Consider the following 144,179-nt stretch of genomic DNA (forward strand, 5'->3'; position numbering starts at 1 on the left):
GTTCGCAAATTTGAAGTTAGTCCCCTCCTTATCGGATAACGAAAGCAAGAGGGATTGGTTTTAGGTTAGGCTATAGTTATCGATCGAGCGCAGCGAGCGAGGGACGCATAAAGGTGTGTCACAAATCATCGGTTTGGCACATAGGGACATTGAAATATTCGCACCTGCCCGAGGAGTAGGAAGTCTTTATCGAATTGCCTGCAGACAAAAGTTTACAGTTTATCAATAGTTTTACATAAATAGTAATATTTCCACATAGTACAGTTGCAACGTGAGGTCCGAAATCGCTGACAAATTAAGGTAATAACAGGAAATATATGCATGGCACCATAAGGTATATGTATAGCTTGGAAATTGTAATCGTTGCTCGCTCGCTCCGCTCGCTCGTAAGAATCTAGTCCAACCTCACAACCGATCCGACACGTTCGCAAATTTGAAGTTAGTCCCCTCCTTATCGGATAACGAAAGCAAGAGGGATTGGTTTTAGGTTAGGCTATAGTTATCGATCGAGCGCAGCGAGCGAGGGACGCACAAAGGTGTGTCACAAATCATCGGTTTGGCACATAGGGACATTGAAATATTCGCACCTGCCCGAGGAGTAGGAAGTCTTTATCGAGTTGCCTACTGACAAAAGTTTACAGTTTATCAATAGTTTTACATAAATAGTAATATTTCCACATAGGACGGTGCAACGTAAGGTCCGAAATCGCTGACAAATTGAGGTAATAACAGGAAATATATGCAAGGCAATATAGGGTATATGTATAGCTTGGAAATTGTAATCGTTGCTCGCTCGCTCCGCTCGCTCGTAAGAATCTAGTGCAACCTCACAACCGATCCGACAAGTTCGCAAATTTGTAATCAGTCGCCTCCTTATCGGATAACGAAAGCAAGAGGGATTGGTTTTAGGTTAGGCTATAGTTATCGGGCGAGCACAGGGAGCGAGGGACGCGTAAGGGTGTGTCACAAATCATCGGTTTGGCACATAGGGACATTGAAATATTCGCAACTGCCCGAGGAGTAGGAAGTCTTTATCGAATTGCCTGCAGACAAAAGTTTACAGTTTATCAATAGTTTTACATAAATAGTAATATTTCCACATAGTACAGTTGCAACGTGAGGTCCGAAATCGCTGACAAATTAAGGTAATAACAGGAAATATATGCACGGCACCATAAGGTATATGTATAGCTTGGAAATTGTAATCGTTGCTCGCTCGCTCCGCTCGCTCGTAAGAATCTAGTCCAACCTCACAACCGATCCGACACGTTCGCAAATTTGAAATTAGTCCCCTTCTTATCGAATGGCGAACGTAAGAGATATTGGTTTTAGGTTAGGCTATAGTTTTCAAGCGGGCGCTGCGAGCGAGGGTCGCGTAAAGGTGTGTCACAAACCAACGGTTTGGCACTTAGGGACATTGAAATATTCGCACCAGCCCGAGGAGTCGGAAGTCTTTATCGAGTTGCCTGCTGACAAAAGTTTACAGTTTATCAATAGTTTTACATAAATAGTAATATTTCCACATAGTACAGTTGCAACGTGAGGTCCGAAATCGCTGACAAATTAAGGTAATAACAGGAAATATATGCACGGCACCATAAGGTATATGTATAGCTTGGAAATTGTAATCGTTGCTCGCTCGCTCCGCTCGCTCGTAAGAATCGAGTGCAACCTCACAACCGATCCGACAAGTTCGCAAATTTGAAATCAATCGCCTCCTTATCGGATAACGAAAGCAAGAGGGATTGGTTTTAGGTTAGGCTATAGTTATCGGGCGAGCACAGGGAGCGAGGGACGCGTAAGGGTGTGTCACAAACCAACGGTTTGTCACATAGGGTCATTGAAATATTCGCACCAGCCCCAGGAGCCGGAAGTCTTTATCGAATTGCGTACTGACAAAAGTTTACAGTATATCAATATTTGTACATAAATAGTAATTTTTTCACACAGTACAATGCAACGTGAGGTCCGAAATCGCTGACAAATTGAGGTAATGATAGGAAATATATGCAGGACAATATAAGATATATGTATAGCTTGGAAATTGTAATCGTTGATCGCTCGCTCCCCTCGCTCGTAAGAATCTAGTGCAACCTCACAACCGATCCGACACGTTCGCAAATTTGAAATTAGTCGCCTCCTTATCGGATAACGAACACCAGAGGGATTGGTTTTAGGTTAGGCTATAGTTATCGATCAAGCGCAGTGAGCGAGGGACGCATAAAGGTGTGTCACAAACCAACGGTTTGTCACATAGTGTCATTGAAATATTCGCACCAGCCCCAGGAGCCGGAAGTCTTTATCGAATTGCGTACTGACAAAAGTTTACAGTATATCAATATTTGTACATAAATAGTAATATTTTCACACAGTACAATGCAACGTGAGGTCCGAAATCGCTGACAAATTGAGGTAATAATAGGAAATATATGCAGGACAATATAAGATATATGTGTAGCTTGGAAATTGTAATCGTTGATCGCTCGCTCCCCTCGCTCGTAAGAATCTAGTGCAACCTCACAACCGATCCGACACGTTCGCAAATTTGAAATTAGTCGCCTCCTTATCGGATAACGAACGCAAGAGGGATTGGTTTTAGGTTAGGCTATAGTTATCGAGCGAGCGCAGCGAGCGAGGGACGCATAAAGGTGTGTCACAAATCATCGGTTTGGCACATAGGGACATTGAAATATTCGCACCTGCCCGAGGAGTAGGAAGTCTTTATCGAGTTGCCTACTGACAAAAGTTTACAGTTTATCAATAGTTTTACATAAATAGTAATATTTCCACATAGTACGGTGCAACGTAAGGTCCGAAATCGCTGACAAATTGAGGTAATAACAGGAAATATATGCAAGGCAATATAAGGTATATGTATAGCTTGGAAATTGTAATCGTTGCTCGCTCGCTCCGCTCGCTCGTAAGAATCTAGTCCAACCTCACAACCGATCCGACACGTTCGAAAATTTGAAGTTAGTCCCCTCCTTATCGGATAACGAAAGCAAGAGGGATTGGTTTTAGGTTAGGCTATAGTTATCGGGCGAGCACAGGGAGCGAGGGACGCGTAAGGGTGTGTCACAAACCAACGGTTTGTCACATAGGGTCATTGAAATATTCGCACCAGCCCCAGGAGCCGGAAGTCTTTATGGAATTGCCTACAGACAAAAGTTTACAGCATATCAATATTTGTACATAAATAGTAATATTTTCACACAGTACAGTGCAACGTGAGGTCCGAAATCGCTGACAAATTGAGGTAATAACAGGAAATATATGCAAGGCAATATAAGGTATATGTATAGCTTGGAAATTGTAATCGTTGCTCGCTCGCTCCGCTCGCTCGTAAGAATCTAGTCCAACCTCCCAACCGATCCGACACGTTCGCAAATTTGAAATTAGTCGCCTCCTTATCGGATAACGAAAGCAAGAGGGATTGGTTTTAGGTTAGGCTATAGTTATCGGGCGAGCACAGGGAGCGAGGGACGCGTAAGGGTGTGTCACAAACCAACGGTTTGTCACATAGGGTCATTGAAATATTCGCACCAGCCCCAGGAGCCGGAAGTCTTTATGGAATTGCCTACAGACAAAAGTTTACAGTATATCAATATTTGTACATAAATAGTAATATTTTCACACAGTACAGTGCAACGTGAGGTCCGAAATCGCTGACAAATTGAGGTAATAACAGGAAATATATGCAAGGCAATATAAGGTATATGTATAGCTTGGAAATTGTAATCGTTGCTCGCTCGCTCCGCTCGCTCGTAAGAATCTAGTCCAACCTCCCAACCGATCCGACACGTTCGCAAATTTGAAATTAGTCCCCTTCTTATCGAATGGCGAACGTAAGAGATATTGGTTTTAGGTTAGGCTATAGTTTTCAAGCGGGCGCTGCGAGCGAGGGTCGCGTAAAGGTGTGTCACAAACCAACGGTTTGGCACTTAGGGACATTGAAATATTCGCACCAGCCCGAGGAGTCGGAAGTCTTTATCGAGTTGCCTGCTGACAAAAGTTTACAGTTTATCAATAGTTTTACATAAATAGTAATATTTCCACATAGTACAGTTGCAACGTGAGGTCCGAAATCGCTGACAAATTAAGGTAGTAACAGGAAATATATGCACGGCACCATAAGGTATATGTATAGCTTGGAAATTGTAATCGTTGCTCGCTCGCTCCGCTCGCTCGTAAGAATCTAGTCCAACCTCACAACCGATCCGACACGTTCGCAAATTTGAAGTTAGTCCCCTCCTTATCGGATAACGAAAGCAAGAGGGATTGGTTTTAGGTTAGGCTATAGTTATCGAGCGAGCGCAGCGAGCGAGGGACGCATAAAGGTGTGTCACAAATCATCGGTTTGGCACATAGGGACATTGAAATATTCGCACCTGCCCGAGGAGTAGGAAGTCTTTATCGAGTTGCCTACTGACAAAAGTTTACAGTTTATCAATAGTTGTACATAAATAGTAATATTTCCACATAGGACGGTGCAACGTAAGGTCCGAAATCGCTGACAAATTGAGGTAATAACAGGAAATATATGCAAGGCAATATAGGGTATATGTATAGCTTGGAAATTGTAATCGTTGCTCGCTCGCTCCGCTCGCTCGTAAGAATCGAGTGCAACCTCACAACCGATCCGACAAGTTCGCAAATTTGAAATCAATCGCCTCCTTATCGGATAACGAACACCAGAGGGATTGGTTTATGTTAGGCTATAGTTATCGATCAAGCGCAGTGAGCGAGGGACGCATAAAGGTGTGTCACAAACCAACGGTTTGTCACATAGTGTCATTGAAATATTCGCACCAGCCCCAGGAGCCGGAAGTCTTTATCGAATTGCGTACTGACAAAAGTTTACAGTATATCAATATTTGTACATAAATAGTAATATTTTCACACAGTACAATGCAACGTGAGGTCCGAAATCGCTGACAAATTGAGGTAATAATAGGAAATATATGCAGGACAATATAAGATATATGTGTAGCTTGGAAATTGTAATCGTTGATCGCTCGCTCCCCTCGCTCGTAAGAATCTAGTGCAACCTCACAACCGATCCGACACGTTCGCAAATTTGAAATTAGTCGCCTCCTTATCGGATAACGAACACAAGAGGGATTGGTTTTAGGTTAGGCTATAGTTATCGAGCGAGCGCAGCGAGCGAGGGACGCATAAAGGTGTGTCACAAATCATCGGTTTGGCACATAGGGACATTGAAATATTCGCACCTGCCCGAGGAGTAGGAAGTCTTTATCGAGTTGCCTACTGACAAAAGTTTACAGTTTATCAATAGTTTTACATAAATAGTAATATTTCCACATAGTACGGTGCAACGTAAGGTCCGAAATCGCTGAAAAATTGAGGTAATAACAGGAAATATATGCAAGGCAATATAAGGTATATGTATAGCTTGGAAATTGTAATCGTTGCTCGCTCGCTCCGCTCGCTCGTAAGAATCTAGTCCAACCTCACAACCGATCCGACACGTTCGAAAATTTGAAGTTAGTCCCCTCCTTATCGGATAACGAAAGCAAGAGGGATTGGTTTTAGGTTAGGCTATAGTTATCGGGCGAGCACAGGGAGCGAGGGACGCGTAAGGGTGTGTCACAAACCAACGGTTTGTCACATAGGGTCATTGAAATATTCGCACCAGCCCCAGGAGCCGGAAGTCTTTATGGAATTGCCTACAGACAAAAGTTTACAGTATATCAATATTTGTACATAAATAGTAATATTTTCACACAGTACAGTGCAACGTGAGGTCCGAAATCGCTGACAAATTGAGGTAATAACAGGAAATATATGCAAGGCAATATAAGGTATATGTATAGCTTGGAAATTGTAATCGTTGCTCGCTCGCTCCGCTCGCTCGTAAGAATCTAGTCCAACCTCCCAACCGATCCGACACGTTCGCAAATTTGAAATTAGTCCCCTTCTTATCGAATGGCGAACGTAAGAGATATTGGTTTTAGGTTAGGCTATAGTTTTCAAGCGGGCGCTGCGAGCGAGGGTCACGTAAAGGTGTGTCACAAACCAACGGTTTGGCACTTAGGGACATTGAAATATTCGCACCAGCCCGAGGAGTCGGAAGTCTTTATCGAGTTGCCTGCTGACAAAAGTTTACAGTTTATCAATAGTTTTACATAAATAGTAATATTTCCACATAGTACAGTTGCAACGTGAGGTCCGAAATCGCTGACAAATTAAGGTAATAACAGGAAATATATGCACGGCACCATAAGGTATATGTATAGCTTCGAAATTGTAATCGTTGCTCGCTCGCTCCGCTCGCTCGTAAGAATCTAGTCCAACCTCACAACCGATCCGACACGTTCGCAAATTTGAAATTAGACTCCTCCTTATCGAATGGCGAACGTAAGAGTTATTGGTTTTAGGTTAGGCTATAGTTTTCAAGCGAGCGCAGCGAGCGAGGGTCGCGTAAAGGTATGTCACAAACCAACGGTTTGGCACATAGGGACATTGAAATATTCGCACCTGCCCGAGGAGTCGGAAGTCTTTATCGCGTTGCCTACTGACAAAAGTGTGCAGTTTATCAATAGTTTTACATAAATAGTAATATTTCCACATAGTACGGTGCAACGTAAGGTCCGAAATCGCTGACAAATTGAGGTAATAACAGGAAATATATGCAAGGCAATATAGGGTATATGTATAGCTTGGAAATTGTAATCGTTGATCGCTCGCTCCCCTCGCTCGTAAGAATCTAGTGCAACCTCACAACCGATCCGACACGTTCGCAAATTTGAAATAAGTCGCCTCCTTATCGGATAACGAACACAAGAGGGATTGGTTTTAGGTTAGGCTATAGTTATCGAGCGAGCGCAGCGAGCGAGGGACGCATAAAGGTGTGTCACAAATCATCGGTTTGGCACATAGGGACATTGAAATATTCGCACCTGCCCGAGGAGTAGGAAGTCTTTATCGAGTTGCCTACTGACAAAAGTTTACAGTTTATCAATAGTTTTACATAAATAGTAATATTTCCACATAGTACGGTGCAACGTGAGGTCCGAAATCGCTGACAAAATTAGGTAGTAATATGAAGTATATGCAAGGCAATATAAGGTATACGTATAGCTTGGAAATTGTAATCGTTGCTCGCTCGCTCCGCTCGCTCGTAAAAATCTAGTCCAACCTCACAACCGATCCGACACGTTCGAAAATTTGAAGTTAGTCCCCTCCTTATCGGATAACGAAAGCAAGAGGGATTGGTTTTAGGTTAGGCTATAGTTATCGGGCGAGCACAGGGAGCGAGGGACGCGTAAGGGTGTGTCACAAACCAACGGTTTGTCACATAGGGTCATTGAAATATTCGCACCAGCCCCAGGAGCCGGAAGTCTTTATGGAATTGCCTACAGACAAAAGTTTACAGTATATCAATATTTGTACATAAATAGTAATATTTTCACACAGTACAGTGCAACGTGAGGTCCGAAATCGCTGGCAAATTGAGGTAATAACAGGAAATATATGCAAGGCAATATAAGGTATATGTATAGCTTGGAAATTGTAATCGTTGCTCGCTCGCTCCGCTCGCTCGTAAGAATCTAGTCCAACCTCCCAACCGATCCGACACGTTCGCAAATTTGAAATTAGTCTCCTCCTTATCGAATGGCGAACGTAAGAGTTATTGGTTTTAGGTTAGGCTATAGTTTTCAAGCGGGCGCAGCGAGCGAGGGTCGCGTAAAGGTGTGTCACAAACCAACGGTTTGGCACATAGGGACATTGAAATATTCGCACCTGCCCGAGGAGTCGGAAGTCTTTATCGCGTTGCCTACTGACAAAAGTTTACAGTTTATCAATAGTTTTACATAAATAGTAATATTTCCACATAGTACGGTGCAACGTAAGGTCCGAAATCGCTGACAAATTGAGGTAATAACAGGAAATATATGCAAGGCAATATAGGGTATATGTATAGCTTGGAAATTGTAATCGTTGCACGCTCGCTCCGCTCGCTCGTAAGAATCTAGTGCAACCTCACAACCGATCCGACACGTTCGCAAATTTGAAATTAGTCGCCTCCTTATCGGATAACGAAAGCAAGAGGGATTGGTTTTGGGTTAGGCTATAGTTATCGGGTGAGCACAGGGAGCGAGGGACGCGTAAGGGTGTGTCACAAACCAACGGTTTGTCACATAGTGTCATTGAAATATTCGCACCAGCCCCAAGTGCCGGAAGTCTTTATCGAATTGCGTACTGACAAAAGTTTACAGTATATCAATATTTGTACATAAATAGTAATATTTCCACATAGTACAGTTGCAACGTGAGGTCCGAAATCGCTGACAAATTAAGGTAATAACAGGAAATATATGCACGGCACCATAAGGTATATGTATAGCTTGGAAATTGTAATCGTTGCTCACTCGCTCCGCTCGCTCGTAAGAATCCTAGTCCAACCTCACAACCGATCCGACACGTTCGCAAATTTGAAGTTAGTCCCCTCCTTATCGGATAACGAAAGCAAGAGGGATTGGTTTTAGGTTAGGCTATAGTTATCGATCGAGCGCAGCGAGCGAGGGACGCATAAAGGTGTGTCACAAATCATCGGTTTGGCACATAGGGACATTGAAATATTCGCACCTGCCCGATGAGTAGGAAGTATTTATCGAATTGCCTGCAGACAAAAGTTTACAGTTTATCAATAGTTTTACATAAATAGTAATATTTCCACATAGGACGGTGCAACGTAAGGTCCGAAATCGCTGACAAATTGAGGTAATAATAGGAAATATATGCAAGGCAATATAGGGTATATGTATAGCTTGGAAATTGTAATCGTTGCTCGCTCGCTCCGCTCGCTCGTAAGAATCTAGTGCAACCTCACAACCGATCCGACAAGTTCGCAAATTTGAAATCAGTCGCCTCCTTATCGGATAACGAAAGCAAGAGGGATTGGTTTTAGGTTAGGCTATAGTTATCGATCGAGCGCAGCGAGCGAGGGACGCATAAAGGTGTGTCACAAATCATCGGTTTGGCACATAGGGACATTGAAATATTCGCACCTGCCCGAGGAGTAGGAAGTCTTTATCGAGTTGCCTACTGACAAAAGTTTACAGTTTATCAATAGTTGTACATAAATAGTAATATTTCCACATAGGACGGTGCAACGTAAGGTCCGAAATCGCTGACAAATTGAGGTAATAACAGGAAATATATGCAAGGCAATATAGGGTATATGTATAGCTTGGAAATTGTAATCGTTGCTCGCTCGCTCCGCTCGCTCGTAAGAATCGAGTGCAACCTCACAACCGATCCGACAAGTTCGCAAATTTGAAATCAGTCGCCTCCTTATCGGATAACGAAAGCAAGAGGGATTGGTTTTAGGTTAGGCTATAGTTATCGGGCGAGCACAGGGAGCGAGGGACGCGTAAGGGTGTGTCACAAACCAACGGTTTGTCACATAGGGTCATTGAAATATTCGCACCAGCCCCAGGAGCCGGAAGTCTTTATCGAATTGCGTACTGACAAAAGTTTACAGTATATCAATATTTGTACATAAATAGTAATTTTTTCACACAGTACAATGCAACGTGAGGTCCGAAATCGCTGACAAATTGAGGTAATGATAGGAAATATATGCAGGACAATATAAGATATATGTATAGCTTGGAAATTGTAATCGTTGATCGCTCGCTCCCCTCGCTCGTAAGAATCTAGTGCAACCTCACAACCGATCCGACACGTTCGCAAATTTGAAATTAGTCGCCTCCTTATCGGATAACGAACACAAGAGGGATTTGTTTTAGGTTAGGCTATAGTTATCGATCGAGCGCAGCGAGCGAGGGACGCATAAAGGTGTGTCACAAACCAACGGTTTGTCACATAGTGTCATTGAAATATTCGCACCAGCCCCAGGAGCCGGAAGTCTTTATCGAATTGCGTACTGACAAAAGTTTACAGTATATCAATATTTGTACATAAATAGTAATATTTTCACACAGTACAATGCAACGTGAGGTCCGAAATCGCTGACAAATTGAGGTAATAATAGGAAATATATGCAGGACAATATAAGATATATGTATAGCTTGGAAATTGTAATCGTTGATCGCTCGCTCCCCTCGCTCGTAAGAATCCTAGTCCAACCTCACAACCGATCCGACACGTTCGCAAATTTGAAGTTAGTCCCCTCCTTATCGGATAACGAAAGCAAGAGGGATTGGTTTTAGGTTAGGCTATAGTTATCGATCGAGCGCAGCGAGCGAGGGACGCATAAAGGTGTGTCACAAATCATCGGTTTGGCACATAGGGACATTGAAATATTCGCACCTGCCCGAGGAGTAGGAAGTCTTTATCGAGTTGCCTACTGACAAAAGTTTACAGTTTATCAATAGTTTTACATAAATAGTAATATTTCCACATAGTACGGTGCAACGTAAGGTCCGAAATCGCTGACAAATTGAGGTAATAACAGGAAATATATGCAAGGCAATATAAGGTATATGTATAGCTTGGAAATTGTAATCGTTGCTCGCTCGCTCCGCTCGCTCGTAAGAATCTAGTCCAACCTCACAACCGATCCGACACGTTCGAAAATTTGAAGTTAGTCCCCTCCTTATCGGATAACGAAAGCAAGAGGGATTGGTTTTAGGTTAGGCTATAGTTATCGGGCGAGCACAGGGAGCGAGGGACGCGTAAGGGTGTGTCACAAACCAACGGTTTGTCACATAGGGTCATTGAAATATTCGCACCAGCCCCAGGAGCCGGAAGTCTTTATGGAATTGCCTACAGACAAAAGTTTACAGTATATCAATATTTGTACATAAATAGTAATATTTTCACACAGTACAGTGCAACGTGAGGTCCGAAATCGCTGACAAATTGAGGTAATAACAGGAAATATATGCAAGGCAATATAAGGTATATGTATAGCTTGGAAATTGTAATCGTTGCTCGCTCGCTCCGCTCGCTCGTAAGAATCTAGTCCAACCTCCCAACCGATCCGACACGTTCGCAAATTTGAAATTAGTCGCCTCCTTATCGGATAACGAAAGCAAGAGGGATTGGTTTTAGGTTAGGCTATAGTTATCGGGCGAGCACAGGGAGCGAGGGACGCGTAAGGGTGTGTCACAAACCAACGGTTTGTCACATAGGGTCATTGAAATATTCGCACCAGCCCCAGGAGCCGGAAGTCTTTATGGAATTGCCTACAGACAAAAGTTTACAGTATATCAATATTTGTACATAAATAGTAATATTTTCACACAGTACAGTGCAACGTGAGGTCCGAAATCGCTGACAAATTGAGGTAATAACAGGAAATATATGCAAGGCAATATAAGGTATATGTATAGCTTGGAAATTGTAATCGTTGCTCGCTCGCTCCGCTCGCTCGTAAGAATCTAGTCCAACCTCCCAACCGATCCGACACGTTCGCAAATTTGAAATTAGTCCCCTTCTTATCGAATGGCGAACGTAAGAGATATTGGTTTTAGGTTAGGCTATAGTTTTCAAGCGGGCGCTGCGAGCGAGGGTCGCGTAAAGGTGTGTCACAAACCAACGGTTTGGCACTTAGGGACATTGAAATATTCGCACCAGCCCGAGGAGTCGGAAGTCTTTATCGAGTTGCCTGCTGACAAAAGTTTACAGTTTATCAATAGTTTTACATAAATAGTAATATTTCCACATAGTACAGTTGCAACGTGAGGTCCGAAATCGCTGACAAATTAAGGTAGTAACAGGAAATATATGCACGGCACCATAAGGTATATGTATAGCTTGGAAATTGTAATCGTTGCTCGCTCGCTCCGCTCGCTCGTAAGAATCTAGTCCAACCTCACAACCGATCCGACACGTTCGCAAATTTGAAGTTAGTCCCCTCCTTATCGGATAACGAAAGCAAGAGGGATTGGTTTTAGGTTAGGCTATAGTTATCGATCGAGCGCAGCGAGCGAGGGACGCATAAAGGTGTGTCACAAATCATCGGTTTGGCACATAGGGACATTGAAATATTCGCACCTGCCCGAGGAGTAGGAAGTCTTTATCGAGTTGCCTACTGACAAAAGTTTACAGTTTATCAATAGTTGTACATAAATAGTAATATTTCCACATAGGACGGTGCAACGTAAGGTCCGAAATCGCTGACAAATTGAGGTAATAACAGGAAATATATGCAAGGCAATATAGGGTATATGTATAGCTTGGAAATTGTAATCGTTGCTCGCTCGCTCCGCTCGCTCGTAAGAATCGAGTGCAACCTCACAACCGATCCGACAAGTTCGCAAATTTGAAATCAATCGCCTCCTTATCGGATAACGAACACCAGAGGGATTGGTTTATGTTAGGCTATAGTTATCGATCAAGCGCAGTGAGCGAGGGACGCATAAAGGTGTGTCACAAACCAACGGTTTGTCACATAGTGTCATTGAAATATTCGCACCAGCCCCAGGAGCCGGAAGTCTTTATCGAATTGCGTACTGACAAAAGTTTACAGTATATCAATATTTGTACATAAATAGTAATATTTTCACACAGTACAATGCAACGTGAGGTCCGAAATCGCTGACAAATTGAGGTAATAATAGGAAATATATGCAGGACAATATAAGATATATGTGTAGCTTGGAAATTGTAATCGTTGATCGCTCGCTCCCCTCGCTCGTAAGAATCTAGTGCAACCTCACAACCGATCCGACACGTTCGCAAATTTGAAATTAGTCGCCTCCTTATCGGATAACGAACGCAAGAGGGATTGGTTTTAGGTTAGGCTATAGTTATCGAGCGAGCGCAGCGAGCGAGGGACGCATAAAGGTGTGTCACAAATCATCGGTTTGGCACATAGGGACATTGAAATATTCGCACCTGCCCGAGGAGTAGGAAGTCTTTATCGAGTTGCCTACTGACAAAAGTTTACAGTTTATCAATAGTTTTACATAAATAGTAATATTTCCACATAGTACGGTGCAACGTAAGGTCCGAAATCGCTGAAAAATTGAGGTAATAACAGGAAATATATGCAAGGCAATATAAGGTATATGTATAGCTTGGAAATTGTAATCGTTGCTCGCTCGCTCCGCTCGCTCGTAAGAATCTAGTCCAACCTCACAACCGATCCGACACGTTCGAAAATTTGAAGTTAGTCCCCTCCTTATCGGATAACGAAAGCAAGAGGGATTGGTTTTAGGTTAGGCTATAGTTATCGGGCGAGCACAGGGAGCGAGGGACGCGTAAGGGTGTGTCACAAACCAACGGTTTGTCACATAGGGTCATTGAAATATTCGCACCAGCCCCAGGAGCCGGAAGTCTTTATGGAATTGCCTACAGACAAAAGTTTACAGTATATCAATATTTGTACATAAATAGTAATATTTTCACACAGTACAGTGCAACGTGAGGTCCGAAATCGCTGACAAATTGAGGTAATAACAGGAAATATATGCAAGGCAATATAAGGTATATGTATAGCTTGGAAATTGTAATCGTTGCTCGCTCGCTCCGCTCGCTCGTAAGAATCTAGTCCAACCTCCCAACCGATCCGACACGTTCGCAAATTTGAAATTAGTCCCCTTCTTATCGAATGGCGAACGTAAGAGATATTGGTTTTAGGTTAGGCTATAGTTTTCAAGCGGGCGCTGCGAGCGAGGGTCACGTAAAGGTGTGTCACAAACCAACGGTTTGGCACTTAGGGACATTGAAATATTCGCACCAGCCCGAGGAGTCGGAAGTCTTTATCGAGTTGCCTGCTGACAAAAGTTTACAGTTTATCAATAGTTTTACATAAATAGTAATATTTCCACATAGTACAGTTGCAACGTGAGGTCCGAAATCGCTGACAAATTAAGGTAATAACAGGAAATATATGCACGGCACCATAAGGTATATGTATAGCTTCGAAATTGTAATCGTTGCTCGCTCGCTCCGCTCGCTCGTAAGAATCTAGTCCAACCTCACAACCGATCCGACACGTTCGCAAATTTGAAATTAGACTCCTCCTTATCGAATGGCGAACGTAAGAGTTATTGGTTTTAGGTTAGGCTATAGTTTTCAAGCGAGCGCAGCGAGCGAGGGTCGCGTAAAGGTATGTCACAAACCAACGGTTTGGCACATAGGGACATTGAAATATTCGCACCTGCCCGAGGAGTCGGAAGTCTTTATCGCGTTGCCTACTGACAAAAGTGTGCAGTTTATCAATAGTTTTACATAAATAGTAATATTTCCACATAGTACGGTGCAACGTAAGGTCCGAAATCGCTGACAAATTGAGGTAATAACAGGAAATATATGCAAGGCAATATAGGGTATATGTATAGCTTGGAAATTGTAATCGTTGATCGCTCGCTCCCCTCGCTCGTAAGAATCTAGTGCAACCTCACAACCGATCCGACACGTTCGCAAATTTGAAATAAGTCGCCTCCTTATCGGATAACGAACACAAGAGGGATTGGTTTTAGGTTAGGCTATAGTTATCGAGCGAGCGCAGCGAGCGAGGGACGCATAAAGGTGTGTCACAAATCATCGGTTTGGCACATAGGGACATTGAAATATTCGCACCTGCCCGAGGAGTAGGAAGTCTTTATCGAGTTGCCTACTGACAAAAGTTTACAGTTTATCAATAGTTTTACATAAATAGTAATATTTCCACATAGTACGGTGCAACGTAAGGTCCGAAATCGCTGACAAATTGAGGTAATAACAGGAAATATATGCAAGGCAATATAAGGTATACGTATAGCTTGGAAATTGTAATCGTTGCTCGCTCGCTCCGCTCGCTCGTAAGAATCTAGTCCAACCTCACAACCGATCCGACACGTTCGAAAATTTGAAGTTAGTCCCCTCCTTATCGGATAACGAAAGCAAGAGGGATTGGTTTTAGGTTAGGCTATAGTTATCGGGCGAGCACAGGGAGCGAGGGACGCGTAAGGGTGTGTCACAAACCAACGGTTTGTCACATAGGGTCATTGAAATATTCGCACCAGCCCCAGGAGCCGGAAGTCTTTATGGAATTGCCTACAGACAAAAGTTTACAGTATATCAATATTTGTACATAAATAGTAATATTTTCACACAGTACAGTGCAACGTGAGGTCCGAAATCGCTGGCAAATTGAGGTAATAACAGGAAATATATGCAAGGCAATATAAGGTATATGTATAGCTTGGAAATTGTAATCGTTGCTCGCTCGCTCCGCTCGCTCGTAAGAATCTAGTCCAACCTCCCAACCGATCCGACACGTTCGCAAATTTGAAATTAGTCTCCTCCTTATCGAATGGCGAACGTAAGAGTTATTGGTTTTAGGTTAGGCTATAGTTTTCAAGCGGGCGCAGCGAGCGAGGGTCGCGTAAAGGTGTGTCACAAACCAACGGTTTGGCACATAGGGACATTGAAATATTCGCACCTGCCCGAGGAGTCGGAAGTCTTTATCGCGTTGCCTACTGACAAAAGTTTACAGTTTATCAATAGTTTTACATAAATAGTAATATTTCCACATAGTACGGTGCAACGTAAGGTCCGAAATCGCTGACAAATTGAGGTAATAACAGGAAATATATGCAAGGCAATATAGGGTATATGTATAGCTTGGAAATTGTAATCGTTGCACGCTCGCTCCGCTCGCTCGTAAGAATCTAGTGCAACCTCACAACCGATCCGACACGTTCGCAAATTTGAAATTAGTCGCCTCCTTATCGGATAACGAAAGCAAGAGGGATTGGTTTTGGGTTAGGCTATAGTTATCGGGTGAGCACAGGGAGCGAGGGACGCGTAAGGGTGTGTCACAAACCAACGGTTTGTCACATAGTGTCATTGAAATATTCGCACCTGCCCGAGGAGTAGGAAGTCTTTATCGAGTTGCCTACTGACAAAAGTTTACAGTTTATCAATAGTTTTACATAAATAGTAATATTTCCACATAGTACGGTGCAACGTAAGGTCCGAAATCGCTGACAAATTGAGGTAATAACAGGAAATATATGCAAGGCAATATAAGGTATATGTATAGCTTGGAAATTGTAATCGTTGCTCGCTCGCTCCGCTCGCTCGTAAGAATCTAGTCCAACCTCACAACCGATCCGACACGTTCGAAAATTTGAAGTTAGTCCCCTCCTTATCGGATAACGAAAGCAAGAGGGATTGGTTTTAGGTTAGGCTATAGTTATCGGGCGAGCACAGGGAGCGAGGGACGCGTAAGGGTGTGTCACAAACCAACGGTTTGTCACATAGGGTCATTGAAATATTCGCACCAGCCCCAGGAGCCGGAAGTCTTTATGGAATTGCCTACAGACAAAAGTTTACAGTATATCAATATTTGTACATAAATAGTAATATTTTCACACAGTACAGTGCAACGTGAGGTCCGAAATCGCTGACAAATTGAGGTAATAACAGGAAATATATGCAAGGCACCATAAGGTATATGTATAGCTTGGAAATTGTAATCGTTGCTCGCTCGCTCCGCTCGCTCGTAAGAATCTAGTCCAACCTCCCAACCGATCCGACACGTTCGCAAATTTGAAATTAGTCGCCTCCTTATCGGATAACGAAAGCAAGAGGGATTGGTTTTAGGTTAGGCTATAGTTATCGGGCGAGCACAGGGAGCGAGGAACGCGTAAGGGTGTGTCACAAACCAACGGTTTGTCACATAGGGACATTGAAATATTCGCACCTGCCCGAGGAGTCGGAAGTCTTTATCGAGTTGCCTACTGACAAAAGTGTGCAGTTTATCAATAGTTTTACATAAATAGTAATATTTCCACATAGTACGGTGCAACGTAAGGTCCGAAATCGCTGACAAATTGAGGTAATAATAGGAAATATATGCAAGGCAATATAGGGTATATGTATAGCTTGGAAATTGTAATCGTTGCTCGCTCGCTCCGCTCGCTCGTAAGAATCTAGTGCAACCTCACAACCGATCCGACAAGTTCGCAAATTTGAAATCAGTCGCCTCCTTATCGGATAACGAAAGCAAGAGGGATTGGTTTTAGGTTAGGCTATAGTTATCGGGCGAGCACAGGGAGCGAGGGACGCGTAAGGGTGTGTCACAAATCATCGGTTTGGCACATAGGGACATTGAAATATTCGCACCAGCCCCAGGAGCCGGAAGTCTTTATCGAATTGCGTACTGACAAAAGTTTACAGTATATCAATATTTGTACATAAATAGTAATATTTTCACACAGTACAATGCAACGTGAGGTCCGAAATCGCTGACAAATTGAGGTAATAATAGGAAATATATGCAGGACAATATAAGATATATGTATAGCTTGGAAATTGTAATCGTTGATCGCTCGCTCCCCTCGCTCGTAAGAATCTAGTGCAACCTCACAACCGATCCGACACGTTCGCAAATTTGAAATTAGTCGCCTCCTTATCGGATAACGAACACAAGAGGGATTGGTTTTAGGTTAGGCTATAGTTATCGATCGAGCGCAGCGAGCGAGGGACGCATAAAGGTGTGTCACAAATCATCGGTTTGGCACATAGGGACATTGAAATATTCGCACCTGCCCGAGGAGTAGGAAGTCTTTATCGAGTTGCCTACTGACAAAAGTTTACAGTTTATCAATAGTTTTACATAAATAGTAATATTTCCACATAGTACGGTGCAACGTAAGGTCCGAAATCGCTGACAAATTGAGGTAATAACAGGAAATATATGCAAGGCAATATAAGGTATATGTGTAGCTTGGAAATTGTAATCATTGCTCGCTCGCTCCGCTCGCTCGTAAGAATCTAGTCCAACCTCACAACCGATCCGACACGTTCGAAAATTTGAAGTTAGTCCCCTCCTTATCGGATAACGAAAGCAAGAGGGATTGGTTTTAGGTTAGGCTATAGTTATCGGGCGAGCACAGGGAGCGAGGGACGCGTAAGGGTGTGTCACAAACCAACGGTTTGTCACATAGGGTCATTGAAATATTCGCACCAGCCCCAGGAGCCGGAAGTCTTTATGGAATTGCCTACAGACAAAAGTTTACAGTATATCAATATTTGTACATAAATAGTAATATTTTCACACAGTACAGTGCAACGTGAGGTCCGAAATCGCTGACAAATTGAGGTAATAACAGGAAATATATGCAAGGCAGCATAAGGTATATGTATAGCTTGGAAATTGTAATCGTTGCTCGCTCGCTCCGCTCGCTCGTAAGAATCTAGTCCAACCTCCCAACCGATCCGACACGTTCGCAAATTTGAAATTAGTCGCCTCCTTATCGGATAACGAAAGCAAGAGGGATTGGTTTTAGGTTAGGCTATAGTTATCGGGCGAGCACAGGGAGCGAGGAACGCGTAAGGGTGTGTCACAAACCAACGGTTTGTCACATAGGGACATTGAAATATTCGCACCTGCCCGAGGAGTCGGAAGTCTTTATCGCGTTGCCTACTGAAAAAAGTGTGCAGTTTATCAATAGTTTTACATAAATAGTAATATTTCCACATAGTACGGTGCAACGTAAGGTCCGAAATCGCTGACAAATTGAGGTAATAACAGGAAATATAAGCAAGGCAATATAGGGTATATGTATAGCTTGGAAATTGTAATCGTTGATCGCTCGCTCCCCTCGCTCGTAAGAATCTAGTGCAACCTCACAACCGATCCGACACGTTCGCAAATTTGAAATAAGTCGCCTCCTTATCGGATAACGAAAGCAAGAGGGATTGGTTTTAGGTTAGGCTATAGTTATCGATCGAGCGCAGCGAGCGAGGGACGCATAAAGGTGTGTCACAAATCATCGGTTTGGCACATAGGGACATTGAAATATCCGCACCTGCCCGAGGAGTAGGAAGTCTTTATCGAGTTGCCTACTGACAAAAGTTTACAGTTTATCAATAGTTGTACATAAATAGTAATATTTCCACATAGGACGGTGCAACGTAAGGTCCGAAATCGCTGACAAATTGAGGTAATAACAGGAAAAATATGCAAGGCAATATAGGGTATATGTATAGCTTGGAAATTGTAATCGTTGCTCGCTCGCTCCGCTCGCTCGTAAGAATCGAGTGCAACCTCACAACCGATCCGACAAGTTCGCAAATTTGAAATCAGTCGCCTCCTTATCGGATAACGAAAGCAAGAGGGATTGGTTTTAGGTTAGGCTATAGTTATCGGGCGAGCACAGGGAGCGAGGGACGCGTAAGGGTGTGTCACAAACCAACGGTTTGTCACATAGGGTCATTGAAATATTCGCACCAGCCCCAGGAGCCGGAAGTCTTTATCGAATTGCGTACTGACAAAAGTTTACAGTATATCAATATTTGTACATAAATAGTAATTTTTTCACACAGTACAATGCAACGTGAGGTCCGAAATCGCTGACAAATTGAGGTAATGATAGGAAATATATGCAGGACAATATAAGATATATGTATAGCTTGGAAATTGTAATCGTTGATCGCTCGCTCCCCTCGCTCGTAAGAATCTAGTGCAACCTCACAACCGATCCGACACGTTCGCAAATTTGAAATTAGTCGCCTCCTTATCGGATAACGAACACAAGAGGGATTGGTTTTAGGTTAGGCTATAGTTATCGATCGAGCGCAGCGAGCGATGGACGCATAAAGGTGTGTCACAAACCAACGGTTTGTCACATAGTGTCATTGAAATATTCGCACCAGCCCCAGGAGCCGGAAGTCTTTATCGAATTGCGTACTGACAAAAGTTTACAGTATATCAATATTTGTACATAAATAGTAATATTTTCACACAGTACAATGCAACGTGAGGTCCGAAATCGCTGACAAATTGAGGTAATAATAGGAAATATATGCAGGACAATATAAGATATATGTATAGCTTGGAAATTGTAATCGTTGATCGCTCGCTCCCCTCGCTCGTAAGAATCCTAGTCCAACCTCACAACCGATCCGACACGTTCGCAAATTTGAAGTTAGTCCCCTCCTTATCGGATAACGAAAGCAAGAGGGATTGGTTTTAGGTTAGGCTATAGTTATCGATCGAGCGCAGCGAGCGAGGGACGCATAAAGGTGTGTCACAAATCATCGGTTTGGCACATAGGGACATTGAAATATTCGCACCTGCCCGATGAGTAGGAAGTCTTTATCGAATTGCCTGCAGACAAAAGTTTACAGTTTATCAATAGTTTTACATAAATAGTAATATTTCCACATAGTACAGTTGCAACGTGAGGTCCGAAATCGCTGACAAATTAAGGTAATAACAGGAAATATATGCACGGCACCATAAGGTATATGTATAGCTTGGAAAATGTAATCGTTGCTCGCTCGCTCCGCTCGCTCGTAAGAATCTAGTCCAACCTCACAACCGATCCGACACGTTCGCAAATTTGAAGTTAGTCCCCTCCTTATCGGATAACGAAAGCAAGAGGGATTGGTTTTAGGTTAGGCTATAGTTATCGATCGAGCGCAGCGAGCGAGGGACGCATAAAGGTGTGTCACAAATCATCGGTTTGGCACATAGGGACATTGAAATATTCGCACCTGCCCGAGGAGTAGGAAGTCTTTATCGAGTTGCCTACTGACAAAAGTTTACAGTTTATCAATAGTTGTACATAAATAGTAATATTTCCACATAGGACGGTGCAACGTAAGGTCCGAAATCGCTGACAAATTGAGGTAATAATAGGAAATATATGCAAGGCAATATAGGGTATATGTATAGCTTGGAAATTGTAATCGTTGCTCGCTCGCTCCGCTCGCTCGTAAGAATCTAGTGCAACCTCACAACCGATCCGACAAGTTCGCAAATTTGAAATCAGTCGCCTCCTTATCGGATAACGAAAGCAAGAGGGATTGGTTTTAGGTTAGGCTATAGTTATCCGGCGAGCACAGGGAGCGAGGGACGCGTAAGGGTGTGTCACAAATCATCGGTTTGGCACATAGGGACATTGAAATATTCGCACCTGCCCGAGGAGTAGGAAGTCTTTATCGAATTGCCTGCAGACAAAAGTTTACAGTTTATCAGTAGTTTTACATAAATAGTAATATTTCCACATAGTACAGTTGCAACGTGAGGTCCGAAATCGCTGACAAATTAAGGTAATAACAGGAAATATATGCACGGCACCATAAGGTATATGTATAGCTTGGAAATTGTAATCGTTGCTCGCTCGCTCCGCTCGCTCGTAAGAATCTAGTCCAACCTCACAACCGATCCGACACGTTCGCAAATTTGAAGTTAGTCCCCTCCTTATCGGATAACGAAAGCAAGAGGGATTGGTTTTAGGTTAGGCTATAGTTATCGATCGAGCGCAGCGAGCGAGGGACGCATAAAGGTGTGTCACAAATCATCGGTATGGCACATAGGGACATTGAAATATTCGCACCTGCCCGAGGAGTAGGAAGTCTTTATCGAGTTGCCTACTGACAAAAGTTTACAGTTTATCAATAGTTGTACATAAATAGTAATATTTCCACATAGGACGGTGCAACGTAAGGTGCGAAATCGCTGACAAATTGAGGTAATAACAGGAAATATATGCAAGGCAATATAGGGTATATGTATAGCTTGGAAATTGTAATCGTTGCTCGCTCGCTCCGCTCGCTCGTAAGAATCGAGTGCAACCTCACAACCGATCCGACAAGTTCGCAAATTTGAAATCAGTCGCCTCCTTATCGGATAACGAAAGCAAGAGGGATTGGTTTTAGGTTAGGCTATAGTTATCGGGCGAGCACAGGGAGCGAGGGACGCGTAAGGGTGTGTCACAAACCAACGGTTTGTCACATAGGGTCATTGAAATATTCGCACCAGCCCCAGGAGCCGGAAGTCTTTATCGAATTGCGTACTGACAAAAGTTTACAGTATATCAATATTTGTACATAAATAGTAATTTTTTCACACAGTACAATGCAACGTGAGGTCCGAAATCGCTGACAAATTGAGGTAATGATAGGAAATATATGCAGGACAATATAAGATATATGTATAGCTTGGAAATTGTAATCGTTGATCGCTCGCTCCCCTCGCTCGTAAGAATCTAGTGCAACCTCACAACCGATCCGACACGTTCGCAAATTTGAAATTAGTCGCCTCCTTATCGGATAACGAACACAAGAGGGATTGGTTTTAGGTTAGGCTATAGTTATCGATCGAGCGCAGCGAGCGATGGACGCATAAAGGTGTGTCACAAACCAACGGTTTGTCACATAGTGTCATTGAAATATTCGCACCAGCCCCAGGAGCCGGAAGTCTTTATCGAATTGCGTACTGACAAAAGTTTACAGTATATCAATATTTGTACATAAATAGTAATATTTTCACACAGTACAATGCAATGTGAGGTCCGAAATCGCTGACAAATTGAGGTAATAATAGGAAATATATGCAGGACAATATAAGATATATGTATAGCTTGGAAATTGTAATCGTTGATCGCTCGCTCCCCTCGCTCGTAAGAATCTAGTGCAACCTCACAACCGATCCGACACGTTCGCAAATTTGAAATTAGTCGCCTCCTTATCGGATAACGAACACAAGAGGGATTGGTTTTAGGTTAGGCTATAGTTATCGATCGAGCGCAGCGAGCGAGGGACGCATAAAGGTGTGTCACAAATCATCGGTTTGGCACATAGGGACATTGAAATATTCGCACCTGCCCGAGGAGTAGGAAGTCTTTATCGAGTTGCCTACTGACAAAAGTTTACAGTTTATCAATAGTTTTACATAAATAGTAATATTTCCACATAGTACGGTGCAACGTAAGGTCCGAAATCGCTGACAAATTGAGGTAATAACAGGAAATATATGCAAGGCAATATAAGGTATATGTATAGCTTGGAAATTGTAATCGTTGCTCGCTCGCTCCGCTCGCTCGTAAGAATCTAGTCCAACCTCACAACCGATCCGACACGTTCGAAAATTTGAAGTTAGTCCCCTCCTTATCGGATAACGAAAGCAAGAGGGATTGGTTTTAGGTTAGGCTATAGTTATCGGGCGAGCACAGGGAGCGAGGGACGCGTAAGGGTGTGTCACAAACCAACGGTTTGTCACATAGGGTCATTGAAATATTCGCACCAGCCCCAGGAGCCGGAAGTCTTTATGGAATTGCCTACAGACAAAAGTTTACAGTATATCAATATTTGTACATAAATAGTAATATTTTCACACAGTACAGTGCAACGTGAGGTCCGAAATCGCAGACAAATTGAGGTAATAACAGGAAATATATGCAAGGCAGCATAAGGTATATGTATAGCTTGGAAATTGTAATCGTTGCTCGCTCGCTCCGCTCGCTCGTAAGAATCTAGTCCAACCTCCCAACCGATCCGACACGTTCGCAAATTTGAAATTAGTCGCCTCCTTATCGGATAACGAAAGCAAGAGGGATTGGTTTTAGGTTAGGCTATAGTTATCGGGCGAGCACAGGGAGCGAGGAACGCGTAAGGGTGTGTCACAAACCAACGGTTTGTCACATAGGGTCATTGAAATATTCGGACCAGCCCCAGGTGCCGGAAGTCTTTATCGAATTGCCTACAGACAAAAGTTTACAGTATATCAATATTTGTACATAAATAGTAATATTTTCACACAGTACAGTGCAACGTGAGGTCCGAAATCGCTGACAAATTGAGGTAATAACAGGAAATATATGCAAGGCAATATAAGGTATATGTATAGCTTGGAAATTGTAATCGTTGCTCATTCGCTCCGCTCGCTCGTAAGAATCTAGTCCAACCTCACAACCGATCCGACACGTTCGCAAATTTGAAATTAGACTCTTCCTTATCGAATGGCGAACGTAAGAGTTATTGGTTTTAGGTTAGGCTATAGTTTTCAAGCGAGCGCAGCGAGCGAGGGTCGCGTAAAGGTGTGTCACAAACCAACGGTTTGGCACATAGGGACATTGAAATATTCGCACCTGCCCGAGGAGTCGGAAGTCTTTATCGCGTTGCCTACTGAAAAAAGTGTGCAGTTTATCAATAGTTTTACATAAATAGTAATATTTCCACATAGTACGGTGCAACGTAAGGTCCGAAATCGCTGACAAATTGAGGTAATAACAGGAAATATAAGCAAGGCAATATAGGGTATATGTATAGCTTGGAAATTGTAATCGTTGATCGCTCGCTCCCCTCGCTCGTAAGAATCTAGTGCAACCTCACAACCGATCCGACACGTTCGCAAATTTGAAATAAGTCGCCTCCTTATCGGATAACGAACACAAGAGGGATTGGTTTTAGGTTAGGCTATAGTTATCGATCGAGCGCAGCGAGCGAGGGACGCATAAAGGTGTGTCACAAATCATCGGTTTGGCACATAGGGACATTGAAATATTCGCACCTGCCCGAGGAGTAGGAAGTCTTTATCGAGTTGCCTACTGACAAAAGTTTACAGTTTATCAATAGCTTTACATAAATAGTAATATTTCCACATAGTACGGTGCAACGTAAGGTCCGAAATCGCTGACAAATTGAGGTAATAACAGGAAATATATGCAAGGCAATATAAGGTATATGTATAGCTTGGAAATTGTAATCGTTGCTCGCTCGCTCCGCTCGCTCGTAAGAATCTAGTCCAACCTCACAACCGATCCGACACGTTCGAAAATTTGAAGTTAGTCCCCTCCTTATCGGATAACGAAAGCAAGAGGGATTGGTTTCAGGTTAGGCTATAGTTATCGGGCGAGCACAGGGAGCGAGGAACGCGTAAGGGTGTGTCACAAACCAACGGTTTGTCACATAGGGTCATTGAAATATTCGGACCAGCCCCAGGTGCCGGAAGTCTTTATCGAATTGCCTACAGACAAAAGTTTACAGTATATCAATATTTGTACATAAATAGTAATATTTTCACACAGTACAGTGCAACGTGAGGTCCGAAATCGCTGACAAATTGAGGTAATAACAGGAAATATATGCAAGGCAATATAGGGTATATGTATAGCTTGGAAATTGTAATCGTTGATCGCTCGCTCCCCTCGCTCGTAAGAATCTAGTGCAACCTCACAACCGATCCGACACGTTCGCAAATTTGAAATAAGTCGCCTCCTTATCGGATAACGAACACAAGAGGGATTGGTTTTAGGTTAGGCTATAGTTATCGGGCGAGCACAGGGAGCGAGGGACGCGTAAGGGTGTGTCACAAACCAACGGTTTGTCACATAGGGTCATTGAAATATTCGCACCAGCCCCAGGAGCCGGAAGTCTTTATGGAATTGCCTACAGACAAAAGTTTACAGTATATCAATATTTGTACATAAATAGTAATATTTTCACACAGTACAGTGCAACGTGAGGTCCGAAATCGCTGGCAAATTGAGGTAATAACAGGAAATATATGCAAGGCAATATAAGGTATATGTATAGCTTGGAAATTGTAATCGTTGCTCGCTCGCTCCGCTCGCTCGTAAGAATCTAGTCCAACCTCCCAACCGATCCGACACGTTCGCAAATTTGAAATTAGTCTCCTCCTTATCGAATGGCGAACGTAAGAGTTATTCGTTTTAGGTTAGGCTATAGTTTTCAAGCGAGCGCAGCGAGCGAGGGTCGCGTAAAGGTGTGTCACAAACCAACGGTTTGGCACATAGGGACATTGAAATATTCGCACCTGCCCGAGGAGTCGGAAGTCTTTATCGCGTTGCCTACTGACAAAAGTTTACAGTTTATCAATAGTTTTACATAAATAGTAATATTTCCACATAGTACGGTGCAACGTAAGGTCCGAAATCGCTGACAAATTGAGGTAATAACAGGAAATATATGCAAGGCAATATAGGGTATATGTATAGCTTGGAAATTGTAATCGTTGCTCGCTCGCTCCGCTCGCTCGTAAGAATCTAGTGCAACCTCACAACCGATCCGACACGTTCGCAAATTTGAAATTAGTCGCCTCCTTATCGGATAACGAAAGCAAGAGGGATTGGTTTTAGGTTAGGCTATAGTTATCGGGCGAGCACAGGGAGCGAGGGACGCGTAAGGGTGTGTTACAAACCAACGGTTTGTCACATAGGGTCATTGAAATATTCGCACCAGCCCCAGGAGCCGGAAGTCTTTATCGAATTGCGTACTGACAAAAGTTTACAGTATATCAATATTTGTACATAAATAGTAATATTTCCACATAGTACAGTTGCAACGTGAGGTCCGAAATCGCTGACAAATTAAGGTAATAACAGGAAATATATGCACGGCACCATAAGGTATATGTATAGCTTGGAAATTGTAATCGTTGCTCGCTCGCGCCGCTCGCTCGTAAGAATCTAGTCCAACCTCACAACCGATCCGACACGTTCGCAAATTTGAAGTTAGTCCCCTCCTTATCGGATAACGAAAGCAAGAGGGATTGGTTTTAGGTTAGGCTATAGTTATCGATCGAGCGCAGCGAGCGAGGGACGCATAAAGGTGTGTCACAAATCATCGGTTTGGCACATAGGGACATTGAAATATTCGCACCTGCCCGAGGAGTAGGAAGTCTTTATCGCGTTGCCTACTGACAAAAGTTTACAGTTTATCAATAGTTTTACATAAATAGTAATATTTCCACATAGTACGGTGCAACGTAAGGTCCGAAATCGCTGACAAATTGAGGTAATAACAGGAAATATATGCAAGGCAATATAAGGTATATGTATAGCTTGGAAATTGTAATCGTTGCTCGCTCGCTCCGCTCGCTCGTAAGAATCTAGTGCAACCTCACAACCGATCCGACACGTTCGCAAATTTGAAATTAGTCGCCTCCTTATCGGATAACGAAAGCAAGAGGGATTGGTTTTAGGTTAGGCTATAGTTATCGGGCGAGCACAGGGAGCGAGGGACGCGTAAGGGTGTGTCACAAACCAACGGTTTATCACATAGGGTCATTGAAATATTCGCACCAGCCCCAGGAGCCGGAAGTCTTTATCGAATTGCGTACTGACAAAAGTTTACAGTATATCAATATTTGTACATAAATAGTAATATTTTCACACAGTACAATGCAACGTGAGGTCCGAAATCGCTGACAAATTGAGGTAATAATAGGAAATATATGCAGGACAATATAAGATATATGTATAGCTTGGAAATTGTAATCGTTGATCGCTCGCTCCCCTCGCTCGTAAGAATCTAGTGCAACCTCACAACCGATCCGACACGTTCGCAAATTTGAAATTAGTCGCCTCCTTATCGGATAACGAACACAAGAGGGATTGGTTTTAGGTTAGGCTATAGTTATCGATCGAGCGCAGCGAGCGAGGGACGCATAAAGGTGTGTCACAAATCATCGGTTTGGCACATAGGGACATTGAAATATTCGCACCTGCCCGAGGAGTAGGAAGTCTTTATCGAGTTGCCTACTGACAAAAGTTTACAGTTTATCAATAGTTTTACATAAATAGTAATATTTCCACATAGTACAGTTGCAACGTGAGGTCGGAAATCGCTGACAAATTGAGGTAATAACAGGAAATATATGCACGGCACCATAAGGTATATGTATAGCTTGGAAATTGTAATCGTTGCTAGCTCGCTCCGCTCGCTCGTAAGAATCTAGTCCAACCTCACAACCGATCCGACACGTTCGCAAATTTGAAATTAGTCGACTCCTTATCGGATAACGAACGCAGGAGGGATTGATTTAAGGTTAGGCTATAGTTATCGGGCGAGCACAGGGAGCGAGGGACGCGTAAGGGTGTGTCACAAACCAACGGTTTGTCACATAGGGTCATTGAAATATCCGCACCAGCCCCAGGAGCCGGAAGTCTTTATCGAATTGCCTACAGACAAAAGTTTAGAGTATATCAATATTTGTACATAAATAGTAATATTTTCACATAGTACAGTGCAACGTGAGGTCCGAAATCGCTGACAAATTGAGGTAATAACAGGAAATATATGCAAGGCAATATAAGGTATATGTATAGCTTGGAAATTGTAATCGTCGCTCGCTCGCTCCGCTCGCTCGTAAGAATCTAGTCCAACCTCCCAACCGTTCCGACACGTTCGCAAATTTGAAATTAGTCCCCTCCTTATCGAATGGCGAACGTAAGAGACATTGGTTTTAGGTTAGGCTATAGTTTTCAAGCGAGCGCAGCGAGCGAGGGTCGCGTAAAGGTGTGTCACAAACCAACGGTTTGGCACTTAGGGACATTGAAATATTCGCACCAGCCCGAGGAGTCGGAAGTCTTTATCGCGTTACCTACTGACAAAAGTTTACAGTTTATCAATAGTTTTACATAAATAGTAATATTTCCACATAGTACGGTGCAACGTAAGGTCCGAAATCGCTGACAAATTGAGGTAATAACAGGAAATATATGCAAGGCAATATAAGGTATATGTATAGCTTGGAAATTGTAATCGTTGCTCGTTCGCTCCGCTCGCTCGTAAGAATCTAGTGCAACCTCACAACCGATGCGACACGTTCGCAAATTTGAAATTAGTCGCCTCCTTATCGGATAACGAAAGCAAGAGGGATTGGTTTTAGGTTAGGCTATAGTTATCGGGCGAGCACAGGGAGCGAGGGACGCGGAAGGGTGTGTCACAAACCAACGGTTTGTCACATAGGGTCATTGAAATATTCGCACCAGCCCCAGGAGCCGGAAGTCTTTATCGAATTGCGTACTGACAAAAGTTTACAGTATATCAATATTTGTACATAAATAGTAATTTTTTCACACAGTACAATGCAACGTGAGGTCCGAAATCGCTGACAAATTGAGGTAATAATAGGAAATATATGCAGGACAATATAAGATATATGTATAGCTTGGAAATTGTAATCGTTGATCGCTCGCTCCCCTCGCTCGTAAGTATCTAGTGCAACCTCACAACCGATCCGACACGTTCGCAAATTTGAAATTAGTCGCCTCCTTATCGGATAACGAACACAAGAGGGATTGGTTTTAGGTTAGGCTATAGTTATCGATCGAGCGCAGTGAGCGAGGGACGCATAAAGGTGTGTCACAAATCATCGGTTTGGCACATAGGGACATTGAAATATTCGCACCTGCCCGAGGAGTAGGAAGTCTTTATCGCGTTGCCTACTGACAAAAGTTTACAGTTTATAAATAGTTTTACATAAATAGTAATATTTCCACATAGTACGGTGCAACGTAAGGTCCGAAATCGCTGACAAATTGAGGTAATAACTGGAAATATATGCAAGGCAATATAAGGTATATGTATAGCTTGGAAATTGTAATCGTTGCTCGCTCGCTCCGCTCGCTCGTAAGAATCTAGTGCAACCTCACATCCGATCCGACACGTTCGCAAATTTGAAATTAGTCGCCTCCTTATCGGATAACGAAAGCAAGAGGGATTGGTTTTAAGTTAGGCTATAGTTATCGGGCGAGCACATGGAGCGAGGGACGCGTAAGGGTGTGTCACAAACCAACGGTTTGTCACATAGGGTCATTGAAATATTCGCACCAGCCCCAGGAGCCGGAAGTCTTTATCGAATTGCGTACTGACAAAAGTTTACAGTATATCAATATTTGTACATAAATAGTAATTCTTTCACACAGTACAATGCAACGTGAGGTCCGAAATCGCAGACAAATTGAGGTAATAATAGGAAATATATGCAGGACAATATAAGATATATGTATAGCTTGGAACTTGTAATCGTTGATCGCTCGCTCCCCTCGCTCGTAAGAATCTAGTGCAACCTCACAACCGATCCGACACGTTCGCAAATTTGAAATTAGTCGCCTCCTTATCGGATAACGAACGCAAGAGGGATTGGTTTAGGTTAGGCTATAGTTATCGGGCGAGCACAGGGAGCGAGGGACGCGTAAGGGTGTGTCACAAACCAACGGTTTGTCACATAGGGTCATTGAAATATTCGCACCAGCCCCAGGAGCCGGAAGTCTTTATCGAATTGCCTACAGACAAAAGTTTACAGTATATCAATATTTGTACATAAATAGTAATATTTTCACACAGTACAGTGCAACGTGAGGTCCGAAATCGCTGACAAATTGAGGCAATAACAGGAAATATATGCAAGGCAATATAAGGTATATGTATAGCTTGGAAATTGTAATCGTTGCTCGCTCGCTCCGCTCGCTCGTAAGAATCTAGTCCAACCTCCCAACCGATCCGACACGTTCGCAAATTTGAAATTAGTCTCCTCCTTATCGAATGGCGAACGTAAGAGTTATTGGTTTTAGGTTAGGCTATAGTTTTCAAGCGAGCGCAGCGAGCGAGGATCGTGTAAAGGTGTGTCACAAACCAACGGTTTGGCACTTAGGGACATTGAAATATTCGCACCAGCCCGAGGAGTCGGAAGTCTTTATCGCGTTGCCTACTGACAAAAGTTTACAGTATATCAATATTTGTACATAAATAGTAATTTTTTCACACAGTACAGTGCAACGTGAGGTCCGAAATCGCTGACAAATTGAGGCAATAACAGGAAATATATGCAAGGCAATATAGGGTATATGTATAGCTTGGAAATTGTAATCATTGCTCGCTCGCTCCGCTCGCTCGTACGAATCTAGTGCAACCTCACAACCGATCCGACACGTTCGCAAATTTGAAATTAGTCGCCTCCTTATCGGATAACGAAAGCAAGAGGGATTGGTTTTAGGTTAGGCTATAGTTATCGGGCGAGCACAGGGAGCGAGGGACGCGTAAGGGTGTGTCACAAACCAACGGTTTGTCACATAGGGTCATTGAAATATTCGCACCTGCCCGAGGAGTAGGAATTCTTTATCGAGTTGCCTACTGACAAAAGTTTACAGTTTATCAATAGTTTTACATAAATAGTAATATTTCCACATAGTACAGTTGCAACGTGAGGTCCGAAATCGCTGACAAATTAAGGTAATAACAGGAAATATATGCACGGCACCATAAGGTATATGTATAGCTTGGAAATTGTAATCGTTGCTCGCTCGCTCCGCTCGCTCGTAAGAATCTAGTCCAACCTCACAACCGATCCGACACGTTCGCAAATTTGAAGTTAGTCCCCTCCTTATCGGATAACGAAAGCAAGAGGGATTGGTTGTAGGTTAGGCTATAGTTATCGATCGAGCGCAGCGAGCGAGGGACGCATAAAGGTGTGTCACAAATCATCGGTTTGTCACTTAGGGACATTGAAATATTCGCACCAGCCCGAGGAGTCGGAAGCCTTTTTCGCGTTGCCTACTGACAAAAGTTTACAGTTTATCAATAGTTTTACATAAATAGTAATATTTCCACATAGTACGGTGCAACGTAAGGTCCGAAATCGCTGACAAATTGAGGTAATAACAGGAAATATATGCAAGGCAATATAAGATATATGTATAGCTTGGAAATTGTAATCGTTGATCGCTCGCTCCCCTCGCTCGTAAGAATCCAGTGCAACCTCACAACCGATCCGACACGTTCGCAAATTTGAAATTAGTCGCCTCCTTATCGGATAACGAACGCAAGAGGGATTGGTTTTAGGTTAGGCTATAGTTATCGATCGAGCGCAGCGAGCGAGGGACGCATAAAGGTGTGTCACAAATCATCGGTTTGGCACATAGGGTCATTGAAATATTCGCACCAGCCCCAGGAGCCGGAAGTCTTTATCGAATTGCCTACAGACAAAAGTTTACAGTATATCAATATTTGTACATAAATAGTAATATTTTCACACAGTACAGTGCAACGTGAGATCCGAAATCGCTGACAAATTGAGGTAATAACAGGAAATATATGCAAGGCAATATAAGGTATATGTATAGCTTGGAAGTTGTAATCGTTGCTCGCTCGCTCCGCTCGCTCGTAAGAATCTAGTCCAACCTCCCAACCGATCCGACACGTTCGCAAATTTGAAATTAGTCCCCTCCTTATCGAATGGCGAACGTAAGAGATATTGGTTTTAGGTTAGGCTATAGTTATCGATCGAGCGCAGTGAGCGAGGGACGCATAAAGGTGTGTCACAAATCATCGGTTTGGCACATAGGGACATTGAAATATTCGCACCTGCCCGAGGAGTTGGAAGTCTTTATCGCGTTGCCTACTGACAAAAGTTTACAGTTTATCAATAGTTTTACATAAATAGTAATATTTCCACATAGTACGGTGCAACGTAAGGTCCGAAATCGCTGACAAATTGAGGTAATAACAGGAAATATATGCAAGGCAATATAAGGTATATGTATAGCTTGGAAATTGTAATCGTTGCTCGCTCGCTCCGCTCGCTCGTAAGTATCTATTGCAACCTCACATCCGATCCGACACGTTCGCAAATTTGAAATTAGTCGCCTCCTTATCGGATAACGAAAGCAAGAGGGATTGGTTTTAAGTTAGGCTATAGTTATCGGGCGAGCACAGGGAGCGAGGGACGCGTAAGGGTGTGTCACAAACCAACGGTTTGTTACATAGGGTCATTGAAATATTCGCACCAGCCCCAGGAGCCGGAAGTCTTTATCGAATTGCGTACTGACAAAAGTTTACAGTATATCAATATTTGTACACAAATAGTAATTTTTTCACACAGTACAATGCAACGTGAGGTCCGAAATCGCTGACAAATTGAGGTAATAATAGGAAATATATGCAGGACAATATAAGATATATGTATAGCTTGGAAATTGTAATCGTTGATCGCTCGCTCCCCTCGCTCGTAAGAATCTAGTGCAACCTCACAACCGATCCGACACGTTCGCAAATTTGAAATTAGTCGCCTCCTTATCGGATAACGAACGCAAGAGGGATTGGTTTTAGGTTAGGCTATAGTTATCGGGCGAGCACAGGGAGCGAGGGACGCGTAAGGGTGTGTCACAAACCAACGGTTTGTCACATAGGGTCATTGAAATATTCGCGCCAGCCCCAAGAGCCGGAAGTCTTTATCGAATTGCCTACAGACAAAAGTTTACAGTATATCAATATTTGTACATAAATAGTAATATTTTCACACAGTACAGTGCAACGTGAGGTCCGAAATCGCTGACAAATTGAGGCAATAACAGGAAATATATGCAAGGCAATATAAGGTATATGTATAGCTTGGAAATTGTAATCGTTGCTCGCTCGCTCCGCTCGCTCGTAAGAATCTAGTCCAACCTCCCAACCGATCCGACACGTTCGCAAATTTGAAATTAGTCTCCTCCTTATCGAATGGCGAACGTAAGAGTTATTGGTTTTAGGTTAGGCTATAGTTTTCAAGCGAGCGCAGCGAGCGAGGGTCGCGTAAAGGTGTGTCAGAAACCAACGGTTTGGCACTTAGGGACATTGAAATATTCGCACCAGCCCGAGGAGTCGGAAGTCTTTATCGCGTTGCCTACTGACAAAAGTTTACAGTTTATCAATAGTTTTACATAAATAGTAATATTTCCACATAGTACGGTGCAACGTAAGGTCCGAAATCGCTGACAAATTGAGGTAATAACAGGAAATATATGCAAGGCAATATAGGGTATATGTATAGCTTGGAAATTGTAATCATTGCTCGCTCGCTCCGCTCGCTCGTACGAATCTAGTGCAACCTCACAACCGATCCGACACGTTCGCAAATTTGAAATTAGTCGCCTCCTTATCGGATATCGAAAGCAAGAGGGATTGGTTTTAGGTTAGGCTATAGTTATCGGGGAGCACAGGGAGCGAGGGACGCGTAAGGGTGTGTCACAAACCAACGGTTTGTCACATAGGGTCATTGAAATATTCGTACCAGCCCCAGAAGCCGGAAGTCTTTATCGAATTGCGTACTGACAAAAGTTTACAGTATATCAATATTTGTACATAAATAGTAATTTTTTCACACAGTACAATGCAACGTGAGGTCCGAAATCGCTGACAAATTGAGGTAATAATAGGAAATATATGCAGGATAATATAAGATATATGTATAGCTTGGACATTGTAATCGTTGATCGCTCGCTCCCCTCGCTCGTAAGAATCTAGTAAGAACCTCACAACCGATCCGACACGTTCGCAAATTTGAAATTAGTCGCCTCCTTATCGGATAACGAACACAAGAGGGATTGGTTTTAGGTTAGGCTATAGTTATCGATCGAGCGCAGCGAGCGAGGGACGCATAAAGGTGTGTCACAAATCATCGGTTTGGCACTTAGGGACATTGAAATATTCGCACCTGCCCGAGGAGTAGGAATTCTTTATCGAGTTGCCTACTGACAGAAGTTTACAGTTTATCAATAGTTTTACATAAATAGTAATATTTCCACATAGTACAGTTGCAACGTGAGGTCCGAAATCGCTGACAAATTAAGGTAATAACAGGAAATATATGCACGGCACCATAAGGTATATGTATAGCTTGGAAATTGTAATCGTTGCTCGCTCGCTCCGCTCGCTCGTAAGAATCTAGTCCAACCTCACAACCGATCCGACACGTTCGCAAATTTGAAGTTAGTCCCCTCCTTATCGGATAACGAAAGCAAGAGGGATTGGTTTTAGGTTAGGCTATAGTTATCGATCGAGCGCAGCGAGCGAGGGACGCATAAAGGTGTGTCACAAATCATCGGTTTGGCACATAGGGACATTGAAATATTCGCACCTGCCCGAGGAGTAGGAAGTCTTTATCGAATTGCCTACAGACAAAAGTTTACAGTTTATCAATAGTTTTACATAAATAGTAATATTTCCACATAGTACAGTTGCAACGTGAGGTCCGAAATCGCTGACAAGTTAAGGTAATAACAGGAAATATATGCACGGCACCATAAGGTATATGTATAGCTTGGAAATTGTAATCGTTGCTCGCTCGCTCCGCTCGCTCGTAAGAATCTAGTCCAACCTCACAACCGATCCGACACGTTCGCAAATTTGAAGTTAGTCCCCTCCTTATCGGATAACGAAAGCAAGAGGGATTGGTTTTAGGTTAGGCTATAGTTATCGATCGAGCGCAGCGAGCGAGGGACGCATAAAGGTGTGTCACAAATCATCGGTTTGGCACATAGGGACATTGAAATATTCGCACCTGCCCGAGGAGTAGGGAGTCTTTATCGCGTTGCCAACTGACAAAAGTTTACAGTTTATCAATAGTTTTACATAAATAGTAATATTTCCACATAGTACGGTGCAACGTAAGGTCCGAAATCGCTGACAAATTGAGGTAATAACAGGAAATATATGCAAGGCAATATAAGGTATATGTATAGCTTGGAAATTGTAATCGTTGCTCGCTCGCTCCGCTCGCTCGTAAGAATCTAGTGCAACCTCACAACCGATCCGACACGTTCGCAAATTTGAAATTAGTCGCCTCCTTATCGGATAACGAAAGCAAGAGGGATTGGTTTTAGGTTAGGCTATAGTTATCGGGCGAGCACAGGGAGCGAGGGACGCGTAAGGGTGTGTCACAAACCAACGGTTTGTCACATAGGGTCATTGAAATATTCGCACCAGCCCCAGGAGCCGGAAGTCTTTATCGAATTGCGTACTGACAAAAGTTTACAGTATATCAATATTTGTACATAAATAGTAATATTTTCACACAGTACAATGCAACGTGAGGTCCGAAATCGCTGACAAATTGAGGTAATAATAGGAAATATATACAGGACAATATAAGATATATGTATAGCTTGGAAATTGTAATCGTTGATCGCTCGCTCCCATCGCTCGTAAGAATCTAGTGCAACCTCACAACCGATCCGACACGTTCGCAAATTTGAAATTAGTCGCCTCCTTATCGGATAACGAACACAAGAGGGATTGGTTTTAGGTTAGGCTATAGTTATCGATCGAGCGCAGCGAGCGGGGGACGCATAAAGGTGTGTCACAAATCATCGGTTTGCCACATAGGGACATTGAAATATTCCCACCTGCCCGAGGAGTAGGAAGTCTTTATCGAGTTGCCTACTGACAAAAGTTTACAGTTTATCAATAGTTTTACATAAATAGTAATATTTCCACATAGTACAGTTGCAACGTGAGGTCGGAAATCGCTGACAAATTAAGGTAATAACAGGAAATATATGCACGGCACCATAAGGTATATGTATAGCTTGGAAATTGTAATCGTTGCTAGCTCGCTCCGCTCGCTCGTAAGAATCTAGTCCAACCTCACAACCGATCCGACACGTTCGCAAATTTGAAATTAGTCGCCTCCTTATCGGATAACGAAAGCAAGAGGGATTGGTTTTAGGTTAGGCTATAGTTATCGGGCGAGCACAGGGAGCGAGGGACGCGTAAGGGTGTGTCACAAACCAACGGTTTGTCACATAGGGTCATTGAAATATTCGCACCAGCCCCAGGAGCCGGAAGTCTTTATCGAATTGCGTACTGACAAAAGTTTACAGTATATCAATATTTGTACATAAATAGTAATATTTTCACACAGTACAATGCAACGTGAGGTCCGAAATCGCTGACAAATTGAGGTAATAACAGGAAATATATGCAAGGCAATATAAGGTATATGTATAGCTTGGAAATTGTAATCGTTGCTCGCTCGCTCCGCTCGCTCGTAAGAATCTAGTGCAACCTCACAACCGATCCGACACGTTCGCAAATTTGAAATTAGTCGCCTCCTTATCGGATAACGAAAGCAAGAGGGATTGGTTTTAGGTTAGGCTATAGTTATCGGGCGAGCACAGGGAGCGAGGGACGCGTAAGGGTGTGTCACAAACCAACGGTTTGTCACATAGGGTCATTGAAATATTCGCACCAGCCCCAGGAGCCGGAAGTCTTTATCGAATTGCGTACTGACAAAAGTTTACAGTATATCAATATTTGTGCATAAATAGTAATTTTTTCACACAGTACAATGCAACGTGAGGTCCGAAATCGCTGACAAATTGAGGTAATAACAGGAAATATATGCAAGGCAATATAAGGTATATGTATAGCTTGGAAATTGTAATCGTTGCTCGCTCGATCCGCTCGCTCGTAAGAATCTAGTGCAACCTCACAACCGATCCGACACGTTCGCGAATTTGAAATTAGTCGCCTCCTTATCGGATAACGAAAGCAAGAGGGATTGGTTTTAGGTTAGGCTATAGTTATCGGGCGAGCACAGGGAGCGAGGGACGCGTAAGGGTGTGTCACAAACCAACGGTTTGTCACATAGGGTCATTGAAATATTCGCACCAGCCCCAGGAGCCGGAAGTCTTTATCGAATTGCGTACTGACAAAAGTTTACAGTATATCAATATTTGTACATAAATAGTAATTTTTTCACACAGTACAATGCAACGTGAGGTCCGAAATCGCTGACAAATTGAGGTAATAATAGGAAATATATGCAGGACAATATAAGATATATGTATAGCTTGGAAATTGTATTCGTTGATCGCTCGCTCCCCTCTCTCGTAAGAATCTAGTGCAACCTCACAACCGATCCGACACGTTGGCAAATTTGAAATTAGTCGCCTCCTTATCGGATAACGAACGCAAGAGGGATTGGTTTTAGGTTAGGCTATAGTTATCGGGCGAGCACAGGGAGCGAGGGACGCGTAAGGGTGTGTCACAAACCAACGGTTTGTCACATAGTGTCATTGAAATATTCGCACCAGCCCGAGGAGTCGGAAGTCTTTATCGCGTTACCTACTGACAAAAGTTTACAGTTTATCAATAGTTTTACATAAATAGTAATATTTCCACATAGTACGGTGCAACGTAAGGTCCAAAATCGCTGACAAATTGAGGCAATAACAGGAAATATATGCAAGGCAATATAAGATATATGTATAGCTTGGAAATTGTAATCGTTGCTCGCTCGCTCCGCTCTCTCGTAAGAATCTAGTCCAACCTCACAACCGATCCGACACGTTCGCAAATATGAAATTAGTCGCCTCCTTATCGGATAACGAAAGCAAGAGGGATTGGTTTTAGGTTAGGCTATAGTTATCGGGCGAGCACAGGGAGCGAGGGACGCGTAAGGGTGTGTCACAAACCAACGGTTTGTCACATAGGGTCATTGAAATATTCGCACCAGCCCCAGGAGCCGGAAGTCTTTATCGAATTGCGTACTGACAAAAGTTTACAGTATATCAATATTTGTACATAAATAGTAATATTTTCACACAGTACAATGCAACGTGAGGTCCGAAATCGCTGACAAATTGAGGTAATAACAGGAAATATATGCAAGGCAATATAAGGTATATGTATAGCTTGGAAATTGTAATCGTTGCTCGCTCGCTCCGCTCGCTCGTAAGAATCTAGTGCAACCTCACAACCGATCCGACACGTTCGCAAATTTGTAATTAGTCGCCTCCTTATCGGATAACGAAAGCAAGAGGGATTGGTTTTAGGTTAGGCTATAGTTATCGGGCGAGCACAGGGAGCGAGGGACGCGTAAGGGTGTGTCACAAACCAACGGTTTGTCACATAGTGTCATTGAAATATTCGCACCAGCCCCAGGAGCCGGAAGTCTTTATCGAATTGCCTACAGGCAAAAGTTTACAGTATATCAATATTTGTACATAAATAGTAATATTTTCACACAGTACAGTGCAACGTGAGGTCCGAAATCGCTGACAAATTGAGGTAATAACAGGAAATATATGCAAGGCAATATAAGGTATATGTATAGCTTGGAAATTGTAATCGTTGCTCGCTCGCTCCGCTCGCTCGTAAGAATCTAGTGCAACCTCACAACCGATCCGACACGTTCGCAAATTTGAAATTAGTCGCCTCCTTATCGGATAACAAAAGCAAGAGGGTTTGGTTTTAGGTTAGGCTATAGTTATCGGGCGAGCACAGGGAGCGAGGGACGCGTAAGGGTGTGTCACAAACCAACGGTTTGTCACATAGGGTCATTGAAATATTCGCACCAGCCCCAGGAGCCGGAAGTCTTTATCGAATTGCGTACTGACAAAAGTTTACAGTATATCAATATTTGTACATAAATAGTAATTTTTTCACACAGTACAATGCAACGTGAGGTCCGAAATCGCTGACAAATTGAGGTAATAATAGGAAATATATGCAGGACAATATAAGATATATGTATAGCTTGGAAATTGTAATCGTTGATTGCTCGCTCCCCTCGCTCGTAAGAATCTAGTGCAACGTCACAGCCGATCCGACACGTTCGCAAATTTGAAATTAGTCGCCTCCTTATCGGATAACGAACGCAAGAGGGATTGGTTTTAGGTTAGGCTATAGTTATCAGGCGAGCACAGGGAGCGAGGGACGCGTAAGGGTGTGTCACAAACCAACGGTTTGTCACATAGGGTAATTGAAATAATCGCACCAGCCCCATGAGCCGGAAGTCTTTATCGAATTGCCTACAGACAAAAGTTTACAGTATATCAATATTTGTACATAAATAGTAATATTTTCACACAGTACAGTGCAACGTGAGGTCCGAAATCGCTGACAAATTGAGGTAATAACAGGAAATATATGCAAGGCAATATAAGGTATATGTATAGCTTGGAAATTGTAATCGTTGCTCGCTCGCTCCGCTCGCTCGTAAGAATCTAGTCCAACCTCCCAACCGTTCCGACACGTTCGCAAATTTGAAATTAGTCTCCTCCTTATCGAATGGCGAACGTAAGAGTTATTGGTTTTAGGTTAGGCTATAGTTTTCAAGCGAGCGCAGCGAGCGAGGGTCGCGTAAAGGTGTGTCACAAACCAACGGTTTGGCACTTAGGGACATTGAAATATTCGCACCAGCCCGAGGAGTCGGAAGTCTTTATCGCGTTGCCTACTGACAAAAGTTTACAGTTTATCAATAGTTTTACATAAATAGTAATATTTCCACATAGTACGGTGCAACGTGAGGTCCGAAATCGCTGACAAATTGAGGTAATAATAGGAAATATATGCAGGACAATATAAGATATGTGTATAGCTTGGAAATTGTAATCGTTGCTCGCTCGCTCCCCTCGCTCGTAAGAATCTAGTGCAACCTCACAACCGATCCGACACGTTCGCAAATTTGAAATTAGTCGCCTCCTTATCGGATAACGAACACTAGAGGGATTGGTTTTAGGTTAGGCTATAGTTATCGATCGAGCGCAGTGAGCGAGGGACGCATAAAGGTGTGTCACAAATCATCGGTTTGGCACATAGGGACATTGAAATATTCGCACCTGCCCGAGGAGTAGGAAGTCTTTATCGCGTTGCCTACTGACAAAAGTTTACAGTTTATCAATAGTTTTACATAAATAGTAATATTTCCACATAGTACGGTGCAACGTAAGGTCCGAAATCGCTGACAAATTGAGGTAATAACAGGAAATATATGCAAGGCAATATAAGGTATATGTATAGCTTGGAAATTGTAATCGTTGCTCGCTCGCTCCGCTCGCTCGTAAGAATCTAGTACAACCTCACATCCGATCCGACACGTTCGCAAATTTGAAATTAGTCGCCTCCTTATCGGATAACGAAAGCAAGAGGGATTGGTTTTAAGTTAGGCTATAGTTATCGGGCGAGCACAGGGAGCGAGGGACGCGTAAGGGTGTGTCACAAACCAACGGTTTGTCACATAGTGTCATTGAAATATTCGCACCAGCCCCAGGAGCCGGAAGTCTTTATCGAATTGCGTACTGACAAAAGTTTACAGTATATCAATATTTGTACATAAATAGTAATTTTTTCACACAGTACAATGCAACGTGAGGTCCGAAATCGCTGACAAATTGAGGTAATAATAGGAAATATATGCAGGACAATATAAGATATATGTATATCTTGGAAATTGTAATCGTTGATCGCTCGCTCCCCTCGCTCGTAAGAATCTAGTGCAACCTCACAACCGATCCGACACGTTCGCAAATTTGAAATTAGTCGCCTCCTTATCGGATAACGAACGCAAGAGGGATTGGTTTTAGGTTAGGCTATAGTTATCGGGCGAGCACAGGGAGCGAGGGACGCGTAAGGGTGTGTCACAAACCAACGGTTTGTCACATAGTGTCATTGAAATATTCGCACCAGCCCCAGGAGCCGGAAGTCTTTATCGAATTGCCTACAGACAAAAGTTTACAGTATATCATTATTTGTACATAAATAGTAATATTTTCACTCAGTACAGTGCAACGTGAGGTCCGAAATCGCTGACAAATTGAGGCAATAACAGGAAATATATGCAAGGCAATATAAGATATATGTATAGCTTGGAAATTGTAATCGTTGCTCGCTCGCTCCGCTCGCTCGTAAGAATCTAGTCCAACCTCACAACCGATCCGACACGTTCGCAAATTTGAAGTTAGTCCCCTGCTTATCGGATAACGAAAGCAAGAGGGATTGGTTTTAGGTTAGGCTATAGTTATCAAGCGAGCGCAGCGAGCGAGGGTCGCGTAAAGGTGTGTCACAAACCAACGGTTTGGCACTTAGGGACATTGAAATATTCGCACCAGCCCGAGGAGTCGGAAGTCTTTATCGCGTTGCCTACTGACACAAGTTTACAGTTTATCAATAGTTTTACATAAATAGTAATATTTCCACATAGTACGGTGCAACGTAAGGTCCAAAATCGCTGACAAATTGAGGTAATAACAGGAAATATATGCAAGGCAATATAGGGTATATGTATAGCTTGGAAATTGTAATCGTTGCTCGCTCGCTCCGCTCGCTCGTAAGAATCTAGTGCAACCGCACAACCGATCCGACACGTTCGCAAATTTGAAATTAGTCGCCTCCTTATCGGATAACGAAAGCAAGAGGGATTGGTTTTAGGTTAGGCTATAGTTATCGGGCGAGCACAGGGAGCGAGGGACGCGTAAGGGTGTGTCACAAACCAACGGTTTGTCACATAGGGTCATTGAAATATTCGCACCAGCCCCAGGAGCCGGAAGTCTTTATCGAATTGCGTACTGACAAAAGTTTACAGTATATCAATATTTGTACATAAATAGTAATTTTTTCACACAGTACAATGCAACGTGAGGTCCGAAATCGCTGACAAATTGAGGTAATAATAGGAAATATATGCAGGACAATATAAGATATATGTATAGCTTGGAAATTGTAATCGTTGATCGCTCGCTCCCCTCGCTCGTAAGAATCTAGTGCAACCTCACAACCGATCCGACACGTTCGCAAATTTGAAATTAGTCGCCTCCTTATCGGATAACGAACACAAGAGGGATTGGTTTTAGGTTAGGCTATAGTTATCGATCGAGCGCAGCGAGCGAGGGACGCATAAAGGTGTGTCACAAATCATCGGTTTGGCACATAGGGACATTGAAATATTCGCACCTGCCCGAGGAGTAGGAATTCTTTATCGAGTTGCCTACTGACAAAAGTTTACAGTTTATCAATAGTTTTACATAAATAGTAAAATTTCCACATAGTACAGTTGCATCGTGAGGTCCGAAATCGCTGACAAATTGAGGTAATAACAGGAAATATATGCACGGCACCATAAGGTATATGTATAGCTTGGAAGTTGTAATCGTTGCTCGCTCGTTCCGCTCGCTCGTAAAAATCTAGTCCAACCACGCAGTCGATCCGACACGTTCGCAAATTTGAAATATGTCTCCTCCTTATCGGATAACGAACGCAAGAGGGATTGGTTTTACGCTAGGCTATAGTTTTCGAGCGAGCGCAGCGAGCGAGGGACGCGTAATGGTGTGTCACGAACCAACGGTTTGTCACATAGGGACATTGAAATATTCGCACCAGGCCGAGGAGTCGGAAGTCTTTATCGCGTTGCCTACTGACAAAAGTTTACAGTTTATCAATAGTTTTACATAAATAGTAATATTTCCACATAGTACGGAGCAACGTAAGGTCCAAAATCGCTGACAAATTGAGGTAATAACAGGAAATATATGCCAGGCAATATGAGGTAAATGTATAGCTTGGAAATTGTAATCGTTGCTCGTTCGCTCCGCTCGCTCGTAAGAATCTAGTCCAACCTCACAACCGATCCGACACGTTCGCAAATTTGAAGTTAGTCCCCTCCTTATCGGATAACGAAAGCAAGAGGGATTGGTTTTAGGTTAGGCTATAGTTATCGGGCGAGCACAGGGAGCGAGGGACGCGTAAGGGTGTGTCACAAACCAACGGTTTGTCACATAGGGTCATTGAGATATTCGCACCAGCCCCAGGAGCCGGAAGTCTTTATCGAATTGCGTATTGACAAAAGTTTACAGTATATCAATATTTGTACATAAATAGTAATATTTTCACACAGTACAATGCAACGTGAGATCCGAAATCGCAGACAAATTGAGGTAATAATAGGAAATATATGCAGGACAATATAAGATATATGTATAGCTTGGAAATTGTAATCGTTGATCGCTCGCTCCCCTCGCTCGTAAGAATCTAGTCCATCCTCACAACCGATCCGACACGTTCGCAAATTTGAAATTAGTCGCCTCCTTATCGGATAACGAACACAAGAGGGATTGGTTTTAGGTTAGGCTATAGTTATCGATCGAGCGCAGCGAGCGAGGGACGCATAAAGGTGTGTCACAAACCAACGATTTGGCACTTAGGGACATTGAAATATTCGCACCAGCCCGAGGAGTCGGAAGTCTTTATCGCGTTGCCTACTGACAAAAGTTTACAGTTTATCAATAGTTCTACATAAATAGTAATATTTCCACATAGTACAGTTGCAACGTGAGGTCCGAAATCGCTGACAAATTAAGGTAATAACAGGAAATATATACACGGCACCAGAAGGTATATGTATAGCTTGGAAATTGTAATCGTTGCTCGCTCGCTCTGCTCGCTCGTAAGAATCTAGTCCAACCTCACAACCGATCCGACACGTTCGCAAATTTGAAATTAGTCGCCTCCTTATCGGATAACGAACGCAAGAGGGATTGATTTTAGGTTAGGCTATAGTTATCGGGCGAGCATAGGGAGCGAGGGATGCGTAAGGGTGTGTCACAAACCAACGGTTTGTCACATAGGGTCATTGAAATATTCGCACCAGCCCCAGGAGCCGGAAGTCTTTATCGAATTGCCTACAGACAAAAGTTTACGGTATATCAATATTTGTACATAAATAGTAATATTTTCACACAGTACAGTGCAACGTGAGGTCCGAAATCGCTGACAAATTGAGGTAATAACAGGAAATATATGCATGGCAATATAAGGTATATGTATAGCTTGGAAATTGTAATCGTTGCTCGCTCGCACCGCTCGCTCGTAAGAATCTAGTCCAACCTCCCAACCGATCCGACACGTTCGCAAATTTGATATTAGTCCCCTCCTTATCGAATGGCGAACGTAAGAGATATTGGTTTTAGGTTAGGCTATAGTTTTCAAGCGAGCGCAGCGAGCCAGGGTCGCGTAAAGGTGTGTCACAAACCAACGATTTGGTACTTAGGGACATTGAAATATTCGCACCAGCCCGAGGAGTCGGAAGTCTTTATCGCGTTGCCTACTGACAAAAGTTTACAGTTTATCAATAGTTTTACATAAATAGTAATATTTCCACATAGTACGGTGCAACGTAAGGTTCGAAATCGCTGACAAATTGAGGTAATAACAGGAAATATATGCAAGGCAATATAAGGTATATGTATAGCTTGGAAATTGTAATCGTTGCTCGCTCGCTCCGCTCGCTCGTAAGAATCTAGTCCAACCTCCCAACCGATCCGACACGTTCGCAAATTTCAAATTAGTCTCCTCCTTATCGAATGGCGAACGTAAGAGTTATTGGTTTTAGGTTAGGCTATAGTTTTCAAGCGAGCGCAGCGAGCGAGGGTCGCGTAAAGGTGTGTCACAAACCAACGGTTTGGCACTTAGGGACATTGAAATATTCGCACCAGCCCGAGGAGTCGGAAGTCTTTATCGCGTTGCCTACTGACAAAAGTTTACAGTTTATCAATAGTTTTACATAAATAGTAATACTTCCACATAGTACAGTTGCAACGTGAGGTCCGAAATCGCTGACAAATTAAGGTAATAACAGGAAATATATGCACGGCACCATAAGGTATATGTATAGCTTGGAAATTGTAATCGTTGCTCGCTCGCTCCGCTCGCTCGTAAGAATCTAGTCCAACCTCACAACCGATCCGACACGTTCGTAAATTTGAAATTAGTCGCCTCCTTATCGGATAACGAACGCAAGAGGGATTGGTTTTAGGTTAGGCTATAGTTATCGGGCGAGCATAGGGAGCGAGGGATGCGTAAGGGTGTGTCACAAACCAACGGTTTGTCACATAGGGTCATTGAAATATTCGCACCAGCCCCAGGAGCCGGAAGTCTTTATCGAATTGCCTACAGACAAAAGTTTACGGTATATCAATATTTGTACATAAATAGTAATATTTTCACACAGTACAGTGCAACGTGAGGTCCGAAATCGCTGACAAATTGAGGTAATAACAGGAAATATATGCATGGCAATATAAGGTATATGTATAGCTTGGAAATTGTAATCGTTGCTCGCTCGCACCGCTCGCTCGTAAGAATCTAGTCCAACCTCCCAACCGATCCGACACGTTCGCAAATTTGATATTAGTCCCCTCCTTATCGAATGGCGAACGTAAGAGATATTGGTTTTAGGTTAGGCTATAGTTTTCAAGCGAGCGCAGCGAGCCAGGGTCGCGTAAAGGTGTGTCACAAACCAACGATTTGGTACTTAGGGACATTGAAATATTCGCACCAGCCCGAGGAGTCGGAAGTCTTTATCGCGTTGCCTACTGACAAAAGTTTACAGTTTATCAATAGTTTTACATAAATAGTAATATTTCCACATAGTACGGTGCAACGTAAGGTCCGAAATCGCTGACAAATTGAGGTAATAACAGGAAATATATGCAAGGCAATATAAGGTATATGTATAGCTTGGAAATTGTAATCGTTGCTCGCTCGCTCCGCTCGCTCGTAAGAATCTAGTCCAACCTCCCAACCGATCCGACACGTTCGCAAATTTCAAATTAGTCTCCTCCTTATCGAATGGCGAACGTAAGAGTTATTGGTTTTAGGTTAGGCTATAGTTTTCAAGCGAGCGCAGCGAGCGAGGGTCGCGTAAAGGTGTGTCACAAACCAACGGTTTGGCACTTAGGGACATTGAAATATTCGCACCAGCCCGAGGAGTCGGAAGTCTTTATCGCGTTGCCTACTGACAAAAGTTTACAGTTTATCAATAGTTTTACATAAATAGTAATATTTCCACATAGTACAGTTGCAACGTGAGGTCCGAAATCGCTGACAAATTAAGGTAACAACAGGAAATATATGCATGGCACCATAAGGTATATGTATAGCTTGGAAATTGTAATCGTTGCTCGCTCGCTCCGCTCGCTCGTAAGAATCTAGTCCAACCTCACAACCGATCCGACACGTTCGTAAATTTGAAATTAGTCGCCTCCTTATCGGATAACGAACGCAAGAGGGATTGGTTTTAGGTTAGGCTATAGTTTTCAAGCGAGCGCAGCGAGCGAGGGTCGCGTAAAGGTGTGTCACAATCCAACGGTTTGGCACTTAGGGACATTGAAATATTCGCACCAGCCCGAGGAGTCGGAAGTCTTTATCGCGTTGCCTACTGACAAAAGTTTACAGTTTATCAATAGTTTTACATAAATAGTAATATTTCGACATAGTACGGTGCAACGTAAGGTCCGAAATCGCTGACAAATTGAGGTAATAACAGGAAATATATGCAAGGCAATATAGGGTATATGTATAGCTTGGAAATTGTAATCGTTGCTCGCTCGCTCCGCTCGTTCGTAAGAATATAGTGCAACCTCACAACCGATCCGACACGTTCGCAAATTTGAAATTAGTCGCCTCCTTATCGGATAACGAAAGCAAGAGGGATTGGTTTTAGTTTAGGCTATAGTTATCGGGCGAGCACAGGGAGCGAGGGACGCGTAAGTGTGTGTCACAAACCAACGGTTTGTCACATAGGGTCATTGAAATATTCGCACCAGCCCCAGGAGCCGGAAGTCTTTATCGAATTGCGGACTGACAAAAGTTTACAGTATATCAATATTTGTACATAAATAGTAATTTTTTCACACAGTACAATGCAACGTGATGTCCGAAATCGCTGACAAATTGAGGTAATAATAGGAAATATATGCAGGACAATATAAGATATATGTATAGCTTGGAAATTGTAATCGTTGATCGCTCGCTCCCCTCGCTCGTAAGAATCTAGTGCAACCTCACAACCGATCCGACACGTTCGCAAATTTGAAATTAGTCCCCTCCTTATCGAATGGCGAACGTAAGAGATATTGGTTTTAGGTTAGGCTATAGTTATCGATCGAGCGCAGCGAGCGAGGGACGCATAAAGGTGTGTCACAAATCATCGGTTTGGCACATAGGGACATTGATATATTCGCACCTGCCCGAGGAGTAGGAAGTCTTTATCGAGTTGCCTGCTGACAAAAGTTTACAGTTTATCAATAGTTTTACATAAATAGTAATACTTCCACATAGTACAGTTGCAACGTGAGGTCCGAAATCGCTGACAAATTAAGGTAATAACAGGAAATATATGCACGGCACCCTAAGGTATATGTATAGCTTGGAAATTGTAATCGTTGCTCGCTCGCTCCGCTCGCTCGTAAGAATCTAGTCCAACCTCACAACCGATCCGACACGTTCGTAAATTTGAAATTAGTCGCCTCCTTATCGGATAACGAACGCAAGAGGGATTGGTTTTAGGTTAGGCTATAGCTATCGATCGAGCGCAGCGAGCGAGGGACGCATAAAGGTGTGTCACAAATCATCGGTTTGCCACATAGGGACATTGAAATATTCGCACCTGCCCGAGGAGTAGGAAGTCTTTATCGAGTTGCCTACTGACAAAAGTTTACAGTTTATCAATAGTTTTACATAAATAGTAATATTTCCACATAGTACAGTTGCAACGTGAGGTCCGAAATCGCTGACAAATTAAGGTAATAGCAGGAAATATATGCACGGCACCATAAGGTATATGTATAGCTTGGAAATTGTAATCGTTGCTCGCTCGCTCCGCTCGCTCGTAAGAATCTAGTCCAACCTCACAACCGATCCGACACGTTCGCAAATTTGAAATTAGTCGCCTCCTTATCGGATAACGAACGCAAGAAGGATTGGTTTTAGGTTAGGCTATAGTTATCGGGCGAGCACAGGGAGCGAGGGACGCGTAAGGGTGTGTCACAAACCAACGGTTTGGCGCATAGGGACATTGTTATACTCGCACCAGCCCGAGGTGCCGGAAGTCTTTATCGAATTGCCTACAGACAAAAGTAGACAGTTTATTAATAGTTTTACATAAATAGAAATATTACCACATAGAACAGTGCAACGTGAGGTCCGACATCGCTCACAAAATTAGGAAATGACTGGAAAATTATGCAAGGCAATATAAGGTATATGTATAGCTTGGAAATTGTAATCGTTGCTCGCTCGTTCCGCTCGCTCGTAAAAATCTAGTCCAACCTCGCAGCCGATCTGACACGTTCGCAAATTTGAAATATGTCTCCTCCTTATCGGATAACGAACGCAAGAGGGATTCGTTTTACGTTAGGCTATAGTTTTCGAGCGAGCGCAGCGAGCGGCCGACGCGTAAAGGTGTGTCACGAACCAACGGTTTGGCTCATAGGGACATTGAAATATTCGCACCAGGCCGAGGAGTCGGAAGTCTCTATAGAGTTGCCTACAGACAAAAGTTTACAGTTTATCAATAGTTTTACATAAATAGTAATATTTCCACATAGTACGGTGCAACGTAAGGTCCGAAATCGCTGACAAATTGAGGTAATAACAGGAAATATATGCAAGGCAATATAAGGTATATGTATAGCTTGGAAATTGTAATCGTTGCTCGCTCGCTCCGCTCGCTCGTAAGAATCTAGTCCAACCTCCCAACCGATCCGACACGTTCGCAAATTTCAAATTAGTCTCCTCCTTATCGAATGGCGAACGTAAGAGTTATTGGTTTTAGGTTAGGCTATAGTTTTCAAGCGAGCGCAGCGAGCGAGGGTCGCGTAAAGGTGTGTCACAAACCAACGGTTTGGCACTTAGGGACATTGAAATATTCGCACCAGCCCGAGGAGTCGGAAGTCTTTATCGCGTTGCCTACTAACAAAAGTTTACAGTTTATCAATAGTTTTACATAAATAGTAATACTTCCACATAGTACAGTTGCAACGTGAGGTCCGAAATCGCTGACAAATTAAGGTAATAACAGGAAATATATGCATGGCACCATAAGGTATATGTATAGCTTGGAAATTGTAATCGTTGCTCGCTCGCTCCGCTCGCTCGTAAGAATCTAGTCCAACCTCACAACCGATCCGACACGTTCGTAAATTTGAAATTAGTCGCCTCCTTATCGGATAACGAACGCAAGAGGGATTGGTTTTAGGTTAGGCTATAGTTTTCAAGCGAGCGCAGCGAGCGAGGGTCGCGTAAAGGTGTGTCACAATCCAACGGTTTGGCACTTAGGGACATTGAAATATTCGCACCAGCCCGAGGAGTCGGAAGTCTTTATCGCGTTGCCTACTGACAAAAGTTTACAGTTTATCAATAGTTTTACATAAATAGTAATATTTCCACATAGTACGGTGCAACGTAAGGTCCGAAATCGCTGACAAATTGAGGTAATAACAGGAAATATATGCACGGCACCATAAGGTATATGTATAGCTTGGAAGTTGTAATCGTTGCTCGCTCGTTCCGCTCGCTCGTAAAAATCTAGTCCAACCACGCAGTCGATCCGACACGTTCGCAAATTTGAAATATGTCTCCTCCTTATCGGATAACGAACGCAAGAGGGATTGGTTTTACGCTAGGCTATAGTTTTCGAGCGAGCGCAGCGAGCGAGGGACGCGTAATGGTGTGTCACGAACCAACGGTTTGTCACATAGGGACATTGAAATATTCGCACCAGGCCGAGGAGTCGGAAGTCTTTATCGCGTTGCCTACTGACAAAAGTTTACAGTTTATCAATAGTTTTACATAAATAGTAATATTTCCACATAGTACGGAGCAACGTAAGGTCCAAAATCGCTGACAAATTGAGGTAATAACAGGAAATATATGCCAGGCAATATGAGGTAAATGTATAGCTTGGAAATTGTAATCGTTGCTCGTTCGCTCCGCTCGCTCGTAAGAATCTAGTCCAACCTCACAACCGATCCGACACGTTCGCAAATTTGAAGTTAGTCCCCTCCTTATCGGATAACGAAAGCAAGAGGGATTGGTTTTAGGTTAGGCTATAGTTATCGGGCGAGCACAGGGAGCGAGGGACGCGTAAGGGTGTGTCACAAACCAACGGTTTGTCACATAGGGTCATTGAGATATTCGCACCAGCCCCAGGAGCCGGAAGTCTTTATCGAATTGCGTATTGACAAAAGTTTACAGTATATCAATATTTGTACATAAATAGTAATATTTTCACACAGTACAATGCAACGTGAGATCCGAAATCGCAGACAAATTGAGGTAATAATAGGAAATATATGCAGGACAATATAAGATATATGTATAGCTTGGAAATTGTAATCGTTGATCGCTCGCTCCCCTCGCTCGTAAGAATCTAGTCCATCCTCACAACCGATCCGACACGTTCGCAAATTTGAAATTAGTCGCCTCCTTATCGGATAACGAACACAAGAGGGATTGGTTTTAGGTTAGGCTATAGTTATCGATCGAGCGCAGCGAGCGAGGGACGCATAAAGGTGTGTCACAAACCAACGATTTGGCACTTAGGGACATTGAAATATTCGCACCAGCCCGAGGAGCCGGAAGTCTTTATCGAATTGCCTACAGACAAAAGTTTACGGTATATCAATATTTGTACATAAATAGTAATATTTTCACACAGTACAGTGCAACGTAAGGTCCGAAATCGCTGACAAATTGAGGTAATAACAGGAAATATATGCAAGGCAATATAAGGTATATGTATAGCTTGGAAATTGTAATCGTTGCTCGCTCGCTCCGCTCGCTCGTAAGAATCTAGTCCAACCTCCCAACCGATCCGACACGTTCGCAAATTTCAAATTAGTCTCCTCCTTATCGAATGGCGAACGTAAGAGTTATTGGTTTTAGGTTAGGCTATAGTTTTCAAGCGAGCGCAGCGAGCGAGGGTCGCGTAAAGGTGTGTCACAAACCAACGGTTTGGCACTTAGGGACATTGAAATATTCGCACCAGCCCGAGGAGTCGGAAGTCTTTATCGCGTTGCCTACTGACAAAAGTTTACAGTTTATCAATAGTTTTACATAAATAGTAATATTTCCACATAGTACAGTTGCAACGTGAGGTCCGAAATCGCTGACAAATTAAGGTAATAACAGCAAATATATGCATGGCACCATAAGGTATATGTATAGCTTGGAAATTGTAATCGTTGCTCGCTCGCTCCGCTCGCTCGTAAGAATCTAGTCCAACCTCACAACCGATCCGACACGTTCGTAAATTTGAAATTAGTCGCCTCCTTATCGGATAACGAACGCAAGAGGGATTGGTTTTAGGTTAGGCTATAGTTTTCAAGCGAGCGCAGCGAGCGAGGGTCGCGTAAAGGTGTGTCACAATCCAACGGTTTGGCACTTAGGGACATTGAAATATTCGCACCAGCCCGAGGAGTCGGAAGTCTTTATCGCGTTGCCTACTGACAAAAGTTTACAGTTTATCAATAGTTTTACATAAATAGTAATATTTCGACATAGTACGGTGCAACGTAAGGTCCGAAATCGCTGACAAATTGAGGTAATAACAGGAAATATATGCAAGGCAATATAGGGTATATGTATAGCTTGGAAATTGTAATCGTTGCTCGCTCGCTCCGCTCGTTCGTAAGAATATAGTGCAACCTCACAACCGATCCGACACGTTCGCAAATTTGAAATTAGTCGCCTCCTTATCGGATAACGAAAGCAAGAGGGATTGGTTTTAGTTTAGGCTATAGTTATCGGGCGAGCACAGGGAGCGAGGGACGCGTAAGTGTGTGTCACAAACCAACGGTTTGTCACATAGGGTCATTGAAATATTCGCACCAGCCCCAGGAGCCGGAAGTCTTTATCGAATTGCGGACTGACAAAAGTTTACAGTATATCAATATTTGTACATAAATAGTAATTTTTTCACACAGTACAATGCAACGTGAGGTCCGAAATCGCTGACAAATTGAGGTAATAATAGGAAATATATGCAGGACAATATAAGATATATGTATAGCTTGGAAATTGTAATCGTTGATCGCTCGCTCCCCTCGCTCGTAAGAATCTAGTGCAACCTCACAACCGATCCGACACGTTCGCAAATTTGAAATTAGTCCCCTCCTTATCGAATGGCGAACGTAAGAGATATTGGTTTTAGGTTAGGCTATAGTTATCGATCGAGCGCAGCGAGCGAGGGACGCATAAAGGTGTGTCACAAATCATCGGTTTGGCACATAGGGACATTGATATATTCGCACCTGCCCGAGGAGTAGGAAGTCTTTATCGAGTTGCCTGCTGACAAAAGTTTACAGTTTATCAATAGTTTTACATAAATAGTAATACTTCCACATAGTACAGTTGCAACGTGAGGTCCGAAATCGCTGACAAATTAAGGTAATAACAGGAAATATATGCACGGCACCCTAAGGTATATGTATAGCTTGGAAATTGTAATCGTTGCTCGCTCGCTCCGCTCGCTCGTAAGAATCTAGTCCAACCTCACAACCGATCCGACACGTTCGTAAATTTGAAATTAGTCCCCTCCTTATCGGATAACGAACGCAAGAGGGATTGGTTTTAGGTTAGGCTATAGCTATCGATCGAGCGCAGCGAGCGAGGGACGCATAAAGGTGTGTCACAAATCATCGGTTTGCCACATAGGGACATTGAAATATTCGCACCTGCCCGAGGAGTAGGAAGTCTTTATCGAGTTGCCTACTGACAAAAGTTTACAGTTTATCAATAGTTTTACATAAATAGTAATATTTCCACATAGTACAGTTGCAACGTGAGGTCCGAAATCGCTGACAAATTAAGGTAATAGCAGGAAATATATGCACGGCACCATAAGGTATATGTATAGCTTGGAAATTGTAATCGTTGCTCGCTCGGTCCGCTCGCTCGTAAGAATCTAGTCCAACCTCACAACCGATCCGACACGTTCGCAAATTTGAAATTAGTCGCCTCCTTATCGGATAACGAACGCAAGAAGGATTGGTTTTAGGTTAGGCTATAGTTATCGGGCGAGCACAGGGAGCGAGGGACGCGTAAGGGTGTGTCACAAACCAACGGTTTGGCGCATAGGGACATTGTAATATTCGCACCAGCCCGAGGTGCCGGAAGTCTTTATCGAATTGCCTACAGACAAAAGTAGACAGTTTATTAATAGTTTTACATAAATAGAAATATTACCACATAGAACAGTGCAACGTGAGGTCCGATATCGCTCACAAAATTAGGTAATAACCGGAAATATATGCAAGGCAATATAAGGTATATGTATAGCTTGGAAATTGTAATCGTTGCTCGCTCGTTCCGCTCGCTCGTAAAAATCTAGTCCAACCTCGCAGCCGATCTGACACGTTCGCAAATTTGAAATATGTCTCCTCCTTATCGGATAACGAACGCAAGAGGGATTCGTTTTACGTTAGGCTATAGTTTTCGAGCGAGCGCAGCGAGCGGCCGACGCGTAAAGGTGTGTCACGAACCAACGGTTTGGCTCATAGGGACATTGAAATATTCGCACCAGGCCGAGGAGTCGGAAGTCTCTATAGAGTTGCCTACAGACAAAAGTTTACAGTTTATCAATAGTTTTACATAAATAGTAATATTTCCACATAGTACGGTGCAACGTAAGGTCCGAAATCGCTGACAAATTGAGGTAATAACAGGAAATATATGCAAGGCAATATAAGGTATATGTATAGCTTGGAAATTGTAATCGTTGCTCGCTCGCTCCGCTCGCTCGTAAGAATCTAGTCCAACCTCCCAACCGATCCGACACGTTCGCAAATTTCAAATTAGTCTCCTCCTTATCGAATGGCGAACGTAAGAGTTATTGGTTTTAGGTTAGGCTATAGTTTTCAAGCGAGCGCAGCGAGCGAGGGTCGCGTAAAGGTGTGTCACAAACCAACGGTTTGGCACTTAGGGACATTGAAATATTCGCACCAGCCCGAGGAGTCGGAAGTCTTTATCGCGTTGCCTACTAACAAAAGTTTACAGTTTATCAATAGTTTTACATAAATAGTAATACTTCCACATAGTACAGTTGCAACGTGAGGTCCGAAATCGCTGACAAATTAAGGTAATAACAGGAAATATATGCACGGCACCATAAGGTATATGTATAGCTTGGAAATTGTAATCGTTGCTCGCTCGCTCCGCTCGCTCGTAAGAATCTAGTCCAACCTCACAACCGATCCGACACGTTCGTAAATTTGAAATTAGTCGCCTCCTTATCGGATAACGAACGCAAGAGGGATTGGTTTTAGGTTAGGCTATAGTTTTCAAGCGAGCGCAGCGAGCGAGGGTCGCGTAAAGGTGTGTCACAATCCAACGGTTTGGCACTTAGGGACATTGAAATATTCGCACCAGCCCGAGGAGTCGGAAGTCTTTATCGCGTTGCCTACTGACAAAAGTTTACAGTTTATCAATAGTTTTACATAAATAGTAATATTTCGACATAGTACGGTGCAACGTAAGGTCCGAAATCGCTGACAAATTGAGGTAATAACAGGAAATATATGCAAGGCAATATAGGGTATATGTATAGCTTGGAAATTGTAATCGTTGCTCGCTCGCTCCGCTCGTTCGTAAGAATATAGTGCAACCTCACAACCGATCCGACACGTTCGCAAATTTGAAATTAGTCGCCTCCTTATCGGATAACGAAAGCAAGAGGGATTGGTTTTAGTTTAGGCTATAGTTATCGGGCGAGCACAGGGAGCGAGGGACGCGTAAGTGTGTGTCACAAACCAACGGTTTGTCACATAGGGTCATTGAAATATTCGCACCAGCCCCAGGAGCCGGAAGTCTTTATCGAATTGCGGACTGACAAAAGTTTACAGTATATCAATATTTGTACATAAATAGTAATTTTTTCACACAGTACAATGCAACGTGAGGTCCGAAATCGCTGACAAATTGAGGTAATAATAGGAAATATATGCAGGACAATATAAGATATATGTATAGCTTGGAAATTGTAATCGTTGATCGCTCGCTCCCCTCGCTCGTAAGAATCTAGTGCAACCTCACAACCGATCCGACACGTTCGCAAATTTGAAATTAGTCGCCTCCTAATCGGATAACGAACGCAAGAGGGATTGGTTTTAGGTTAGGCTATAGCTATCGATCGAGCGCAGCGAGCGAGGGACGCATAAAGGTGTGTCACAAATCATCGGTTTGGCACATAGGGACATTGATATATTCGCACCTGCCCGAGGAGTAGGAAGTCTTTATCGAGTTGCCTGCTGACAAAAGTTTACAGTTTATCAATAGTTTTACATAAATAGTAATACTTCCACATAGTACAGTTGCAACGTGAGGTCCGAAATCGCTGACAAATTAAGGTAATAACAGGAAATATATGCACGGCACCCTAAGGTATATGTATAGCTTGGAAATTGTAATCGTTGCTCGCTCGCTCCGCTCGCTCGTAAGAATCTAGTCCAACCTCACAACCGATCCGACACGTTCGTAAATTTGAAATTGGTCGCCTCCTTATCGGATAACGAACGCAAGAGGGATTGGTTTTAGGTTAGGCTATAGCTATCGATCGAGCGCAGCGAGCGAGGGACGCATAAAGGTGTGTCACAAATCATCGGTTTGCCACATAGGGACATTGAAATATTCGCACCTGCCCGAGGAGTAGGAAGTCTTTATCGAGTTGCCTACTGACAAAAGTTTACAGTTTATCAATAGTTTTACATAAATAGTAATATTTCCACATCGTACAGTTGCAACGTGAGGTCCGAAATCGCTGACAAATTAAGGTAATAGCAGGAAATATATGCACGGCACCATAAGGTATATGTATAGCTTGGAAATTGTAATCGTTGCTCGCTCGCTCCGCTCGCTCGTAAGAATCTAGTCCAACCTCACAACCGATCCGACACGTTCGCAAATTTGAAATTAGTCGCCTCCTTATCGGATAACGAACGCAAGAAGGATTGGTTTTAGGTTAGGCTATAGTTATCGGGCGAGCACAGGGAGCGAGGGACGCGTAAGGGTGTGTCACAAACCAACGGTTTGGCGCATAGGGACATTGTAATATTCGCACCAGCCCGAGGTGCCGGAAGTCTTTATCGAATTGCCTACAGACAAAAGTAGACAGTTTATTAATAGTTTTACATAAATAGAAATATTACCACATAGAACAGTGCAACGTGAGGTCCGACATCGCTCACAAAATTAGGAAATGACTGGAAAATTATGCAAGGCAATATAAGGTATATGTATAGCTTGGAAATTGTAATCGTTGCTCGCTCGTTCCGCTCGCTCGTAAAAATCTAGTCCAACCTCGCAGCCGATCTGACACGTTCGCAAATTTGAAATATGTCTCCTCCTTATCGGATAACGAACGCAAGAGGGATTCGTTTTACGTTAGGCTATAGTTTTCGAGCGAGCGCAGCGAGCGGCCGACGCGTAAAGGTGTGTCACGAACCAACGGTTTGGCTCATAGGGACATTGAAATATTCGCACCAGGCCGAGGAGTCGGAAGTCTCTATAGAGTTGCCTACAGACAAAAGTTTACAGTTTATCAATAGTTTTACATAAATAGACATATTCTCACACGGTACAGTGCAACGTGAGGTCCGAAATCGCTGACAAAATTAGGTAATAACAGGAAATATATGCATGGCACCATAAGGTATATGTATAGCTTGGAAATTGTAATCGTTGCTCGCTCGCTCCCCTCGCTCGTAAGAATCTAGTCCAACCTCACAACCGATCTGACACGTTCGCAAATTTGAAATTAGTCGCCTCCTAATCGGATAACGAACGCAAGATGGATCGGTTTTAGGCTAGGCTATAGTTATCGGGCGAGCACAGCGAGCGAGGGACGCATAAAGGTGTGTCACAAATCATCGGTTTGCCACATAGGGACATTGAAATATTCACACCTGCCCGAGGAGTGGGAAGTCTTTATCGAGTTGCCTACTGACAAAAGTTTACAGTTTATCAATAGTTTTACATAAATAGTAATATTTCCACATAGTACAGTTGCAACGTGAGGTCCGAAATCGCTGACAAATTAAGGTAATAACAGGAAATATATGCACGGCACCATAAGGTATATGTATAGCTTGGAAATTGTAATCGTTGCTCGCTCGCTCCGCTCGCTCGTAAGAATCTAGTCCAACCTCACAACCGATCCGACACGTTCGCAAATTTGAAATTAGTCGCCTCCTTATCGGATAACGAACGCAAGAAGGATTGGTTTTAGGTTAGGCTATAGTTATCGGGCGAGCACAGGGAGCGAGGGACGCGTAAGGGTGTGTCACAAACCAACGGTTTGTCACATAGGGTCATTGAAATATTCGCACCAGCCCGAGGTGCCGGAAGTCTTTATCGAATTGCCTACAGACAAAAGTAGACAGTTTATTAATAGTTTTACATAAATAGAAATATTACCACATAGAACAGTGCAACGTGAGGTCCGATATCGCTGACAAATTAAGGTAATAACAGGAAATATATGCAAGGCAATATAAGGTATATGTATAGCTTGGAAATTGTAATCGTTGCTCGCTCGTTACGCTCGCTCGTAAAAATCTAGTCCAACCTCGCAGCCGATCTGACACGTTCGCAAATTTGAAATATGTCTCCTCCTTATCGGATAACGAACGCAAGAGGGATTCGTTTTACGTTAGGCTATAGTTTTCGAGCGAGCGCAGCGAGCGGCCGACGCGTAAAGGTGTGTCACGAACCAACGGTTTGGCTCATAGGGACATTGAAATATTCGCACCAGGCCGAGGAGTCGGAAGTCTCTATAGAGTTGCCTACAGACAAAAGTTTACAGTTTATCAATAGTTTTACATTAGTAGTAATATTCTCACACGGTACAGTGCAACGTGAGGTCTGAAATCGCTGACAAATTAAGGTAATAACAGGAAATATATGCATGGCACCATAAGGTATATGTATAGCTTGGAAATTGTAATCGTTGCTCGCTCGCTCCCCTCGCTCGTAAGAATCTAGTCCAACCTCACAACCGATCTGACACGTTCGCAAATTTGAAATTAGTCGCCTCCTAATCGGATAACGAACGCAAGATGGATCGGTTTTAGGCTAGGCTATAGTTATCGGGCGAGCACAGCGAGCGAGGGACGCATAAAGGTGTGTCACAATCCATCGGTTTGGCACATAGGTACATTGAAATATTCGCACCTGCCCGAGGAGTAGGAAGTCTTTATCGAGTTGCCTACTGACAAAAGTTTACAGTTTATCAATAGTTTTACATAAATAGTAATATTTCCACATAGTACAGTTGCAACGTGAGGTCCGAAATCGCTGACAAATTAAGGTAATAACAGGAAATATATGCATGGCACCATAAGGTATATGTATAGCTTGGAAATTGTAATCGTTGATCGCTCGCTCCGCTCGCTCGTAAGAATCTAGTCCAACCTCACAACCGATCCGACACGTTCGCAAATTTGAAATTAGTCGCCACCTTATCGGATATCGAACGCAAGAGGGATTGGTTTTAGGTTAGGCTATAGTTATCGAGCGAGCGCAGCGAGCGAGGGACGCATAAAGGTGTGTCATGAACCAACGGTTTGTCACATAGGGACATTGAAATATTCGCACCAGCCCGAGGAGCCGGAAGTGTTTAACGAACTGCCTACTGACAAAAGTTTGCAGTTTATAAATAGTTTTACATAAATAGTAATATTGTCACATAGTACGGTGCAACGTAAGGTCCGAAATCGCTGACAAATTGAGGTAATAACAGGAAATATATGCAAGGCAATATAAGGTATATGTATAGCTTGGAAATTGTAATCGTTGATCGCTCGCTCCCCTCGCTCGTAAGAATCTAGTCCAACCTCACAACCGATCAGACACGTTCGCAAATTTGAAATTAGTCGCCTCCTTATCGGACAACGAACGCAAGAGGGATTCGTTTTACGTTAGTCTATAGTTTTCGAGCGAGCGCAGCGAGCGGCCGACGCGTAAAGGTGTGTCACGAACCAACGGTTTGGCTCATAGGGACATTGAAATATTCGCACCAGGCCGAGGAGTCGGAAGTATCTATGGAGTTGCCTACAGACAAAAGTTTACAGTTTATCAATAGTTTTACATAAATAGACATATTTTCACACGGTACAGTGCAACGTGAGGTCCGAAATCGCTGACAAAATTAGGTAATAATAGGAAATATATGCAGGACAATATAAGATATATGTATAGCTTGGAAATTGTAATCGTTGCTCGCTCGTTCCGCTCGCTCGTAAAAATCTAGGCCAACCTCGCAGCCGATCCGACACGTTCGCAAATTTGAAATTAGTCGCCTCCTTATCGGATAACGAACGCAAGAGGGAGTGGTTTTAGGTTAGGCTATAGTTATTGGGCGAGCACAGCGAGCGAGGGACGCGTAAAGGTGTGTGACAAACCAACGGTTTGTCACATAGGGACATTGAAATATTCGCACCAGCCCGAGGAGCCGGAAGTGTTTAACGAATTGCCTACTGACAAAACTATACAGTTTATAAATAGTTTTACATAAATAGTAATATTGTCACATAGTACAGTGCAACGTGAGGTCCGCAATCGCTGACAAATTAAGGTAATAACAGGAAATATATGCACAGCAATATAAGGTATATGTATAGCTTGGATATTGTAATCCTTGCTCGCTCGCTCCGCTCGCTCGTAAAAATCTAGTCCAACCTCACAGCCGATCCGACACGTTGGCAAATTTGAAATATGTCTCCTCCTTATCGAATAACGAACGCAAGAGGGATTGGTTTTACGCTAGGCTATAGTTTTCGAGCGAGCGCAGCGAGCGAGGGACGCGTAAAGGTGTGTCACGAACCAACGGTTGGCACTTAGGGACATTGAAATATTCGCACCAGCCCGAGGAGTCGGAAGTCTTTACCGCGTTGCTTACTGACAAAAGTTTACAGTTTATCAATAGTTTTACATAAATAGTAATATTTCCACATAGTACGGTGCAACATAAGGTCCGAAATAGCTGACAAATTGAGGTAATAACAGGAAATATATGCAAGGCAATATAAGGTATATGTATAGCTTGGAAATCGTAATCGTTGCTCGCTCGTTCCCCTCGCTCGTAAGAATCTAGTCCAACCTCGCAGCCGATCTGACACGTTCGCAAATTTGAAATATGTCTCCTCCTTATCGGATAACGAACGCAAGAGGGATTGGTTTTTCGGTAGGCTATAGTTTTCGAGCGAGCGCAGCGATTGAGGGACGCATAAAGGTGTGTCACAAACCATCAGTTTGGCACATAGGGACATTGAAATATTCGCACCAGGCCGAGGAACCGGAAGTGTTTAACGAATTGCCTACTGACCAAAGAATGCAGTTTATAAATAGTTTTACATAAATAGTAATATTGTCACATAGTACAGTGCAACGTGAGGTCCGCAATCGCTGACAAATTAAGGTAATAACAGGAAATATATGCACAGCAATATAAGGTATATGTATAGCTTGGATATTGTAATCGTTGCTCGCTCGCTCCGCTCGCTCGTAAAAATCTAGTCCAACCTCACAGCCGATCAGACACGTTGGCAAATTTGAAATATGTCTCCTCCTTATCGAATGGCGAACGTAAGTGATATTGGTTTTAGGTTAGGCTATAGTTTTCAAGCCAGCGCAGCGAGCGAGGGTCGCGTAAAGGTGTGTCACAAACCAACGGTTTGGCACTTAGGGACATTGAAATATTCGCACCCGCCCGAGGAGCCGGAAGTCTTTATCGCGTTGCCTACTGACAAAAGTTTACAGTTTATCAATAGTCTTACATAAATAGTAATATTTCCACATAGTACAGTGCATGTAAGGTCCGAAATCGCTGACAAATTGAGGTAATAATAGGAAATATATGCAAGGCAATATAAGGTATATGCATAGCTTGGAAATTGTAATCGTTGATCGCTCGCTCCCCTCGCTCGTAAGAATCTAGTCCAACCTCACAACCGATCCGACACGTTCGCAAATTTGAATTTAGTCGCCTCCTTATCGGATAACGAACACAAGAGGGATTGGTTTTAGGTTAGGATATAATTATCGGGCCAGCACAGCGAGCGAGGGATGCGTAAAGGTGTGTCACGAACCAACGGTTTGCCACATAGGGACATCGAAACATTCGCACCAAGCCGAGGAGTCGGAAGTCTTTATAGAGTTGCCTACAGAGAAAAGTTTACAGTTTATCAATAGTTTTACATTTATGGTAATATTTTCTTACAGTGCAGTGCAACGTGAGGTCTGAAATCGCTGACAAAATTAGGTAATAATAGGAAATATATGCAGGACAATATAAGATATATGTATAGCTTGGAAATTGCAATCGTTGCTCGCTCGTTCCGCTCGCTCGTAAAAATCTAGTCCAACCTCGCAGCCGATCCGACACGTTCGAAAATTTGAAATATGTCTCCTCCTTATCGGATAACGAACGCAAGAGGGATTGGTTTTACGCTAGGCTATAGTTTTCGAGCGAGCGCAGCGAGCGAGGGACGTATAAAGGTGTGTCACAAATCATCGGTTTGGCACATAGGGACATTGAAATGTTCGCACATGCCCGAGGAGTGGGAAGTCTTTATCGATTTGTCTACTGACAAAAGTTTACAGTTTATCAATAGTTTTACATAAATAGTAATATTTCCACATAGTACGGTGCAACGTAAGGTCCGAAATCGCTGACAAATTGAGGTAATAACATGAAATATATGCAAGGCAATATAAGGTATATGTATAGCTTGGAAATTGTAATCGTTGCTCGCTCGCTCCGCTCGCTCGTAAGAATCTAGTGCAACCTCACAACCGATCCGACACGTTCGCAAATTTGAAATTAGTCCCCTCCTTATCGAATGGCGAACGTAAGAGTTATTGGTTTTAGGTTAGGCTATAGTTTTCAAGCGAGCGCAGCGAGCGAGGGTCGCGTAAAGGTGTGTCACAAACCAACGGTTTGGCACATAGGGACATTGAAACATTCGCACCAGCCCGAGGAGTCGGAAGTCTTTATCGAGTTGCCTACTGACAAATGTTTTCAGTTTAACAATAGTTTTACATAAATAGTAATATTTCCACACAGTACAGTGCAACGTGAGGTCCGAAATCGCTGACAAATTGAGGTAATAACAGGAAATATATGCAAGGCAATATAAGGTATATGTATAGCTTGGAAATTGTAATCGTTGCTCGCTCGCACCGCTCGCTCGTAAGAATCTAGTCCAACCTCACAACCGATCCGACACGTTCGCAAATGTGAAATTAGTCGCCTCCTTATCGGATAACGAACGCAAGAGGGATGGGTTTTAGGTTAGGATATAGTTATCGGGCGAGCACAGCGAGCGAGGGACGCGTAAAGGTGTGTCACGAACCAACGGTTTGGCACATAGGGACATTGAAACATTCGCACCAAGCCGAGGAGTCGGAAGTTTTTATAGAGCTGCCTACACACATAAGTTTACAGTTTATCAACAGTTTTACATTAATAGTAATATTTTCACACAGTGCAGTGCAACGTGAGGTCTGAAATCGCTGCCAAAATTAGGTAATAATAGGAAATATAGGCACAGCAATATAACGTATATGTATAGCTTGGAAATTGTAATCGTTGCCCGCTCGCTCCGCTCGCTCGTAAGAATCTAGTCCAACCTCACAACCGATCCGACACGTTCGCAAATTTGAAATATGTCTCCTCCTTATCGGATAACGAACGCAAGAGGGATTGGTTTTAGGTTAGGCTATAGTTATTGGGCGAGCACAGCGAGCGAGGGACGGGTAAAGGTGTGTGACGAACCAACGGTTTGTCACATAGGGACATTGAAATATTCGCACCAGCTCGAGGAGCCGGAAGTGTTTAACGAATTGCCTACCGACAAAAGTTTGCAGTTTATAAATAGTTTTACATAAATAGTAATATTGTCACATAGTACAGTGCAACGTGAGGTCCGAAATCGCTGACAAATTGAGGTAATAACAGGAAATATATGCAAGGCAATGTAAGGTATATGTATAGCTTGGAAATTGTAATCGTTGCTCGCCCGCTCCGCTCGCTCGTAAGAATCTAGTCCAACCTCACAACCGATCCGACACGTTCGCAAATTTGAAATTAGTCGCCTCCTTATCGGATAACGAACGCAAGAGGGATGGTTTTAGGTTAGGATATAGTTATCGGGCGAGCACAGCGAGCGAGGAATGCGTAAAGGTGTGTCACGAACCAACGGTTTGGCACATAGGGACATTGAAACATTCGCACCAAGCCGAGGAGTCGGAAGTCTTTATAGAGTTGCCTACAGAGAAAAGTTTACAGTTTATCAATAGTTTTACACTTATAGTAATATTTTCACACAGTGCAGTGCAACGTGAGGTCTGAAATCGCTGACAAAATTAGGTAATAATAGGAAATATATGCAGGACAATATAAGATATATGTATAGCTTGGAAATTGTAATCGTTGCTCGCTCGCTCCGCTCGCTCGTAAAAATCTAGTCCATCCTCCCAACCGATCCGACACGTTCGCAAATTTGAAATTAGTCCCCTCCTTATCGAATGGCGAACGCAAGTGATATTGGTTTTAGGTTAGGCTATAGTTATCGAGCGAGCGCAGCGAGCGAGGGACGCATAAAGGTGTGTCACAAATCATCGGTTTGGCACATAGGGACATTGAAATATTCGCACCTGCCCGAGGAGTAGGAAGTCTTTATCGAGTTGCCTACTGACAAAAGTTTACAGTTTATCAATAGTTTTACATAAATAGTAATATTTCCACATAGTACGGTGCAACGTAAGGTCCGAAATCGCTGACAAATTGAGGTAATAACAGGAAATATATGCAAGGCAATATAAGGTATATGTATAGCTTGGAAATTGTAATCGTTGCTCGCTCGCTCCGCTCGCTCGTAAGAATCTAGTCCAACCTCCCAACCGATCCGACACGTTCGCAAATTTGAAATTAGTCCCATCCTGATCGAATGGCGAACGTAAGAGATATTGGTTTTAGGTTAGGCTATAGTTTTCAAGCGAGCGCAGCGAGCGAGGGTCGCGTAAAGGTGTGTCACAAACCAACGGTTTGGCACTTAGGGACATTGAAATATTCGCACCAGCCCGAGGAGTCGGAAGTCCTTATCGCGTTGCCTACGGACCAAAGTTTACAGTTTATCAATAGTTTTACATAAATAGTAATATTTCCACATAGTACGGTGCAACGTAAGGTCCGAAATCGCTGACAAATTGAGGTAATAACAGGAAATATATGCAAGGCAATATGAGGTATATGTATAGCTTGGAAATTGTAATCGTTGCTCGCTCGTTCCGCTCGCTCGTAAATATCTAGTGCAACCTCGCAGCCGATCTGACACGTTCGCAAATTTGAAATATGTCTCCTCCTTATCGGATAACGAACGCAAGAGGGATTTGTTTTAGGTTAGGCTATATTTATCGAGCGAGCGCAGCGAGCGAGGGACGCATAAAGGTATGTCACAATCCATCGGTTTGGCACATAGGGACATTGAAATATTCGCACCAGGCCGAGGAGTCGGAAGTCTTTATAGAGTTGCCTACAGACAAAAGTTTACAGTTTATCAATAGTTTTACATAAATAGTAATATTTCCACATAGTACAGTTGCAACGTGAGGTCCGAAATCGCTGACAAATTGAGGTAATAACAGGAAATATATGCAAGGCAATATAAGGTATATGTATAGCTTGGAAATTGTAATCGTTGCTCGCTCGCACCGCTCGCTCGTAAGAATCTAGTCCAACCTCACAACCGATCCGACACGTTCGCAAATTTGAAATTAGTCGCCTCCTTATCGGATAACGAACGCAAGAGGGATTTGTTTTAGGTTAGGCTATAGTTTTCGAGCGAGCGCAGCGAGCGGCCGACGCGTAAAGGTGTGTCACAAATCATCGGTTTGGCACATAGGGACATTGAAATATTCGCACCTGCCCGAGGAGTAGGAAGTCTTTATCGAGTTGCCTACTGACAAAAGTTTACAGTTTATCAATAGTTTTACATAAATAGTAATATTTCCACATAGTACGGTGCAACGTGAGGTCCGAAATCGCTGACAAATTGAGGTAATAACAGGGAATATATGCAAGGCAATATAAGGTATATGTATAGCTTGGAAATTGTAATCGTTGCTCGCTCGCACCGCTCGCTCGTAAGAATCTAGTCCAACCTCCCAACCGATCCGACACGTTCGCAAATTTGAAATTAGTCCCCTCTTTATCGAATGGCGAACGTAAGAGATATTGGTTTTAGGTTAGGCTATAGTTTTCAAGCGAGCGCAGCGAGCGAGTGTCGCGTAAAGGTGTGTCACAAACCAACGGTTTGGCACTTAGGGACATTGAAATATTCGCACCCGCCCGAGGAGTCGGAAGTCTTTATCGCGTTGCCTACTGACAAAAGTTTACAGTTTATCAATAGTTTTACATAAATAGTAATATTTCCACATAGTACGGTGCAACGTAAGGTCCGAAATCGTTGACAAATTGAGGTAATAACAGGAAATATATGAAAGGCAATATAAGGTATATGTATAGCTTGGAAATTAGAATCGTTGCTCGCTCGCTCCGCTCGCTCGTAAGAATCCATTCCAACCTCCCAACCGATCCGACACGTTCGCAAATTTGAAATTAGTCCCCTCCTTATCGAATGGCGAACGTAAGAGATATTGGTTTTAGGTTAGGCTATAGTTTTCAAGCGAGCGCAGCGAGCGAGGGTCGCGTCAAGGTGTGTCAAAAACCAACGGTTTGACACATATGGGTCATTGAAATATTCGCACCAGCCCCAGGAGCCGGAAGTCTGTATCGAAATGCATACTGACAAAAGTTTACAGTTTATCAATAGTTTTACACAAATAGTAATTTTTCCACATAGTACAGTGCACGTAAGATCCGATATCGCTGACAAATTGAGGTAATAACAGGAAATATATGCAAGGCAATATAAGGTATATGTATAGCTTGGAAATTGTAATCGTTGATCGCTCGCTCCCCTCGCTCGAAAGAATCTAGTCCAACCTCACAACCGATCCGACACGTTCGCAAATTTGAAATTAGTCGCCTCCTTATCGGATAACGAACGCAAGAGGGATTCGTTTTACGTTAGGCTATAGTTTTCGAGCGAGCGCAGCGAGCGGCCGACGCGTAAAGGTGTGTCACGAACCAACGGTTTGGCTCATAGGGACATTGAAATATTCCCACCAGGCCGAGCAGTCGGAAGTCTCTATAGAGATGCCTACAGACAAAAGTTTACAGTTTATCAATAGTTTTGCATAAATAGACATATTTTCACACGGTACAGTGCAACGTGAGGTCCGAAATCGCTGACAAAATTAGGTAATAATAGGAAATATATGTAGGACAATATAAGATATATGTGTAACTTGGAAATTTTAATCGTTGCGCGCTCGCTCCATTCGCTCGTAAAATATAGTCCAACCTCACAACCGATCCGACACGTTCGCAAATTTGAAATTAGTCGCCTCCTAATCGGATAACGAACGCAAGAGGTATTGGTTTTAGGCTAGGCTATAGTTATCGAGCGAGCGCAGCGAGCGAGGGACGCATAAAGGTATGTCACAATCCATCGGTATGGCACATAGGGACATTGAAATATTCGCACCAGGCCGAGGAGTCGGAAGTCTTTATAGAGTTGCCTACAGACAAAAGTTTACAGTTTATCAATAGTTTTACATAAATAGTAATATTTCCACATAGTACAGTGCACGTAAGATCCGATATCGCTGACAAATTGAGGTAATAACAGGAAATATATGCAAGGCAATATAAGGTATATGTATAGCTTGGAAATTGTAATCGTTGCTCGCTCGCACCGCTCGCTCGTAAGAATCTAGTCCAACCTCACAACCGATCCGACACGTTCGCAAATTTGAAATTAGTCGCCTCCTTATCGGATAACGAACGCAAGAGGGATTTGTTTTAGGTTAGGCTATAGTTTTCGAGCGAGCGCAGCGAGCGGCCGACGCGTAAAGGTGTGTCACAAATCATCGGTTTGGCACATAGGGACATTGAAATATTCGCACCTGCCCGAGGAGTAGGAAGTCTTTATCGAGTTGCCTACTGACAAAAGTTTACAGTTTATCAATAGTTTTACATAAATAGTAATATTTCCACATAGTACGGTGCAACGTGAGGACCGAAATCGCTGACAAATTGAGGTAATAACAGGGAATATATGCAAGGCAATATAAGGTATATGTATAGCTTGGAAATTGTAATCGTTGCTCGCTCGCACCGCTCGCTCGTAAGAATCTAGTCCAACCTCCCAACCGATCCGACACGTTCGCAAATTTGAAATTAGTCCCCTCTTTATCGAATGGCGAACGTAAGAGATATTGGTTTTAGGTTAGGCTATAGTTTTCAAGCGAGCGCAGCGAGCGAGGGTCGCGTAAAGGTGTGTCACAAACCAACGGTTTGGCACTTAGGGACATTGAAATATTCGCACCCGCCCGAGGAGTCGGAAGTCTTTATCGCGTTGCCTACTGACAAAAGTTTACAGTTTATCAATAGTTTTACATAAATAGTAATATTTCCACATAGTACGGTGCAACGTAAGGTCCGAAATCGTTGACAAATTGAGGTAATAACAGGAAATATATGAAAGGCAATATAAGGTATATGTATAGCTTGGAAATTAGAATCGTTGCTCGCTCGCTCCGCTCGCTCGTAAGAATCCATTCCAACCTCCCAACCGATCCGACACGTTCGCAAATTTGAAATTAGTCCCCTCCTTATCGAATGGCGAACGTAAGAGATATTGGTTTTAGGTTAGGCTATAGTTTTCAAGCGAGCGCAGCGAGCGAGGGTCGCGTAAAGGTGTGTCACAAACCAACGGTTTGTCACATAGGGTCATTGAAATATTCGCACCAGCCCCAGGAGCCGGAAGTCTGTATCGAAATGCATACTGACAAAAGTTTACAGTTTATCAATAGTTTTACACAAATAGTAATTTTTCCACATAGTACAGTGCACGTAAGATCCGATATCGCTGACAAATTGAGGTAATAACAGGAAATATATGCAAGGCAATATAAGGTATATGTATAGCTTGGAAATTGTAATCGTTGATCGCTCGCTCCCCTCGCTCGAAAGAATCTAGTCCAACCTCACAACCGATCCGACACGTTCGCAAATTTGAAATTAGTCGCCTCCTTATCGGATAACGAACGCAAGAGGGATTCGTTTTACGTTAGGCTATAGTTTTCGAGCGAGCACAGCGAGCGGCCGACGCGTAAAGGTGTGTCACGAACCAACGGTTTGGCTCATAGGGACATTGAAATATTCCCACCAGGCCGAGCAGTCGGAAGTCTCTATAGAGATGCCTACAGACAAAAGTTTACAGTTTATCAATAGTTTTGCATAAATAGACATATTTTCACACGGTACAGTGCAACGTGAGGTCCGAAATCGCTGACAAAATTAGGTAATAATAGGAAATATATGTAGGACAATATAAGATATATGTGTAACTTGGAAATTTTAATCGTTGCGCGCTCGCTCCATTCGCTCGTAAAATATAGTCCAACCTCACAACCGATCCGACACGTTCGCAAATTTGAAATTAGTCGCCTCCTAATCGGATAACGAACGCAAGAGGTATTGGTTTTAGGCTAGGCTATAGTTATCGAGCGAGCGCAGCGAGCGAGGGACGCATAAAGGTATGTCACAATCCATCGGTATGGCACATAGGGACATTGAAATATTCGCACCAGGCCGAGGAGTCGGAAGTCTTTATAGAGTTGCCTACAGACAAAAGTTTACAGTTTATCAATAGTTTTACATAAATAGTAATATTTCCACATAGTACAGTGCACGTAAGATCCGATATCGCTGACAAATTGAGGTAATAACAGGAAATATATGCAAGGCAATATAAGGTATATGTATAGCTTGGAAATTGTAATCGTTGCTCGCTCGCACCGCTCGCTCGTAAGAATCTAGTCCAACCTCCCAACCGATCCGACACGTTCGCAAATTTGAAATTAGTACCCTCCTTATCGAATGGCGAACGTAAGAGATATTGGTTTTAGGTTAGGCTATAGTTTTCAAGCGAGCGCAGCGAGCGAGGGTCGCGTAAAGGTGTGTCACAAACCAACGGTTTGGCACTTAGGGACATTGAAATATTCGCACCCGCCCGAGGAGTCGGAAGTCTTTATCGCGTTGCCTACTGACAAAAGTTTACAGTTTATCAATAGTTTTACATAAATAGTAATATTTCCACATAGTACGGTGCAACGTAAGGTCCGAAATCGCTGACAAATTGAGGTAATAACAGGAAATATATGAAAGGCAATATAAGGTATATGTATAGCTTGGAAATTGTAATCGTTGCTCGCTCGCTCCGCTCGCTCGTAAGAATCCATTCCAACCTCCCAACCGATCCGACACGTTCGCAAATTTGAAATTAGTCCCCTCCTTATCGAACGGCGAACGTAAGAGATATTGGTTTTAGGTTAGGCTATAGTTTTCGAGCGAGCGCAGCGAGCGAGTGTCGCGTAAAGGTGTGTCACAAACCAACGGTTTGTCACATAGGGTCATTGAAATATTCGCACCAGCCCCAGGAGCCGGAAGTCTTTATCGAATTGCCTACAGACAAAAGTTTACAGTTTATCAATAGTTTTACATAAATAGTAATATTTCCACATAGTACAGTGCACGTAAGATCCGATATCGCTGACAAATTGAGGTAATAACAGGAAATATATGCAAGGCAATGTAAGGTATATGTATAGCTTGGAAATTGTAATCGTTGATCGCTCGCTCCCCTCGCTCGTAAGAATCTAGTCCAACCTCACAACCGATCCGACACGTTCGCAAATTTGAAATTAGTCGCCTCCTTATCGGATAACGAACGCAAGAGGGATTGGTTTTAGGTTAGGCTATATTTATCGAGCGAGCGCAGCGAGCGAGGGACGCATAAAGGTATGTCACAATCCATCGGTTTGGCACATAGGGACATTGAAATATTCGCACCAGGCCGAGGAGTCGGAAGTCTTTATAGAGTTGCCTACAGACAAAAGTTTACAGTTTATCAATAGTTTTACATAAATAGAAATATTATCACACAGTACAGTGCAACGTGAGGTCCGGTATCGCTGACAAATTAAGGTAATAACAGGAAATATATGCAAGGCAATATAAGGTATATGTATAGCTTGGAAATTGTAATCGTTGCTCGCTCGTTCCGCTCGCTCGTAAAAATCTAGTCCAACCTCGCAGCCGATCTGACACGTTCGCAAATTTGAAATATGTCTCCTCCTTATCGGATAACGAACGCAAGAGGGATTCGTTTTACGTTAGGCTATAGTTTTCGAGCGAGCGCAGCGAGCGGCCGACGTGTAAAGGTGTGTCACGAACGAACGGTTTGGCTCATAGGGACATTGAAATATTCGCACCAGGCCGAGGAGTCGGAAGTCTCTATAGAGATGCCTACAGACAAAAGTTTACAGTTTATCAATAGTTTTACATAAATAGACATATTTTCACACGGTACAGTGCAACGTGAAGTCCGAAATCGCTGACAAAATTAGGTAATAATAGGAAATATATGTAGGACAATATAAGATATATGTGTAACTTGGAAATTTTAATCGTTGCGCGCTCGCTCCGCTCGCTCGTAAAATATAGTCCAACCTCACAACCGATCCGACACGTTCGCAAATTTGAAATTAGTCGCCTGCTAATCGGATAACGAACGCAAGAGGTGTTGGTTTTAGGCTTGGCTATAGTTATCGGGCGAGCACAGCGAGCGAGGGACGCATAAAGGTGCGTCACAATCCATCGGTTTGGCACATAGGTACATTGAAATATTCGCACCTGCCCGAGGAGTAGGAAGTCTTTATCGAGTTGCCTACTGACAAAAGTTTACAGTTTATCAATAGTTTTACATAAATAGTAATATTTCCACATAGTACAGTGCACGTAAGGTCCGAAATCGCTGACAAATTGAGGTAATAACAGGAAATATATGCAAGGCAATATAAGGTATATGTATAGCTTGGAAATTGTAATCGTTGATCGCTCGCTCCCCTCGCTCGTAAGAATCTAGTCCAACCTCACAACCGATCTGACACGTTCGCAAATTTGAAATTAGTCGCCTCCTAATCGGATAACGAACGCAAGAGGGATTGGTTTTAGGCTAGGCTATAGTTATCGGGCGAGCACAGCGAGCGAGGGACGCGTAAAGGTGTGTCACGAACCAACGGTTTGGCACATAGCGACATTGAAATATTCGCACCTGCCCGAGGAGTAGGAAGTCTTTATCGAGTTGCCTGCTGACAAAAGTTTACAGTTTATCAATAGTTTTACATAAATAGTAATATTTCCACATAGTACAGTTGCAACGTGAGGTCCGAAATCGCTGACAAATTAAGGTAATAACAGGAAATATATGCACGGCACCATAAGGTATATGTATAGCTTGGAAGTTGTAATCGTTGCTCGCTCGCTCCGCTCGCTCGTAAGAATCTAGTCCAACCTCACAACCGATCCGACACGTTCGCAAATTTGAAATTAGTCGCCTCCTTATCGGATAACGAACGCAAGAGGGATTGGTTTTAGGTTAGGCTATAGTTATCGGGCGAGCACAGGGAGCGAGGGACGCGTAAGGGTGTGTGACAAACCAACGGTTTGTCACATAGGGACATTGAAATATTCGCACCAGCCCGAGGAGCCGGAAGTGTTTAACGAATTGCCTACTGACAAAAGTTTGCAGTTTATAAATAGTTTTACATAAATAGTAATATTTCCACACAGTACAGTGCAACGTGAGGTCCGACATCGCTGACAAAATGAGGTAATAATAGGAAATATATGCAGGACAATATAAGATATATGTATAGCTTGGAAATTGTAATCGTTGCCCGCTCGCTCCGCTCGCTCGTAAGAATCTAGTCCAACCTCACAACCGATCCGACACGTTCGCAAATTTGAAATTAGTCGCCTCCTTATCGGATAACGAACGCAAGAGGGATGGGTTTTAGGTTAGGATATAGTTATCGGGCGAGCACAGCGAGCGAGGGACGCGTAAAGGTGTGTCACGAACCAACGGTTTGGCACATAGGGACATTGAAACATTCGCACCAAGCCGAGGAGTCGGAAGTCTTTATAGAGTTGCCTACTGACAAAAGTTTACAGTTTATCAATTGTTTTACATTAATAGTAATATTTTCACACAGTGCAGTGCAACGTGAGGTCTGAAATCGCTGACAAAATTAGGTAATAATAGGAAATATATGCACAGCAATATAACGTATATGTATAGCTTGGAAATTGAAATCGTTGCCCGCTCGCTCCGCTCGCTCGTAAGAATCTAGTCCAACCTCACAACCGATCCGACACGTTCGCAAATTTGAAATTAGTCGCCTCCTTATCGGATAACGAACGCAAGAGGTATGGTTTTAGGTTAGGATATAGTTATCGGGCGAGCACAGCGAGCGAGGAATGCGTAAAGGTGTGTCACGAACCAACGGTTTGGCACATAGGGACATTGAAACATTCGCACCAATCCGAGGAGTCGGAAGTCTTTATAGAGTTGCCTACAGAGAAAAGTTTACAGTTTATCAATAGTTTTACATTTATAGTAATATTTTCACACAGTGCAGTGCAACGTGAGGTCTGAAATCGCTGACAAAATTAGGTAATAATAGGAAATATATGCAGGACAATATAAGATATATGTATAGCTTGGAAATTGTAATCGTTGCTCGCTCGCTCCGCTCGCTCGTAAAAATCTAGTCCATCCTCCCAACCGATCCGACACGTTCGCAAATTTGAAATTAGTCCCCTCCTTATCGAATGGCGAACGCAAGTGATATTGGTTTTAGGTTAGGCTATAGTTTTCGAGCGAGCGCAGCGAGCGAGGGACGCGTAAAGGTGTGTCACGAACCAACGGTTTGGCACTTAGGGACATTGAAATATTCGCACCAGCCCGAGGAGTCGGAAGTCTTTACCGCGTTGCCTACTGACAAAAGTTTACAGTTTATCAATAGTTTTACATAAATAGTAATATTTCCACATAGTACGGTGCAACATAAGGTCCGAAATAGCTGACAAATTGAGGTAATAACAGGAAATATATGCAAGGCAATATAAGGTATATGTATAGCTTGGAAATTGCAATCGTTGCTCGCTCGTTCCCCTCGCTCGTAAGAATCTAGTCCAACCTCGCAGCCGATCTGACACGTTCGCAAATTTGAAATATGTCTCCTCCTTATCGGATAACGAACGCAAGAGGGATTGGTTTTTCGTTAGGCTATAGTTTTCGAGCGAGCGCAGCGATTGAGGGACGCATAAAGGTGTGTCACAAACCATCAGTTTGGCACATAGGGACATTGAAATATACGCACCAGGCCGAGGAACCGGAAGTGTTTAACGAATTGCCTACTGACAAAAGAATGCAGTTTATAAATAGTTTTACATAAATAGTAATATTGTCACATAGTACAGTGCTACGTGAGGTCCGCAATCGCTGACAAATTAAGGTAATAACAGGAAATATATGCACAGCAATATAAGGTATATGTATAGCTTGGATATTGTAATCGTTGCTCGCTCGCTCCGCTCGCTCGTAAAAATCTAGTCCAACCTCACAGCCGATCAGACACGTTGGCAAATTTGAAATATGTCTCCTCCTTATCGAATGGCGAACGTAAGTGATATTGGTTTTAGGTTAGGCTTCTGTTATCGAGCGAGCGCAGCGAGCGAGGGACGCATAGAGGTGTGTCACAAATCATCGGCTTGGCACATAGGGACATTGAAATATTCGCACCTGCCCGAGGAGTAGGAAGTCTTTATCGAGTTGCCTACTGACAAAAGTTTACAGTTTATCAATAGTTTTACATAAATAGTAATATTTCCACATAGTACGGTGCAACATAAGGTCCGAAATAGCTGACAAATTGTGGTAATAACAGGAAATATATGCAAGGCAATATAAGGTATATGTATAGCTTGGAAATTGCAATCGTTGCTCGCTCGTTCCCCTCTCTCGTAAGAATCTAGTCCAACCTCGCAGCCGATCTGACACGTTCGCAAATTTGAAATATGTCTCCTCCTTATCGGATAACGAACGCAAGAGGGATTGGTTTTTCGTTAGGCTATAGTTTTCGAGCGAGCGCAGCGATTGAGGGAGGCATAAAGGTGTGTCACAAACCATCAGTTTGGCACATAGGGACATTGAAATATTCGCACCAGCCCGAGGATTCGGAAGTGTTTAACGAATTGCCTACTGACAAAAGTTTACAGTTTATCAATAGTTTTACATAAATAGTAATATTTCCACATAGTACAGTGCACGTAAGGTCCGAAATCGCTGACAAATTGAGGTAATAACAGGAAATATATGCAAGGCAATATAAGGTATATGTATAGCTTGGAAATTGTAATCGTTGATCGCTCGCTCCCCTCGCTCGTAAGAATCTAGTCCAACCTCACAACCGATCCGACACGTTCGCAAATTTGAATTTAGTCGCCTCCTTATCGGATAACGAACACAAGAGGGATTGGTTGTAGGTTAGGATGTAATTATCGGGCCAGCACAGCGAGCGAGGGATGCGTAAAGGTGTGTCACGAACCAACGGTTTGCCACATAGGGACATTGAAACATTCGCACCAAGCCGAGGAGTCGGAAGTCTTTATAGAGTTGCCTACAGAGAAAAGTTTACAGTTTATCAATAGTTTTACATTTATAGTAATATTTTCTTACAGTGCAGTGCAACGTGAGGTCTGAAATCGCTGACAAAATTAGGTAATAATAGGAAATATATGCAGGACAATATAAGATATATGTATAGCTTGGAAATTGTAATCGTTGCTCGCTCGTTCCGCTCGCTCGTAAAAATCTAGTCCAACCTCGCAGCCGATCCGACACGTTCGCGAATTTGAAATATGTCTCCTCCTTATCGGATAACGAACGCAAGAGGGATTGGTTTTACGCTAGGCTATAGTTTTCGAGCGAGCGCAGCGAGCGAGGGTCGCGGGAAGGTGTGTCACGAACCAACAGTTTGTCACATAGGGTCATTGAAATATTCGCACCAGCCCCAGGAGCCGGAAGTCTTTATCGAATTGCGTACTGACAAAAGTTTACAGTATATCAATATTTGTACATAAATAGTAATATTTTCACACAGTACAATGCAACGTGAGGTCCGAAATCGCTGACAAATTGAGGTAATAATAGGAAATATATGCAGGACAATATAAGATATATGAATTGCTTGGAAATTGTAATCGTTGCTCGCTCGCTCCGCTCGCTCGTAAAAATCTAGTCCATCCTCCCAACCGATCCGACACGTTCGCAAATTTGAAATTAGTCCCCTCCTTATCGAATGGCGAACGTAAGTGATATTGGTTTTAGGTTAGGCTATAGTTATCGAGCGAGCGCAGCGAGCGAGGGACGCATAAAGGTGTGTCACAAATCATCGGTTTGGCACATAGGGACATTGAAATATTCGCACCAGCCCGAGGAGCCGGAAGTCTTTATCGATTTGCCTACTGACAAAAGTTTACAGTTTATCAATAGTTTTACATAAATAGTAATATTTCCACATAGTACGGTGCAACGTAAGGTACGAAATCGCTGACAAATTGAGGTAATAACAGGAAATATATGCAAGGCAATATAAGGTATATGTATAGCTTGGAAATTGTAATCGTTGCTCGCTCGCTCCGCTCGCTCGTAAGAATCTAGTCCAACCTCCCAACCGATCCGACACGTTCGCAAATTTGAAATTAGTCCCCTCCTTATCGAATGGCGAACGTAAGAGTTATTGGTTTTAGGTTAGGCTATAGCTTTCAAGCGAGCGCGGCGAGCGAGGGTCACGTAAAGGTGTGTCACAAACCAACGGTTTGGCACATAGGGACATTGAAACATTCGCACCAGCCCGAGGAGTCGGAAGTCTTTATCGAGTTGCCTACTGACAAATGTTTACAGTTTATCAATAGTTTTACATAAATAGAAATATTTTCACACAGTACAGTGCAACGTGAGGTCCGAAATCGCTGACAAAATTAGGTAATAATAGGAAGAATATATGTAGTAATATGCAGGACAATATAAGATATATGTATAGCTTGGAAATTGTAATCGTTGCTCGCTCGCTCCGCTCGCTCGTAAGAATCTAGTCCAACCTCACAACCGATCCGACACGTTCGCAAATTTGAAATTAGTCGCCTTCTTATCGGATAACGAACGCAAGTGGCATTGGTTTTACGCTAGGCTATAGTTTTCGAGCGAGCGCAGCGAGCGAGGGACGCCTAATGGTGTGTCACGAACCATCAGTTTGGCACATAGGGACATTGAAATATTCGCACCAGGCCGAGGAACCGGAAGTGTTTAACGAATTGCCTACTGACAAAAGAATGCAGTTTATAAATAGTTTTACATAAATAGTAATATTGTTACATAGTACAGTGCAACGTGAGGTCCGCAATCGCTGACAAATTAAGGTAATAACAGGAAATATATGCACAGCAATATAAGGTATATGTATAGCTTGGATATTGTAATCGTTGCTCGCTCGCTCCGCTCGCTCGTAAAAATCTAGTCCAACCTCACAGCCGATCAGACACGTTGGCAAATTTGAAATATGTCTCCTCCTTATCGAATGGCGAACGTAAGTGATATTGGTTTTAGGTTAGGCTATAGTTTTCAAGCCAGCGCAGCGAGCGAGGGTCGCGTAATGGTGTGTCACAGACCAACGGATTGGCACATAGGGACATTGAAATATTCGCACCAGCCCGAGGAGCCGGAAGTCTTTATAGAGTTGCCTACTGACAAAAGTTTACAGTTTATCAATAGTTTTACATAAATAGTAATATCTCCACATAGTACAGTGCACGTAAGGTCCGAAATCGCTGACAAATTGAGGTAATAACAGGAAATATATGCAAGGCAATATAAGGTATATGTATAGCTTGGAAATTGTAATCGTTGATCGCTCGCTCCCCTCGCTCGTAAGAATCTAGTCCAACCTCACAACCGATCCGACACGTTCGCAAATTTGAATTTAGTCGCCTCCTTATCGGATAACGAACACAAGAGGGATTGGTTTTATGTTAGGATATAGTTATCGGGCCAGCACAGCGAGCGAGGGATGCGTAAAGGTGTGTGACGAACCAACGGTTTGCCACATAGGGACATTGAAACATTCGCACCAAGCCGAGGAGTCGGAAGTCTTTATAGAGTTGCCTATAGAGAAAAGTTTACAGTTTATCAATAGTTTTACATTTATAGTAATATTTTCTTACAGTGCAGTGCAACGTGAGGTCTGAAATCGCTGACAAAATTAGCTAATAATAGGAAATATATGCAGGACAATATAAGATATATGTATAGCTTGGAAATTGTAATCGTTGCTCGCTCGTTCCGCTCGCTCGTAAAAATCTAGTCCAACCTCGCAGCCGATCCGACACGTTCGCAAATTTGAAATATGTCTCCTCCTTATCGGATAACGAACGCAAGAGGGATTGGTTTTACGCTAGGCTATAGTTTTCGAGCGAGCGCAGCGAGCGAGGGACGCGTAAAGGTGTGTCACGAACCAACAGTTTGTCACATAGGGTCATTGAAATATTCGCACCAGCCCCAGGAGCCGGAAGTCTTTATCGAATTGCGTACTGACAAAAGATTACAGTATATCAATATTTGTACATAAGTAGTAATATTTTCACACAGTACAATGCAACGGGAGGTCCGAAATCGCTGACAAATTGAGGTAAGAATAGGAAATATATGCAGGACAATATAAGATATATGAATAGCTTGAAAATTGTAATCGTTGCTCGCTCGCTGCGCTCGCTCGTAAAAATCTAGTCCATCCTCCCAACCGATCCGACACGTTCGCAAATTTGAAATTAGTCGCCTCCTAATCGGATAACGAACGCAAGAGGTGTTGGTTTTAGGCTTGGCTATAGTTATCGGGCGAGCACAGCGAGCGAGGGACGCATAAAGGTGCGTCACAATCCATCGGTTTGGCACATAGGTACATTGAAATATTCGCACCTGCCCGAGGAGTAGGAAGTCTTTATCGAGTTGCCTACTGACAAAAGTTTACAGTTTATCAATAGTTTTACATAAATAGTAATATTTCCACATAGTACAGTGCACGTAAGGTCCGAAATCGCTGACAAATTGAGGTAATAACAGGAAATATATTAAAGGCAATATAAGGTATATGTATAGCTTGGAAATTGTAATCGTTGATCGCTCGCTCCCCTCGCTCGTAAGAATCTAGTCCAACCTCACAACCGATCTGACACGTTCGCAAATTTGAAATTAGTCGCCTCCTAATCGGATAACGAACGCAAGAGGGATTGGTTTTAGGCTAGGCTATAGTTATCGGGCGAGCACAGCGAGCGAGGGACGCGTAAAGGTGTGTCACGAACCAACGGTTTGGCACATAGCGACATTGAAATATTCGCACCTGCCCGAGGAGTAGGAAGTCTTTATCGAGTTGCCTGCTGACAAAAGTTTACAGTTTATCAATAGTTTTACATAAATAGTAATATTTCCACATAGTACAGTTGCAACGTGAGGTCCGAAATCGCTGACAAATTAAGGTAATAACAGGAAATATATGCACGGCACCATAAGGTATATGTATAGCTTGGAAGTTGTAATCGTTGCTCGCTCGCTCCGCTCGCTCGTAAGAATCTAGTCCAACCTCACAACCGATCCGACACGTTCGCAAATTTGAAATTAGTCGCCTCCTTATCGGATAACGAACGCAAGAGGGATTGGTTTTAGGTTAGGCTTCTGTTATCGAGCGAGCGCAGCGAGCGAGGGACGCATAGAGGTGTGTCACAAATCATCGGCTTGGCACATAGGGACATTGAAATATTCGCACCTGCCCGAGGAGTAGGAAGTCTTTATCGAGTTGCCTACTGACAAAAGTTTACAGTTTATCAATAGTTTTACATAAATAGTAATATTTCCACACAGTACAGTGCAACGTGAGGTCCGACATCGCTGACAAAATGAGGTAATAATAGGAAATATATGCAGGACAATATAAGATATATGTATAGCTTGGAAATTGTAATCGTTGCTCGCTCGCTCCGCTCGCTCGTAAAAATCTAGTCCAACCTCACAACCGATCCGACACGTTCACAAATTTGAAATTAGTCGCCTCCTTATCGGATAACGAACGCAAGAGGGATGGGTTTTAGGTTAGGATATAGTTATCGGGCGAGCACAGCGAGCGAGGGACGCGTAAAGGTGTGTCACGAACCAACGGTTTGGCACATAGGGACATTGAAACATTCGCACCAAGCCGAGGAGTCGGAAGTTTTTATAGAGTTGCCTACTGACAAAAGTTTACAGTTTATCAATTGTTTTACATTAATAGTAATATTTTCACACAGTGCAGTGCAACGTGAGGTCTGAAATCGCTGACAAAATTAGGTAATAATAGGAAATATATGCACAGCAATATAACGTATATGTATAGCTTGGAAATTGAAATCGTTGCCCGCTCGCTCCGCTCGCTCGTAAGAATCTAGTCCAACCTCACAACCGATCCGACACGTTCGCAAATTTGAAATTAGTCGCCTCCTTATCGGATAACGAACGCAAGAGGTATGGTTTTAGGTTAGGATATAGTTATCGGGCGAGCACAGCGAGCGAGGAATGCGTAAAGGTGTGTCACGAACCAACGGTTTGGCACATAGGGACATTGAAACATTCGCACCAAGCCGAGGAGTCGGAAGTCTTTATAGAGTTGCCTACAGACAAAAGTTTACAGTTTATCAATAGTTTTACATTTATAGTAATATTTTCACACAGTGCAGTGCAACGTGAGGTCTGAAATCGCTGACAAAATTAGGTAATAATAGGAAATATATGCAGGACAATATAAGATATATGTATAGCTTGGAAATTGTAATCGTTGCTCGCTCGCTCCGCTCGCTCGTAAAAATCTAGTCCATCCTCCCAACCGATCCGACACGTTCGCAAATTTGAAATTAGTCCCCTCCTTATCGAATGGCGAACGCAAGTGATATTGGTTTTAGGTTAGGCTATAGTTATCGAGCGAGCGCAGCGAGCGAGGGACGCATAAAGGTGTGTCACAAATCATCGGTTTGGCACATAGGGACATTGAAATATTCGCACCTGCCCGAGGAGTAGGAAGTCTTTATCGAGTTGCCTACTGACAAAAGTTTACAGTTTATCAATAGTTTTACATAAATAGTAATATTTCCACATAGTACGGTGCAACGTAAGGTCCGAAATCGCTGACAAATTGAGGTAATAACAGGAAATATATGCAAGGCAATATAAGGTATATGTATAGCTTGGAAATTGTAATCGTTGCTCGCTCGCTCCGCTCGCTCGTAAGAATCTAGTCCAACCACCCAACCGATCCGACACGTTCGCAAATTTGAAATTAGTCCCATCCTGATCGAATGGCGAACGTAAGAGATATTGGTTTTAGGTTAGGCTATAGTTTTCGAGCGAGCGCAGCGAGCGAGGGACGCGTAAAGGTGTGTCACGAACCAACGGTTTGGCACTTAGGGACATTGAAATATTCGCACCAGCCCGAGGAGCCGGAAGTCTTTATCGCGTTGCCTACTGACAAAAGTTTACAGTTTATCAATAGTTTTACATAAATAGTAATATTTCCACATAGTACGGTGCAACATAAGGTCCGAAATAGCTGACAAATTGAGGTAATAACAGGAAATATATGCAAGGCAATATAAGGTATATGTATAGCTTGGAAATTGCAATCGTTGCTCGCTCGTTCCCCTCGCTCGTAAGAATCTAGTCCAACCTCGCAGCCGATCTGACACGTTCGCAAATTTGAAATATGTCTCCTCCTTATCGGATAACGAACGCAAGAGGGATTGGTTTTTCGTTAGGCTATAGTATTCGAGCGAGCGCAGCGATTGAGGGACGCATAAAGGTGTGTCACAAACCATCAGTTTGGCACATAGGGACATTGAAATATACGCACCAGGCCGAGGAACCGGAAGTGTTTAACGAATTGCCTACTGACAAAAGAATGCAGTTTATAAATAGTTTTACATAAATAGTAATATTGTCACATAGTACAGTGCTACGTGAGGTCCGCAATCGCTGACAAATTAAGGTAATAACAGGAAATATATGCACAGCAATATAAGGTATATGTATAGCTTGGATATTGTAATCGTTGCTCGCTCGCTCCGCTCGCTCATAAAAATCTAGTCCAACCTCACAGCCGATCAGACACGTTGGCAAATTTGAAATATGTCTCCTCCTTATCGAATGGCGAACGTAAGTGATATTGGTTTTAGGTTAGGCTTCTGTTATCGAGCGAGCGCAGCGAGCGAGGGACGCATAGAGGTGTGTCACAAATCATCGGCTTGGCACATAGGGACATTGAAATATTCGCACCTGCCCGAGGAGTAGGAAGTCTTTATCGAGTTGCCTACTGACAAAAGTTTACAGTTTATCAATAGTTTTACATAAATAGTAATATTTCCACACAGTACAGTGCAACGTGAGGTCCGAAATCGCTGACAAAATGAGGTAATAATAGGAAATATATGCAGGACAATATAAGATATATGTATAGCTTGGAAATTGTAATCGTTGCCCGCTTGCTCCGCTCGCTCGTAAGAATCTAGTCCAACCTCACAACCGATCCGACACTTTCGCAAATTTGAAATTAGTCGCCTCCTTATCGGATAACGAACGCAAGAGGGATGGGTTTTAGGTTAGGATATAGTTATCGGGCGAGCACAGCGAGCGAGGGACGCGTAAAGGTGTGTCACGAACCAACGGTTTGGCACATAGGGACATTGAAACATTCGCACCAGCCCGAGGAGTCGGAAGTCTTTATCGAGTTGCCTACTGACAAATGTTTACAGTTTATCAATTGTTTTACATAAATAGTAATATTTCCACACAGTACAGTGCAACGTGAGGTCCGAAATCGCTGACAAAATGAGGTAATAATAGGAAATATATGCAGGACAATATAAGATATATGTATAGCTTGGAAATTGTAATCGTTGCCCGCTCGCTCCGCTCGCTCGTAAGAATCTAGTCCAACCTCACAACCGATCCGACACGTTCGCAAATTTGAAATTAGTCGCCTCCTTATCGGATAACGAACGCAAGAGGGATGGGTTTTAGGTTAGGATATAGTTATCGGGCGAGCACAGCGAGCGAGGGACGCGTAAAGGTGTGTCACGAACCAACGGTTTGGCACATAGGGACATTGAAACATTCGCACCAAGCCGAGGAGTCGGAAGTTTTTATAGAGCTGCCTACACACAAAAGTTTACAGTTTATCAATAGTTTTACATTAATAGTAATATTTTCACACAGTGCAGTGCAACGTGAGGTCTGAAATCGCTGACAAAATTAGGTAATAATAGGAAATATATGCACAGCAATATAACGTATATGTATAGCTTGGAAATTGTAATCGTTGCTCGCTCGCTCCGCTCGCTCGTAAGAATCTAGTCCAACCTCACAACCGATCTGACACGTTCACAAATTTGAAATTAGTCGCCTCCTTATCGGATAAGGAACGCAAGAGGGATGGTTTTATGTTAGGATATAGTTATCGGGCGAGCACAGCGAGCGAGGGACGCGTAAAGGTGTGTCACGAACCAACGGTTTGTCACATAGGGACATTGAAATATTCGCACCAGGCCGAGGAGTCGGAAGTATTTATAGAGTTGCCTACAGACAAAAGTTTACAGTTTATCAATAGTTTTACATAAATAGAAATATTTTCACACAGTACAGTGCAACGTGAGGTCCGAAATCGCTGACAAAATTAGGTAATAATAGGAAGAATATATGTAGTAATATGCAGGACAATATAAGATATATGTATAGCTTGGAAATTGTAATCGTTGCTCGCTCGCTCCGCTCGCTCGTAAGAATCTAGTCCAACCTCACAACCGATCCGACACGTTCGCAAATTTGAAATTAGTCGCCTTCTTATCGGATAACGAACGCAAGTGGCATTGGTTTTACGCTAGGCTATAGTTTTCGAGCGAGCGCAGCGAGCGAGGGACGCGTAATGGTGTGTCACGAACCATCAGTTTGGCACATAGGGACATTGAAATATTCGCACCAGGCCGAGGAACCGGAAGTGTTTAACGAATTGCCTACTGACAAAAGAATGCAGTTTATAAATAGTTTTACATAAATAGTAATATTGTTACATAGTACAGTGCAACGTGAGGTCCGCAATCGCTGACAAATTAAGGTAATAACAGGAAATATATGCACAGCAATATAAGGTATATGTATAGCTTGGATATTGTAATCGTTGCTCGCTCGCTCCGCTCGCTCGTAAAAATCTAGTCCAACCTCACAGCCGATCAGACACGTTGGCAAATTTGAAATATGTCTCCTCCTTATCGAATGGCGAACGTAAGTGATATTGGTTTTAGGTTAGGCTATAGTTTTCAAGCCAGCGCAGCGAGCGAGGGTCGCGTAAAGGTGTGTCACAGACCAACGGTTTGGCACTTAGGGACATTGAAATATTCGCACCAGCCCGAGGAGCCGGAAGTCTTTATAGAGTTGCCTACTGACAAAAGTTTACAGTTTATCAATAGTTTTACATAAATAGTAATATCTCCACATAGTACAGTGCACGTAAGGTCCGAAATCGCTGACAAATTGAGGTAATAACAGGAAATATATGCAAGGCAATATAAGGTATATGTATAGCTTGGAAATTGTAATCGTTGATCGCTCGCTCCCCTCGCTCGTAAGAATCTAGTCCAACCTCACAACCGATCCGACACGTTCGCAAATTTGAATTTAGTCGCCTCCTTATCGGATAACGAACACAAGAGGGATTGGTTTTATGTTAGGATATAGTTATCGGGCCAGCACAGCGAGCGAGGGATGCGTAAAGGTGTGTGACGAACCAACGGTTTGCCACATAGGGACATTGAAACATTCGCACCAAGCCGAGGAGTCGGAAGTCTTTATAGAGTTGCCTATAGAGAAAAGTTTACAGTTTATCAATAGTTTTACATTTATAGTAATATTTTCTTACAGTGCAGTGCAACGTGAGGTCTGAAATCGCTGACAAAATTAGCTAATAATAGGAAATATATGCAGGACAATATAAGATATATGTATAGCTTGGAAATTGTAATCGTTGCTCGCTCGTTCCGCTCGCTCGTAAAAATCTAGTCCAACCTCGCAGCCGATCCGACACGTTCGCAAATTTGAAATATGTCTCCTCCTTATCGGATAACGAACGCAAGAGGGATTGGTTTTACGCTAGGCTATAGTTTTCGAGCGAGCGCAGCGAGCGAGGGACGCGGAAAGGTGTGTCACGAACCAACAGTTTGTCACATAGGGTCATTGAAATATTCGCACCAGCCCCAGGAGCCGGAAGTCTTTATCGAATTGCGTACTGACAAAAGATTACAGTATATCAATATTTGTACATAAGTAGTAATATTTTCACACAGTACAATGCAACGGGAGGTCCGAAATCGCTGACAAATTGAGGTAAGAATAGGAAATATATGCAGGACAATATAAGATATATGAATAGCTTGAAAATTGTAATCGTTGCTCGCTCGCTGCGCTCGCTCGTAAAAATCTAGTCCATCCTCCCAACCGATCCGACACGTTCGCAAATTTGAAATTAGTCCCCTCCTTATCGAATGGCGAACGTAAGTGATATTGGTTTTAGGTTAGGCTATAGTTATCGAGCGAGCGCAGCGAGCGAGGGACGCATAAAGGTGTGTCACAAATCATCGGTTTGGCACATAGGGACATTGAAATATTCGCACCTGCCCGAGGAGTAGGAAGTATTTATCGAGTTGCCTACTGACAAAAGTTTACAGTTTATCAATAGTTTTACATAAATAGTAATATTGTCACATAGTACAGTGCAACGTGAGGTCCGAAATCGCTGACAAATTGAGGTAATAACAGGAAATATATGCAGGACAATATAAGATATATGTATAACTTGGAAATTGTAATCGTTGCCCCCTCGCTCCGCTCGCTCGTAAGAATCTAGTCCAACCTCACAACGGATCCGACATGTTCGCAAATTTGAAATATGTCTCCTCCTTATCGGATAACGAACGCAGGAGGGATTGGTTTTAGGTTAGGCTATAGTTATCGGGCGAGCACTGCGGGCGAGGGACACGTAAAGGTGTGTCACGAACCAACGGTTTGGCACATAGGGACATTGAAATATTCGCACCAGCCCGAGGATTCGGAAGTCTTTATCGAGTTGCCTACAGACAAAAGTTTACAGTTTATCAATAGTTTTACATAAATAGTAATATTTTCACACAGTACAGTGCAACGTGAGGTCCGAAATCGCTGACAAAATTAGGTAATAATAGGAAATATATGCAGGACAATATAAGATATATGTATAGCTTGGAAATTGTAATCGTTGCTCGCTCGTTCCGCTCGCTCGTAAAAATCTAGTCCAACCTCACAGCCGATCCGACACATTCACAAATTTGAAATATGTCTCCTCCTTATCGGATAACGAACGCAAGAGGGATTGGTTTTAGGTTAGGCTATAGTTATCGAGCGAGCGCAGCGAGCGAGGGACGCATAGAGGTGTGTCACAAATCATCGGTTTGGCACATAGGGACATTGAAATATTCGCACCTGCCCGAGGAGTAGGAAGTATTTATCGAGTTGCCTACTGACAAAAGTTTACAGTTTATCAATAGTTTTACATAAATAGTAATATTTCCACATAGTACAGTTGCAACGTGAGGTCCGAAATCGCTGACAAGTTAAGGTAATAACAGGAAATATATGCATGGCACCATAAGGTATAGGTATAGCTTGGAAATTGTAATCGTTGCTCGCTCGCTCCGCTCGCTCGTAAGAATCTAGTCCAACCTCACAACCGATCCGACACGTTCGCAAATTTGAAATTAGTCGCCTCCTTATCGGATATCGAACGCAAGAGGGATTGGTTTTAGGTTAGGCTATAGTTATCGAGCGAGCGCAGCGAGCGAGGTACGCATAAAGGTATGTCACAAAACAACGGTTTGTCACATAGGGACATTGAAATACTCGCACCAGCCCGAGGAGTCGGAAGTCTTTATCGAGTTGCCTACTGACAAATGTTTACAGTTTATCAATAGTTTTACATAAATAGTAATATTTCCACACAGTACAGTGCAACGTGAGGACCGAAATCGCTGACAAAATGAGGTAATAATAGGAAATATATGCAGGACAATATAAGATATATGTATAGCTTGGAAATTGTAATCGTTGCCCGCTCGCTCCGCTCGCTCGTAAGAATCTAGTCCAACCTCACAACCGATCCGACACGTTCGCAAATTTGAAATTAGTCGCCTCCTTATCGGATAACGAACGCAAGAGGGATGGGCTTTAGGTTAGGATATAGTTATCGGGCGAGCACAGCGAGCGAGGGACGCGTAAAGGTGTGTCACGAACCAACGGTTTGGCACATAGGGACATTGAAACATTCGCACCAAGCCGAGGAGTCGGAAGTTTTTATAGAGCTGCCTACACACAAAAGTTTACAGTTTATCAATAGTTTTACATTAATAGTAATATTTTCACACAGTGCAGTGCAACGTGAGTTCTGAAATCGCTGACAAAATTAGGTAACAATAGGAAATATATGCACAGCAATATAACGTATATGTATAGCTTGGAAATTGTAATCGTTGCCCGCTCGCTACGCTCGCTCGTAAGAATCTAGTCCAACCTCACAACCGATCCGACACGTTTGCAAATTTGAAATATGTCTCCTCCTTATCGGATAACGAACGCAAGAGGGATCGGTTTTAGGTTAGGCTATAGTTATTGGGCGAGCACAGCGAGCGAGGGACGGGTAAAGGTGTGTGACGAACCAATGGTTTGTCACATAGGGACATTGAAATATTCGCACCAGCCCGAGGAGCCGGAAGTGTTTAACGAATTGCCTACTGACAAAAGTTTGCAGTTTATAAATAGTTTTACATAAATAGTAATATTGTCACATAGTACAGTGCAACGTGAGGTCCGAAATCGCTGACAAATTGAGGTAATAACAGGAAATATATGCAGGACAATATAAGATATATGTATAACTTGGAAATTGTAATCGTTGCCCCCTCGCTCCGCTCGCTCGTAAGAATCTAGTCCAACCTCACAACGGATCCGACATGTTCGCAAATTTGAAATATGTCTCCTCCTTATCGGATAACGAACGCAGGAGGGATTGGTTTTAGGTTAGGCTATAGTTATCGGGCGAGCACTGCGGGCGAGGGACACGTGAAGGTGTGTCACGAACCAACGGTTTGGCACATAGGGACATTGAAATATTCGCACCAGCCCGAGGATTCGGAAGTCTTTATCGAGTTGCCTACAGACAAAAGTTTACAGTTTATCAATAGTTTTACATAAATAGTAATATTTTCACACAGTACAGTGCAACGTGAGGTCCGAAATCGCTGACAAAATTAGGTAATAATAGGAAATATATGCAGGACAATATAAGATATATGTATAGCTTGGAAATTGTAATCGTTGCTCGCTCGTTCCGCTCGCTCGTAAAAATCTAGTCCAACCTCGCAGTCGATCCGACAGGTTCGCAAATTTGAAATATGTCTCCTCCTTATCGGATAACGAACGCAAGAGGGATTGGTTTTAGGTTAGGCTATAGTTATCGAGCGAGCGCAGCGAGCGAGGGACGCATAGAGGTGTGTCACAAATCATCGGTTTGGCACATAGGGACATTGAAATATTCGCACCTGCCCGAGGAGTAGGAAGTATTTATCGAGTTGCCTACTGACAAAAGTTTACAGTTTATCAATAGTTTTACATAAATAGTAATATTTCCACATAGTACAGTTGCAACGTGAGGTCCGAAATCGCTGACAAGTTAAGGTAATAACAGGAAATATATGCATGGCACCATAAGGTATAGGTATAGCTTGGAAATTGTAATCGTTGCTCGCTCGCTCCGCTCGCTCGTAAGAATCTAGTCCAACCTCACAACCGATCCGACACGTTCGCAAATTTGAAATTAGTCGCCTCCTTATCGGATAACGATCGCAAGAGGGATTGGTTTTAGGTTAGGATATAGTTATCGGGCGAGCACAGCGAGCGAGGGACGCGTAAAGGTGTGTCACGATCCAACGGTTTGGCACATAGGGACATTGAAATATTCGCACCAGCCCGAGGAGTCGGAAGTCTTTATCGAGTTGCCTACTGACAAAAGTTTACAGTTTAACAATAGTTTTACATAAGTAGAAATATTTTCACACACTACAGTGCAACGTGAGTTCCGAAATCGCTGACAAAATTAGGTAATAATAGGAAGTATATATGTAGTAATATGCAGGACAATATAAGATATATGTATAGCTTGGAAATTTTAATCCTTGCTCGATCGCTCCGCTCGCTCGTAAAAATCTAGTCCAACCTCACAACCGATCCGACACGTTCGCAAATTTGAAATTAGTCGCCTCCTTATCGGATAACGAACGCAAGAGGGATTGGTTTTAGGTTAGGCTATAGTTATCGAGCGAGCGCAGCGAGCGAGGGACGCATAAAGGTATGTCACAAACCAACGGTTTGTCACATAGGGACATTGAAATATTCGCACCAGCCCGAGGAGTCGGAAGTGTTTAACGAATTGCCTACTGACAAAAGAATGCAGTTTATAAATAGTTTTACATAAATAGTAATATTGTCACATAGTACAGTGCAACGTGAGGTCCGCAATCGCTGACAAATTATGGTAATAACAGGAAATATATGCACAGCAATATAAGGTATATGTATAGATTGGATATTGTAATCGTTGCTCGCTCGCTCCGCTCGCTCGTAAAAATCTAGTCCAACCTCACAGCCGATCAGACACGTTGGCAAATTTGAAATATGTCTCCTCCTTATCGAATGGCGAACGTAAGTGATATTGGTTTTAGGTTAGGCTATAGTTTTCAAGCCAGCGCAGCGAGCGAGGGTCGCGTAAAGGTGTGTCACAGACCAACGGTTTGGCACTTAGGGACATTGAAATATTCGCACCAGCCCGAGGAGCCGGAAGTCTTTATCGCGTTGCCTACTGACAAAAGTTTACAGTTTATCAATAGTTTTACATAAATAGTAATATTTCCACATAGTACAGTGCACGTAAGGTCCGAAATCGCTGACAAATTGAGGTAATAACAGGAAATATATGCAAGGCAATATAAGGTATATGTATAGCTTGGAAATTGTAATCGTTGATCGCTCGCTCCCCTCGCTCGTAAGAATCTAGTCCAACCTCACAACCGATCCGACACGTTCGCAAATTTGAATTTAGTCGCCTCCTTATCGGATAACGAACACAAGAGGGATTGGTTTTAGGTTAGGATATAGTTATCGGGCCAGCACAGCGAGCGAGGGATGCGTAAAGGTGTGTCACGAACCAACGGTTTGCCACATAGGGACATTGAAACATTCGCACCAAGCCGAGGAGTCGGAAGTCTTTATAGAGTTGCCTACAGAGAAAAGTTTACAGTTTATCAATAGTTTTACATTTATAGTAATATTTTCTTACAGTGCAGTGCAACGTGAGGTCTGAAATCGCTGACAAAATTAGGTAATAATAGGAAATATATGCAGGACAATATAAGATATATGTATAGCTTGGAAATTGTAATCGATGCTCGCTCGCTCCGCTCGCTCGTAAGAATCTAGTCCAACCTCGCTGCCGATCCGACACGTTCGCAAATTTGAAATATGTCTCCTGCTTATCGGATAACGAACGCAAGAGGGATTGGTTTTAGGTTAGGCTATAGTTATCGAGCGAGCGCAGCGAGCGAGGTACGCATAAAGGTATGTCACAAACCAACGGTTTGTCACATAGGGACATTGAAATACTCGCACCAGCCCGAGGAGTCGGAAGTCTTTATCGAGTTGCCTACTGACAAATGTTTACAGTTTATCAATAGTTTTACATAAATAGTAATATTTCCACACAGTACAGTGCAACGTGAGGTCCGAAATCGCTGACAAAATGAGGTAATAATAGGAAATATATGCAGGACAATATAAGATATATGTATAGCTTGGAAATTGTAATCGTTGCCCGCTCGCTCCGCTCGCTCGTAAGAATCTAGTCCAACCTCACAACCGATCCGACACGTTCGCAAATTTGAAATTAGTCGCCTCCTTATCGGATAACGAACGCAAGAGGGATGGGTTTTAGGTTAGGATATAGTTATCGGGCGAGCACAGCGAGCGAGGGACGCGTAATGGTGTGTCACGAACCAACGGTTTGGCACATAGGGACATTGAAACATTCGCACCAAGCCGAGGAGTCGGAAGTCTTTATAGAGTTGCCTACACACAAAAGTTTACAGTTTTTCAATAGTTTTACATTAATAGTAATATTTTCACACAGTGCAGTGCAACGTGAGGTCTGAAATCGCTGACAAAATTAGGTAATAATAGGAAATATATGCACAGCAATATAACGTATATGTATAGCTTGGAAATTGTAATCGTTGCCCGCTCGCTCCGCTCGCTCGTAAGAATCTAGTCCAAGCTCACAACCGATCCGACACGTTCGCAAATTTGAAATATGTCTCCTCCTTATCGGATAACGAACGCAAGGGGGATTGGTTTTAGGTTAGGCTATAGTTATTGGGCGAGCACAGCGAGCGAGGGACGGGTAAAGGTGTGTGACGAACCAACGGCTTGTCACATAGGGACATTGAAATATTCGCACCAGCCCGAGGAGCCGGAAGTGTTTAACGAATTGCCTACTGACAAAAGTTTGCAGTTTATAAATAGTTTTACATAAATAGTAATATTGTCACATAGTACAGTGCAACGTGAGGTCCAAAATCGCTGACAAATTGAGGTAATAACAGGAAATATATGCAAGGCAATATAAGGTATATGTATAGCTTGGAAATTGTAATCGTTGCTCGCCCGCTCCGCTCGCTCGTAAGAATCTAGTCCAACCTCACAACCGATCCGACACGTTCGCAAATTTGAAATTAGTCCCATCCTGATCGAATGGCGAACGTAAGAGATATTGGTTTTAGGTTAGGCTATAGTTATCGAGCGAGCGCAGCGAGCGAGGGACGCATAAAGGTGTGTCACAAATCATCGGTTTGGCACATAGGGACATTGAAATATTCGCACCTGCCCGAGGAGTAGGAAGTCTTTATCGAGTTGCCTACTGACAAATGTTTACAGTTTATCAATAGTTTTACATAAATAGTAATATTTCCACACAGTACAGTGCAACGTGAGGTCCGAAATCGCTGACAAAATGAGGTAATAATAGGAAATATATGCAGGACAATATAAGATATATGTATAGCTTGGAAATTGTAATCGTTGCCCGCTCGCTCCGCTCGCTCGTAAGAATCTAGTCCAACCTCACAACCGATCCGACACGTTCGCAAATTTGAAATTAGTCGCCTCCTTATCGGATAACGAACGCAAGAGGGATGGGTTTTAGGTTAGGATATAGTTATCGGGCGAGCACAGCGAGCGAGGGACGCGTAATGGTGTGTCACGAACCAACGGTTTGGCACATAGGGACATTGAAACATTCGCACCAAGCCGAGGAGTCGGAAGTTTTTATAGAGCTGCCTACACACAAAAGTTTACAGTTTTTCAATAGTTTTACATTAATAGTAATATTTTCACACAGTGCAGTGCAACGTGAGGTCTGAAATCGCTGACAAAATTAGGTAATAATAGGAAATATATGCACAGCAATATAACGTATATGTATAGCTTGGAAATTGTAATCGTTGCCCGCTCGCTCCGCTCGCTCGTAAGAATCTAGTCCAAGCTCACAACCGATCCGACACGTTCGCAAATTTGAAATATGTCTCCTCCTTATCGGATAACGAACGCAAGGGGGATTGGTTTTAGGTTAGGCTATAGTTATTGGGCGAGCACAGCGAGCGAGGGACGGGTAAAGGTGTGTGACGAACCAACGGCTTGTCACATAGGGACATTGAAATATTCGCACCAGCCCGAGGAGCCGGAAGTGTTTAACGAATTGCCTACTGACAAAAGTTTGCAGTTTATAAATAGTTTTACATAAATAGTAATATTGTCACATAGTACAGTGCAACGTGAGGTCCAAAATCGCTGACAAATTGAGGTAATAACAGGAAATATATGCAAGGCAATATAAGGTATATGTATAGCTTGGAAATTGTAATCGTTGCTCGCCCGCTCCGCTCGCTCGTAAGAATCTAGTCCAACCTCACAACCGATCCGACACGTTCGCAAATTTGAAATTAGTCCCATCCTGATCGAATGGCGAACGTAAGAGATATTGGTTTTAGGTTAGGCTATAGTTTTCAAGCGAGCGCAGCGAGCGAGAGTCGCGTAAAGGTGTGTCACAAACCAACGGTTTGGCACTTAGGGACATTGAAATATTCGCACCAGCCCGAGGAGTCGGAAGTCCTTATCGCGTTGCCTACGGACCAAAGTTTACAGTTTATCAATAGTTTTACATAAATAGTAATATTTCCACATAGTACGGTGCAACGTAAGGTCCGAAATCGCTGACAAATTGAGGTAATAATAGGAAATATATGCAGGACAATATAAGATATATGTATAGCTTGGAAATTTTAATCGTTGCTCGCTCGCTCCGCTCGCTCGTAAAAGTCTAGTCCATCCTCCCAACCGATCCGACACGTTCGCAAATTTGAAATTAGTCCCCTCCTTATCGAATGGCGAACGCAAGTGATATTGGTTTTAGGTTAGGCTATAGTTATCGAGCGAGCGCAGCGAGCGAGGGACGCATAAAGGTGTGTCACAAATCATCGGTTTGGCACATAGGGACATTGAAATATTCGCACCTGCCCGAGGAGTAGGAAGTCTTTATCGAGTTGCCTACTGACAAAAGTTTACAGTTTATCAATAGTTTTACATAAATAGTAATATTTCCACATAGTACGGTGCAACGTAAGGTCCGAAATCGCTGACAAATTGAGGTAATAACAGGAAATATATGCAAGGCAATATAAGGTATATGTATAGCTTGGAAATTGTAATCGTTGCTCGCTCGCTCCGCTCGCTCGTAAGAATCTAGTCCAACCTCCCAACCGATCCGACACGTTCGCAAATTTGAAATTAGTCCCATCCTGATCGAATGGCGAACGTAAGAGATATTGGTTTTAGGTTAGGCTATAGTTTTCAAGCGAGCGCAGCGAGCGAGGTTCGCGTAAAGGTGTGTCACAAACCAACGGTTTGGCACTTAGGGACATTGAAATATTCGCACCAGCCCGAGGAGTCGGAAGTCCTTATCGCGTTGCCTACGGACCAAAGTTTACAGTTTATCTATAGTTTTACATAAATAGTAATATTTCCACATACTACGGTGCAACGTAAGGTCCGAAATCGCTGACAAATTGAGGTAATAATAGGAAATATATGCAGGACAATATAAGATATATGTATAGCTTGGAAATTTTAATCGTTGCTCGCTCGCTCCGCTCGCTCGTAAAAGTCTAGTCCAACCTCACAACCGATCTGACACGTTCACAAATTTGAAATTAGTCGCCTCCTTATCGGATAACGAACGCAAGAGCGATGGGTTTTAGGTTAGGATATAGTTATCGGGCGAGCACAGCGAGCGAGGGACGCGTAAAGGTGTGTCACGAACCAACGGTTTGTCACATAGGGACATTGAAATATTCGCACCAGCCCGAAGAGTCGGAAGTGTTTAACGAATTGCCTACTGACAAAAGTTTGCAGTTTATAAATAGTTTTACATAAATAGTAATATTTCCACATAGTACAATGCACGTAAGGTCCGAAATGGCTGACAAATTGAGGTAATAACAGGAAATATATGCATGGCACCATAAGGTATATGTATAGCTTGGAAATTTTAATCGTTGCTCGCTCGTTCCGCTCGCTCGGAAAAATCTAGTCCAACCTCACAACCGATCCGACACGTTCGCAAATTTGAAATTAGTCGCCTCCTTATCGAATAACGAACGCAAGAGGGATTGGTTTTACGCTAGGCTATAGTTTTCGAGCGAGCGCAGCGAGCGAGGGACGCGTAATGGTGTGTCACGAACCAACGGTTTGGCACATAGGGACATTGAAGTATTCGCACCAGCCCGAGGAGTCGGAAGTCTTTATCGAATTCCCTACTGACAAAAGTTTACAGTTTATCAATAGTTTTACATAAATAGTAATATTTCCACACAGTACAGTGCAACGTGAGGTCCGAAATCGCTGACAAATTGAGGTAATAATAGGAAATATATGCAGGACAATATAAGATATATGTATAGCTTGGAAATTGTAATCGTTGCCCCCTCGCTCCGCTCGCTCGTAAGAATCTAGTCCAACGTCACAACGGATCCGACACGTTCGCAAATTTGAAATTAGTCCCCTCCTTATCGAATGGCGAACGTAAGAGATATTGATTTTAGGTTAGGATGTTGTTATCGGGCGAGCACAGCGAGCGAGGGACGCGTAAAGGTGTGTCACGAACCAACGTTTTGGCACATAGGGACATTGAAACATTCGCACCAGCCCGAGGATTCGGAAGTCTTTATCGAGTTGCCTACAGACAAAAGTTTACAGTTTATCAATAGTTTTACATTAATAGTAATATTTTCACACAGTACAGTGCAACGTGAGGTCTGAAATCGCTGACAAAATTAGGTAATAATAGGAAATATATGCACAGCAATATAAGGTATATGTATAGCTTGGATATTGTAATCCTTGCTCGCTCGCTCCGCTCGCTCGTAAAAATCTAGTCCAACTTCACAGCCGATCCGACACGTTGGCAAATTTGAAATATGTCTCCTCCTTATCGAATAACGAACGCAAGAGGGATTGGCTTTACGCTAGGCTATAGTTATCGGGCGAGCACAGCGAGCGAGGGACGCGTAAAGGTGTGTCACGAACCAACGGTTTGGCACATAGGGACAATGAAGTATTCGCACCAGCCCGAGGAGTCGGAAGTCTTTATCGAATTGCCTACTGACAAATGTTTACAGTTTATCAATAGTTTTACATAAATAGTAATATTTCCACACAGTACAGTGCAACGTGAGGTCCGAAATCGCTGACAAATTGAGGTAATAATAGGAAATATATGCAGGACAATATAAGATATATGTATAGCTTGGAAATTGTAATCGTTGCTCGCGCGCTCCGCTCGCTCGTAAAAATCTGGTCCAACCTCCCAACCGATCCGACACGTTCGCAAATTTGAAATTAGTCCCCTCCTTATCGAATGGCGAACGTAAGAGATATTGATTTTAGGTTAGGATATTGTTATCGGGCGAGCACAGCGAGCGAGGGACGCGTAAAGGTGTGTCACGAACCAACGTTTTGGCACATAGGGACATTGAAACATTCGCACCAAGCCGAGGAGCCGGAAGTCTTTATCGAATTGCGTACTGACAAAAGTTTACAGTATATCAATATTTGTACATAAATAGTAATATTTTCACACAGTACAATGCAACGTGAGGTCCGAAATCGCTGACAAATTGAGGTAATAATAGGAAATATATGCAGGACAATATAAGATATATGTATAGCTTGGAAATTGTAATCGTTGCTCGCTCGTTCCGCTCGCTCGTAAAAATCTAGTCCATCCTCCCAACCGATCCGACACGTTCTCAAATTTGAAATTAGTCCCCTCCTTATCGAATGGCGAACGTAAGTGATATTGGTTTTAGGTTAGGCTATAGTTATCGAGCGAGCGCAACGAGCGAGGGACGCATAAAGGTGTGTCACAAATCATCGGTTTGGCACATAGGGACATTGAAATATTCGCACATGCCCGAGGAGTGGGAAGTCTTTATCGATTTGCCTACTGACAAAAGTTTACAGTTTATCAATAGTTTTACATAAATTGTAATATTTCCACATAGTACGGTGCAACGTAAGGTCCGAAATCGCTGACAAATTGAGGTAATAACAGGAAATATATGCAAGGCAATATAAGGCATATGTATAGTTTGGAAATTGTAATCGTTGCTCGCTCGCTCCGCTCGCTCGTAAGAATCTAGTCCAACCTCCCAACCGATCCGACACGTTCGCAAATTTGAAATTAGTCCCCTCCTTATCGAATGGCGAACGTAAGAGGGATTGGTTTTAGGTTAGGCTTCTGTTATCGAGCGAGCGCAGCGAGCGAGGGACGCATAGAGGTGTGTCACAAATCATCGGCTTGGCACATAGGGACATTGAAATATTCGCACCTGCCCGAGGAGTAGGAAGTCTTTATCGAGTTGCCTACTGACAAAAGTTTACAGTTTGTCAATAGTTTTACATAAATAGTAATATTTCCACATAGTACAGTTGCAACGTGAGGTCCGAAATCGCTGACAAATTAAGGTAATAACAGGAAATATATGCATGGCACCATAAGGTATATGTATAGCTTGGAAATTGTAATCGTTGCTCGCTCGCTCCGCTCGCTCGTAAGAATCTAGTCCAACCTCACAACCGATCCGACACGTTCGCAAATTTGAAATTAGTCGCCTCCTTATCGGATATCGAACGCAAGAGGGATTGGTTTTAGGTTAGGCTTCTGTTATCGAGCGAGCGCAGCGAGCGAGGGACGCATAGAGGTGTGTCACAAATCATCGGCTTGGCACATAGGGACATTGAAATATTCGCACCTGCCCGAGGAGTAGGAAGTCTTTATCGAATTGCGTACTGACAAAAGTTTACAGTATATCAATATTTGTACATAAATAGTAATATTGTCACATAGTACAGTGCAACGTGAGGTCCGAAATCGCTGACAAATTGAGGTAATAACAGGAAATATATGCAAGGCAATATAAGGTATATGTATAGCTTGGAAATTGTAATCGTTGCTCGCCCGCTCCGCTCGCTCGTAAGAATCTAGTCCAACCTCACAACCGATCCGACACGTTCGCAAATTTGAAATTAGTCCCATCCTGATCGAATGGCGAACGTAAGAGATGTTGGTTTTAGGTTAGGCTATAGTTTTCAAGCGAGCGCAGCGAGCGAGAGTCGCGTAAAGGTGTGTCACAAACCAACGGTTTGGCACTTAGGGACATTGAAATATTCGCACCTGCCCGAGGAGTAGGAAGTCTTTATCGAGTTGCCTACTGACAAAAGTTTACAGTTTATCAATAGTTTTACATAAATAGTAATATTTCCACATAGTACGGTGCAACGTAAGGTCCGAAATCGCTGACAAATTGAGGTAATAACAGGAAATATATGCAAGGCAATATAAGGTATATGTATAGCTTGGAAATTGTAATCGTTGCTCGCTCGCTCCGCTCGCTCGTAAGAATCTAGTCCAACCTCCCAACCGATCCGACACGTTCGCAAATTTGAAATTAGTCCCATCCTGATCGAATGGCGAACGTAAGAGATATTGGTTTTAGGTTAGGCTATAGTTTTCAAGCGAGCGCAGCGAGCGAGGGTCGCGTAAAGGTGTGTCACAAACCAACGGTTTGGCACTTAGGGACATTGAAATATTCGCACCAGCCCGAGGAGTCGGAAGTCCTTATCGCGTTGCCTACGGACCAAAGTTTACAGTTTATCAATAGTTTTACATAAATAGTAATATTTCCACATAGTACAGTGCAACGTGAGGTCTGAAATCGCTGACAAAATTAGGTAATAATAGGAAATATATGCACAGCAATATAAGGTATATGTATAGCTTGGATATTGTAATCCTTGCTCGCTCGCTCCGCTCGCTCGTAAAAATCTAGTCCAACCTCACAGCCGATCCGACACGTTGGCAAATTTGAAATATGTCTCCTCCTTATCGAATAACGAACGCAAGAGGGATTGGCTTTACGCTAGGCTATAGTTTTCGAGCGAGCGCAGCGAGCGAGGGACGCGTAATGGTGTGTCACGAACCAACGGTTTGGCACATAGGGACATTGAAGTATTCGCACCAGCCCGAGGAGTCGGAAGTATTTATCGAATTCCCTACTGACAAAAGTTTACAGTTTATCAATAGTTTTACATAAATAGTAATATTTCCACACAGTACAGTGCAACGTGAGGTCCGAAATCGCTGACAAAATTAGGTAGTAATATGAAGTATATGCAAGGCAATATAAGGTATATGTATAGCTTGGAAATTGTAATCGTTGCTCGCTCGCTCCGCTCGCTCGTAAAAGTCTAGTCCAACCTCACAACCGATCTGACACGTTCACAAATTTGAAATTAGTCGCCTCCTTATCGGATAACGAACGCAAGAGCGATGGGTTTTAGGTTAGGATATACTTATCGGGCGAGCACAGCGAGCGAGGGACGCGTAAAGGTGTGTCACGAACCAACGGTTTGTCACATAGGGACATTGAAATATTCGCACCAGCCCGAGGAGCCGGAAGTGTTTAACGAATTGCCTACTGACAAAAGTTTGCAGTTTATAAATAGTTTTACATAAATAGTAATATTTCCACATATTACAGTGCACGTAAGGTCCGAAATGGCTGACAAATTGAGGTAATAACAGGAAATATATGCATGGCACCATAAGGTATATGTATAGCTTGGAAATTTTAATCGTTGCTCGCTCGTTCCGCTCGCTCGTAAAAATCTAGTCCAACCTCACAACCGATACGACACGTTCGCAAATTTGAAATTAGTCGCCTCCTTATCGAATAACGAACGCAAGAGGGATTGGTTTTACGCTAGGCTATAGTTTTCGAGCGAGCGCAGCGAGCGAGGGACGCGTAATGGTGTGTCACGAACCAACGGTTTGGCACATAGGGACATTGAAGTATTCGCACCAGCCCGAGGAGTCGGAAGTCTTTATCGAATTCCCTACTGACAAAAGTTTACAGTTTATCAATAGTTTTACATAAATAGTAATATTTCCACACAGTACAGTGCAACGTGAGGTCCGAAATCGCTGACAAATTGAGGTAATAATAGGAAATATATGCAGGACAATATAAGATATATGTATAGCTTGGAAATTGTAATCGTTGCCCCCTCGCTCCGCTCGCTCGTAAGAATCTAGTCCAATGTCACAACGGATCCGACACGTTCGCAAATTTGAAATTAGTCCCCTCCTTATCGAATGGCGAACGTAAGAGATATTGATTTTAGGTTAGGATATTGTTATCGGGCGAGCACAGCGAGCGAGGGACGCGTAAAGGTGTGTCACGAACCAACGTTTTGGCACATAGGGACATTGAAACATTCGCACCAGCCCGAGGAGTAGGAAGTCTTTATCGAGTTGCCTACAGACAAAAGTTTACAGTTTATCAATAGTTTTACATTAATAGTAATATTTTCACACAGTACAGTGCAACGTGAGGTCTGAAATCGCTGACAAAATTAGGTAATAATAGGAAATATATGCACAGCAATATAAGGTATATGTATAGCTTGGATATTGTAATCCTTGCTCGCTCGCTCCGCTCGCTCGTAAAAATCTAGTCCAACCTCACAGCCGATCCGACACGTTGGCAAATTTGAAATATGTCTCCTCCTTATCGAATAACGAACGCAAGAGGGATTGGCTTTACGCTAGGCTATAGTTATCGGGCGAGTACAGCGAGCGAGGGACGCGTAAAGGTGTGTCACGAACCAACGGTTTGGCACATAGGGACAATGAAGTATTCGCACCAGCCCGAGGAGTCGGAAGTCTTTATCGAATTGCCTACTGACAAATGTTTACAGTTTATCAATAGTTTTACATAAATAGTAATATTTCCACACAGTACAGTGCAACGTGAGGTCCGAAATCGCTGACAAATTGAGGTAATAATAGGAAATATATGCAGGACAATATAAGATATATGTATAGCTTGGAAATTGTAATCGTTGCTCGCGCGCTCCGCTCGCTCGTAAAAATCTGGTCCAACCTCCCAACCGATCCGACACGTTCGCAAATTTGAAATTAGTCCCCTCCTTATCGAATGGCGAACGTAAGAGATATTGATTTTAGGTTAGGATATTGTTATCGGGCGAGCACAGCGAGCGAGGGACGCGTAAAGGTGTGTCACGAACCAACGTTTTGGCACATAGGGACATTGAAACATTCGCACCAAGCCGAGGAGTCGGAAGTCTTTATAGAGTTGCCTACTGACAAAAGTTTACAGTTTATCAATAGTTTTACATTAATAGTAATATTCTCACACGGTACAGTGCAACGTGAGGTCTGAAATCGCTGACAAAATTAGGTAATAATAGGAAATATATGCAGGACAATATAAGATATATGTATAGCTTGGAAATTGTAATCGTTGCTCGCTCGTTCCGCTCGCTCGTAAAAATCTAGTCCATCCTCCCAACCGATCCGACACGTTCGCAAATTTGAAATTAGTCCCCTCCTTATCGAATGGCGAACGTAAGTGATATTGGTTTTAGGTTAGGCTATAGTTATCGAGCGAGCGCAACGAGCGAGGGACGCATAAAGGTGTGTCACAAATCATCGGTTTGGCACATAGGGACATTGAAATATTCGCACATGCCCGAGGAGTGGGAAGTCTTTATCGATTTGCCTACTGACAAAAGTTTACAGTTTATCAATAGTTTTACATAAATAGTAATATTTCCACATAGTACGGTGCAACGTAAGGTCCGAAATCGCTGACAAATTGAGGTAATAACAGGAAATATATGCAAGGCAATATAAGGTATATGTATAGTTTGGAAATTGTAATCGTTGCTCGCTCGCTCCGCTCGCTCGTAAGAATCTAGTCCAACCTCCCAACCGATCCGACACGTTCGCAAATTTGAAATTAGTCCCCTCCTTATCGAATGGCGAACGTAAGAGGGATTGGTTTTAGGTTAGGCTTCTGTTATCGAGCGAGCGCAGCGAGCGAGGGACGCATAGAGGTGTGTCACAAATCATCGGCTTGGCACATAGGGACATTGAAATATTCGCACCTGCCCGAGGAGTAGGAAGTCTTTATCGAGTTGCCTACTGACAAAAGTTTACAGTTTATCAATAGTTTTACATAAATAGTAATATTTCCACATAGTACGGTGCAACGTAAGGTCCGAAATCGCTGACAAATTGAGGTAATAACGGGAAATATATGCAAGGCAATATAAGGTATATGTATAGCTTGGAAATTGTAATCGTTGCTCGCTCGCTCCGCTCGCTCGTAAGAATCTAGTCCAACCTCCCAACCGATCCGACAGGTTCGCAAATTTGAAATTAGTCCCATCCTGATCGAATGGCGAACGTAAGAGATATTGGTTTTAGGTTAGGCTATAGTTTTCAAGCGAGCGCAGCGAGCGAGGGTCGCGTAAAGGTGTGTCACAAACCAACGGTTTGGCACTTAGGGACATTGAAATATTCGCACCAGCCCGAGGAGTCGGAAGTCCTTATCGCGTTGCCTACGGACCAAAGTTTACAGTTTATCAATAGTTTTACATAAATAGTAATATTTCCACATAGTACGGTGCAACGTAAGGTCCGAAATCGCTGACAAATTGAGGTAATAATAGGAAATATATGCAGGACAATATAAGATATATGTATAGCTTGGAAATTTTAATCGTTGCTCGCTCGCTCCGCTCGCTCGTAAAAGTCTAGTCCAACCTCACAACCGATCTGACACGTTCACAAATTTGAAATTAGTCGCCTCCTTATCGGATAACGAACGCAAGAGCGATGGGTTTTAGGTTAGGATATAGTTATCGGGCGAGCACAGCGAGCGAGGGACGCGTAAAGGTGTGTCACGAACCAACGGTTTGTCACATAGGGACATTGAAATATTCGCACCAGCCCGAGGAGTCGGAAGTGTTTAACGAATTGCCTACTGACAAAAGTTTGCAGTTTATAAATAGTTTTACATAAATAGTAATATTTCCACATAGTACAGTGCACGTAAGGTCCGAAATGGCTGACAAATTGAGGTAATAACAGGAAATATATGCATGGCACCATAAGGTATATGTATAGCTTGGAAATTTTAATCGTTGCTCGCTCGTTCCGCTCGCTCGTAAAAATCTAGTCCAACCTCACAACCGATCCGACACGTTCGCAAATTTGAAATTAGTCGCCTCCTTATCGAATAACGAACGCAAGAGGGATTGGTTTTACGCTAGGCTATAGTTTTCGAGCGAGCGCAGCGAGCGAGGGACGCGTAATGGTGTGTCACGAACAAACGGTTTGGCACATAGGGACATTGAAGTATTCGCACCAGCCCGAGGAGTCGGAAGTCTTTATCGAATTCCCTACTGACAAAAGTTTACAGTTTATCAATAGTTTTACATAAATAGTAATATTTCCACACAGTACAGTGCAACGTGAGGTCCGAAATCGCTGACAAATTGAGGTAATAATAGGAAACATATGCAGGACAATATAAGATATATGTATAGCTTGGAAATTGTAATCGTTGCCCCCTCGCTCCGCTCGCTCGTAAGAATCTAGTCCAACCTCACAACGGATCCGACACGTTTGCAAATTTGAAATATGTCTCCTCCTTATCGGATAACGAACGCAGGAGGGATTGGTTTTAGGTTAGGCTATAGTTATCGGGCGAGCACTGCGGGCGAGGGACACGTAAAGGTGTGTCACGAACCAACGGTTTGGCACATAGGGACATTGATATATTCGCACCAGCCCGAGGATTCGGAAGTCTTTATCGAGTTGCCTACAGACAAAAGTTTACAGTTTATCAATAGTTTTACATTAATAGTAATATTTTCACACAGTACAGTGCAACGTGAGGTCTGAAATCGCTGACAAAATTAGGTAATAATAGGAAATATATGCACAGCAATATAAGGTATATGTATAGCTTGGATATTGTAATCCTTGCTCGCTCGCTCCGCTCGCTCGTAAAAATCTGGTCCAACTTCCCAACCGATCCGACACGTTCGCAAATTTGAAATTAGTCCCCTCCTTATCGAATGGCGAACGTAAGAGATATTGGTTTTAGGTTAGGATATTGTTATCGGGCGAGCACAGCGAGCGAGGGACGCGTAAAGGTGTGTCACGAACCAACGGTTTGGCACATAGGGACATTGAAACATTCGCACCAAGCCGAGGAGTCGGAAGTCTTTATAGAGTTGCCTACAGACAAAAGTTTACAGTTTATCAATAGTTTTACATTTATAGTAATATTTTCACACAGTGCAGTGCAACGTGAGGTCTGAAATCGCTGACAAAATTAGGTAATAATAGGAAATATATGCAGGACAATATAAGATATATGTATAGCTTGGAAATTGTAATCGTTGCTCGCTCGTTCCGCTCGCTCGTAAAAATCTAGTCCAACCTCGCAGCCGATCCGACACGTTCGCAAATTTGAAATATGTCTCCTCCTTATCGGATAACGAACGCAAGAGGGATTGCTTTTACGCTAGGCTATAGTTTTCGAGCGAGCGCAGCGAGCGAGGGACGCGTAAAGGTGTGTCACGAACCAACGGTTTGTCACATAGGGACATTGAAATATTCGCTCCAGCCCGAGGAGCCGGAAGTGTTTAACGAATTGCCTACTGACAAAAGTATACAGTTTATCAATAGTTTTACATAAATAGTAATATTTCCACATAGTACGGTGCAACGTAAGGTCCGAAATCGCTGACAAATTGAGGTAATAACAGGAAATATATGCAAGGCAATATAAGGTATATGTGTAGCTTGGAAATTGTAATCATTGCTCGCTCGCTCCGCTCGCTCGTAAGAATCTAGTCCAACCTCACAACCGATCCGACACGTTCGCAAATTTGAAATTAGTCGCCTCCTTATCGGATAACGAACGCAAGAGGGATTGGTTTTAGGTTAGGCTATAGTTATCGAGCGAGCGCAGCGAGCGAGGGACGCATAAAGGTGTGTCACAAATCATCGGTTTGGCACATAGGGACATTGAAATATTCGCACCTGCCCGAGGAGTAGGAAGTCTTTATCGAGTTGCCTACTGACAAAAGTTTACAGTTTATCAATAGTTTTACATAAATAGTAATATTTCCACATAGTACGGTGCAACATAAGGTCCGAAATCGCTGACAAATTGAGGTAATAACAGGAAATATATGCAAGGCAATATAAGGTATATGTCTAGCTTGGAAATTGTAATCGTTGCTCGCTCGTTCCGCTCGCTCGTAAAAATCTAGTCCAACCTCGCAGCCGATCCGACACGTTCGCAAATTTGAAATATATCTCCTCCTTATCGGATAACGAACGCAGGAGGGATTGGTTTTAGGTTAGGCTATAGTTATCGGGCGAGCACTGCGGGCGAGGGACACGAAAAGGTGTGTCACGAACCAACGGTATGGCACATAGGGACATTGAAATATTCGCACCAGCCCGAGGATTCGGAAGTCTTTATCGAGTTGCCTACAGACAAAAGTTTACCGTTTATCAATAGTTTTACATAAATAGTAATATTTTCACACAGTACAGTGCAACGTGAGGTCCGAAATCGCTGACAAAATTAGGTAATAATAGGAAATATATGCAGGACAATATAAGATATATGTATAGCTTGGAAATTTTAATCCTTGCTCGATCGCTCCGCTCGCTCGTAAAAATCTAGTCCAACCTCACAACCGATCCGACACGTTCGCAAATTTGAAATTAGTCCCCTCCTTATCGAATGGCGAACGTAAGAGATATTGATTTTAGGTTAGGATATTGTTATCGGGCGAGCACAGCGAGCGAGGGACGCGTAAAGGTGTGTCACGAACCAACGTTTTGGCACATAGGGACATTGAAACATTCGCACCAGCCCGAGGATTCGGAAGTCTTTATCGAGTTGCCTACAGACAAAAGTTTACAGTTTATCAATAGTTTTACATTAATAGTAATATTTTCACACAGTACAGTGCAACGTGAGGTCTGAAATCGCTGACAAAATTAGGTAATAATAGGAAATATATGCACAGCAATATAAGGTATATGTATAGCTTGGAAATTGTAATCGTTGCTCGCCCGCTCCGCTCGCTCGTAAGAATCTAGTCCAACCTCACAACCGATCCGACACGTTCGCAAATTTGAAATTAGTCCCATCCTGATCGAATGGCGAACGTAAGAGATATTGGTTTTAGGTTAGGCTATAGTTTTCAAGCGAGCGCAGCGAGCGAGAGTCGCGTAAAGGTATGTCACAAACCAACGGTTTGGCACTTAGGGACATTGAAATATTCGCACCAGCCCGAGGAGTCGGAAGTCCTTATCGCGTTGCCTACGGACCAAAGTTTACAGTTTATCAATAGTTTTACATAAATAGTAATATTTCCACATAGTACAGTGCAACGTGAGGTCTGAAATCGCTGACAAAATTAGGTAATAATAGGAAATATATGCACAGCAATATAAGGTATATGTATAGCTTGGATATTGTAATCCTTGCTCGCTCGCTCCGCTCGCTCGTAAAAATCTAGTCCAACCTCACAGCCGATCCGACACGTTGGCAAATTTGAAATATGTCTCCTCCTTATCGAATAACGAACGCAAGAGGGATTGGCTTTACGCTAGGCTATAGTTTTCGAGCGAGCGCAGCGAGCGAGGGACGCGTAATGGTGTGTCACGAACCAACGGTTTGGCACATAGGGACATTGAAGTATTCGCACCAGCCCGAGCAGCCGGAAGTATTTATCGAATTCCCTACTGACAAAAGTTTACAGTTTATCAATAGTTTTACATAAATAGTAATATTTCCACACAGTACAGTGCAACGTGAGGTCCGAAATCGCTGACAAAATTAGGTAATAACTGGAAATATATGCAAGGCAATATAAGGTATATGTATAGCTTGGAAATTGTAATCGTTGCTCGCTCGCTCCGCTCGCTCGTAAAAGTCTAGTCCAACCTCACAACCGATCTGACACGTTCACAAATTTGAAATTAGTCGCCTCCTTATCGGATAACGAACGCAAGAGCGATGGGTTTTAGGTTAGGATATACTTATCGGGCGAGCACAGCGAGCGAGGGACGCGTAAAGGTGTGTCACGAACCAACGGTTTGTCACATAGGGACATTGAAATATTCGCTCCAGCCCGAGGAGCCGGAAGTGTTTAACGAATTGCCTACTGACAAAAGTTTGCAGTTTATCAATAGTTTTACATAAATAGTAATATTTCCACATAGTACAGTGCACGTAAGGTCCGAAATGGCTGACAAATTGAGGTAATAACAGGAAATATATGCATGGCACCATAAGGTATATGTATAGCTTGGAAATTTTAATCGTTGCTCGCTCGTTCCGCTCGCTCGTAAAAATCTAGTCCAACCTCACAACCGATCCGACACGTTCGCAAATTTGAAATTAGTCGCCTCCTTATCGAATAACGAACGCAAGAGGGATTGGTTTTACGCTAGGCTATAGTTTTCGAGCGAGCGCAGCGAGCGAGGGACGCGTAATGGTGTGTCACGAACAAACGGTTTGGCACATAGGGACATTGAAGTATTCGCACCAGCCCGAGGAGTCGGAAGTCTTTATCGAATTCCCTACTGACAAAAGTTTACAGTTTATCAATAGTTTTACATAAATAGTAATATTTCCACACAGTACAGTGCAACGTGAGGTCCGAAATCGCTGACAAATTGAGGTAATAATAGGAAATATATGCAGGACAATATAAGATATATGTATAGCTTGGAAATTGTAATCGTTGCCCCCTCGCTCCGCTCGCTCGTAAGAATCTAGTCCAACCTCACAACGGATCCGACACGTTTGCAAATTTGAAATATGTCTCCTCCTTATCGGATAACGAACGCAGGAGGGATTGGTTTTAGGTTAGGCTATAGTTATCGGGCGAGCACTGCGGGCGAGGGACACGTAAAGGTGTGTCACGAACCAACGGTTTGGCACATAGGGACATTGAAATATTCGCACCAGCCCGAGGATTCGGAAGTCTTTATCGAGTTGCCTACAGACAAAAGTTTACAGTTTATCAATAGTTTTACATTAATAGTAATATTTTCACACAGTACAGTGCAACGTGAGGTCTGAAATCGCTGACAAAATTAGGTAATAATAGGAAATATATGCACAGCAATATAAGGTATATGTATAGCTTGGATATTGTAATCCTTGCTCGCTCGCTCCGCTCGCTCGTAAAAATCTGGTCCAACTTCCCAACCGATCCGACACGTTCGCAAATTTGAAATTAGTCCCCTCCTTATCGAATGGCGAACGTAAGAGATATTGGTTTTAGGTTAGGATATTGTTATCGGGCGAGCACAGCGAGCGAGGGACGCGTAAAGGTGTGTCACGAACCAACGGTTTGGCACATAGGGACATTGAAACATTCGCACCAAGCCGAGGAGTCGGAAGTCTTTATAGAGTTGCCTACAGACAAAAGTTTACAGTTTATCAATAGTTTTACATTTATAGTAATATTTTCACACAGTGCAGTGCAACGTGAGGTCTGAAATCGCTGACAAAATTAGGTAATAATAGGAAATATATGCAGGACAATATAAGATATATGTATAGCTTGGAAATTGTAATCGTTGCTCGCTCGTTCCGCTCGCTCGTAAAAATCTAGTCCAACCTCGCAGCCGATCCGACACGTTCGCAAATTTGAAATATGTCTCCTCCTTATCGGATAACGAACGCAAGAGGGATTGCTTTTACGCTAGGCTATAGTTTTCGAGCGAGCGCAGCGAGCGAGGGACGCGTAAAGGTGTGTCACGAACCAACGGTTTGTCACATAGGGACATTGAAATATTCGCTCCAGCCCGAGGAGCCGGAAGTGTTTAACGAATTGCCTACTGACAAAAGTATACAGTTTATCAATAGTTTTACATAAATAGTAATATTTCCACATAGTACGGTGCAACGTAAGGTCCGAAATCGCTGACAAATTGAGGTAATAACAGGAAATATATGCAAGGCAATATAAGGTATATGTGTAGCTTGGAAATTGTAATCATTGCTCGCTCGCTCCGCTCGCTCGTAAGAATCTAGTCCAACCTCACAACCGATCCGACACGTACGCAAATTTGAAATTAGTCGCCTCCTTATCGGATAACGAACGCAAGAGGGATTGGTTTTAGGTTAGGCTATAGTTATCGAGCGAGCGCAGCGAGCGAAGGACGCATAGAGGTGTGTCACAAATCATCGGTTTGGCACATAGGGACATTGAAATATTCGCACCTGCCCGAGGAGTAGGAAGTATTTATCGAGTTGCCTACTGACAAAAGTTTACAGTTTATCAATAGTTTTACATAAATAGTAATATTTCCACATAGTACGGTGCAACATAAGGTCCGAAATCGCTGACAAATTGAGGTAATAACAGGAAATATATGCAAGGCAATATAAGGTATATGTCTAGCTTGGAAATTGTAATCGTTGCTCGCTCGTTCCGCTCGCTCGTAAAAATCTAGTCCAACCTCGCAGCCGATCCGACACGTTCGCAAATTTGAAATATATCTCCTCCTTATCGGATAACGAACGCAGGAGGGATTGGTTTTAGGTTAGGCTATAGTTATCGGGCGAGCACTGCGGGCGAGGGACACGTAAAGGTGTGTCACGAACCAACGGTATGGCACATAGGGACATTGAAATATTCGCACCAGCCCGAGGATTCGGAAGTCTTTATCGAGTTGCCTACAGACAAAAGTTTACCGTTTATCAATAGTTTTACATAAATAGTAATATTTTCACACAGTACAGTGCAACGTGAGGTCCGAAATCGCTGACAAAATTAGGTAATAATAGGAAATATATGCAGGACAATATAAGATATATGTATAGCTTGGAAATTTTAATCCTTGCTCGATCGCTCCGCTCGCTCGTAAAAATCTAGTCCAACCTCACAACCGATCCGACACGTTCGCAAATTTGAAATTAGTCGCCTCCTTATCGGATAACGAACGCAAGAGGGATTGGTTTTAGGTTAGGCTATAGTTATTGGGCGAGCACAGCGAGCGAGGGACGCGTAAAGGTGTGTGACGAACCAACGGTTTGTCACATAGGGACATTGAAATATTCGCACCAGCCCGAGGAGCCGGAAGTGTTTAACGAAATGCCTACTGACAAAAGTTTACAGTTTAACAATAGTTTTACATAAATAGTAATATTGTCACATAGTACAGTGCAACGGGAGGTCTGAATTCGCTGACAAAATTAGGTAATAATAGGAAATATATGCAGGACAATATAAGATATATGTATAGCTTGGAAATTGTAATCGTTGCTCGCTCGCTCCGCTCGCTCGTAAAAATCTAGTCCAACCTCGCAACCGATCCGACACGTTCGCAAATTTGAAATTAGTCCCCTCCTTATCGAATGGCGAACGTAAGAGATATTGGTTTTAGATTAGGCTATAGTTTTCAAGCGAGCGCAGCGAGCGAGGGTCGCGTAAAGGTGTGTCACAAACCAACGGTTTGGCACTTAGGGACATTGAAATATTCGCACCAGCCCGAGGAGTCGGAAGTCTTTATCGCGTTGCCTACCGACAAAAGTTTACAGTTTATCAATAGTTTTACATAAATAGTAATATTTCCACATAGTACGGTGCAACGTAAGGTCCGAAATCGCTGACAAATTGAGGTAATAACAGGAAATATATGCAAGGCAATATAAGGTATATGTATAGCTTGGAAATTCTTATCGATGCTCGCTCGCTCCGCTCGCTCGTAAGAATCTAGTCCAACCTCACAACCGATCCGACACGTTCGCAAATTTGAAATTAGTCGCCTCCTTATCGGATAACGAACGCAAGAGGGATTGGTTTTAGGTTAGGCTACAGTTATCCAGCGAGCGCAGCGAGCGAGGGACGCATAAAGGTGTGTCACAAACCATCGGTTTGGCACATAGGGACATTGAAATATTCGCACCAGGCCGAGGAGTCGGAAGTATTTATAGAGTTGCCTACAGACAAAAGTTTACAGTTTATCAATAGTTTTACATAAATAGAAATATTTTCACACAGTACAGTGCAACGTGAGGTCCGAAATCGCTGACAAAATTAGGTAATAATAGGAAGAATATATGTAGTAATATGCATGACAATATAAGATATATGTATAGCTTGGAAATTTTAATCGTTGCTCGCTCGCTCCGCTCGCTCGCAAAAATCTAGTCCAACCTCACAACCGATCCGACACGTTCGCAAATTTGAAATTAGTCGCCTTCTTATCGGATAACGAACGCAAGAGGGATTGGTTTTAGGTTAGGCTATAGTTATCGAGCGAGCGCAGCGAGCGAGGGACGCGTAATTGTGTGTCACGAACCAACGGTTTGGCACATAGGGACATTGAAGTATTCGCACCAGCTCGAGGAGTCGGAAGTCTTTATCGAATTGCCTACTGACAAATGTTTACAGTTTATCAATAGTTTTACATAAATAGTAATATTTCCACACAGTACAGTGCAACGTGAGGTCCGAAATCGCTGACAAATTGAGGTAATAATAGGAAATATATGCAGGACAATATAAGATATATGTGTAGCTTGGAAATTGTAATCGTTGCTCGCTCGCTCCGCTCGCTCGTAAGAATCTAGTCCAACCTCACAACCGATCCGACACGTTCGCAAATTTGAAATATGTCTCCTCCTTATCGAATAGCGAAGATAACAGGGATTGGTTTTAGGTTAGGCTATAGTTATCGAGCGAGCGCAGCGATCGAGGGACGCATAGAGGGGTGTCACAAATCATCGGTTTGGCACATAGGGACATTGAAATATTCGCACCTGCCCGAGGAGTAGGAAGTATTTATCGAGTTGCCTACTGACAAAAGTTTACAGATTATCAATAGTTTTACATTAATAGTAATATTTCCACATAGTACGGTGCAACATAAGGTCCGAAATCGCTGACAAATTGAGGTAATAACAGGAAATATATGCAAGGCAATATAAGGTATATGTATAGCTTGGAAATTGTAATCGTTGCTCGCTCGTTCCGCTCGCTCGTAAAAATCTAGTCCAACCTCGCAGCCGATCCGACACGTTCGCAAATTTGAAATATGTCTCCTCCTTATCGGATAACGAACGCAGGAGGGATTGGTTTTAGGTTAGGCTATAGTTATCGGGCGAGCACTGCGGGCGAGGGACACGTAAAGGTGTGTCACGAACCAACGGTATGGCACATAGGGACATTGAAATATTCGCACCAGCCCGAGGATTCGGAAGTCTTTATCGAGTTGCCTACAGACAAAAGTTTACCGTTTATCAATAGTTTTACATAAATAGTAATATTTTCACACAGTACAGTGCAACGTGAGGTCCGAAATCGCTGACAAAATTAGGTAATAATAGGAAATATATGCAGGACAATATAAGATATATGTATAGCTTGGAAATTTTAATCCTTGCTCGATCGCTCCGCTCGCTCGTAAAAATCTAGTCCAACCTCACAACCGATCCGACACGTTCGCAAATTTGAAATTAGTCGCCTCCTTATCGGATAACGAACGCAAGAGGGATTGGTTTTAGGTTAGGCTATAGTTATTGGGCGAGCACAGCGAGCGAGGGACGCGTAAAGGTGTGTGACGAACCAACGGTTTGTCACATAGGGACATTGAAATATTCGCACCAGCCCGAGGAGCCGGAAGTCTTTATAGAGTTGCCTACTGACAAAAGTTTACAGTTTATCAATAGTTTTACATAAATAGTAATATCTCCACATAGTACAGTGCACGTAAGGTCCGAATTCGCTGACAAATTGAGGTAATAACAGGAAATATATGCAAGGCAATATAAGGTATATGTATAGCTTGGAAATTGTAATCGTTGATCGCTCGCTCCGCTCGCTCGTAAAAATCTAGTCCAACCTCGCAACCGATCCGACACGTTCGCAAATTTGAAATTAGTCCCCTCCTTATCGAATGGCGAACGTAAGAGATATTGGTTTTAGATTAGGCTATAGTTTTCAAGCGAGCGCAGCGAGCGAGGGTCGCGTAAAGGTGTGTCACAAACCAACGGTTTGGCACTTAGGGACATTGAAATATTCGCACCAGCCCGAGGAGTCGGAAGTCTTTATCGCGTTGCCTACCGACAAAAGTTTACAGTTTATCAATAGTTTTACATAAATAGTAATATTTCCACATAGTACGGTGCAACGTAAGGTCCGAAATCGCTGACAAATTGAGGTAATAACAGGAAATATATGCAAGGCAATATAAGGTATATGTATAGCTTGGAAATTCTAATCGATGCTCGCTCGCTCCGCTCGCTCGTAAGAATCTAGTCCAACCTCACAACCGATCCGACACGTTCGCAAATTTGAAATTAGTCGCCTCCTTATCGGATAACGAACGCAAGAGGGATTGGTTTTAGGTTAGGCTACAGTTATCCAGCGAGCGCAGCGAGCGAGGGACGCATAAAGGTGTGTCACAAACCATCGGTTTGGCACATAGGGACATTGAAATATTCGCACCAGGCCGAGGAGTCGGAAGTATTTATAGAGTTGCCTACAGACAAAAGTTTACAGTTTATCAATAGTTTTACATAAATAGAAATATTTTCACACAGTACAGTGCAACGTGAGGTCCGAAATCGCTGACAAAATTAGGTAATAATAGGAAGAATATATGTAGTAATATGCATGACAATATAAGATATATGTATAGCTTGGAAATTTTAATCGTTGCTCGCTCGCTCCGCTCGCTCGCAAAAATCTAGTCCATCCTCACAACCGATCCGACACGTTCGCAAATTTGAAATTAGTCGCCTTCTTATCGGATAACGAACGCAAGAGGGATTGGTTTTAGGTTAGGCTATAGTTTTCGAGCGAGCGCAGCGAGCGAGGGACGCGTAATTGTGTGTCACGAACCAACGGTTTGGCACATAGGGACATTGAAGTATTCGCACCAGCTCGAGGAGTCGGAAGTCTTTATCGAATTGCCTACTGACAAATGTTTACAGTTTATCAATAGTTTTACATAAATAGTAATATTTCCACACAGTACAGTGCAACGTGAGGTCCGAAATCGCTGACAAATTGAGGTAATAATAGGAAATATATGCAGGACAATATAAGATATATGTGTAGCTTGGAAATTGTAATCGTTGCTCGCTCGCTCCGCTCGCTCGTAAGAATCTAGTCCAACCTCACAACCGATCCGACACGTTCGCAAATTTGAAATATGTCTCCTCCTTATCGAATAGCGAAGATAACAGGGATTGGTTTTAGGTTAGGCTATAGTTATCGAGCGAGCGCAGCGATCGAGGGACGCATAGAGGGGTGTCACAAATCATCGGTTTGGCACATAGGGACATTGAAATATTCGCACCTGCCCGAGGAGTAGGAAGTATTTATCGAATTGCGTACTGACAAAAGTTTACAGTATATCAATATTTGTACATAAATAGTAATATTTTCACACAGTACAATGCAACGTGAGGTCCGAAATCGCTGACAAATTAAGGTAATGACAGGAAATATATGAACGGCACCATAAGGTATATGTATAGCTTGGAAATTGTAATCGTTGCTCGCTCGCTCCGCTCGCTCGTAAGAATCTAGTCCAACCTCGCAGCCGATCCGACACGTTCGCAAATTTGAAATATGTCTCCTCCTTATCGGATAACGAACGCAAGAGGCATTGGTTTTACGCTAGGCTATAGTTTTCGAGCGAGCGCAGCGAGCGAGGGACGCGTAATGGTGTGTCACGAACCAACGGTTTGGCACATAGGGACATTGAAGTATTCGCACCAGCCCGAGGAGTCGGAAGTCTTTATCGAATTGCCTACTGACAAATGTTTACAGTTTATCAATAGATTTACATAAATAGTAATATTTCCACACAGTACAGTGCAACGTGAGGTCCGAAATCGCTGACAAATTGAGGTAATAATAGGAAATATATGCAGGACAATATAAGATATATGTGTAGCTTGGAAATTGTAATCGTTGCTCGCTCGCTCCGCTCGCTCGTAAAAATCTAGTCCAACCTCACAACCGATCCGACACGTTCGCAAATTTGATGTTAGTCCCCTCCTTATCGGATAACGAAAGCAAGAGGGATTGGTTTTAGGTTAGGCTATAGTTATTGGGCGAGCACAGCGAGCGAGGGACGCGTAAAGGTGTGTGACGAACCAACGGTTTGTCACATAGGGACATTGAAATATTCGCACCTGCCCGAGGAGTAGGAAGTATTTATCGAATTGCGTACTGACAAAAGTTTACAGTATATCAATATTTGTACATAAATAGTAATATTTTCACACAGTACAATGCAACGTGAGGTCCGAAATCGCTGACAAATTAAGGTAATGACAGGAAATATATGAACGGCACCATAAGGTATATGTATAGCTTGGAAATTGTAATCGTTGCTCGCTCGCTCCGCTCGCTCGTAAGAATCTAGTCCAACCTCACAACCGATCCGACACGTTCGCAAATTTGAAATTAGTCGCCTTCTTATCGGATAACGAACGCAAGAGGGATTGGTTTTAGGTTAGGCTATAGTTATCGAGCAAGTGCAGCGAGCGAGGGACGCATAAAGGTATGTCACAAACCAACGGTTTGTCACATAGGGACATTGAAGTATTCGCACCAGCCCGAGGAGTCGGAAGTCTCTTTCGAGTTGCCTACTGACCAAAGTTTACAGTTTATCAATAGTTTTACATTAATAGTAATATTTTCACACAGTACGGTGCAACGTGAGGTCTGAAATCGCTGACAAAATTGGGTAATAATAGGAAATATATGCAGGACAATATAAGATATATGTATAGCTTGGAAATTTTAATCGTTGCTCGCTCGCTCCGCTCGCTCGTAAAAATCTAGTCCAACCTCACAACCGATCCGACACGTTCGCAAATTTGATGTTAGTCCCCTCCTTATCGGATAACGAAAGCAAGAGGGATTGGTTTTAGGTTAGGCTATAGTTATCGGGCGAGCACAGGGAGCGAGGGACGTGTAAGGGTGTGTCACAAACCAACGGTTTGTCACATAGGGTCATTGAAATATTCGCACCAGCCCCAGGAGCCGGAAGTCTTTATCGAATTGCGTACTGACAAAAGTTTACAGTATATCCATATTTGTACATAAATAGTAATATTTTCACACAGTACAATGCAACGTGAGGTCCGAAATCGCTGACAAATTAAGGTAATAACAGGAAATATATGAACGGCACCATAAGGTATATGTATAGCTTGGAAATTGTAATCGTTGCTCGCTCGCTCCGCTCGCTCGTAAGAATCTAGTCCAACCTCGCAGCCGATCCGACACGTTCGCAAATTTGAAATATGTCTCCTCCTTATCGGATAACGAACGCAAGAGGCATTGGTTTTACGCTAGGCTATAGTTTTCGAGCGAGCGCAGCGAGCGAGGGACGCGTAATGGTGTGTCACGAACCAACGGTTTGGCACATAGGGACATTGAAGTATTCGCACCAGCCCGAGGAGTCGGAAGTCTTTATCGAATTGCCTACTGACAAATGTTTACAGTTTATCAATAGTTTTACATAAATAGTAATATTTCCACACAGTACAGTGCAACATGAGGTCCGAAATCGCTGACAAATTGAGGTAATGATAGGAAATATATGCAGGACAATATAAGATATATGTGTAGCTTGGAAATTGTAATCGTTGCTCGCTCGCTCCGCTCGCTCGTAAGAATCTAGTCCAACCTCACAACCGATCCGACACGTTCGCAAATTTGAAATTAGTCGCCTTCTTATCGGATGACGAACGCAAGAGGGATGGGTTTTAGGTTAGGATATAGTTATCGGGCGAGCACAGCGAGCGGGAGACGCGTAAAGGTGCGTCACGGACCAACGGTTTGGCACATAGGGACATTGAAACATTCGCACCAGGCCGAGGAGTCGGAAGTCTTTATAGAGTTGCCTACAGATAAAGTTTACAGATTATCAATAGTTTTACATTAATAGTAATATTTTCACACAGTGCAGTGCAACGTGAGGTCTGAAATCGCTGACAAAATTAGGTAATAAAAGGAAATATATGCAGGACAATGTAAGATATATGTATAGCTTGGAAATTTTAATCGTTGCTCGCTCGCTCCGCTCGCTCATAAAAATCTAGTCCAACCTCACAACCGATCCGGCACGTTCACAAATTTGAAATTAGTCGCCTCCTTATCGGATATCGAACGTAAGAGGGATTGGTTTTACGCTAGGCTATAGTTTGCGAGCGAGCGCAGCGAGCGAGGGACGCGTAAAGGTGTGTCACGAACCAACGGTTTGGCACTTAGGGACATTGAAATATTCGCACCAGCCCGAGGAGTCGGAAGTCTTTACCGCGTTGCCTACTGACAAAAGTTTACAGTTTATCAATAGTTTTACATAAATAGTAATATTTCCACATAGTACGGTGCAACATAAGGTCCGAAATCGCTGACAAATTGAGGTAATAACAGGAAATATATGCAAGGCAATATAAGGTATATGTATAGCTTGGAAATTGTAATCGTTGCTCGCTCGTTCCGCTCGCTCGTAAAAATCTAGTCCAACCTCGCAGCCGATCCGACACGTTCGCAAATTTGAAATATGTCTCCTCCTTATCGGATAACGAACGCAGGAGGGATTGGTTTTAGGTTAGGCTATAGTTATCGGGCGAGCACAGGGAGCGAGGGACGTGTAAGGGTGTGTCACAAACCAACGGTTTGTCACATAGGGTCATTGAAATATTCGCACCAGCCCCAGGAGCCGGAAGTCTTTATCAAATTGCGTACTGACAAAAGTTTACAGTATATCAATATTTGTACATAAATAGTAATATTTTCACACAGTACAATGCAACGTGAGGTCCGAAATCGCTGACAAATTAAGGTAATAACAGGAAATATATGAACGGCACCATAAGGTATATGTATAGCTTGGAAATTGTAATCGTTGCTCGCTCGCTCCGCTCGCTCGTAAGAATCTAGTCCAACCTCGCAGCCGATCCGACACGTTCGCAAATTTGAAATATGTCTCCTCCTTATCGGATAACGAACGCAAGAGGGATTGGTTTTACGCTAGGCTATAGTTTTCGAGCGAGCGCAGCGAGCGAGGGACGCGTAATGGTGTGTCACGAACCAACGGTTTGGCACATAGGGACATTGAAGTATTCGCACCAGCCCGAGGAGTCGGAAGTCTTTATCGAATTGCCTACTGACAAATGTTTACAGTTTATCAATAGATTTACATAAATAGTAATATTTCCACACAGTACAGTGCAACGTGAGGTCCGAAATCGCTGACAAATTGAGGTAATAATAGGAAATATATGCAGGACAACATAAGATATATGTGTAGCTTGGAAATTGTAATCGTTGCTCGCTCGCTCCGCTCGCTCGTAAGAATCTAGTCCAACCTCACAACCGATCCGACACGTTCGCAAATTTGAAATTAGTCGCCTTCTTATCGGATAACGAACGCAAGAGGGATTGGTTTTAGGTTAGGCTATAGTTATCGAGCAAGTGCAGCGAGCGAGGGACGCATAAAGGTATGTCACAAACCAACGGTTTGTCACATAGGGACATTGAAATATTCGCACCAGCCCGAGGAGTCGGAAGTCTCTTTCGAGTTGCCTACTGACCAAAGTTTACAGTTTATCAATAGTTTTACATTAATAGTAATATTTTCACACAGTACGGTGCAACGTGAGGTCTGAAATCGCTGACAAAATTAGGTAATAATAGGAAATATATGCAGGACAATATAAGATATATGTATAGCTTCGAAATTTTAATCGTTGCTCGCTCGCTCCGCTCGCTCGTAAAAATCTAGTCCAACCTCACAACCGATCCGACACGTTCGCAAATTTGAAATTAGTCCCCTCCTTATCGGATAACGAAAGCAAGAGGGATTGGTTTTAGGTTAGGCTATAGTTATCGGGCGAGCACAGGGAGCGAGGGACGTGTAAGGGTGTGTCACAAACCAACGGTTTGTCACATAGGGTCATTGAAATATTCGCACCAGCCCCAGGAGCCGGAAGTCTTTATCGAATTGCGTACTGACAAAAGTTTACAGTATATCAATATTTGTACATAAATAGTAATATTTTCACACAGTACAATGCAACGTGAGGTCCGAAATCGCTGACAAATTAAGGTAATAACAGGAAATATATGAACGGCACCATAAGGTATATGTATAGCTTGGAAATTGTAATCGTTGCTCGCTCGCTCCGCTCGCTCGTAAGAATCTAGTCCAACCTCGCAGCCGATCCGACACGTTCGCAAATTTGAAATATGTCTCCTCCTTATCGGATAACGAACGCAAGAGGCATTGGTTTTACGCTAGGCTATAGTTTTCGAGCGAGCGCAGCGAGCGAGGGACGCGTAATGGTGTGTCACGAACCAACGGTTTGGCACATAGGGACATTGAAGTATTCGCACCAGCCCGAGGAGTCGGAAGTCTTTACCGCGTTGCCTACTGACAAAAGTTTACAGTTTATCAATAGTTTTACATAAATAGTAATATTTCCACATAGTACGGTGCAACATAAGGTCCGAAATCGCTGACAAATTGAGGTAATAACAGGAAATATATGCAAGGCAATATAAGGTATATGTATAGCTTGGAAATTGTAATCGTTGCTCGCTCGTTCCGCTCGCTCGTAAAAATCTAGTCCAACCTCGCAGCCGATCCGACACGTTCGCAAATTTGAAATATGTCTCCTCCTTATCGGATAACGAACGCAGGAGGGATTGGTTTTAGGTTAGGCTATAGTTATCGGGCGAGCACTGCGGGCGAGGGACACGTAAAGGTGTGTCACGAACCAACGGTTTGGCACATAGGGACATTGAAATATTCGCACCAGCCCGAGGATTCGGAAGTCTTTATGGAGTTGCCTACAGACAAAAGTTTACAGTTTATCAATAGTTTTACATAAATAGAAATATTTTCACACTGTACGGTGCAACGTGAGGTCCGAAATCACTGACAAATTAAGGTAATAACAAAAAATATATGCAACGCAATATAAGGTATATGTATAGCTTGTAAATTGTAATCGTTGCTCGCTCGATCCACTCGCTCGTAAGATTCAAGTCCAACCTCACCATTGATCCGACACGTGCGCAAATGTGAAATATGTCTCCTCCTTATCGGATAACGAACGCAAGAGGGATTGGTTTTAGGTTAGGCTATAGTTATCGAGCGAGCGCAGCGAGCGAGGGACGCATAAAGGTGCGTCACGAACCAACGGTTTGGCACACAGGGACACTGATACATTCGCACCAGGCCGAGGAGTCGGAAGTCTTTATAGAGTTGCCTACAGACAAAAGTTTACAGTTTATCGATAGTTTTACATTAATAGTAATATTTTCACACAGTACAGTGCAACGTGAGGTCTGAAATCGCTGACAAAATTAGGTAAAAATAGGAAATATATGCAGGACAATATAAGATATATGTATTGCTTGGAAATTGTAATCGTTGCTCGCTCCGTCCGCTCGCTCGTAAGAATCTAGTCCAACATCACAACCGATCCGACACGTTCACAAATTTGAAATTAGTCGCCTCCATATCGGATGACGAACGCAAGAGGGATGGGTTTTAGGTTAGGCTATAGTTATCGAGCGAGCGCAGCGAGCGAGGGACGCATAAAGGTGTGTCACAAACCATCGGTTTGGCACATAGGGACATTGAAATATTCGCACCAGACCGAGGAGTCGGAAGTCTTTATCGCGTTGCCTACTGACAAAAGTTTACAGTTTATCAATAGTTTTACATAAATAGTAATATTTTCACACAGTACAGTGCAACGCAAGATCCGAAATCGCTGACAAATTGAGGTAATAACAGGAAATATATGCAAGGCAATATAAGGTATATGTATAGCTTGGAAATTGTAATCGTTGCTCGCTCGCTCCGCTCGCTCGTAAGAATCTAGTCCAACCTCACAACCGATCCGACACGTTCGCAAATTTGAAATTAGTCGCTTTCTTATCGGATAACGAACGCAAGAGGGATTGGTTTTAGGTTAGGCTATAGTTATCGAGCAAGTGCAGCGAGCGAGGGACGCATAAAGGTATGTCGCAAACCAACGGTTTGTCACATAGGGACATTGAAATATTCGCACCAGCCCGAGGAGTCGGAAGTCTTTATAGAGTTGCCTACAGACAAAAGTTTACAGATTATCAATAGTTTTACATTAATAGTAATATTTTCACACAGTGCAGTGCAACGTGAGGTCTGAAATCGCTGACAAAATTAGGTAATAAAAGGAAATATATGCAAGGCAATATAAGGTATATGTATAGCTTGGAAATTGTAATCGTTGCTCGCTCGCTCCGCTCGCTCGTAAGAATCTAGTCCAACCTCACAACCGATCCGACACGTTCGCAAATTTGAAATTAGTCGCCTCCTTATCGGATAACGAACGCAAGAGGGATTGGTTTTAGGTTAGGCTATAGTTTTCGAGCGAGCGCAGCGAGCGAGGGACGCGTAATGGTGTGTCACGAACCAACGGTTTGGCACATAGGGACATTGAAGTATTCGCACCAGCCCGAGGAGTCGGAAGTCTTTATCGAATTGCCTACTGACAAATGTTTACAGTTTATCAATAGATTTACATAAATAGTAATATTTCCACACAGTACACTGCAACGTGAGGTCCGAAATCGCTGACAAATTGAGGTAATAATAGGAAATATATGCAGGACAATATAAGATATATGTGTAGCTTGGAAATTGTAATCGTTGCTCGCTCGCTCCGCTCGCTCGTAAGAATCTAGTCCAACCTCACAACCGATCCGACACGTTCGCAAATTTGAAATTAGTCGCCTTCTTATCGGATAACGAACGCAAGAGGGATTGGTTTTAGGTTAGGCTATAGTTATCGAGCAAGTGCAGCGAGCGAGGGACGCATAAAGGTATGTCACAAACCAACGGTTTGTCACATAGGGACATTGAAATATTCGCACCAGCCCGAGGAGTCGGATGTCTCTTTCGAGTTGCCTACTGACCAAAGTTTACAGTTTATCAATAGTTTTACATTAATAGTAATATTTTCACACAGTACGGTGCAACGTGAGGTCTGAAATCGCTGACAAAATTGGGTAATAATAGGAAATATATGCAGGACAATATAAGATATATGTATAGCTTGGAAATTTTAATCGTTGCTCGCTCGCTCCGCTCGCTCGTAAAAATCTAGTCCAACCTCACAACCGATCCGACACGTTCGCAAATTTGATGTTAGTCCCCTCCTTATCGGATAACGAAAGCAAGAGGGATTGGTTTTAGGTTAGGCTATAGTTATCGGGCGAGCACAGGGAGCGAGGGACGTGTAAGGGTGTGTCACAAACCAACGGTTTGTCACATAGGGTCATTGAAATATTCGCACCAGCCCCAGGAGCCGGAAGTCTTTATCGAATTGCGTACTGACAAAAGTTTACAGTATATCAATATTTGTACATAAATAGTAATATTTTCACACAGTACAATGCAACGTGAGGTCCGAAATCGCTGACAAATTAAGGTAATAACAGGAAATATATGAACGGCACCATAAGGTATATGTATAGCTTGGAAATTGTAATCGTTGCTCGCTCGCTCCGCTCGCTCGTAAGAATCTAGTCCAACCTCGCAGCCGATCCGACACGTTCGCAAATTTGAAATATGTCTCCTCCTTATCGGATAACGAACGCAAGAGGCATTGGTTTTACGCTAGGCTATAGTTTTCGAGCGAGCGCAGCGAGCGAGGGACGCGTAATGGTGTGTCACGAACCAACGGTTTGACACATAGGGACATTGAAGTATTCGCACCAGCCCGAGGAGTCGGAAGTCTTTATCGAATTGCCTACTGACAAATGTTTACAGTTTATCAATAGTTTTACATAAATAGTAATATTTCCACACAGTACAGTGCAACGTGAGGTCCGAAATCGCTGACAAATTGAGGTAATAATAGGAAATATATGCAGGACAATATAAGATATATGTGTAGCTTGGAAATTGTAATCGTTGCTCGCTCGCTCCGCTCGCTCGTAAGAATCTAGTCCAACCTCACAACCGATCCGACACGTTCGCAAATTTGAAATTAGTCGCCTTCTTATCGGATGACGAACGCAAGAGGGATGGGTTTTAGGTTAGGATATAGTTATCGGGCGAGCACAGCGAGCGGGAGACGCGTAAAGGTGCGTCACGAACCAACGGTTTGGCACATAGGGACATTGAAACATTCGCACCAGGCCGAGGAGTCGGAAGTCTTTATAGAGTTGCCTACAGATAAAGTTTACAGATTATCAATAGTTTTACATTAATAGTAATATTTTCACACAGTGCAGTGCAACGTGAGGTCTGAAATCGCTGACAAAATTAGGTAATAATAGGAAATATATGCAGGACAATATAAGATATATGTATAGCTATGAAATTTTAATCGTTGCTCGCTCGCTCCGCTCGCTCGTAAAAATCTAGTTCAATCTCACAACCGATCCGGCACGTTCACAAATTTGAAATTAGTCGCCTCCTTATCGGATAACGAACGCAAGAGGGATTGCTTTTACGCTAGGCTATAGTTTTCGAGCGAGCGCAGCGAGCGAGGGACGCGTAAAGGTGTGTCACGAACCAACGGTTTGGCACTTAGGGACATTGAAATATTCGCACCAGCCCGAGGAGTCGGAAGTCTTTACCGCGTTGCCTACTGACAAAAGTTTACAGTTTATCAATAGTTTTACATAAATAGTAATATTTCCACATAGTACGGTGCAACATAAGGTCCGAAATCGCTGACAAATTGAGGTAATAACAGGAAATATATGCAAGGCAATATAAGGTATATGTATAGCTTGGAAATTGTAATCGTTGCTCGCTCGTTCCGCTCGCTCGTAAAAATCTAGTCCAACCTCGCAGCCGATCCGACACGTTCGCAAATTTGAAATATGTCTCCTCCTTATCGGAAAACGAACGCAGGAGGGATTGGTTTTAGGTTAGGCTATAGTTATCGGGCGAGCACTGCGGGCGAGGGACACGTAAAGGTGTGTCACGAACCAACGGTTTGGCACATAGGGACATTGAAATATTCGCACCAGCCCGAGGATTCGGAAGTCTTTATCGAGTTGCCTACAGACATAAGTTTACAGTTTATCAATAGCTTTACATAAATAGAAATATTTTCACACTGTACGGTGCAACGTGAGGTCCGAAATCGCTGACAAATTGAGGTAATAACAGGAAATATATGCAAGGCAATATAAGGTATATGTATAGCTTGGAAATTGTAATCGTTGCTCGCTCGCTCCGCTCGCTCGTAAGAATCTAGTCCAACCTCACAACCGATCCGACACGTTCGCAAATTTGAAATTAGTCGCTTTCTTATCGGATAACGAACGCAAGAGGGATTGGTTTTAGGTTAGGCTATAGTTTTCGAGCGAGCGCAGCGAGCGAGGGACGCGTAATGGTGTGTCACGAACCAACGGTTTGGCACATAGGGACATTGAAGTATTCGCACCAGCCCGAGGAGTCGGAAGTCTTTATCGAATTGCCTACTGACAAATGTTTACAGTTTATCAATAGATTTACATAAATAGTAATATTTCCACACAGTACACTGCAACGTGAGGTCCGAAATCGCTGACAAATTGAGGTAATAATAGGAAATATATGCAGGACAATATAAGATATATGTGTAGCTTGGAAATTGTAATCGTTGCTCGCTCGCTCCGCTCGCTCGTAAGAATCTAGTCCAACCTCACAACCGATCCGACACGTTCGCAAATTTGAAATTAGTCGCCTTCTTATCGGATGACGAACGCAAGAGGGATGGGTTTTAGGTTAGGATATAGTTATCGGGCGAGCACAGCGAGCGGGAGACGCGTAAAGGTGCGTCACGAACCAACGGTTTGGCACATAGGGACATTGAAACATTCGCACCAGGCCGAGGAGTCGGAAGTCTTTATAGAGTTGCCTACAGATAAAGTTTACAGATTATCAATAGTTTTACATTAATAGTAATATTTTCACACAGTGCAGTGCAACGTGAGGTCTGAAATCGCTGACAAAATTAGGTAATAATAGGAAATATATGCAGGACAATATAAGATATATGTATAGCTATGAAATTTTAATCGTTGCTCGCTCGCTCCGCTCGCTCGTAAAAATCTAGTTCAATCTCACAACCGATCCGGCACGTTCACAAATTTGAAATTAGTCGCCTCCTTATCGGATAACGAACGCAAGAGGGATTGGTTTTACGCTAGGCTATAGTTTTCGAGCGAGCGCAGCGAGCGAGGGACGCGTAAAGGTGTGTCACGAACCAACGGTTTGGCACTTAGGGACATTGAAATATTCGCACCAGCCCGAGGAGTCGGAAGTCTTTACCGCGTTGCCTACTGACAAAAGTTTACAGTTTATCAATAGTTTTACATAAATAGTAATATTTCCACATAGTACGGTGCAACATAAGGTCCGAAATCGCTGACAAATTGAGGTAATAACAGGAAATATATGCAAGGCAATATAAGGTATATGTATAGCTTGGAAATTGTAATCGTTGCTCGCTCGTTCCGCTCGCTCGTAAAAATCTAGTCCAACCTCGCAGCCGATCCGACACGTTCGCAAATTTGAAATATGTCTCCTCCTTATCGGATAACGAACGCAGGAGGGATTGGTTTTAGGTTAGGCTATAGTTATCGGGCGAGCACTGCGGGCGAGGGACACGTAAAGGTGTGTCACGAACCAACGGTTTGGCACATAGGGACATTGAAATATTCGCACCAGCCCGAGGATTCGGAAGTCTTTATCGAGTTGCCTACAGACATAAGTTTACAGTTTATCAATAGCTTTACATAAATAGAAATATTTTCACACTGTACGGTGCAACGTGAGGTCCGAAATCGCTGACAAATTAAGGTAATAACAAAAAATATATGCAACGCAATATAAGGTATATGTATAGCTTGTAAATTATAATCGTTGCTCGCTCGATCCACTCGCTCGTAAGATTCAAGTCCAACCTCACCATTGATCCGACAGGTGCGCAAATGTGAAATATGTCTCCTCCTTATCGGATAACGAACGCAAGAGGGATTGGTTTTAGGTTAGGCTATAGTTATCGAGCGAGCGCAGCGAGCGAGGGACGCATAAAGGTGCGTCACGAACCAACGGTTTGGCACACAGGGACACTGAAACATTCGCACCAGGCCGAGGAGTCGGAAGTCTTTATAGAGTTGCCTACAGACAAAAGTTTACAGTTTATCGATAGTTTTACATTAATAGTAATATTTTCACACAGTACAGTGCAACGTGAGGTCTGAAATCGCTGACAAAATTAGGTAAAAATAGGAAATATATGCAGGACAATATAAGATATATGTATTGCTTGGAAATTGTAATCGTTGCTCGCTCCGTCCGCTCGCTCGTAAGAATCTAGTCCAACATCACAACCGATCCGACACGTTCACAAATTTGAAATTAGTCGCCTCCATATCGGATGACGAACGCAAGAGGGATGGGTTTTAGGTTAGGCTATAGTTATCGAGCGAGCGCAGCGAGCGAGGGACGCATAAAGGTGTGTCACAAACCATCGGTTTGGCACATAGGGACATTGAAATATTCGCACCAGACCGAGGAGTCGGAAGTCTTTATCGCGTTGCCTACTGACAAAAGTTTACAGTTTATCAATAGTTTTACATAAATAGTAATATTTTCACACAGTACAGTGCAACGCAAGATCCGAAATCGCTGACAAATTGAGGTAATAACAGGAAATATATGCAAGGCAATATAAGGTATATGTATAGCTTGGAAATTGTAATCGTTGCTCGCCCGCTCCGCTCGCTCGTAAGAATCTAGTCCAACCTCACAACCGATCCGACACGTTCGCAAATTTGAAATTAGTCGCCTCCTTATCGGATAACGAACGCAGGAGGGATTTTTTTTAGGTTAGGATATGGTTATCGGGCGAGCACAGCGAGCGAGGGACGCGTAAAGGTGTGTCACGATCCAACGGTTTGGCACATAGGGACTTTGAAATATTCGCACCAGCCCGAGGAGCCGGAAGTGTATAACGAATTGCCTACTGACAAAAGTTTGCAGTTTATAAATAGTTTTACATAAATGGTAATATTGTCACATAGTACAGTGCAACGTGAGGTCCGCAATCGCTGGCAAATTAAGGTAATAACGGGAAATATATGCACAGCAATATAAGGTATATGTATAGCTTGGAAATTTTAATCGTTGCTCGCTCGCTCGTAAAAATCTAGTCCAACCTCCCAACCGATCCGACACGTTCACAAATGTGAAATTAGTCGCCTCCTTATCGGATAACGAACGCAAGAGGGATGGGTTTTAGGTTAGGATATAGTTATCGGGCGAGCACAGGGAGCGAGGGACACGTAAGGGTGTGTCACGAACCAACGGTTTGGCACATAGGGACATTGAAACATTCGCAACAGGCCGAGGAGTCGGAAGTCTTTATAGAGTTGCCTACAGACAAAAGTTTACAGTTTATCAATAGTTTTACATTAATAGTAATATTTTCACACAGTGCAGTGCAACGTGAGGTCTGAAATCGCTGACAAAATTAGGTAATAACAGGAAATATATGCAGAACAATATAAGATATATGTATAGCTTGGAAATTGTAATCGTTGCTCGCTCGTTCCGCTCGCTCGTAAAAATCTAGTCCAACCTCGCAGCCGATCCGACACGTTCGCAAATTTGAAATATGTCTCCTCCTTATCGGATAACGAACGCAGGAGGGATTGGTTTTAGGTTAGGCTATAGTTATCGGGCGAGCACTGCGGGCGAGGGACTCGTAAAGGTGTGTCACGATCCAACGGTTTGGCACATAGGGACATTGAAATATTCGCACCAGCCCGAGGATTCGGAAGTCTTTATCGAGTTGCCTACAGACAAAAGTTTACAGTTTATCAATAGTTTTACATAAATAGAAATATTTTCACACTGTACGGTGCAACGTGAGGTCCGAAATCGCTGACAAATTAAGGTAATAACAGGAAATATATGCAACGCAATATAAGGTATATGTATAGCTTGGATATTGTAATCGTTGCTCGCTCGCTCCGCTCGCTCGTAAAAATCTAGTCCAACCTCACAGCCGATCCGACACGTGCGCAAATGTGAAATTAGTCGTCTGCTTCTCGGATAACGAACGCAAGAGGGATTGGTTTTAGGTTAGGCAATAGTTATCGAGCGAGCGCAGCGAGCGAGGGACGCATAAAGGTGTGTCACAAACAATCGGTTTGGCACATTGGGACATTGAAATATTCGGACCAGCCCGAAGAGTCGGAAGTCTTTATCGAGTTGCCTACTGACAAAAGTTTACAGTTTATCGAATAGTTTTACATTAATAGTAATATTTTCACACAGTACAGTGCAACGTGAGGTCTGAAATCGCTGACAAAATTAGGTAAAAATAGGAAATATATGCAGGACAATATAAGATATATGTATTGCTTGGAAATTGTAATCGTTGCTCGCTCGGTCCGCTCGCTCGTAAGAATCTAGTCCAACATCACAACCGATCCGACACGTTCACAAATGTGAAATTAGTCGCCTCCATATCGGATGACGAACGCAAGAGGGATGGGTTTTAGGTTAGGCTATAGTTATCGAGCGAGCACAGCGAGCGAGGGACGCGTAAAGGTGTGTCACGAACCAACGGTTTGGCACACAGGGACACTGAAACATTCGCACCAGGCCGAGGAGTTGGAAGTCTTTATAGAGTTGCCTACAGACAAAAGTTTACAGTTTATCGATAGTTTTACATTAATAGTAATATTTTCACACAGTGCAGTGCAACGTGAGGTCTGAAATCGCTGACAAAATTAGGTAATGATAGGAAATATATGCAGGACAATATAAGATATATGTATAGCTTCGAAATTGTAATCGTTGCTCGCTCCTTCCGCTCGATCGTAAAAATCTAGTCCAACCTCGCAGCCGATCCGACACGTTCGCAAATTTGAAATTAGTCGTCTCCTTCTCGGATAACGAACGCAAGAGGGATTGGTTTTAGGTTAGGCTGTAGTTATCGAGCGAGCGCAGCGAGCGAGGGACGCATAAAGGTGTGTCACAAACCATCGGTTTGGCACATAGGGACATTGAAATATTCGCACCAGCCCGAGGAGTCGGAAGTCTTTATCGAGTTGCCTACTGATAAAAGTTTACAGTTTATCAATAGTTTTACATTAACAGTAATATTTTCACACAGTACAGTGCAACGGGAGGTCTGAATTCGCTTACAAAATTAGGTAATAATAGGAAATATATGCAGGACAATATAAGATATATGTATAGCTTGGAAATTGTAATCGTTGCTCGCTCGCTCCGCTCGCTCGTAAAAATCTAGTCCAACCTCGCAACCGATCCGACACGTTCGCAAATTTGAAATTAGTCCCCTCCTTATCGAATGGCGAACGTAAGAGATATTGGTTATAGGTTAGGCGATAGTTTTCAAGCGAGCGCAGCGAGCGAGGGTCGCGTAAAGGTGTGTCACAAACCAACGGTTTGGCACTTAGGGACATTGAAATATTCGCACCAGGCCGAGGAGTCGGAAGTATTTATAGAGTTGCCTACAGACAAAAGTTTACAGTTTATCAATAGTTTTACATAAATAGAAATATTTTCACACAGTACAGTGCAACGTGAGGTCCGAAATCGCTGACAAAATTAGGTAATAATAGGAAGTATATATGTAGTAATATGCAGGACATTATAAGATATATGTATAGCTTGGAAATTTTAATCGTTGCTCGCTCGCTCCGCTCGCTCGTAAAAATCTAGTCCAACCTCGCAGCCGATCCGACAGGATCGAAAATTTGAAATATGTCTCCTCCTTATCGGATAACGAACGCAAGAGGGCTTGGTTTTACGCTAGGCTATAGTTTTTGAGCGAGCGCAGCGAGCGATGGACGCGTAAAGGTGTGTCACGAACCAACGGTTTGGCACATAGGGACATTGAAACATTCGCACCAGGCCGAGGAGTCGGAAGTCTTTATCGAGTTGCCTACTGACAAAAGTTTACAGTTTATCAATAGTTTTACATAAATAGCAATATTTCCACACAGTACAGTGCAACGTGAGGTCTGAAATCGCTTACAAAATTAGGTAACAATAGGAAATATATGCAGGACAATATAAGATATATGTATAGCTTGGAAATTTTAATCGTTGCACGCTCGCTCCGCTTGCTCGTAAAAATCTAGTCCAACCTCGCAGCCGATCCGACACGTTCGCAAATTTGAAATATGTCTCCTCCTTATCGGATAACGAACGCAAGAGGGATTGGTTTTAGGTTAGGCTATAGTTATCGGGCGAGCACTGCGGGCGAGGGACTCGTAAAGGTGTGTCACGATCCAACGGTTTGGCACATAGGGACATTGAAATATTCGCACCAGCCCGAGGATTCGGAAGTCTTTATCGAGTTGCCTACAGACAAAAGTTTACAGTTTATCAATAGTTTTACATAAATAGAAATATTTTCACACTGTACGGTGCAACGTGAGGTCCGAAATCGCTGACAAATTAAGGTAATAACAGGAAATATATGCAACGCAATATAAGGTATATGTATAGCTTGGATATTGTAATCGTTGCTCGCTCGCTCCGCTCGCTCGTAAAAATCTAGTCCAACCTCACAGCCGATCCGACACGTGCGCAAATGTGAAATTAGTCGTCTGCTTCTCGGATAACGAACGCAAGAGGGATTGGTTTTAGGTTAGGCAATAGTTATCGAGCGAGCGCAGCGAGCGAGGGACGCATAAAGGTGTGTCACAAACAATCGGTTTGGCACATTGGGACATTGAAATATTCGGACCAGCCCGAAGAGTCGGAAGTCTTTATCGAGTTGCCTACTGACAAAAGTTTACAGTTTATCGAATAGTTTTACATTAATAGTAATATTTTCACACAGTACAGTGCAACGTGAGGTCTGAAATCGCTGACAAAATTAGGTAAAAATAGGAAATATATGCAGGACAATATAAGATATATGTATTGCTTGGAAATTGTAATCGTTGCTCGCTCGGTCCGCTCGCTCGTAAGAATCTAGTCCAACATCACAACCGATCCGACACGTTCACAAATGTGAAATTAGTCGCCTCCATATCGGATGACGAACGCAAGAGGGATGGGTTTTAGGTTAGGCTATAGTTATCGAGCGAGCACAGCGAGCGAGGGACGCGTAAAGGTGTGTCACGAACCAACGGTTTGGCACACAGGGACACTGAAACATTCGCACCAGGCCGAGGAGTCGGAAGTCTTTATAGAGTTGCCTACAGACAAAAGTTTACAGTTTATCGATAGTTTTACATTAATAGTAATATTTTCACACAGTGCAGTGCAACGTGAGGTCTGAAATCGCTGACAAAATTAGGTAATGATAGGAAATATATGCAGGACAATATAAGATATATGTATAGCTTCGAAATTGTAATCGTTGCTCGCTCCTTCCGCTCGATCGTAAAAATCTAGTCCAACCTCGCAGCCGATCCGACACGTTCGCAAATTTGAAATTAGTCGTCTCCTTCTCGGATAACGAACGCAAGAGGGATTGGTGTTAGGTTAGGCTGTAGTTATCGAGCGAGCGCAGCGAGCGAGGGACGCATAAAGGTGTGTCACAAACCATCGGTTTGGCACATAGGGACATTGAAATATTCGCACCAGCCCGAGGAGTCGGAAGTCTTTATCGAGTTGCCTACTGATAAAAGTTTACAGTTTATCAATAGTTTTACATTAACAGTAATATTTTCACACAGTACAGTGCAACGGGAGGTCTGAATTCGCTTACAAAATTAGGTAATAATAGGAAATATATGCAGGACAATATAAGATATATGTATAGCTTGGAAATTGTAATCGTTGCTCGCTCGCTCCGCTCGCTCGTAAAAATCTAGTCCAACCTCGCAACCGATCCGACACGTTCGCAAATTTGAAATTAGTCCCCTCCTTATCGAATGGCGAACGTAAGAGATATTGGTTATAGGTTAGGCGATAGTTTTCAAGCGAGCGCAGCGAGCGAGGGTCGCGTAAAGGTGTGTCACAAACCAACGGTTTGGCACTTAGGGACATTGAAATATTCGCACCAGGCCGAGGAGTCGGAAGTATTTATAGAGTTGCCTACAGACAAAAGTTTACAGTTTATCAATAGTTTTACATAAATAGAAATATTTTCACACAGTACAGTGCAACGTGAGGTCCGAAATCGCTGACAAAATTAGGTAATAATAGGAAGTATATATGTAGTAATATGCAGGACATTATAAGATATATGTATAGCTTGGAAATTTTAATCGTTGCTCGCTCGCTCCGCTCGCTCGTAAAAATCTAGTCCAACCTCGCAGCCGATCCGACAGGATCGAAAATTTGAAATATGTCTCCTCCTTATCGGATAACGAACGCAAGAGGGCTTGGTTTTACGCTAGGCTATAGTTTTTGAGCGAGCGCAGCGAGCGATGGACGCGTAAAGGTGTGTCACGAACCAACGGTTTGGCACATAGGGACATTGAAACATTCGCACCAGGCCGAGGAGTCGGAAGTCTTTATCGAGTTGCCTACTGACAAAAGTTTACAGTTTATCAATAGTTTTACATAAATAGCAATATTTCCACACAGTACAGTGCAACGTGAGGTCCGAAATCGCTGACAAAATTAGGTAATAATAGGAAATATATGCAGGACAATATAAAATATATATATAGCTTGGAAATTGTAATCGTTGCTCGCTCGTTCCGCTCGCTCGTAAAAATCTAGTACAACCTCGCAGCCGATCCGACAGGTTCGCAAATTTGAAATTAGTCCCCTCCTTATCGAATGGCGAACGTAAGAGATATTTGTTTTAGGTTAGGCTATAGTTATCGGGCGAGCACTGCGGGCGAGGGACACGTAAAGGTGTGTCACGAACCAACGGTTTGGCACATAGGGACATTGAAATATTCGCACCAGCCCGAGGATTCGGAAGTCTTTATCGAGTTGCCTACAGACAAAAGTTTACAGTTTATCAATAGTTTTACATAAATAGTAATATTTTCACACAGTACAGTGCAACGTGAGATCCGAAATCGCTGACAAAATTAGGTAAAAATAGGAAATATATGCAGGACAATATAAGATATATGTATTGCTTGGAAATTGTAATCGTTGCTCGCTCGGTCCGCTCGCTCGTAAGAATCTAGTCCAACATCACAACCGATCCGACACGTTCACAAATTTGAAATTAGTCGCCTCCATATCGGATATCGAACGCAGGAGGGATTGGTTTTAGGTTAGGCTATAGTTATCGGGCGAGCACGGCGGGCGAGGGACACGTAAAGGTGTGTCACGAACCAACGGTTTGGCACATAGGGACATTGAAATATTCGCACCAGCCCGAGGATTCGGAAGTCTTTATCGAGTTGCCTACAGAAAAAAGTTTACAGTTTATCAATAGTTTTACATAAATAGTAATATTTTCACACAGTACAGTGCAACGTGAGGTCCGAAATCGCTGACAAAATTAGGTAATAATAGGAAATATATGCAGGAGAATATAAGATATATGTATAGCTTGGAAATTGTAATCGTTGCTCGCTCGTACCGCTCGCTCGTAAAAATCTAGTCCAACCTCGCAGCTGATCCGACAGGGTCGAAAATTTGAAATATGTCTCCTCCTTATTGGATAACGAACGCAAGAGGGCTTGGTTTTACGCTAGGCTATAGTTTTTGAGCGAGCGCAGCGAGCGATGGACGCGTAAAGGTGTGTCACGAACCAACGGTTTGGCACATAGGGACATTGAAACGTTCGCACCAGGCCGAGGAGTCGGAAGTCTTTATAGAGTTGCCTACAGACAAAAGTTTACAGTTTATCGATGGTTTTACATTAATAGTAATATTTTCACACAGTGCAGTACAACGTGAGGTCTGAAATCGCTCACAAAATTAGGTAATAATAGGAAATATATGCAGGACAATATAAGATATATGTATAGCTTGGAAATTGTAATCGTTGCTCGCTCGCTCCGCTCGCTCGTAAAAATCTAGTCCAACCTCGCAGCCGATCCGACACGTTCGCAAATTTGAAATATGTCTCCTCCTTATCGGATAACGAACGCAAGAGGGATTTTTTTTACGCTAGGCTATAGTTTTCGAGCGAGCGCAGCGAGCGCGGGACGCGTAATGGTGTGTCACGAACCAACGGTTTGGCACATAGGGACATTGAAGTATTCGCACCAGCCCGAGGAGTCGGAAGGCTTTATCGAATTGCCGACTGAAAAATGTTTACAGTTTATCAATAATTTTACATAAATAGTAATATTTCCACACAGTAGAGTGCAACGTGAGGTCCGAAATCGTTGACAAATTGAGGTAATAATAGGAAATATATGCAGGACAATATAAGATATATGTATAGCTTGGAAATTGTAATCGTTGCTCGTTCGTAAAAATCTAGTACAACCTCACAACCGATCCGACACGTTCACAAATTTGAAATTAGTCGCCTCCTTCTCGGATAACGAACGCAAGAGCGATGGGTTTTAGGTTAGGATATAGTTATCGGGCGAGCACAGCGAGCGGGGGACGCGTAAAGGTGTGTCACGAACCAACGGTTTGGCACATAGGGACATTGAAACATTCGCACCAGGCCGAGGAGTCGGAAGTCTTTATAGAGTTGCCTACAGACAAAAGTTTACAGTTTATCAATAGTTTTACATTAATAGTAATATTTTCACACAGTGCAGTGCAACGTGAGGTCTGAAATCGCTGACAAAATTAGGTAATAACAGGAAATATATGCAGAACAATATAAGATATATGTATAGCTTGGAAATTGTAATCGTTGCTCGCTCGTTCCGCTCGCTCGTAAAAATCTAGTCCAACCTCGCAGCCGATCCGACACGTTCGCAAATTTGAAATATGTCTCCTCCTTATCGGATAACGAACGCAGGAGGGATTGGTTTTAGGTTAGGCTATAGTTATCGGGCGAGCACTGCGGGCGAGGGACTCGTAAAGGTGTGTCACGATCCAACGGTTTGGCACATAGGGACATTGAAATATTCGCACCAGCCCGAGGATTCGGAAGTCTTTATCGAGTTGCCTACAGACAAAAGTTTACAGTTTATCAATAGTTTTACATAAATAGAAATATTTTCACACTGTACGGTGCAACGTGAGGTCCGAAATCGCTGACAAATTAAGGTAATAACAGGAAATATATGCAACGCAATATAAGGTATATGTATAGCTTGGATATTGTATTCGTTGCTCGCTCGCTCCGCTCGCTCGTAAAAATCTAGTCCAACCTCACAGCCGATCCGACACGTGCGCAAATGTGAAATTAGTCGTCTGCTTCTCGGATAACGAACGCAAGAGGGATTGGTTTTAGGTTAGGCAATAGTTATCGAGCGAGCGCAGCGAGCGAGGGACGCATAAAGGTGTGTCACAAACAATCGGTTTGGCACATTGGGACATTGAAATATTCGGACCAGCCCGAAGAGTCGGAAGTCTTTATCGAGTTGCCTACTGACAAAAGTTTACAGTTTATCGAATAGTTTTACATTAATAGTAATATTTTCACACAGTACAGTGCAACGTGAGGTCTGAAATCGCTGACAAAATTAGGTAATAACAGGAAATATATGCAGAACAATATAAGATATATGTATAGCTTGGAAATTGTAATCGTTGCTCGCTCGTTCCGCTCGCTCGTAAAAATCTAGTCCAACCTCGCAGCCGATCCGACACGTTCGCAAATTTGAAATATGTCTCCTCCTTATCGGATAACGAACGCAGGAGGGATTGGTTTTAGGTTAGGCTATAGTTATCGGGCGAGCACTGCGGGCGAGGGACTCGTAAAGGTGTGTCACGATCCAACGGTTTGGCACATAGGGACATTGAAATATTCGCACCAGCCCGAGGATTCGGAAGTCTTTATCGAGTTGCCTACAGACAAGAGTTTACAGTTTATCAATAGTTTTACATAAATAGAAATATTTTCACACTGTACGGTGCAACGTGAGGTCCGAAATCGCTGACAAATTAAGGTAATAACAGGAAATATATGCAACGCAATATAAGGTATATGTATAGCTTGGATATTGTAACCGTTGCTCGCTCGCTCCGCTCGCTCGTAAAAATCTAGTCCAACCTCACAGCCGATCCGACACGTGCGCAAATGTGAAATTAGTCGTCTGCTTCTCGGATAACGAACGCAAGAGGGATTGGTTTTAGGTTAGGCAATAGTTATCGAGCGAGCGCAGCGAGCGAGGGACGCATAAAGGTGTGTCACAAACAATCGGTTTGGCACATTGGGACATTGAAATATTCGGACCAGCCCGAAGAGTCGGAAGTCTTTATCGAGTTGCCTACTGACAAAAGTTTACAGTTTATCGAATAGTTTTACATTAATAGTAATATTTTCACACAGTACAGTGCAACGTGAGGTCTGAAATCGCTGACAAAATTAGGTAAAAATAGGAAATATATGCAGGACAATATAAGATATATGTATTGCTTGGAAATTGTAATCGTTGCTCGCTCGGTCCGCTCGCTCGTAAGAATCTAGTCCAACATCACAACCGATCCGACACGTTCACAAATGTGAAATTAGTCGCCTCCATATCGGATGACGAACGCAAGAGGGATGGGTTTTAGGTTAGGCTACAGTTATCGAGCGAGCACAGCGAGCGAGGGACGCGTAAAGGTGTGTCACGAACCAACGGTTTGGCACACAGGGACACTGAAACATTCGCACCAGGCCGAGGAGTCGGAAGTCTTTATAGAGTTGCCTACAGACAAAAGTTTACAGTTTATCGATAGTTTTACATTAATAGTAATATTTTCACACAGTGCAGTGCAACGTGAGGTCTGAAATCGCTGACAAAATTAGGTAATGATAGGAAATATATGCAGGACAATATAAGATATATGTATAGCTTCGAAATTGTAATCGTTGCTCGCTCCTTCCGCTCGATCGTAAAAATCTAGTCCAACCTCGCAGCCGATCCGACACGTTCGCAAATTTGAAATTAGTCGTCTCCTTCTCGGATAACGAACGCAAGAGGGATTGGTTTTAGGTTAGGCTATAGTTATCGAGCGAGCGCAGCGAGCGAGGGACGCATAAAGGTGTGTCACAAACCATCGGTTTGGCACATAGGGACATTGAAATATTCGCACCAGCCCGAGGAGTCGGAAGTCTTTATCGAGTTGCCTACTGATAAAAGTTTACAGTTTATCAATAGTTTTACATTAATAGTAATATTTTTACACAGTACAGTGCAACGGGAGGTCTGAATTCGCTTACAAAATTAGGTAATAATAGGAAATATATGCAGGACAATATAAGATATATGTATAGCTTGGAAATTGTAATCGTTGCTCGCTCGCTCCGCTCGCTCGTAAAAATCTAGTCCAACCTCGCAACCGATCCGACACGTTCGCAAATTTGAAATTAGTCCCCTCCTTATCGAATGGCGAACGTAAGAGATATTGGTTTTAGGTTAGGCGATAGTTTTCAAGCGAGCGCAGCGAGCGAGGGTCGCGTAAAGGTGTGTCACAAACCAACGGTTTGGCACTTAGGGACATTGAAATATTCGCACCAGGCCGAGGAGTCGGAAGTATTTATAGAGTTGCCTACAGACAAAAGTTTACAGTTTATCAATAGTTTTACATAAATAGTAATATTTGCACATATTACGGTGCAAGATAAGGTCCGAAATCGCTGACAAATTGAGGTAATAACAGGAAATATATGCAAGGCAATATAAGGTATATGTATAGCTTGGAAATTGTAATCGTTGTTCGCTCGCTCTGCTCGCTCGTAAGAATCTAGTCCAACCTCACAACCGATCCGACACGTTCGCAAATTTGAAATTAGTCGCCTCCTTATCGGATAACGAACGCAAGAGGGATGGGTTTTAGGTTAGGATATAGTTATCGGGCGAGCACAGCGAGCGAGGGACGCGTAAAGGTGTGTCACGGACCAACGGTTTGGCACATAGGGACATTGAAACATTCGCACCAAGCCGAGGAGCCGGAAGTCTTTATAGAGTTGCCTACAGAGAAAAGTTTACAGTTTATCAATAGTTTTACATTTATAGTAATATTTTCACACAGTGCAGTGCAACGTGAGGTCTGAAATCGCTGACAAAATTAGGTAATAATAGGAAATATATGCAGGACAATATAAGATATATGTATAGCTTGGAAATTGTAATCGTTGCTCGCTCGTTCCGCTCGCTCGTAAAAATCTAGTCCAACCTCGCAGCCGATCCGACACGTTCGCAAATTTGAAATATGTCTCCTCCTTATCGGATAACGAACGCAGGAGGGATTGGTTTTAGGTTAGGCTATAGTTATCGGGCGAGCACGGCGGGCGAGGGACACGTAAAGGTGTGTCACGAACCAACGGTTTGGCACATAGGGACATTGAAATATTCGCACCAGCCCGAGGATTCGGAAGTCTTTATCGAGTTGCCTACAGAAAAAAGTTTACAGTTTATCAATAGTTTTACATAAATAGTAATATTTTCACACAGTACAGTGCAACGTGAGGTCCGAAATCGCTGACAAAATTAGGTAATAATAGGAAATATATGCAGGACAATATAAGATATATGTATAGCTTGGAAATTGTAATCGTTGCTCGCTCGTACCGCTCGCTCGTGAAAATCTAGTCCAACCTCGCAGCCAATCCGACAGGATCGAAAATTTGAAATATGTCTCCTCCTTATCGGATAACGAACGCAAGAAGGCTTGGTTTTACGCTAGGCTATAGTTTTTGAGCGAGCGCAGCGAGCGATGGACGCGTAAAGGTGTGTCACGAACCAACGGTTTGGCACATAGGGACATTGAAACATTCGCACCAGGCCGAGGAGTCGGAAGTCTTTATAGAGTTGCCTACAGACAAAAGTTTACAGTTTATCGATGGTTTTACATTAATAGTAATATTTTCACACAGTGCAGTACAACGTGAGGTCTGAAATCGCTCACAAAATTAGGTAATAATAGGAAATATATGCAGGACAATATAAGATATATGTATAGCTTGGAAAGTGTAATCGTTGCTCGCTCGCTCCGCTCGCTCGTAAAAATCTAGTCCAACCTCGCAGCCGATCCGACACGTTCGCAAATTTGAAATATGTCTCCTCCTTATCGGATAACGAACGCAAGAGGGATTGGTTTCAGGTTAGGCTACAGTTATCGAGCGAGCGCAGCGAGCGAGGGACACATAAAGGTGTGTCACAAACCATCGGTTTGGCACATAGAGACATTGAAATATTCGCACCAGGCCGAGGAGTCGGAAGTATTTATAGAGCTGCCTACAGACAAAAGTTTACAGTTTATCAATAGTTTTACATAAATAGAAATATTTTCACACAGTACAGTGCAACGTGAGGTCCGAAATCGCTGACAAAATTAGGTAATAATAGGAAGTATATATGTAGTAATATGCAGGACAATATAAGATATATGTATAGCTTGGAAATTTTAATCGTTGCTCGCTCGCTCCGCTCGCTCGCAAAAATCTAGTCCAACTTCACAACCGATCCGACACGTTCGCAAATTTGAAATTAGTCGCCTTCTTACCGGATAACGAACACAAGAGGGATTGGTTTTAGGTTAGGCTATAGTTATCGAGCGAGTGCAGCGAGCGAGGGACGCATAAAGGTATGTCACAAACCAACGGTTTGACACATAGGGACATTGAAATATTCGCACCAGCCCGAGGAGTCGGAAGTCTTTATCGAGTTGCCTACTGACAAAAGTTTACAGTTTATCAATAGTTTTACATAAATAGCAATATTTCCACACAGTACAGTGCAACGTGAGGTCTGAAATCGCTTACAAAATTAGGTAACAATAGGAAATATATGCAGGACAATATAAGATATATGTATAGCTTGGAAATTTTAATCGTTGCACGCTCGCTCCGCTTGCTCGTAAAAATCTAGTCCAACCTCGCAGCCGATCCGACACGTTCGCAAATTTGAAATATGTCTCCTCCTTATCGGATAACGAACGCAAGAGGGATTTGTTTTACGCTAGGCTATAGTTTTCGAGCGAGCGCAGCGAGCGAGGGACGCGTAATGGTGTGTCACGAACCAACGGTTAGGCACATAGGGACATTGAAGTATTCGCACCAGCCCGAGGAGTCGGAAGTCTTTATCGAATTGCCTACTGACAAACGTTTACAGTTTATCAATAGTTTTACATAAATAGTAATATTTCCACATAGAACAGTGCAACGTGAGGTCCGAAATCGCTGACAAAATTAGGTAATAATAGGAAATATATGCAGGACAATATAAAATATATATATAGCTTGGAAATTGTAATCGTTGCTCGCTCGTTCCGCTCGCTCGTAAAAATCTAGTACAACCTCGCAGCCGATCCGACAGGTTCGCAAATTTGAAATTAGTCCCCTCCTTATCGAATGGCGAACGTAAGAGATATTTGTTTTAGGTTAGGCTATAGTTATCGGGCGAGCACTGCGGGCGAGGGACACGTAAAGGTGTGTCACGAACCAACGGTTTGGCACATAGGGACATTGAAATATTCGCACCAGCCCGAGGACTCGGAAGTCTTTATCGAGTTGCCTACAGACAAAAGTTTACAGTTTATCAATAGTTTTACATAAATAGTAATATTTTCACACAGTACAGTGCAACGTGAGGTCCGAAATCGCTGACAAAATTAGGTAATAATAGGAAATATATGCAGGACAATATAAAATATATATATAGCTTGGAAATTGTAATCGTTGCTCGCTCGTTCCGCTCGCTCGTAAAAATCTAGTCCAACCTCGCAGCCGATCCGACAGGTTCGCAAATTTGAAATATGTCTCCTCCTTATCGGATAACGAACGCAAGAGGGATTGGTTTTACGCTAGGCTATAGTTATCGAGTGAGCGCAGCGAGCGAGGGACGCATAAAGGTGTGTCACAAACAATCGGTTTGGCACATAGGGACATTGAAATATTCGCACCAGCCCGAAGAGTCGGAAGTCTTTATCGAGTTGCCTACTGAAAAAAGTTTACAGTTTATCGATAGTTTTACATTAATAGTAATATTTTCACACAGTACAGTGCAACGTGAGGTCTGAAATCGCTGACAAAATTAGGTAAAAATAGGAAATATATGCAGGACAATATAAGATATATGTATTGCTTGGAAATTGTAATCGTTGCTCGCTCGGTCCGCTCGCTCGTAAGAATCTAGTCCAACATCACAACCGATCCGACACGTTCACAAATTTGAAATTAGTCGCCTCCATATCGGATGACGAACGCAAGAGGGATGGGTTTTAGGTTAGGCTATAGTTATCGAGCGAGCGCAGCGAGCGAGGGACGCATAAAGGTGTGTCACAAACCATCGGTTTGGCACATAGGGACATTGAAATATTCGCACCAGGCCGCGGAGTCGGAAGTATTTATAGAGTTGCCTACAGACAAATGTTTACAGTTTATCAATAGTTTTACATAAATAGAAATATTTTCACACAGTACAGTGCAACGTGTGGTCCGAAATCGCTGACAAAATTAGGTAATAATAGGAAGTATATATGTAGTAATATGCAGGACAATATAAGATATATGTATAGCTTGGAAATTTTAATCGTTGCTCTCTCGCTCCGCTCGCTCGCAAAAATCTAGTCCAACCTCACAACCGATCCGACACGTTCGCAAATTTGAAATTAGTCGCCTTCTCATCACATAACGAACGCAAGAGGGATTGGTTTTAGGTTAGGCTATAGTTATCGAGCGAGTGCAGCGAGCGAGGGACGCATAAAGGTATGTCACAAACCAACGGTTTGTCACATAGGGACATTGAAATATTCGCACCAGCCCGAGGAGTCGGAAGTCTTTATCGAGTTGCCTACTGACAAAAGTTTACAGTTTATCAATAGTTTTACATAAATAGAAATATTTTCACACAGTACAGTGCAACGTGTGGTCCGAAATCGCTGACAAAATTAGGTAATAATAGGAAGTATATATGTAGTAATATGCAGGACAATATAAGATATATGTATAGCTTGGAAATTTTAATCGTTGCACGCTCGCTTCGCTTGCTCGTAAGAATCTAGTCCAACCTCGCAGCCGATCCGACACGTTCGCAAATTTGAAATATGTCTCCTCCTTATCGGATAACGAACGCAAGAGGGATTTTTTTTACGCTAGGCTATAGTTTTCGAGCGAGCGCAGCGAGCGAGGGACGCGTAATGGTGTGTCACGAACCAACGGTTTGGCACATAGGGACATTGAAGTATTCGCACCAGCCCGAGGAGTCGGAAGGCTTTATCGAATTGCCGACTGAAAAATGTTTACAGTTTATCAATAATTTTACATAAATAGTAATATTTCCACACAGTAGAGTGCAACGTGAGGTCCGAAATCGTTGACAAATTGAGGTAATAATAGGAAATATATGCAGGACAATATAAGATATATGTATAGCTTGGAAATTGTAATCGTTGCTCGCTCGTAAAAATCTAGTGCAACCTCACAACCGATCCGACACGTTCACAAATTTGAAATTAGTCGCCTCCTTCTCGGATAACGAACGCAAGAGCGATGGGTTTTAGGTTAGGATATAGTTATCGGGCGAGCACAGCGAGCGGGGGACGCGTAAAGGTGTGTCACGAACCAACGGTTTGGCACATAGGGACATTGAAACATTCGCACCAGGCCGAGGAGTCGGAAGTCTTTATAGAGTTGCCTACAGACAAAAGTTTACAGTTTATCAATAGTTTTACATAAATAGAAATATTTTCACACAGTACAGCGCAACGTGATGTCCGAAATCGCTGACAAATTAAGGTAATAGCAGGAAATATATGCACAGCAATATAAGGTATATGTATAGCTTGGAAATTCTAATCGTTGCTCGCTCGCTCCGCTCGCTCGTAAGAATCTAGTCCAACATCACAACCGATCCGACACGTTCGCAAATTTGAAATATGTCTCCTCCTTATCGGATAACGAACGCACGAGGGATTGGTTTTACGCTAGGCTATATTTTTCGAGCGAGCGCAGCGAGCGAGGGACGCGTAAAGGTGAGTCACGAACCAACGGTTTGTTACATAGGGACATTGAAATATTCGCACCAGCCCGAGGAGCCGGAAGTGTTTAACGAATTGCCTACTGACAAAAGTTTGCAGTTTATAAATAGTTTTACATAAATAGTAATATTGTCACATAGTACAGTGCAACGTGAGGTCCGCAATCGCTGGCAAATTAAGGTAATAACGGGAAATATATGCACAGCAATATAAGGTATATGTATAGCTTGGAAATTTTAATCGTTGCTCGCTCGCTCCGCTCGCTCGTAAAAATCTAGTCCAACCTCCGAACCGATCCGACACGTTCACAAATGTGAAATTAGTCGCCTCCTTATCGGATAACGAACGCAAGAGGGATGGGTTTTAGGTTAGGATATAGTTATCGGGCGAGCACAGGGAGCGAGGGACGCGTAAGGGTGTGTCACGAACCAACGGTTTGGCACATAGGGACATTGAAACATTCGCAACAGGCCGAGGAGTCGGAAGTCTTTATAGAGTTGCCTACAGACAAAAGTTTACAGTTTATCAATAGTTTTACATTAATAGTAATATTTTCACACAGTGCAGTGCAACGTGAGGTCTGAAATCGCTGACAAAATTAGGTAATAACAGGAAATATATGCAGAACAATATAAGATATATGTATAGCTTGGAAATTGTAATCGTTGCTCGCTCGTTCCGCTCGCTCGTAAAAATCTAGTCCAACCTCGCAGCCGATCCGACACGTTCGCAAATTTGAAATATGTCTCCTCCTTATCGGATAACGAACGCAAGAGGGATTGGTTTTAGGTTAGGCTATAGTTATCGGGCGAGCACTGCGGGCGAGGGACTCGTAAAGGTGTGTCACGATCCAACGGTTTGGCACATAGGGACATTGAAATATTCGCACCAGCCCGAGGATTCGGAAGTCTTTATCGAGTTGCCTACAGACAAAAGTTTACAGTTTATCAATAGTTTTACATAAATAGAAATATTTTCACACTGTACGGTGCAACGTGAGGTCCGAAATCGCTGACAAATTAAGGTAATAACAGGAAATATATGCAACGCAATATAAGGTATATGTATAGCTTGGATATTGTAATCGTTGCTCGCTCGCTCCGCTCGCTCGTAAAAATCTAGTCCAACCTCACAGCCGATCCGACACGTGCGCAAATGTGAAATTAGTCGTCTGCTTCTCGGATAACGAACGCAAGAGGGATTGGTTTTAGGTTAGGCAATAGTTATCGAGCGAGCGCAGCGAGCGAGGGACGCATAAAGGTGTGTCACAAACAATCGGTTTGGCACATTGGGACATTGAAATATTCGGACCAGCCCGAAGAGTCGGAATTCTTTATCGAGTTGCCTACTGACAAAAGTTTACAGTTTATCGAATAGTTTTACATTAATAGTAATATTTTCACACAGTACAGTGCAACGTGAGGTCTGAAATCGCTGACAAAATTAGGTAAAAATAGGAAATATATGCAGGACAATATAAGATATATGTATTGCTTGGAAATTGTAATCGTTGCTCGCTCGGTCCGCTCGCTCGTAAGAATCTAGTCCAACATCACAACCGATCAGACACGTTCACAAATTTGAAATTAGTCGCCTCCATATCGGATGACGAACGCAAGAGGGATGGGTTTTAGGTTAGGCTATAGTTATCGAGCGAGCGCAGCGAGCGAGGGACGCATAAAGGTGTGTCACAAACCATCGGTTTGGCACATAGGGACATTGAAATATTCGCACCAGGCCGCGGAGTCGGAAGTATTTATAGAGTTGCCTACAGACAAATGTTTACAGTTTATCAATAGTTTTACATAAATAGAAATATTTTCACACAGTACAGTGCAACGTGAGGTCCGAAATCGCTGACAAAATTAGGTAATAATAGGAAGTATATATGTAGTAATATGCAGGACATTATAAGATATATGTATAGCTTGGAAATTTTAATCGTTGCTCGCTCGCTCCGCTCGCTCGTAAAAATCTAGTCCAACCTCGCAGCCGATCCGACAGGTTCGCAAATTTGAAATTAGTCGCCTCCATATCGGATGACGAACGCAAGAGGGATTGGTTTTAGGTTAGGCGATAGTTTTCAAGCGAGCGCAGCGAGCGAGGGTCGCGTAAAGGTGTGTCACAAACCAACGGTTTGGCACATAGGGACATTGAAATTATTCGCACCAGCCCGAGGATTCGGAAGTCTTTATCGAGTTGCCTACAGAAAAAAGTTTACAGTTTATCAATAGTTTTACATAAATAGTAATATTTTCACACAGTACAGTGCAACGTGAGGTCCGAAATCGCTGACAAAATGAGGTAATAATAGGAAATATATGCAGGACAATATAAGATATATGTATAGCTTGGAAATTGTAATCGTTGCTCGCTCGTACCGCTCGCTCGTAAAAATCTAGTCCAACCTCGCAGCCGATCCGACAGGATCGAAAATTTGAAATATGTCTCCTCCTTATCGGACAACGAACGCAAGAGGGCTTGGTTTTACGCTAGGCTATAGTTTTTGAGCGAGCGCAGCGAGCGATGGACGCGTAAAGGTGTGTCACGAACCAACGGTTTGGCACATAGGGACATTGAAACATTCGCAC

This window comes from Bombus terrestris, unplaced genomic scaffold, assembly GCF_910591885.1.
Source record: "Bombus terrestris unplaced genomic scaffold, iyBomTerr1.2, whole genome shotgun sequence".
Classification (NCBI taxonomy): Eukaryota; Metazoa; Arthropoda; class Insecta; order Hymenoptera; family Apidae; genus Bombus; species Bombus terrestris.